This window comes from Delphinus delphis, chromosome 11, assembly GCF_949987515.2.
Source record: "Delphinus delphis chromosome 11, mDelDel1.2, whole genome shotgun sequence".
NCBI classification, from domain to species: Eukaryota; Metazoa; Chordata; class Mammalia; order Artiodactyla; family Delphinidae; genus Delphinus; species Delphinus delphis.
The window spans coordinates 98,091,381-98,224,127 of record NC_082693.1 but is presented as its reverse complement, the minus strand read 5'-3'; the positions used below and the strand labels follow the sequence as shown (position 1 = coordinate 98,224,127).

The 132,747-nt window shown below is 52.2% G+C and overlaps 1 protein-coding gene and 1 pseudogene across 3 annotated transcripts; one reads left to right on the top strand and one right to left on the bottom strand.

Annotated features, from left to right (window-relative positions):
* Nucleotides 1–45,405: 45,405 nt before the first annotated feature.
* FBLN1 (fibulin 1) lies at nt 45,406–124,378 on the bottom strand. Of its 3 annotated transcripts, none has more exons than XM_060025815.1 (17): nt 124,216–124,378; nt 109,469–109,571; nt 102,608–102,743; nt 100,311–100,482; nt 95,568–95,627; nt 93,897–93,998; nt 93,133–93,270; nt 91,886–92,023; nt 88,290–88,433; nt 87,351–87,479; nt 86,430–86,555; nt 83,867–83,986; nt 82,867–82,998; nt 80,871–80,994; nt 66,484–66,626; nt 64,320–64,451; nt 45,406–45,752 (listed from the first exon to the last, which is right to left on the bottom strand). In XM_060025815.1, the coding sequence occupies exons 1-17, from the start codon at nt 124,292–124,294 to the stop codon at nt 45,613–45,615; spliced, it is 2,118 nt and encodes a 705-aa protein (XP_059881798.1). In that variant the 5' UTR covers nt 124,295–124,378; the 3' UTR covers nt 45,406–45,612. The 3 variants fall into 3 exon arrangements, 2 of the variants coding, with proteins under 2 accessions (XP_059881798.1, XP_059881800.1); XR_009521269.1 differs by lacking the exon at nt 45,406–45,752 and adding an exon at nt 74,208–74,412; XM_060025817.1 differs by lacking the exons at nt 45,406–45,752; nt 64,320–64,451; nt 66,484–66,626 and adding an exon at nt 73,966–74,412.
* A 1,446-nt stretch (nt 124,379–125,824) lies between these two features.
* On the top strand, nt 125,825–126,547 carry LOC132433375 (actin-related protein 2/3 complex subunit 3-like; annotated as a pseudogene).
* Nucleotides 126,548–132,747: the final 6,200 nt, after the last annotated feature.

The window sequence follows — 132,747 nt, the reverse complement described above, 5'->3', positions numbered from 1 at the left end:
AGATATTGACCTGAGTTCATTGTATAATAGATTCCTTAGGGCAACCACTAAAAAAAAATGCAAAGAATTATAGATAAGATGCCAACAGGAAAATTGAAATGGAATTCTAAAAAACATTCTAAACAAGGAGCAATGTGGGGGGGGAATGCAGAAGAGACAAACAAACACACAAACAAAATGACAAATCCAACCCAACCATATCAATAATTACGGTAAAGGATAATGGAATAAACACTCTAATTAAAGGTTAGAGATAATCAGAATGGATTTGTTTTAAGATAACTATATAAAGACAGATAAGTTGAAAGTTAACGGATGGAAAATAGATATACCATGCAAACTATAAGCATAAAAGTTCAGAGTGGCTATATTAATATTGGATAAAATAGATTTTATCAGAACGTTTTACCAGGGATAAAGATGGACACTTCATAACGGTGAAAGAGCAAATTCATCAGGACGATGTAATAATCATAATGTGTATTTGCCCAATAAGAAAGTTTCAGATACATGAAGCAAAAACTGACAGAATACAGGGAGACAGGCAATTCCACAATCACAATTGGATATCTTACCGCTCCTATCTTATCATTGGCTAGAAAAACTAAACAAAAATCGGCAATGATATAGAATATCTGAACAATAGTTTAAACCTTTTTTACTTAGGTAATAGTTCCACAGCGCAACAATTTTCAACAATGATACAGCATGCGTTCTTTTCAAGTGCACTTGGGAAGACCATATTCTGGGCATAAAATAAGTCTTAACACCTTTACAAAGATTGAAATCATACAGAGTATGTTCTCTGACTGCAGTGGGATTATATCAGAAATCAGTAATAATAAAATAACCTGGAAGTCCCCCAAATATTTGAAAAACTTAAAAACAAACTTCTAAATAATAATTGGATCAAAAAAGAAATACAAAAGAAATTAGAAAGCGTTTTGGACTGAGTGATGATGAAAATGTCATATCAAAGTTGGTGGGATAAGGTTAAAGCAGTGTTTAGAAGGAAATGTAGTTTTAAATGCATAGATTGGAAAAGAAGAAAGAGCTCAAACACATTGTCTAAGCTTTCATCTTAAGATACTAGAAAAAGGAGAGCAAATTAAACCCAAAGCAAGCATAAGGAAGGAAATAATAAAAATAAGGGAGGACTTCCCTGGTGGCGCAGTGGTTAAGAATCCGCCTGCCAATGCAGGGGACACGGGTTCGATCCCTGGTCCAGGAAGATCCCACATGCCACGGAGCAACTAAGCCCGTGCACCACAACTACTGCGCCTACGCTCTAGAGCCTGTGAGCCACAACTACTGAGCCCACGTGCCACAACTACTGAAGCCCACGTTACTAGAGCCTGTGCTCTGCAACAAAAGAAGCCACTGCAGTGAGAAGCCCATGCACCACAACAAAGAGTAGCCCCCGCTTGCTGCAACTAAAGAAAGCCCACGCGCAGCAATGAAGACCTAATGCAGCCAAATAAATAAATAAAAAGAGCAATTTTTAAAAAAGCGAAGGGGAAAAAAATCAATGAAATAATAGAAAAATAATATGGAGTATCAGTGAAAGCAAAAGCTTTTTCTTTGAAAAGGATAATAAAATTGAGACGCTTCTAGCTGGACTGATTATTGGGAATAAAAGAGAAGACGTTACTACAGATTCTATAGACATTAAAAGAGTAATAAGGCCATGTTATGAACAGCTTTATGGCAATAAACATGACAATCTATGTGAAATGGACAAATTCCTTGAAAGACACGAATTACCAAAACTCATCCAGAAAAAAGTATAAAACTTGACCAGCCTGATATCAATTAAATACATTGAATTTATAAATAAAAACCTTCCCATAAAGCAAACTCCACAGTGACATGGCTTCAGTGGTAAATGCTCTCATGCATTTAAGAAAGAAATAGTATCAATTCTACACAAACTCTTTCAGAAAAAAGAGGTAACATTTCTCAACTTACTTTATGAGGCTAGCTAGTATTAAGCTGATTCCAAAACCAAGCAAAGACTTCATAAGGAAAAAAGAGCTACAGACTAATATCCCTCATAGACACAAAAATCCTTAACAAAATATTCACAAATCAAACCATATATTAAAATGACAATACATCAGGACCAAGTGGGGTCATATTCTGGGAATGTAAGATTAGGTTAATATCCCAAACTCAATCAATATGCTTCATCATATTAATCGAATAAAAGAGAAAAGCCATATTATCATTTCAATAGGTGCAAGTAAAAACGTTTGATAAAATTCAAGAGGCTTTCTTGACAAAAACTCCCAGAAAGGTAAAAACAGAAGGGAATTTGCAAAACCTGATTAAGAGCATTTACAAAAAACTTACACCCAACATCATATTCAATGGTGAAAGACACAATGCTTTCTATATAAGATCGGGAACAAGGCAAGGATGTCTGCTCTTACTATGCCTATTTAACATTTTACTGGATGTCCTAGCCAAGACTAGGAAAAGAAATGGAAGATATACAAATTAGAAGAGAAGTGAAAATGTCCTTTTTGCAGACCACTTAATCATGTATGTAGAAAGCCCTAATGAGTCTATGAAAACTCTACTGGAACTAGTAAGTGAATGCAGCAGGGTTATATATGAAAATCAATTGTATTTCTATACACTAGCGATGAACAATTACAAGTTCAATTTAATGAACGACTTCACTTATGATAACATCAAAACTACTTAGGAATAAATTTAAATGAAAGATGTACAAGTCCTGTACAATGAAAACTACAAAACATTACAAAAGGAAATTGAAAAAGACCTAAATAAATGAAAATATATACCATGTTCATAGATTGAAAGACTTGATATTTTTAAGATGTCAGTCCTCCTCAAACTGATCTATATATTCAATGCAAAAAAAGTTTAACAGTCTTTGTAAAAGGACATTGACATTTAAAAATTTGTATGAAAAGACAAAGGACCTAAAATACCCAATACCATTTTGCAAAATAAGAACAAAGTTGAAGGATTTAAACTATTTGATTTCAAGACTTACTATAAAGCTACAGTCATCAAGACAGTGTGGAGGGCTTCCCTGGTGGCGCAGTGGTTGAGCGTTCGCCTGCCGATGCAGGGGACACAGGTTCATGCCCCGGTCCGGGAAGATCCCACATGCCGCAGAGCGGCTGGGCCCGTGAGCCATGGCCACTGAGCCTGCGCATCCAGAACCTGTGCTCCGCAACGGGAGAGGCCACAACAGTGAGAGGCCCGCATACCGCAAAAAAAAACAAAAACAAAACAAAACAAAAAAACAGTGTGGAATTGGCACATAGATCAATGGAATAGAACAGAGAATCCAGAAATATGCCCACACTTATAAGGTCAATTCACTTTTAATAAAAGCACCGAGGTAATTCAAAGGAGACATCAATGAGATACCATTATGCATCCATTAGAAAGGCTAAAGTTAGGAAGACAGATAATAACAGTGTTATTAATGATGCAGAGGGACTGGTGGGACTGAAAGTTGTATAGCTACTTTGCAAAACAGTAGGGCAATATCTTTTTTTTTAATTAATTAATTATTTTTGGCTGCGTTGGGTCTTGGTCGCTGCGTGTGGGCTTTCTCTAGTTGCGGCTAGCAGGGGCTACTCCTTGTTGCAGTGCATGATCTTCTCATTGCGGTGGCTTCTCTTGTTGCGGAGCACGGGCTCTAGGCACACGGGCTTCAGTAGTTGTGGCGCTCAGGCTCAGTAATTGTGGCTCATGGGCTCTAAAGTGCAGGCTCAGTAGTGGTGGCACAAAGGCTTAGTTGCTCCGCGGCATGTGGGATCTTCCTGGAGCAGGGCTCAAACCCATGTCCCCTGCATTGGCAGGTGGATTCTTAACCACTGAGCCACCAGGGAAGCCCAGTATGGCAATATCTTTAAAAATTAAGCATACACTTAAAATATGTCCTGACATTTCCATATACACAAAGTATATGTCCATGCCTTCGCACACAAAGACATAAACAAAAATGCTCTTAGCAACATTATTCATAATAGCCCCAAACTGGAAGTAACCCAAATGTCCATCAACTGGTAAGTGGATAAATAAATTGTGGTATATCCACACAATGGAATACTACTCAGCAATAAAAAGGAACAAAGTATTAACACATCCAATAATGTGGGTAATCTCAAACACATTATACTAAATTAAAGATATCAAACACAAAAGACTACGTACTGTATAACTTCAAAATTATAGAAAAGGCAGACCTTTCATGTGGGGGGGGGTGAGGTTGTGAAAGGGGCATGAGGAAACCTTTTAGGGTAAGGGAACTGTTCTCTATCATGATTGTGGTGCTGACTACCAATTGTATACAATGACCAAAATTGTACAGACTGTGTACTTCAAAAAGGTGAATTTGATTGTATATAACAGTAGCTGGTGAAAAAAAAATCAAAAGAAAATCATGGCAGGCCATCATGGATAACCAGTAGCAGACTTGCCCTCATGCTATAAACAACTAGAAAACTGGACAAAATATATGGGAAAAAACCTTTTTAGACATTGAATAATAGGCAACATAGCACAGGGATCTGTGAGAGAAGCGAAATACATGAGGTGGTCTTTGTGATCCCCCAGCCTTTCGGCAAGGACCCACTTTTCACATCACAGTACAGAAAGCGGGTGCTCAGGACAGCAAGGTCGTCTCACTGAATTAAGACAGCGATCACAGGTTACAAACCAAAGTGGCTGGAATTCGTGGAGGTGGGTGCTCCGCAGGGAAGGAACTCCAGAAGCTAGATAGGAATCTGATTGGGTTTCAGACTAGATATTAAACTGTGCGTGCACAGGGCAAGAGCTCATGAAACAAGACAAAACATAGCTGTGAGGAGCTGTCAGTCACCGCCCCCAGGACTCAAGGTGAGGAGAGTGTGAGTGCTGGCCAGCTGGATGGGAGAGATACATACAACAGGATGAACCTCAAACACATTACGATCAATGAAAGAAATCAGACAAAAGAGACGACGTACGGTATGATTACATCTATATGAAATTTCTAGAAAAGGCAAACACTATAGAGATAGAAAGTACATCTGTATTTGCCTGGGGCTTGGGGTAGGAACACGGATAGACCACCAGTGGACATGAGGGAAACCTGGGGGGGGTGATGGAAGGGTCCTAAGACTGGAATATTGTGATGATGACACCACTGAATAACTTTACCGAAACTCATTGAACCATTAAATTTAAAAAGCTCCTGGCATGCTGCTAGGCCCTGGTAGACATGGGGCACCTGACCGTGACGTCAAGTGACCACATGGCCAGAACTGCCCATCGAGAGCTGGACTCTTTCAGACCCCGCAACGTGCAACAGTCATGGGGTAAGTTGCACACCTCGGGCCGAGGACTGGCAGTGCCAGAAGGTGAAAGCAAGTGGCCCAAACTCCTGTCCTCCACCACTGTGGCACTGGCACATGCCCCTCAGCTCTCACCGTCTCCGGCCACCACACGATGAGAGAAGGGAAGAGAGCCAGCTTGGTTCACAGATGGGATCGCTGGGTGTGATATTCGTTTCTGGTGGCCGCTGTAGCAAGTCATCACAAACTTAGGGGCTTGAAACAACACAAATTTAGTATCTTACTGTTCAGGAGTTGAGAAGCCTGAAATAGATCTCACTGGGCTAAGACTGAGGTGTTGACAGGGACAGGCCTGCATTCCTTCTGGAGACCGTTTCCTGGCCTTTTCCTTTACAGAGGCGCCCGCATTCCGTTGCTTATGGCCCATTCCTTCATCGACAAAGCCCGCAACAGGGCTGCAGGGTTGAGCCCCTCACGTGCTGCCAGCCCTCTGGTTCTGCTCCCATCATCACATCTGCTTTCCTGACTCTCCCAGTAGCTCTCCTGCCTCCTTCTTTCGCTTGCAAGAAACTTTGTGATCCCACTGGGCCCCCTCAGACAATTCAGGATAATCTCCCATCTCAAGATCAACTGATTAGCAATCTTCCATCTGAAACCTTAATTCCCCCTTGCCATGTAATTTAGCTTATTCCCAGGTTCCAGGGATTAGGATGGGGCCCTCTTTGGGGACCATTATTCTGTTTACCACCCTTGGTGTGTGGGTACCAACCCAAAGTAGAATGTGGCGGCGGTGCAGCCCCATTCGGGGATGGCTTTGAAAGACAGTGGTGAGTTGAAATCGTCTAGAACAGAGTTTAGAGTGGGGGCCTGGTCAGCCATTTTATGTGGAGAGAGAATTGGCCCAAGATTAGACCCGTGAGCAGAGCCCTGAAAGAAGAAATATTAGAAAATTGGGAACAAGAAGATCTGGGGAAGAAGATGTGTATGAACCTAAGAGAACAGGTACCATGAACAAAGATCTGGGTATCCCATGTTACGCCGACCAGAGAGTGTCCAATACAAAAGAGGCATTAGACATCTAAGGAGACAGAATGACGCCAGCCACAGCCTTTGTCACCAGCCACCCTGGAGCTGACACAATGTTCGCATGAGTTGATTAGCCATAGTGTCAGGGATTATGGCTATGTGTGGGCCCAGCAGCTTGGGCAGACACCCAGTAAAGCTGATGTACCCACTGCCTCTGTCAAACATCCAATCTTCTCCCTCCCCCAGTCCTGCTTCCTTCAATTCATACAAGTGCTGGTCCTGCGAGTACTTCCCAATAAGCTTCCCGCACCCAGATCTCTATCCCCCACTCCCCAGAGAACCCAACCTGGAACAAGTTGCTCCACACCTCTTTTTTTTTTTTAATCTATTTATTTATTTTTCGCTGTGTTGGGTCTCCGTTGCTGCGCGTGGGCTTTCTCTAGTTGCAGCAAGCGGGGGCTTCCCTTGTTGTGGAGCTCGGGCTCTAGGCACATGGGCTTCAGTAGTTGTGGCTGTGGGCTCAGTAGTTGTGGCACGCGGGCTTAGTTGCTCCGTGGCATGTGGGATCTTCCCAGACCAGGGCTCGAACCCATGTTCGATCCCTGCAGTGGCAGGCGGATTCTTAACCACTGCGCCACCGGGGAAGCCCCACTCCACACCTCTTTGTTGGATGGAATTGAACTACACGCCTCCATCGTGGTCAGTGCAACCTTTCTCTCTGCTGTGGAGGAAGGCAACTGAGGCCCCCATCCAAGGCTAGGGAGCCAAGCCTCTAAGGACCCATTTCTTTCCTAGATGATTGACTGACCCCAGAAATCCCCCACTACCTTCTCACCTGTGGGCCTCGGTCATTCAGCCCCCTGAGCTCATCACCTCCACAGAGCATAGCTGCTCCTGCTACAGGTGACTGTTTTGCTAACAACGGTAACCAGAGTGCACCACCCTTGAACAGGTGGAGGCGTCTCTTTTGGGACAAGTGGGTAGTGAGCGAGGACAGGAGCTGTCAGCATACCTTGCTCCCCGAGACCTCCACTCTCCCCCTTATCTTAGCCAGTCCGCTCTGCGTTCTCGGTCGATGAACTCTGCATCTTCCTTTGCTGGCACTGACACTACAACTATTTAACGTAGTCATTCGTTTACTTATGTATTGTCTGTCCTTCTAAAACGTGAGCTTCATGAGGGTAAGAAACTTGCTTGCCTTGTTTACCGTTATTCCCTTAGCATCTGGCACAGCGCCTGGCTCTGTGATTTAAGAGCACACATTTGAGGGAATTCCCTGGTGCTCCAGGGGTTAGGACTCAGCGCTTTCACTGCCAGGGGCCTGGGTTCCATCTGTGGTTGGGGAACTAAGATCCCGCAAGCTGGGCAGCGTGGCCAAAAAAAAAAAGCACACAATTGAAGACACAGCCTCCTTTCACCGCTTAACTGAACTGCTGATTCCTTATCTGTGAAATGAGAGTAAAGGAAGGCTGTGAGGATAAACGAGATAGTGCAGTAATGAAGGACTTAGCGTGGTGCACACAGGGAGGAAAAGGCACGCACAGGCAGGGGGTCACTGAGCGCATCGCGTCCGTGCCCAGCCCCTCTCTCTCCTCTGTGAACCAGAAGGCGGAGTCAGCTGCTGGGGGACGATGTTGGCGGTTTGGAATAGATGCCGAGAAGAGGGGGAGGTGGAGCCGTGCGGACTGGGCAGCTGACTCTGGGCACCATGGCTTCGTGGGCACCAAACATCCTTGGTGTGGGATTTCCTCCATCAGGGCGGAGGAGACAGGTGCTGGTGCAAATCCCTGGCTCAAGCTTGGCCGGATGAGCAGGGCGGAAGGACAAGGGGGCAAAGCGGTCGAGGGTACTGGCAAGAGAATGGCTGTGGTGATGCCCTGTGCGGTCTGGAGGTCTGGAGCCGGGGAGCCGGGAGGCGCTGGTCCACGTGGGAAAGTCCGGGGAGTGGAGATCAGGATGAGGTCAGCCGGGGGGTGTGGTGGGATGGAGGCGTGAGAGGACGGGCAGCGTCGGAAGCTGTGGTCAGGGAGTGGACTCCCGGAGTGATGACAGGGCCCAGGGTGTGGGCGGCCAGAGGGCAGCGGAGGTGAAGGTCGCGGGGCGGGAGGGGGTGAGGCGGGCAGGCAGGGGCAGAGCCGGCGGCCCCTCCCGTCTGCCTCCTTCTCTCGCTGACCCCCCTCCTGTCTGGGGGCCTCGGTGCCGGTTCCTGGGGCTCTGCCATCCTCCCGATGACTCAGGAGATGCTTCTCTGCCCCACCGCTTACCCTCAGTCCTGTCTCTTATGCCTTGCCCTTTACCTACCACGTGTACGTGGTGTCCCAGCACTTGCGACTAAATATTTCTCAAGCAGAACTTATTTTCTTTACACCAAACCCTTCCCTTTCTCACCCACCCTATCATTGGCTTCCCAATCCCCCAATTTTTATGTCATTCACTTCCTCTCCTTCTTTGCTGGTTTTGCCCCCGCCATCGAGTCTATTACAGATCCTCGTGAATTATTTTGTCCGTAACAATTTCAAGCTAAGCCCCTTCTTCGTTTTCAGAGCTCAAATCCTACCCATGAGCTGGCAGCGCAGCTCCACAAAGTGAGGGGTGAGAAACGGGCTGATCCATGGTGGGCGGCGGTGCAGAGGAGGAAACGAGTGGAAAGAAGCCCTCAGACGGGGTCAAAATAGCATAGCTTTGTAGTCAGACAGACGCGGGTTCTGGGCCTGGTTCTGCCAGCCTCGTGGGGGACCTCAGGCAAGTCACTTCTCTCAGCCTCAGTAAATTGAGGAAAACGGTACCTAACGGGGTGTATGGTGAATATTGGCTGAAATTAGCTCTTAACGTACCAGACACATAGTAGTCACCTGCTGTATGCTGGTTCCCTTCCAGTAAAACAACTGCAGCTGCAGCCCTGTGCACAGCGCACTGGATGGTGGAATAGACTCTGGGCCAGCTCCACCTCTGACGAGCCGCCCAACTAGCCTCCGAGTCTCAGTTTCCTCATCTGTAAGGTGGGGTCACTAATATTCGCTTCATACTCTGCACAAGGCCGTCAGGAGAACCACAGACGGTTATGGATGTGAAGATACTTTGCAAGTGACGATGTTTTACTTATTTTTATTATTTTTTTGCACACACAAAGCAATTGGTCTTTAATTGTTATAATGGTATATCTTTTTAAACAATGATTTTGTTAAGTTTTTTAAAATTAATTTTTTTTGGAGTATCGTGGACTTACAATGTTGGGTTAGTTTCAGGCGTTCCAGCAAAGTAAATCAGTTATACATATACATATAGCCACTCTTTTTTAAAATTCTTTTCCCATATAGAGTAACAATGTTTTAGCCTCAAGTAAGTCAGAAGACTATTGTCCCCAGCTTCTTAATATGTACCTGCCTACTGCCAACATGGACCCCTTCAGTCTGGGTCCAATGAGAAGACTCTCCCTGAAACACTATTGTATTCATAACGTTCAGAACCTTCAAAGTGGTGGCTGGTCGATGTAGACTGGCTGAGAGGAGAGTTCCGGAGTCCAGCAGCCTGTGCCCAAACCCCTGCCTGTGGCACCCTCAGCCGTGTGCCCTGGGCACGTCACGTAACCTCCATGTGATTCAGTTTCCACAGCTGAAAGGCGGGGGTGGCCAGTGGTGACAGGCCTGCCTCACTGGGCAACTGTGAGCCTTTCATTCGAGGGCGTGGGGAGCACTTAGAGCGGTGTCTGCACATAGTAACTGCTATATATGATATAGACATATATATATGAGCTCTTATTATCAGACCTTTTACGAGTTCACCCCATTATCTAAAAATGTCCACGTGTTCTCCCCAATGCATGGAGCCCCATCACCTGCCTCCCCCCAGGGTGGTCACACTATTTAATGTCCTGGGATGAACACCCCCCAGGCCCGACATCCACAGAATGACTGCCCCCCGCTTCCTCGGTGGTTCCCAACTTTGTTTTCTGCTGCTTTTACGCCACATACAAACCCCACCAGCACGTGCAGTACCTCCCGGGAGAAAATGTTAAGTCATTGATGGTTTGGCCATTTTTTAACCCAGGCTTCTGGCAGAGGAGACGTTTGTAGACAATCTGGCATGGGAAGTGAGACCCAGGCTGGGAGGGGGTTTGGAGCAACTCTCTGAACTTACAGGAATTCCCGACTATCCCTCCGTGGCCAGAAGACGCTGTGTCCTCCTGCAGGCACCCCTGGTTTCCGTCTCTGAGCATGGCACACGCCTTTGCAAGCCACCGCAAACTTACCCTCCATGTGGACACACATCTCCCCGCGTTCTTCACTGTTATGATTAGAACTGTTTGGGTTTTTAATGTGTTTCCTTGTCTCGGTTTTCTATGTTTAAAATGTTTCTTTTTTGACGTTTCGTCAATGAGGTCCACCCCAAATCCCCCACATTCTACCATATGCTTTGCTACGTAATGCGGGTATAGAAAGGTGGAAGAGGGAATTCCTTGGCCGTCCCATGGTTAGGACTCTGCGCCCTCATTGCCAACGGCCCGGGTTCCATCCCTGGTTGGGGAACTGGGAACTACAATCCTACAAGCTGCACAATGCAGCCAAAAAAAAAAAAGGAAAGGTGGGAGCTGTTCAGGGCTCACAGTCTAGAAGGTGAAACAGACCAAAGAGGCAGGCGTTTACAGAAGTCGCAGAAGGACAAGCAACGTGCATGGGAGGACGTGGGGCTGGACACACTCATTCCCGGGGAGGTAGCTGGTGGTTGGGGGGATGCCCAGGAGGCTCTCGAGGCCAGGGTGGCCTCTCCTGCTCTGGCGGGCACTCACAGAGTCGTTTCCATGGGGACCTCCTACCTGCTTTCACCCCAGGAGCCACACCACCGCATGGTGAGCACCCTGGTGGGACACTGCCAACAAAAGGGTCTGCAAAGGGGGAGGAAGATCGTCAAGGAGGCGAGGGCAGAGAGAAGAGAGGGAAGCCCATTTAGCAGAAAAAGAAAATATCTGCCATGGAGAATTTTGGGATGTTTATGCTAGAGCCAGAGAGGAGAAAAATGTAGAAGTCTGAAAAAAGCTGCTCTCTGACTGGGGCCCCAGTAAGCCGTCATTTGAGACCATAGGGTGACACCTAGTGGACACGCTGGGAAGTGCTCCCTGCAGAGGCGACCGGTTCCAGAGAACTCAGGACGCTAAGGTGAGGGGTGGGGGCGGGAGAACCGGGGCCAGCTGCTTACCTCCGGGGCTCGCCCGGCTCTGCTCTGGGAGGACGCCTGGAAAGAGCAGTGCATGAAGACTCTGGATTCCGGTCCTGGCTCAGACACCAGCCGGGAGACCTCAGACCAGAAACTCCGAGTGTTGGGAAGGCTCTTCCTTCTGCCCCCCTCGTTCTGGGATTCCCATCCTCCGCCAGCCCCCAGCCCCGCCACGCACAGCCCCTGCCTCCGCCGTCCTGCCCACCCTCCCTGTGGAACTGGAGCGAGCTTGGTGGAAGGGCAGACTCCTCAGGCCACGAGACCCCGCTTCTGCTGCTTCTGCTGCTGCCCCAAACAGAAGACTAGCTCCGATCATGGGCGCCCAGCTACGGGCACAGCGCTCTGCTGGCCGTAAGTGCTCCAAGAAAGATCTGTCGGAGGAAAGGGCCTTGGATCTTGAGTCAGGATTCTAGCCCCAGCTAAACATAAGCACTGCGGGAATGGGAGCTGAGCAGTTCTTCTAGAAGGTTCTCCCTGTTCCTTAGTCAACATTGGCCTCTGTAATTGTACCCCATTTATTCTTTTTTTTTTTTTTTTTTTCCCCATTTATTCTTATACAGCCTTCTGAAGCCATTCCAAGTCGTTTGGTTTTTATGCGATGCCTGCAAACAGCTTTCATGTTCCCTGTAAACATTGTCATCTGGGGCTAAACATGCCCAACTTCCTTCATTCTTTAGAGCAGTGATTCTCAACCACAGACGACTTTGCCCCTCAGGCAGCATTCGGCAGGGTCTGGAGACCTCTAGGCTGGAACACCTGGAGGAGGGAGGCTGCTACTGACATCTAGTGGTCAGAGGCCAAGATGCTGTAACCTCCTGCAGGGTACAGGACCGCGCCCCCCTGACCCAGCACGCACACAAAGAATTATCCAGCCCGAGATGCTTTAGTGCTGCGGTTGTGGAACCCTGCTTCCGAGTGCTAAGACATCTCAACATCCCAGTCCCTTCAAGGGACACTCTTCATACCGCGATGTGGTACAGAACTCCAGACCAGCTCCGACCAGCCTGGGCATCTTGGGGTCTGGTCTGCACACTGGACGTCTCTCAGTGGAGCCTAAAGATTACATCACCCCTTTAGCAATCCTTTGCTCATATGGTCAGTATGTCCTCAGTCAATGTTTCGAACAAAGAACTTACAAACCCAAACATGCCTACAATTAAAGATTACCTAGAAAAAGTAGTATTCTCTTCACACACAAAGATACTGGGTAAAACGCACATTCCTATCAGATGCATTCAACTTTAAACAATTACTATTATATAAATGTGTCTTTTTAAACCATTCCTCTTAACAAAGAAATGGCAAAGCCCTACTGAAGGTCTCCAGAGCAGGCGGAACAAAGGCAGAAGATGCTTGTCAAGTGTAAGTGAAAGGCGCTCGGAGCTCCCCTAATTACCTCTTGGAAGGGAAGCTTTGTCCTACTGACATTCGGGATCATTTTTCACAAGCTCAGGTTACCCCCTTGAAGTTTTTTAGGAAGTTTCATGATATGGAGACTGTTGAAAAATTGGCTGGATGACTTCTGCTAAGCAATCAGATACAGAGATCAAATCCATTTCTGCCCACTTAGACAACTCAGGGCAGTTCTGGTTATCTTGGGCAAAATGAGTTTGCAACTTTAACTCCGACTTCTAAGAAGTCAGACGGTTTACCCTGCTATTGTGTGTGTGGTTTTTACAAAGAATCTCTGAGGTAGCTTGGCTGAAGGTGGGGACTGATCTGTGGTATCTGACACATCTGTATTCATAAATATCAGAGGATTTAGGGAACAACAAATACGGTTTTGATCGTTATAAACTGGAAGCAGAGGAAATAAAATTTCTTTCACCAGACCCTTGGATCTTTTCTTCAGTATGTAAAATTCGAAGCAAATTGTGGGTTACTTCTGCTCGGTCCTGAATGTCAAGTGACTGCTTAAACTATCATGAAAACTTAATGAAATTAAGCTTACTCGGCGCTGTGGGATCTTGATTTATGCACATCTGTTTACACATGCTCACGGAGACACTGGTGGAGTGTATTTTCACGTGGAGTCAAGCTAGTAAGTAGACCTCCTGTTTTTGCGCTAGGCCTTCATTCCTGGGAATGTGAGCGTCTAGCAAATAGGAATATATTATAAATCACATTTTTAGTGAGAATGACAAAGCTTGGTAACCCTTGCCTTAGGGAACTGTCCAATTTGTCAGTTAAAATTCAGCCTTCTGATATAAAACGAGCCCGTTCATGTCGTGTGAGGGCTGATTCCCCATGGAAAGAATCTGTTGGGAGCGGTAGGGACACAGGGTGGAATGTAGGGACCCCTGCGGAAATCTTTGTGGCGCTTCCTCGTTTCAGCACCCTGCCCCTCCATCACTCACCCATCGGGGCCTTTCTCAGGCACTTGGACGAGCCTCTGAAAACTCGGGGCTCCCATACAGGGGAGTTTTTGCTCTGAAAAATTGGAACACAGATTGGAATCTGTAACTGATAGGAACAGGACAATGGAAATATCAAATCTAAACACAATAGCCGAAGTAAAAGTGCTTCCCTGAAAGGAGAGGGTGAAGACAGACCCATTTCCACCCACAGTTGGGTCTAGACTAGACAGGTCTTTCTGGGACAGGAGGAAGGAGTAGGGTTTGATTTTGAACCTTGTTATTTGATGATTCTGAAGCGTCTATAGCTCCGGGAATGCGCCATGGACAGATTCAACAAAGGGCCTAGTAGGGAGTCAATGAAAGGGGACTTTATTCTTGATAATGACCACCAAATGCTTTGTCCCCCCATGTGGTCTCCACTCCCAAACCCAGGGCAAGTCCAGTCCCATCAGCCCTGTGCTCCCAGGGCCTCGCAGCTCTCAGCCAACCCAGCCACCACCGGGCCCAGTACCATTCCCGGACCAAGGCCTGGAGTTGCTTCAGGAGCCATCCATCACTGACAGGGGTTGGCTAAAATCGCACCTTATAGGGCCCCATCCTGGTCTTTCTGAGTCTGGATCTCGTCATCTCTGAGATTTGGCCACTCACTAAACCAAAACCCACAGAGCAAGCGCTGGTGGAAGGTCCAGTCTTTCCTTCCGTGCCTTGACTTTGCCCAGGGGTGGACGTCCAACACGGCCGTGCCTCACACTGTGAGGCTCCACCCACTGCTATGCAAAATTAGAAAACAGATTGGAATCTGTAACCGATATGAACAGGATGATGGAAATATTGAATCTAAAATGCCATCTGTGCCAAGGTCCCACCCCACCCCCTGCCATGTTTGCAAGGAGCTTTGCACACCCACCCTGTGTGTCTGGTTAAACCCCACAGGCTGGCAGCATCATGTTACAGACGGGCCCAGAGGCTCCAGCTCGAGTCAAAGCTCATACTTATTGGAGCCAGGATTCCAGGGCCCCATCCCTTGGCCTCACCCAGTGCCCAGCACAGAGGCGCTTCAGACTTCTCCGCCTCTTGGGGAGAAGGTCGGCAGGACTGTACATGAGCTAAGCTGGGAGCAAAAGGGAGAAGGGCACAGGGCACTGGAGGAGCTTGGTTCTGGGCCCACCGGGCTGCTCCCTGGCAGTGCAGCTCCTGGGATGTCAGCTAGCCTCTCGGAAACTCAGCCGCTCTATCTACACAGCAGGGAAATGGAACGCCTCTGCCCCTTCTCAGGGGAGAAAGTGCTCTGAACGTGCAGGGCCATGGGCGGGGCGGGGGGGGGCTGCCCCCTCTCTCCTCTTCCGCCCCCATCCTTTGAGCAGGGGGAGAGGGTAGACGCTCTTCTAGTATTTGGTCCCCAGTCCTTGGTTGCCCTCAAAGTTGAGTGTGGCTGCCATGAAGATAAAGCCCCCTTCCTCTGGGACGCAGGGAATCTTCCCAAAGTCCCCCCTGCCCCGCTGCAGCCCCCAGGACCCACCCCCCTACCAAGATGAACCGCTGGCATGGGACAGACCCCTCCGTAGCCCAAACGCGGCCTCCTGACCAGGGGCTGCCAGGTCTGAGAGTCTGTATCACCCACTGACCCTGATGGGCAGGCACTGCTGCCCCCAGCCCCTGGGGTTTAAGGAGAGTTAGGGTGGCTTTGCCTTCAGAGACCTTAGGATCTGACAGGAAGCTTCCTTCTCGCCTGCCAAGCGTCCCCCACCCCCACCCCGACCAAGGACAGCCAGCTCCCTGCACACCGCACCTCCAAGAGGTTGCTCCCTGGCTTCTTGAGCCTCTGCAAGATTTTCTTCATTCTTCCAGACCCAGCTCAAAAGTCACCTCCTCCAGGAAGCTTTCCCTGGTCCCACCCTCCCTCTTGGGCCCCATCAGCATGAACTGCCTGCTATTCTGCTCCCCCCGGGGGCTCCAGCTACCTCTGGCTCACACGTGCCGGGGGCTACGGCTTTCCCGTCTGCCTTCACAACAGCACCTTCCTGTGAGGAGCGTGTTTATTCGATGGATAAACACTCGTGCCGCTCTCCTCCTGGCTGGCGTTTCACTGTCCTCAGCTTGGCTGTGCAGGCTTGGCACCCAGAGCCCAGGAACTGCACCGTGAGGCTTCCCTCCAGCCTGCTGGGTGACATGAGACAGTTTCTCCTCCTTGGCCTAAAGGGAAGGGGTGGACGGGAGGCCCGAGGCACCTCCTCATTTAACGTTCTGCAGAGGCTCTGCAGGCGCCCAGGACCTAGAGCAGGGCCAGGAGGTGGACGATTGCCAACCGAGCTGAAATTCTGCGGGCTCCTTCTGCCCTGGCTGTGGTAACGCTGGCAATGCACACCCCCCCCCCCCCACCAGGTGATGCTTTCAACCGTCCTTCGAGGTAAGTGCTATGACCAAGCCTGGTTTACAGAGGAGGAAACCAAGGCACAGAGAGGTTAAGCAACTTTCTCAGGTCACACAGCTCCAAAGGCGCAGGAGCACCCCCACACACATGTGCTCTTGGCCGGCACCCCAGGCTTGGCCCTGCCGTAAAGGGCCCGGCCTCAACCTCACACTCCCTGGTGGCAATGATCATGACATTTCAGGCTGGGCATCTGTGCTCCTGAGAGAACGAGGATGCAGTAGTGAAAGAAGGGTTTCTATGAAGGTGGTCTGGATGGATGAGGGGTGAGGAGGGCCGGAGGCAAAGCCCAGCTGGAACGGTTTACCTCTCGCTCACCTCCGCCGTGACCCCCAGGCCTGCTGGGCGCCAGGGGAGAAAATGCTGACTCACTCGACCGCAGGAAATAATAGGAAGCCAGGACACTCCTTCGTGTTGTAACCTCAGCCTCACAGGGGTTCTGGCCTTGCCCGGCCGCCAGGCCCCACATCCTTCCCGGGTTTGCATCAACGCACAGAGACCGTTCCATCCCTGCAGCTGGGGTCCCTCACGGCCTCCTGCTAGCACCCCTCCTCGTGCCACGAAATCTGGCCACGAAAAAGTCACCATGAAAACGGACCTCATCGTGGGTGAAATAGTGTGACTTTGCCGCTACTCACATCTGTTTGTCAAACCAAAAGGTGCTTTGTGTTTAAGTCAAACTATCCTTAATGCATTTTTCCATTCTCTACAAAACCCAGAGCCGCCAATTAAAAAAAGAAAAAACCCACGAAGCACGCTTTTCTTGACTGGTTTCCCATTCTCTTTGATCCATTAAAATCCGAGAGCGAGTCCTCCTTCGACTCAAGAGTGAGGCCTAGAGGGAATAATGAGCCATAAAGTGGCCATCCGAGTGTTTGTCTTGTGATGAAAGAAAACTTTTGAGAACTTGGAATAAAGAAGGAATATGTCAGTCTCTCCAGATCCCATCAATAATAATATTAATGAATTAATGATTTACTCAAGTGTTACATGTCTATTTGCTTTGCTGTCCATAAGCCTACGTCGTTTCCTTAGTAACCTTGACATCAGCCCAAACTCCATCTCTCTGAGAACGAAAGGGCACCTCTCAAGGAAAGGCATACAGCTTCTCTTGCTTTTTTCAATGTTTGCAAAGGGGGAAATGATGAATTGATATAGTCTAAAGGAGCCATTTTTCTTCTTTCCTTTCCTTCCCATTACCATTGAAATCTGACATTTGAAACACCTACTGTATCAACGTCTAATTCCACCACTTTCCTTCCCAACAAAGCCTTCAGTCTTAACCAAATAACGTTGCTTTCACCAATGTGTGTCGTTTATTCAGATACGCGTATGTGCACGCACACACGCACACACGTGTACACACATACACGCCATCAGCTTCTTACTGACAAACAGAAATGCTGAGTTATTTTCTTTGTTGACTTTAAAAGCTTTACTAATCTCATTGCTTGTGTTCAGGACCATCAGGCCTTAATAAGTGCTCACAAGGACTTGGTGGATGGGGATGGAAGGTTCTGGATTTGCCGAGTAAAAAGCCCAGTTAGCCACAATAGCTCAAAAGGCAGCAAGTCAGATTTCCTTGGTGCAAATACTTGTAAAGGAATTTGGTCAGATGGACGGATACAGACAGCTATAGATACAGAATCTGAATGAATATAGATTCGGATTCACACCCAACACAAGAATATTATTTTTTGATCTGCCACTGCTGCTGAGAATATTCTTATAAGAGGATTTTGTAATTTTCCTTTTGAGGGACAAGTTATACAAGAAATGGAAGAGGGGCTTCCCTGGCGGCGCAGTGGTTGAGAGTCCGCCTGCCGATGCAGGGGACGCGGGTTCGTGCCCCGGTCTGGGAAGATCCCACATGCCGCGGAGCAGCTGGACCCGTGAGTCATGGCCACTGAGCCTGCGCATGCGGAGCCTGTGCTCCGCAACTGGAGAGGCCACAACAGTGAGAGGCCCGCGTACCGCAGAAAAAAAAAAAAAGAAATGGAAGAGATGGGAAGGGAAATCTCCTTTCTAGGGAAAAACGAAAGGAGAAAGTCAATGTTTTCCAGCGAGCAGAAACCTAGGAGCTCAGGACAATCTCCCCTCATATCAATGAACGGCTTTGCATTCTTCTAGGTGTTCCCTTTTCTGCAGTAGCTGCCTTATCTTGGGCCTGAGAAGCACAGGTCGCAGTCAAGGTGAGCCTTAGCGGTGAGGGTGGCTCAAGCAGGGGGCCGCTTGTCCAGCCTACACCCAAACGAGGGTGTCCTAGGGGATGACCTTGGGAAGTCCCGGTCTAGTTGGCTGGAACGGGTGCTGTAATAGACAAGGGAGTGCCAAGGGGCAGGGCTGGTTTGGCCTGAAGGGGTTGGAAAAGCATTACCTGGACACAGGTTTAGTGAGGCCTTGGCAGGTGCACAGGTCGGGGGAGAAGACATTATTTAATGGCAAATTTCAGATTCCAAAACTATCACTTCCCCTCCCACGTGAGCAAAATCCACCGGGAGCAAACAACCGGCCAGTGTTAACTCCTCGGCCCCATCAGCCCGTCTGCACCTGATGTTGCAACAGCCAATGAGGTTTCACTTCTTCAATACGCATCCATCAGCTGGTCCTCACTATCTGGAATGTAAACTTAGGGTGAGTGGCCCCAGTCTTCACGACTCACAGGTTTAATATCGTTGGAGTCACACAGTGGGAGAAAGGAAAGCTAACTTTGAAATGCCCCATTTCGCTGACAACCCAGTGTCCTGTTTTCTCTGAAACAAACGGGACCTCTGAAGTTTTAGGCTGGGAATGTTAGAACCTTCGGAGTGGAATCCGGTTGACCCGCGACCCAAGCCATGAGAAACCACTAAAAATTTCCACTGTTTTTCCCAAACTTGGCCCTTGCTTCTCTACCACCTGACCCTGGTTTCGAGAGAGTGAGGCCAGCTTGCTTGAATGTTAGTAAGGAACCTGTGACCAACTTGTTCTGTCTCCTGCCAGTTCAGGTTTTCCAGTACAGATGAGACCAACACTTTTTATAAACTGTTCCCATGCCAGGGCCGCCTTCCTGCAGTGAGGTGCCTGGCAAGTGAGCAGTGGGTGATCACTGGCTATCATTCTGCAGAAGCAGGGACAGCTGGAATACCACCATCCACTCTTACCAAACCTTACCCAGACTTCCCCATCGGACCTGCAGCCACGACACAAAGAAGCGAGGCCTTGGGGGGCTCTGGAAGCTCCTGCAGGCAACTACTGTCTTGGCTTCTCACTGGACTTTGTGACTCTGCAGAACTTTCCTCCCACCTCTGTGTCATCTCTGAAGTGGCTGGGTTAACTCGATCATACTCCTAAGGACTTATAAAGGAGAGGCAAGGGCTTCCCTAGTGGCGCAATGGTTAAGAATCTGCCCGCCAATGCAGGGGACACGGGTTCGAGCCCTGGTCTGGGAAGATCCCACGTGCAGCGGAGCAACTAAGCCCGCGCGCCACAACCACTGAGCTCACGTGCCACAACTACGGAAGCCTGTGTGCCTAGAGCCTGTGCTCCGCAGCAAGAGAAGCCACCGCAATGAGAAGCCTGTGCACCTCAACGAAGATTAGCTCCCACTCACCGCAACTAGAGAAAGCCCGCACGCAGCAACAAAGACCCAATGCAGCCAAAAATAAATAAATTAATTAATTAATTAAAAAAGGAGAGTCAAAATCAGCTGCTTAAAATCCCTCAGTAAATGGAATATTCCTTGCCCTGCCGCTGTTCATCTGATTGGGTTAAATTCACGCAGAGAAGGGATCTTCAACATTTCCACCTAACTATAGTGACACTTGCGTGAGCGGGGTCCCTGGTCTTCTTCGCAGCTTACGATTGTCTCTTGCACTGGCCTCAGTGCCACTTGGGACCTAGCTCCAGAGTTTTCTTGAGAGCACAGTGGAAGTCTGGCTTGGAGATCTCTGCCCAGTCCCCTGCCAACCTTTGTGGGTTCCACCGTCTTTTACCGGTGGTTTTCCTTGGGGAGTCTGTCGTTTTTTTCTTAAAGACCCAATTATGCAAACTTCAACCAGACATTAAAAGAAAGAAAGAGCCAATGCAAACAAAGCAGGTGGGTTGAGAATATACTGTCTTGATTAAACCCCATCTGCAAACATATATTTTTAAAAGTTTTGAGAGGCCCTAGAGCATAGGGCAGGGTCTGGCCCTGCTCCACCCCAGACACATGCTGGTGCCGCTGCTGTGTGACCTCAGGTCCACTACACAACCTCTCTGTGCCTCAGTTTCCCCATCAGCTATCTATGTTGTAGGATTTCCGCTCTCCGCCCGGCTCTCCCCAACTTCACACCAGTGACCTGGGCCAGGTTGGGCCAGGCTGGTCCTACTGTGAGCACTTCTGCAGGATAGCCTGACGCATTGGGGTTCAGGGGCCTCACTCCTGGGAAGCAGTGACTAGCTGGCTGCTTCTCGGGTCCGAGGCTTTTTTTTTTTTTTTTTGCGGTACCTGGGCCTCTCACTGTTGTGGCCTCTCCCGTTGCAGAGCACAGGCTCCGGACGCGCAGGCTCAGCGGCCGTGGCTCACGGGCCCAGCCGCTCCGCGGCATGTGGGATCTTCCCAGACTGGGGCGTGAACCCGTGTCCCCTGCATGGGCAGGCGGACTCTCAACCACTGCGCCACCAGGGAAGCCCTGGTCCGAGGCTTTTAATCATCCCAGTCCCTCATCGAGTCTTAGTTTCCATGACTAATATTTCCCAGGGTCGACCCTGAGCTACACACGCTAAGGTGGCTTCTTGAGACAGAACAATGGAAGCGCGTTCTTGCTTGGGTGGTTTGAAGTTAGGTCATAATCCCACGCAATCAGGTAGGAAAATAAACACTGGCGCCCTGGTCCACCCCACCCCTTGCCCCGCTGGAAGGGAAGGCAGGCTACGAACTTGAATACAATGTCCTCCTTTTTCCATCACCTGTTCTGGGGGATAAAGAATCAGTTTCCAGGTGGGGGTTAGCCGGAGGAAAATGAGACAACTTGTCCCTTGACCCGTGTGGAAGAGGACAGGTTGGGCACTTTTCGGAGGGTTGGGAGGTGATGCTGCAGGACTGGGTCAAGTCTGGTCTGAGGCGCCCTTGGCCAGTAGGTGGCTAAGGACCTAGTGGCAGCGTGCAGAAACCCTGGGTCACGGCGCCTTCCTCTGCTGGGAACAAACCTCCCCGCGCTCCCTTCTCCCCTCCCTCTTCTGCCGCCTTTTTGCCTGATTTCTTGCTCTCTTAATTTCCGGAGACATTCTCCTGTGCTTGGACAGTCCTTTCTCAACGTTTTCTCTTCTAGTTTTACGAACGCAGCATCTTCTCCAATCTCTCTAAGGATCCTAATTAGAGGTTTTTGTGGTGCTTTCTGTTGTTGTGTTTGCTCTTGCCCATTCCCTTAATTCTCTGTTGACTTTGGTCTCCAGTGTCAGAGGCTTTCCTTGAAGTCTGTGTTCCTCATCTGAGGCAGAAAATGAGTGGATCAGAGCCCTGGACAGGGAGGCAGGCCGCGCTGGTGGGTTTCAGTTTGGAGTGACCAGGTGGGTAGCGGCTCCCTAAATGTCCGAATACAGGAGGTTGGTCTTTAGAGAAGGATTTTGGTGGGGGAGGATATGGCCTAACCCCCAGGGTTTTCAGGAATAGGTGGCTGACTGTTCTAGAAACCCACTTTTGAATTTATCTCGGGGAGAGCTAGCGTTCCAACCTGCTGCCACCTCGGATAGCTGGGGTAAGGCGCTCTATCTCTCTAAGCCTCTTTTTTTGTCATCTGGGAGAAGGAGAGAATTCTAGTTGCTGAGTTGCTGACCCCGCCCCTCTGGTCTATGGCGCATCACAGGGTCCCACAATGTGATGTGCACCCTTCATCCGACTGCCGCAAAGTTAAGGGGAGTTACAGCAGGGCGCCCCAGGCCTGGTGTGTGGCTCTTACACAAGGCCGAGTTCTTACTTTCTCTGTCTTGTTCTTTGTCTGCAGCACAAGTCCCTCCCAGACATCCCCACCCTCCCCCCAGTGCTTCCTCAAGGACAGACCTTACATGGTTCCTCCTCGTGGCAATTTACCTCATTTGCATGCGACTTTTTCATAATAATTCCCTGAACCTAAACTCCCGTGTTGCCAGGACAACTGAGAGCCAGCTGGTTTCGCTCTCTCACTCATGGGCTGTCAGGGAGACCCTGGCATTTCTTGGTCCAACTCCAGCTGGGCTCTCGGCCCCCTGAGAAGGCACCATCTGCAGATTCCTCCTGTTTCCCCCCCAGGGTCTTGGCAACCTTTACTCCTGCCCCAGGCTCCCTCGATCCCTCCTGTTGACCTTGGAGACGTGCATCCCTCCCCCCACCAGCGGTGCTGGCCTCTGGGTCCTGGCGATGCTAAATGAGATGATGAATAGCAAGCCCCGAGCAAGCGTAACCCCCAGGACCAGGTACACCAGTCACCTGTCTTTATGCTCTGGGGGCCCTGTTCCACACCAGACCCTCAACACGCATGTGCTGAATCACGAGCCCTGTGGTCTCCACCTCCTGTGTGGGTCTCAGGCAGGTGCTTCTCAGATTGGCTCTCCATCCCGCTCTCACCAGCCTCCTGTGCGTCTCACGCCATCCCTCTGCTTCCTCTCTTTAAAACATCTTTTAAAGGGGAAACTCCGGTGGATCTCATTGAGCCGTGGCTCAGTCACAGCCCTTGGCTTGTGACATGACGTGCACGGTTGAATGACTCCACCATGCTCAGCCCCCTGCCATCTATGCCGGAGATGTGAATTTTTCAGCTATTTCACATCTTAATTGGGAAAACCAGTGATGAAGGGCAGGCAAGGACAAAACGCGGTTAACAAGCCCACAAATGAACCTCTGTCCCCTTTGAGCCGAGAGTGTCACACTTTTCCCTGGAGTTATTAAGTAGCCCAAATGGCTTAACTTTCCGCGGAGACCCTCGGAGAAAGGGTGAGAATGTTATGAAACTAACGGAGTGTGGACAGAGGCGATCACTCTATGAGGTAGTAATGTGAGGTTAAGTGTATAAACTCAAACGCACCCTCACCCAGCCAGACGCCTTTGACGTGACCTGCCTGGCCACAGAGTGTGGACACGTGGACATCTCCAGAATTTCTGCATCATCCTGACCCCTGACAGAGGAGAAGTGAGGGGAGGGGAGAATGGGGAGACGAGCCCTTACAATCATTTTTCATTTGACAATTTGAGTAGAAAAGGTCGCATTTCAAAAAGCTGAACTCGGGACTTCCCTGGCGGTCCAGTGGTTATAGGACTCGGCACTTTCATTGCTGGGGGCCCAAGTTCGATCCCTGGTTGGGAAAATAAGATCCTGTAAGCCACGTGGCTAAAAAAAACCCAAGAGGCTGAACTCATTGACACTTTTGGGAGGGGGTGGGATGGGATTTACACAACAAAAAAAGAAGGAAAAAAGAATGTCTGCCTTTAATTCCGGCTCAGCTTCTTACTAGCTTTGTGACCTCAGTCAAGTCATTTGACTTCCCTATAATGTCATGTTCTCGCACCTCGCCCAGAATCTATAGGTTCTCTGTAAAAATTACAGTCAGACCCACGTCCATAGTTCAAACAGGGAGAGTATATACTGAAGTGTAACAGCGGCTGTGTTTGCGCATAAGGACAGCCAGCTCACGTTTAAGAAGCCCCGACTCGGCGCCAGGCTAGGTACTGTCCACAATGTAAGGCGCGCTCCTACCCCGTTATTATTCCCACTTCCTCGACCAGGAAATGGACTCAGGGAGTTGAAATGACGTATCCAGACCCACAGGGCCATCAAGTCAGTGGCCACTTCCCTCTGGTAGGTTACGTGCTTGGACTCATTTTAAATGACAGATGCTCTGTCTCCCTAAAGTGAGGTTGTGAATTTTTTCTCACGTGCCTCTAATAGCTATACTAGCATCTCCAAAAAACAAAAAAGAAAGGAATCTTTTAAGGATGCACAAAGAAGTCCCCATCAGGGTGTGCTGATGAATGATGCCGTTGCTGCAGCAGTTAACGCCGCCACAAATTCTGTTTTTCTCGTTCTTTTTTTGCTTAGGCTGTTACTCCTGCCGTAAAGGATGATTACCAAATTGAAGCAGCCACAACATAATTGCCACAAATCTGCTTTTTTTTTTGGTTTTTTTGCGGTACGCGGGCCTCTCACTGTTGCGGCCTCTCCCGTTGTGGAGCACAGGCTCCGGACATGCAGGCTCAGCGGCCACGGCTCACGGGCCCAGCCGCTCCGCAGCATGTGGGATCCTCCCGGACCGGGGCACGAACCCGTGTCCCCTGCATCGGCAGGCGGACTCTCAAACCACTGCGCCACCAGGGAAGCCCACACAAATCCGTTTTGCTGACGTGAGTTCGTTCACCTTTGCATCTTTCTCGCGTGTCTTCCGAGTGACCGTCAGGCTGGTTCTAGCGAGGAGACAGATCCTTGGCGCCCCCGCCACGCAGCACGCCAGTCATTCGGATCAGGCACTGCCTGGGTTTCTGGAAATATTTTACAGATGCAAACATCCCTGACTGCAGGATCTTCATTGATTTGTTATATCTCGTTTCATCTGAGGTTTGGGGGTTTGTTTTGCTTTACCCAGTCCCTGGAAAGGAATTCAAGGGTGAGACCCACCTGGGTAAGCAAAGCCTGGATGCCCCTCCCTCCCCACGAAACCAGGGACGGTGACGCACCTGCAGATGAGCAAGGGTGGCCTGACTGCTGGGCTGGGCAGCCCGCACAGCGGTAAAACACAGCGCCAACTCGGCTGCGCTCATTCGACCAACCAGCAAGCCTGGGGTTTTGCAAGGAAGAGTACTCAATATCTTCAGTAATTGTTTTCAATGCCATTAGAGGTTTCTGGGGTTTCTTTATTTTATTTTGTTTTTTCCCTATTTATACCTCTACCCAAAGTCAAGAGGCCAGGTCAGCATCTGGAATCCTTTTCTTACTAAACGTGTGAAGGCAGCAAGGCCTGGGCCTCAGTTTTCTCATTTATCAAAGAGAAATAAAGAAATCAGGACTTTGCCATGGGGATGAGAGATCACGTACGTGATATTGGCAATGCCTGGCTCAAAGCGGCTGCCGTTGCTCCTACGATCGCCCTCACTGGAGGCGCTCAGGATGTGCTAAAGGCCGGTCTGCTGGGCGCTTGCTGGCCCGGCACTGGGCTGGGGGTTTGTGGGGGATAAAAGAAAAAGGTAACAGAATCCTTGCTCTGAGGGAGCCGAATCCAGTTGTGACGACATGGCTTCATACAAATAAAACAGGGCCAAAGGTGGCTGAGGTATTCTAACCTGAACGGGGTTTTTGCCCCAGCTTCTTGAAAATGAAACCTATTCCTTATTTGGCGCATAAATTCCTCATCCCTAGTAACCTCAAGACTTCTTTGCCTGGCGACCACGCCCACCCTTGTCTAAAGAGGGGCGGGCGTCCCACAGAAAAGGCGTTCCTCACACACATGTTCCATCCTGGAGCCGGCAACGTTTGCCAACGATGACTCAGGTAAACATGCCAACAAGCTGCCCGCCGCCCTGCGGTGCTCCAGCCAGTACAGTCACGCCAGGGATCACCTCCGCTCACCTGTGCGGCTCCCAGAAAACTCGCTGGCTTGCCTCCATTAGAAACAGGACCAAGAGAAGGAGGGAAACAAGTGGCAGTAGAAAGAGGAAAGTTGTGAAGAGGACAGAGGAGGAGAAGGATGGAGACAAATACCCGTGCCTAGTGCTGGGCTGCAGCCTGGGAGGATGGCCAGCGATCAAGGAGATGGGCCCCTGCCTTCGAGGAGCTTCCAGTCTAAAGGAGGCGACATCTGTCAAGGGCAAAATTATGTATATGACAAGACTCATACGATTACAAACTGTGGCAAGTTCTAGAAAGAAAAAACTGAAAGGAGGTGATAAAAGGTTATAAAGGGGACCTGATTTAAATCGGGGGAGGGATTAAAATGGACAGCTTTTTTTGTTCGTTTCTTTTTCTTTTTTTGGCCACCTGCACGGCATGTGGGACCCTAGTTCCCCGACCAGGGATGGAACCTGGGCCCTAGCAGTGAAAGCACTGAGTCCTAACCACTGGACAGCCAGAGAATTCCCCAAGCAGACAACTTTAGAAGGAACATTTAAATGAAGACCCGCAGGAGTGGGACTTCGCCAGGTGAAGGGGGCCGGGACAAGCATATTAACCAAGGCAACAGCATGCAGGACTCCAAGGTGGGAAAGAGTTTGGAGTGTTTGGGGAACGGAAAAGGCCAATGTAGCCAGAGTATTGTGAACAAGGGAGAGGGTGGCTTGATGCCATTATTTCATACACAGAAGTGTGTAACGTATTCCACTCTGTTTAGTAAATCTGCCATGTGAGGCACTCTGCTGGAAACGGAGACGCCATCCCACGTTTAAAGCCTTATTCAGTTGTGACTAGCAAGGATTTGAATCCTGCTTACAAGACTGGTGAGAAGTTTGCTTCATTCTTAGAACTTTGGTCTCCTGTCTATTTGGTGGAATTATCAGCACTTGCTTCAGAGGATGGGCCTCTGAGTGGGCTGGGAAAATGTGTGGGGTGTGTGCCTTGTGGTTTGGGGCATATGGCGGCCCTCATACAATGGGAGCTACTGTCCCTGTTCTAAATACCTCCGCCCTCGACTTGGGATCCTGTGTCCAAAATAAAAGGGATATTTAGCTCTGCAACGGCCACTCCTTGTTTTTCTTCTTAGCTTCCTCAGAACCTGAGTGAAGCAAGAGGGTATTATTTATAAAGGTGCTTTTGGACACCCCCCACCCCAAAAAAAGAACACACCGAGAGGGTGTGGGAGACTGTCGGCTTCCTCAGTGAGAGGAGGGAACCAGCAGAGAAGCTGGAAGGAAAGTTTTTTTTTTTTTAAGGACAAGTATAAATGTTTGAAAAACTCTGTTATGTGCTGATATTGGCAGCGCCGACACTAATTGTAGACTGACTCGTGGAAGATGGCATGGCCCCCAAGGGTGACATGCAGGTTCGTGAAGCATTTCACATTTTTGGAATCCAGGAGACGACGGATTAACATCTTTAAATTGCTGAAAGAAAAAGAACCCCCAAACCTGCCAACCTCTTTGAAGAAAGATACTCCTCAGAGGTGCAGGCCAAACAAAAATACCTTCAAACAACAGCTAAGAGAAGTATTTACCGGCAAATCGGCACTACAAGAACCTCCACAGGAAGTTCTTCAGGCTGAAGGAAAGGGACCCCAGAATGGAGCACCGAACTTCAGGAAGGAATGGGAACACTAGAAACGGTAAAGATACAAACACATTAACTATTTAAGGTAATAATCAATTATTAAATGCTAAAAGACATAATATTAATGGCACTGGGGTGGGGAAGGCATAAATGCAGCCATGGAACATTTACCAAAATAGACCATATGTTGGGCCCTAGAGCAAGTCTTAACAGATTTCAAAGAGCTGAAATCACACACAGAGTGTGTTCTGTGACCATAGTGCAATTAAACAAGAAATTAATAACAGAAAGATAATTGGAGAATTCCCAAGTGTTTGGAAGTTAAACAACACATTTCTGAATAACTCATGGGTCAGGAAAGAAATCACAATGGAAATTAGAAAATACTTTTAACTTTTAATCGAATGATAATGAAAACAAACACATTGAAACTTGTGGGAAGCAGCTAAAGAAACACCCGAGTGGAAATGTTTAGTTTTAAATGCATCAATTATAAATTAAGAAGGTTGAAAAAGAATGATCTAAGCTTCTGTCTCATGAAACTAGAAAAAAAATTAGTAAGTTAAATACAAGGAAAGTGGAAGGAAGACTGTAAACAAGATAAGAGTAGGAATCAATTAACTAGAGAACAAAAATGCAATAGAAAAAATTAACAAAGCCAAGTTAGGTGTTTGAAAAGATGTATACAATTTGACAATTCCATCAAGACAGATCAGGAAAAAATAGGAAAAAAATAACACCCCCTTTTTTTTAATCCCAATAACAGAAATTAGAAGGGGCTATCACTGCAGATCCCAATGACATGTTAAATGTAATAACAGGATATTATGCCAATAAAAGTGACAACCTGGATGAAAAGGACACATTTTTTAAAAATCACGATTTAGCAAAACTAATACAAGAAAAAATAGAAAATCCAAAGAATCCTATACTGTTAAAAACAACAAAGTCTATAATTTAAAACCTCTCCCAAAGAAAACTGTAGACTCAGGTGGTTTCACTATTAATTTTCCAAACATTTAAGGAAGAAATAATACTAATCTTACACAAAATCTTATAGTGAACAGAAAAAGGGAACACCTCCCAACTCATTTTATGAGGCCAGCAAAACGCTGATATTAAAACTTGACAAGGATATTACAATAAAAGAAATGTACAGGCTTATATCTCTCATGAACACAGATGAAAAATCCTAAACAACACATTAGTAAAGCAAATTCAGAGATCTATTAAAAGGTTAATACTTCATGACAAGTAGAGTTTATTCCAGAAATGTAAGGTTGGTTTAACATTTGAAAATCAATCAATGCCATTTGCCATAGTGACAGAATAAGGAGAGAAAACATACAATCGTGCCCATTGACGCAGAAAAATATTTGATAAAGTTCAACACTTATTCATGATAAAAACTGTCTATCGATTAAGAATTTTTTAAAACTTTCTTAATCTAATAAAGGCTGTATATTTAAGACCCTACTGTTAATGTAAATAAAACTCTTAAGCACTTTCCTCTTGTCCACTATCACCACTTCTGTTGAGTATGGTACTGGAAATTCAAGCCAGTGCAATAAAGCAAGAAAAAGAAATAAAGATTGGAAAGGACGAAAGTATAACTGTTTTTATTTTCAGATGACATAATTATGTACATAGAAAATCCAAAAGAATGTACAACTATTAGAATTAATAAATGAATTTAGCAAGATCACTGGATAAAATGTCAGTATATGAAATTAAGTTTATTTCTATATATTAGCAACAAACAACTAGAAAATGAAATTTAAAACAATTTATACTAGCATAAAAACATAAAATAATTAGGAATAAATCTTTTGAAAGATGTGTAAGACCTACACTGAAAACTATGGAACATTTTAAAGAGAGATTAAAGAAGATCTAAATAAATAGAGCAATATTCCATGTTCATGAATTGGAAAGTTCAATATTGTTATAGTGTTAAGTCTTCCAAATAGATTTATAGATTCAATGTAACCTCAATCAAAATTCCAGCAGTGGTTTTGTAATGGATCATGACAATCTGATTTAAATGAAATTTCAAAGAACGTAGAAAGCCAGGAAAATTTTGAAGGGGAAAAACAAAGTTGGGAGACTTACTCTAGTAAATATTGAGACCCGTTATAGAGCAAACATAAGTAAACAATGGCAATTAAACATTGTGATATTGCTATTAGAATAGACATACCAATGGAATAGAAATAGACCCACACATATATGGCCACTTAATTTACAATAAAGCACTTAGCAAGACAATGGAGGAAAAGATGCTCTCATCAGTCAATGATGCTGAATTGGATATTCATTTGGAGAAAAGTGAATCTTGACCCCTACCTCATAGCATGCACAAATATCAATTCAAGATGAACTATATTCCTAATGAGAAAGGTAAAACAATAAAGCTTCCAGAAGAATATCTTCACGATTTTCAGATAAGCAAAGATTTCTTAAACAGGACATAAAAGCCATTAACTGTAAAAGAACAGGTCGATAAATTGGACTTTACCAATATTAAGAACTTCTGTTTACCAAAAGAAACTAATAAGTGAGTAAAAATATAAGCTCCAGACTGGGAGAAGATGTTCACATTACCTATATCCAATAAAGGACTCATGTCCAGAATATATAAGGAAACGTTACAAATCAATTAAAAAAGACAAGTAACTGCATTAAAAATGAACAAAAGACTTGAAGAGGCAGCTCACAAAAGAGAATATCCAAATTACCAGAAAGTATTAAAAAAAAAAATTCAAGTTAAAACCACAATGAGATGCAGCTCATTGAAGTTAAGAAAGTACTCAAAATGATATAGCCAACTAGAATGACTAAAACGAAAACGACCACAATAGCAGTGTGTGTAAGGATGTAGAATAAGTGAACTCTTGTACAGAGCTGAGAACTGGTACAACCACTTTGGCCCACACCACGAACCAACAATCCCCCTCCTAAATTTATTCCCAACAGAAATGAGTACATGTGTCCACCCAAAGACACGGACAGGGAAGCACATAGCTGCTAGATGATCAAGAAATTGTAGTTTATTCATACAATGGAATACTACACAACGACAAAAAGGATGAATCCATGATATACCGGTAACATGGATGAATCTCACAGAAATAATATTGAATAAAAGAAGCCAGACACAGGACAGGAATAAAAATGCAGACGCAGAGAATGGACTTGAGGACAGGGGGAGGGGGAAGGGTAAGCTGGGACGAAGTGAGACAGTGGCATGGACATATATACACTACTGAATGTAAAACAGATAGCTAGCGGGAAGCAGTCGCATAGCACAGGGAGATCAGCTCGGTGCTTTGTGACCATCTAGAGGGGTGGGATAGGGAGGGTGGGAGGGAGACGCAAGAGGGAGGAGATATGTGGATGTATGTATATGTATAACTGATTCACTTTGTTGCAAAGCAGAAACTAACACACCATTGTAAAGCAATTATACTCCAATAAAGATGTTAAAAAAATACTTTGTAATAACCTATATGGGAAATAGAATATCCAAAAAGAATAGATATATGTGCATGTATAACTAAATCACTTTGCTGTACACCTGAAAGTAACACAACATTGTAAATCAACTATACTCCAATATAAAATTTTTCTGAATTTTTTATGGCAAAATAAAATAAAATAAATGTTATTCTATAGTAAAAAAAAATTAAAAAGCACATGTCCTATATTCATTTTTTAAAATAAACAAAAACTTTTCTGCTTTCCATTTTCATAGTGCTAATGTTTTTTATTGTAGTGTAGTTGCTTTACAGTGTTGTGTTAGTTTCTGCTGTACGATGCAGTGGATCAGCTATATGTATACATATATCCTCTCCCTCTTGGACTTCCCTTCCCCCCATCCCACCCATCTAGGTCATCGCGGAGCACCGAGCTGAGCTCCCTGTGCCATACAGCAGGTGCCCACTAGCTAGCTATTTTGCACACGGTAGTGTATTCACGTCTAATTTTAAAATCCTTTGTCCTGCTTGACTCTCACCAATAAGACTCCAGAGCTTGGATTCCACAATTCTATTCCCTCTGTTACAACAGGTAGTAAAAATAAACCCAGAAGAATTAAAAAGTAGAAAGTGATCTGTATTACGCTACTGCTACTGTTGCAAAAAGGCAGGCGATGTTTATCATAATTATACTTATTCTGAGGAAATGACAGATGGTGACTTTCATAAAAATATCAGTCTTATTCTCCATTTTAATGTGAACGTATGTAATCTGCTGTTTTCTATTTTTTATAATTGTTGTTATAGTGTTCTCCAGGACTTGGATTTTCATCTTATTAATGATCCCTTTCAATGACCAAAAGTCTAATGTGTTAATTATTTCTTTTCTATTGTTGTTCATCTTTTTTGTATTCCATCAAAGGAACTTATGCCCACCCCAAGTTTACCAAGATTTTCTCCGAGGTATTTTAGAGTTTCAGCCATTACATGTAGACATTTTATCAAGATTTAGTTAATTTCTGTGCATAGCCTCTGTTAAGGATCAAGGTATTTCTCTCTATTAAAAACTATAGTTGGGCTTCCCTGGTGGCGCAGCGGTTGAGAGTCCGCCTGCCGATGCAGGGGACACGGGTTCGTGCCCCTGTCCGGGAAGATCCCACATGCCGCGGAGCGGCTGGGCCCGTGAGCCATGGCCGCTGAGCCTGCGCGTCCGGAGCCTGTGCTCCGCAACGGGAGAGGCCACAACAGTGAGAGGCCCGCGTACCGAAAAAAAAAACAAAAACAAAAACTATAGTTGTTTCAGAGTCATTTGTTGAAAAGACTTTTATTCCCCACTGCATTACATCAGTAACTTTGTCAAAATCAATCTATCATATATGCATGATTTGATTTTGAACTCTTATTATTTCATTGATTTTTATATGTTCTTGAAGTAAGCCTTGAAATCAGATAGTGAAATCTTACATCTTTTTCTTCTTTATCAATGTTGTTTCAGCTATTATAGGTTACTTACATTTTCATAAATATTTTTTGAGTCAGTTATCTATTTCTACATGTCCCTGGCGGAATTTGATTGGGAATATGTTGAATCAACAGATCAAGTGTAAAAAATTGGTATCTTAGTCATATTGAGTTTTCTGTTCTTTGAAAATTACGTATCTCTATTTATTTGGATCCTCTGTAATTTCAACCTGAATGTTGTCGTTCTAGTATTCAGCTCTTAAACATATCTTGTTCAATTTATTCTTAAATTTAAACATTATTATTTTTAGAACTTCATATTCCAAGCATCTATGGCTTATTTATAGATTTAATTAATTTTGGTAAATTGGCCTTGTATCCTGTGATGATGCCAATTTAAAATATTAGTTGACGGAGTTTTCTTGAAGTCTTTCTGGATTTTTTCCTTTACCCATAATTATATGACCTGTGAATTAAAACATATTCTTCTTTCCAATCTATATACACTTTATGTGTGTTTTTGTCTTATTGCAATGGCAAGGAATTCCACAAAATGTTGAATAGAAGTGAAGGGAGTGGAAATGCATAGCTTAATCACTATCTTAGAGGGAACGTCTAAGTAACTTTTTTAGGCATGATAGAAAGAATAGGCATATTCAATAATTTTATTTATTGGGATGAGGAAGATTTTTTTTTCTAATTGTAATATGCTTTTGGCATCATATCTAAGAACTTTTTGCATAATTCAAGTTTAAGAAGATTTTCTTCTACGTTTTCTTCCAAAAGTTTCATAGTTATACCTTTTCCACTTAGGTCTATAATAAATCTTAAATGAATTTTTATGTATGTATGTTTTTGTATGTATGTATACAATCATTAAATGTATTTGTTTAAAATATTAAAAAAAAAACAAAGCCAGACACAGAAGAGTGTTCCCTTTATATGAAGCTCAAGGGTAAGCAAAATTATGACAGGGGGTCAAAATAGTGGTTACCTCTGGTGGGCTGAGCACTGACAGGGAAGGGTCATGCGGGAGTTTTCTGGGTACTGGAAATATTCTATATCTGGGTGGTGATTACGTGGGTGTATACAAATATAAATGTTCTTTAAGCTGTAAACTTAAGATCTATGCACTTCATTGTATATATGGTAAACCTCACTTTAAAAAAAACAGCAAACTGAGGTCCAACAAACTGCAGACCCACCTTTTAAAGAAATTATTGTGGTTGAAAAAAGGTCTTCTATGAGCCCAATCAAGTATTTTATTAGCGATACTTTGCTTATATTCTTGTAGGGAAACAGCTATGTTCTGGCCCCTGTGTGTACCCAGCAGAGGTCTCACGGGCAAGTCTTGACACACAGCCGGTCTGAGTCTCAGTCTTACGGTCCGCCTGGGCCATGGGATCGTGGGAGGCTCGTGAGGAGCTGCTGCAAGACCACTTCTCGTTCTCTTCCGTGACCGCCAAGGAGGCTGTCGTGACACAGCTTGTGAAGCAATTGGATATTCAGTTTCCCACCACCTCCCGGGTTCTGACGAGCTCTGAGGCTTTCTGTCTCTCCCCCTCAGGATATAGCTGCAAGCTATCCAGGTCAGGTCCTTACAATTAGCCGTTCTGACCGTGCAGGACACCAGCCAGAGCAGTTCTGAGAAGGGGGCGGTGATCGCTGTGCCCTAGAGGCTGCCCTCTCCACGGACAGCAGGAAGTGCGGGGACAGCCTGAGCACACAGGATGCGGGCGGTGTCTGGGGTCTTGTTACCAAAACCAACAGGACCGTGTTTCTCACCGTGTGTGGATGGGGCGGAGGGTGGGGGAAGGGGACCGGGTGTCAGGGACCGCTCTAGGAGCTTTCACGGGGAGCATCATGGTCCCCGTATCAGCCTCAGAGAGGTTTAGCAACTTGCCCACATCACACTGCTTGTCAGTGGCAGAGCCAGGACTCACAGCCAGGCCATCCAGCTCCCCAGTCTGAGCTCTTCTCCACTGCAGTCTGGCTATTGTTAGAGTCGGTTGCCAAGGAAACCGTGTCCCTGCAGCACCTCCTCCTGGCCTAGGTCACCTTTGGCTCAGAAGGCAGCAAGACCTGGGACTTCCCTGGCCGTCCAGTGGTTAAGACTCTGAGCTCCCACAGCAGGGGTCGCAGGTTCGTTCCCTGGTCGGGGAACTAAGATCCCACATGCCACGCAGTGTGGCCAAAAATAAAAAATAAAATAAGTAAATAAAATGAAAAAAAAAAAAAAAGATGGCAGCAAGACACAAGTCAGGCACAAGCGCCGCCAGGCCTCCAAGGGCACCAGCCAACAAGGTGGCCTGGCCTCTGTCCACCTCTAGTAGAACTGGCCTCGAGGGCTCCCGAAGACGATAGCCTTTCCCTGGGCCCCCATCTGTCACCAGCCACCTTTGAAGCACCAGGCATACGGTCACCCCCGCCTGGCTTCCTCTTTTCCCAGAGAGAGACAGCTTCTTTCTCTTTGCTCAGTGCTCCCGTGTTATAATGGTATACCCCCTCCCCCAACTGGTTGACAAGCAAAATTGTGGATGATGACATAATAGGACTAATAACCGGGAAGCAGTGTGAATCCCCGGAGGCCAGAGATAAAATAAAACGGTGATGACAGTCGCGGCTGCTGCTGAAAGGCCACATTTACCGTGTTCCTTCCTGACGAGGCCTGTGGGCTGGCCGGCGGGGCACGGGAATTGGGGGGAGGGGGACGCAGCGTCGCTCTGTTGCTCTAGGCATGGCCTGTGTCCCGCTGCCTAACAGACCGCCACCTGCTCTGGGGACAGGGGGTTGCATCGAATTACAGCCGGACTGTATTAGCTGCGCTGGTGGCAAGTCAGCATTTGTACCACGGATACCTCCTTGGAGAGGCCTAGAGCAAATCAGCTTTGGTAGGAGGATGGATACATCTACGTGGAAGCTACTGTATTATCCTTCTCCTAAGAAAAAACTAGCAGAAATTGGTCTAGGACATTTTCTATAGGACAAAATTTTATAGTGTTCATTTTCAGGTGGTTTCTTATTTTTAAGCTGGTTTTTTTTTTTTTTGGTGGTAAAATACACATACTATAAAATTTACCATTTTAATCCTTCTCAAGTGTACCATTCAGTGGCATTAAGTACATCCACATTGTGGTACAACCTTCACCACTGTCCGTCTCCAGAACTTGTTCATCTTGCGAAACTGAAACTCTGTCCTCATCAAACACCAGCTCTGCATCTCCCCTCCCCCAGCCCCTGGCACCCACCATCCTACCTTCTGTCTCTATGAATTTGACTCTTCCATGTCCTTCAGAAAAGTGGAATCACACAGTATTTGTCTTTTTGTGACTGACTTATTTCACTCAACGTAATGTCCTCAAAGTTCATTTGTGGAGTAGCACGAGTCAGAATTTCCTTCCTTTTTTAAGGCTGAATAATATTCCATTGTACGCATAGACCACGTTTTGTTTACCCATTTATCTACTGATGGATGCTTGGGTTGTTTCCACATTTTGGTTATTGTGTCAGGTGATTTCCGTTATAACACTCTCTTCATTTTTTATAAAACTATTTATAATTTATGCCTCATTAAAAAAAAAGAATATGAGATGACTTCCTGTAAAAACCATGCTGTATCACAGAATGGAGTAAGAAAATGGAGATCAGAAACAAAGTGGAAGGTAAAATTAAATTTTAAATGTCAGATAGGGTATTATTCAATTGGATATCACATTTAGATTTGAGCTTCCCAGTAGCCAAAGTAAAAAGGGATATGTTGGTTCTTAGGATTCTAAAAGCATACGGTACTTTTTTTTTTTTTTTTGCAGTATGTGGGCCTCTCACAGTTGTGGCCTCTCCCGTTGCAGAGCACAGGCTCCGGACGCGCAGGCTCAGCGGCCATGGCCCACGGGCCCAGCCGCTCCGCGGCACGTGGGATCCTCCTGGACCGGGGCACGAACCTGCGTCCCCTGCATCGGCAGGCGGACTCCCAACCACCGCGCCACTAGGGAAGTCCCCATATGGTACTTTTATTAGCAAAGTTAGTTAAGTTAAATTATGACTAATTCATTGCCTCTTTCTTTGAGACTATATTTTTCTAAATATTTTTGAAAATGAAGTGAGTTTGTCTTAAACATCTTGCTGCATAGAGAGAAAACTAATAAAATAAAAGTGCTGAGATAGGGGGATATATGTATATGTATAGCTGATTCACTTTGTTATAAAGCAGAAACTAATACGCCACTGTAAAGCAATTATACTCCAATAAAGATGTTAAAAAAAAAGCGCTGAAAACAAAACTTAGTCCAGCATGTTTGGAAGAGACAATTAAAGACACCGACTTCTTCCGGACCTAAAAGACCACCCCCCTGCCCACCTTTCTCCACATTCTCCGCTGGCCACTGTGTCTTGTTCACTATATCTCTGGGCCTTGCTTCATACCTGTGATACAGAAGATGTGCAGTAAAAATTTGCTTAAAAAAAAAGGATGAAGAGTGAAGTGATGTTTACCAAGAGCCCATGAAAGCAAGTCCCCAGGAACAGGTATTTGCTGAGCTTCTCCTCCAGGCCAGGCTCTGCGCCCTGTGTTTTACATCCACAATCTTGCTTTCTTCCACCAAAAGCCCTGCCAGGTAGTAATTAGTAGGCCCATTTTTCAGATGAGAAAACTGATACAGTTGAAGAAAACCCTTAGAAGGACCTGCCCCCTTTGGATTCCCTGGAGCAGCCTCACCAGCTAAGCTGATTCAGGGCACATGTGCCACGGAGGAGCTTGTCCTGGACCCTGTGTCCATGCCTGCTGGCTTGGTTATGACTGTGCTGTTGTTTTAATTTCAGGCGTATTTGGATACAAGGATTGGCACATAATAAACAATCGATATTCATCAAATTGAAAGGAATGTTGTTTACAGGGAGGACAGATTGGCTCCAAAGTTTATCAAGATGGAAGGTAGCCTCTCCTTTCTATGGGAAGGGCGTCGGAGGGCCCCAGTGGAAGAAGCAGCTTGATTGAGTGCTGGTCTGGGTGAGTCGCTCAACTTCTGAGGCTCAGTTTTGTCCTCCGCAAAATGGTAATCATGATAAAGACCTCCCGGTGTTGTGTGGAGGTGACGTATGCCGAGCTAGTGATATTTCTCTAGAGGAAGTCATCCTGGTCCGGCTGGGGATGTCTTTGACTTTTCTTTTCCAACCTCTATTAGAAACAGACTGAACACTAGATGGCTTCCATCTCTGAGCTCCGCCCGCCTGTCTCCCGTCACGCCCAACCCGCCTCTCCCTAGGCACTCTGGTAGCACTGAGGACCCAGGGTGCTCACCCACCAAGCCGGCCTTACCTCCAGCTGCATCCGTCTCCTGTCGTATAATAAACAGAAAGGTTGGCAGAAAAGCCACAGACCGACCAAATAAGCTTTCTCATGTTACCCTAGGTTAGTACGTTCTGCCAAAGTTTTGTGGCACAGAAAGAAAAAAAATATAGCCCTTTTTTCGCCCATGGAGCCTAAGAAGTCTGGAATGTGGAAAATGCTCCTAAATCCCGATTGGATTAATTTTGCTGGAATGGATTTCAAAAACACGAATATTACCAGCAGTAAGTCACCAGCAGCACAGGACAGAGGGCGTTCTCCTGTGACCTCAGTGCCACTAGCAGGCAGTCCAGGGATGACAAAAGCTTTCTCTGCTGCGACCTGGGTTTGGGGGCAGATGTGCTCACGTTTCCAGGGCAACGCTGCTGGAAGGGTTCTGTTCGTTCCTCACAGTAAAGGCTCGGGAGAAGTGATTTTAACCAGGAAATTTGCTAATCTAGGGAGACAATGTGGAAATAGCTCTTTTGTGCAAACCCACACTCTTCATGCTGGGGCAGGCAGGCTCTGCGGTCTAGAGCAGGCAGTAAGCATCTGTTGTGTGCACAGCAGCATGCTGGTCAGAGAGGAAAGGATGCGGGGGAGAGCGCTTTCTTGGCAATCTGAAGACGATTCCTGGGATCTACCTGATGTCGACCGCAGGAAGTGCAGAATAAAAATCAATTCTGCTTTCTGTTTCTACGAATTTGCCTGTTCCAGGTATCTCGTATGGAATCATACAGCATCTGGTCTTTTTTGTCTGCCTTATTTCACTTAGTCTAATGTTTAAGTTTCATCCATGCGGTAGCATGGATTAGTAGGAATAATGTTCCGTTGTACGGATACACTGCATTTTGTTTGTCTATTCGTTCATCAATGGACATTTGGGTTGTTTCTACCTTTTGGCTATTGTGGACACTGCTATGAACATTTGGTGTACAAATATTGGAGTCTCTGCTTTTAACTTTTTCTGGCTGCATTTTGTTTTTATACTAGAGCTTAGCACAATGCTTAGTTCAATAATTACTAAATAAATGAAGGAATGATTTATTGAAAAAAAAAAGAAATGCAGAATTGGCTTTCGCCTCTTAGGAATGATCCCGTATCACTGGCCACTCCACAGACCAACTGGAATCATTTACCCTTAAATGTGCAGAAAGTAGGGCAAGGTGCTGCGAGTGAGGGTCTCATGCAGTAATACAATGTCAAGGTCAGAGCTGTTGCTTGGTGTTGCCAAGCACGGCAACTGGTTGGCTCCAGTAACTACTTAGGTTTCCCACTGAGGATGTTGGAACTTGGCCACTTCCCCAAGAGGTCTGCAAGCAGGGGTGTTAGATGGCCACCTCTGCTCTGTGACATTTCAACAGCTTTTGGGTCCTACCCTCCAAGTGCCCCCCACTTTCTCAGTTCCACAAGGGGCACCCACCTCTCTCCCTACCTCCCACCCCTGACTGTCCCTCTCCTTAATAGTCTTGCCCAAAGCTAGGGTTCCAGGTGCATGGAGGGGCCTGTGTGGAGGGAAAGGTGCTGGAAGGGGTCTTCAGGCTTCCCTACATCTTGGGCTTCTGCACTGCACGCTATGGTTACCCCAGACTCATGGGCAAATGGTCACAAGCTGACCATATACAGAGACCATGTGCTTTGTCCCCAGATATTCTGCAGAGGGAGAGAGAAAGTAAGAGGGAGGGAGAATGGAGGTCTGCAGGGCAATGACGTGATGTAGTTATTCTGCCGGCCCCTTGACAACGACTCCAGGCTGACCTCCTTTACCCCTGCACCACCCCTGCCCCTCCAGCACTGGCAGCTGTGTCTGCCCAGGCCATGGAACAGCAGAGTGGGGAGAGGCCTTTGGAAACGTGTGAGTGGCAGATGAGGCAGCAGAGGCCAAGAATGGTGGGGATGGGGGCTAATTTAAAGAATCGAGTCTGTCTGGGGACCACTTCCCTGACCCCAGCACCAAAGCACTTGGTCCAGCGGTGCCAGGGCACACTCGCCAGGTGACAGCCCTCTGAGCGATGGTCAGGCTCCCCGAAGGCTGAGAGCCTGCAGGGTGGGGCTGCAGTGCTTCCTCAGCATCGTGACTTGGCTGGGACTCAGGGAGCCAGTCTGGGCGCGGAGGCATCAGACCCCCGGGTGAATGCACGGCTACGTGGATCATGGTGTGGGCGTGGTGCAGGGGGAAGAAAGTGGAGGTTGGCTTTCCAGAGCGTCTCAGAAAACTCCCAGGGGCAATGGACAAAGCCCCTAGGGAACCCCCTGACTCTTCCCAACCTCAAGGAGGGGAGACTGCTTCACCTCAACCACCCTGGCCGGGCCTCGGTTCCAGAAACGGCCTCTAACTTGACCCGACCGAGCCAACACGCAGTGGCAGGGCTGCCGGGTTCTGGGGCCAAGCTGCTCCTTGGATCAGACGGAGCGCAGCAGCCCCATACACGGGCAGGCGCTCCCCCACCCAGGACCTGGCGCGGAGGCGAGCCTGGCCACTTTCCATGGGGGTGGGCGTCGGGCTCCCGGCTCCTAATAACCACCTTCTCTGGGTGAGTTACCTGCCTGCAATTAATTATGCAATTATCTAGGCTGGGCTGAGAAGAGCAACCATCAAGTTGTCAAGCTAGGCCGTCGGGTAAGAGTGTTTCCCTCCGCAGAGCGGAAAACATTCCTTTCTGATTTCTGAGTCCCACAAGGCCAGCTGCACTTAAAGCAATACCCAGCACTTTGGGGTTAGCCCAGCTTCCACATGTATTTATCATTTTCAAAACCTAAACTGTAGCTACGGAGGTTATCGGTCATGCAAGCACTGCTATGCTGCCACCCCCCAGAGCTGGCAGTATTAACATGATATGGCAGCGTGGAATTTGAAGGGGACGTGGTGGTCCTTGGGTCAGGTTGGAGTTCGGAGATCAGGAAGCGGGGCAGGTGGAGGAAGCGGACATGGTTCCTGGTCTTTTCCAACCCTGCCTGCTGAACAGACTTGACCTGGAGAGGACAACGGTTAAGGGCACAAGGATCCTGGGGAGGGGAGACCAGTGCTTCAGGCCTGGTTCGGGGCAGATCTGAGGTTGAGTCTTGGACCTTTTCAATGGACTCTTTTCTGGAAAGGCTAAAGTTCTATTTGGGGAGAGAAGAGGAGGGTGAGGAGGGGTGGCTTTAGATTAGATCTCAGAAAGAGCTTCTCACGCCATGACACCCTATTATACCTGAATTCTGGAGAAATGGAGAAGCCCCCTAGAACCCTTTGCCCTTCTTCAGCTCCCTTCACTGCCACCTGCTCACACAGGCTCCACACTGATATTACCGGTCATCAAATGGCTTGATGGTCCTGTGTCAGTGAGCATTACGTCCATTCTTGTCTGTTTGCCACACCCATCAGCTTGGGCCACCGTCACAAAATACCAAAGACTCGGGGGCTTAAATAACAGACATCTATTTCTCACAGTTCTGGAGTCTGGGCAGTCCAAGATCAAGGCGCAGGAAAATTCAGGTCGTCGGGGGGGCCCTCTTCCTGGCTTGTGAACAGCTACCTTCTCGCTGTGTCCTCACATGTTGGAGAGAGACAAAGCTCTGGGGTCTCTTCCTATTCCTTCAAGGACGCTGACCCTATTGGATCAGGGCCCCATCCTTATGACCTCCTTTAACCTTAATTACTTCCGTAAAGGACCCGTCTCCAAATACAGTCACACTGGAGGTTAAGGCTTCAACATATGAATCTGGGGGGGATAAAATTCAGTCCAGACACAGTGTTTTTATATTTTCCACCTAATAAACATTTCCTGAGAGCCTATTCTGTGACCTGCCCTCCAGGTGCTCCACATCTGGCAGGGGACAGACACATAAATGGACACCCCTTCCCATTTAAAGTACAGTTCAGGGACTTCCCTGGAGGTCCAGTGGTTAGGACTCCGCACTTCCACTGCAGGGGGGCACGAGTTTCATCCCTGGTCAGGGAACTAAGATCCCACAAGCTGTGTGGTGCAGCCAAAAAATTAAAAAATAAATAAAGTTCAGCAAGCAAGTACCATAGAAAGATTCTGAAAGTACAGCAGAGAAGGGAAGAACTGATCATAGCTGGAAATTAAAGGAGCTGTCTCAGAGCAATTGGCATTTCTTTTTTAGAGTTAAAAAAATTATGATAAAATATTCATAGCATAATATTTATCATTTTAACCATTGGTAAGTGTACCATTCAGTGACACTAAACATACTCACAGTGTGTTGTATCTATACTATCTTTACCCCAAATTTTTCATCCTCTCCGGCAAAAACCCTGTGCCCATTAAACACTGACTTGCCTCCCCCAGCCCCTGGAAACCTCTATTTTACTTTCTGTCTCTGTGAATTTGCCTATTCTAGGTACCTCTTCTGAGTAGAATCATATCATATTTGTCCCATGTCTGGCTTATTTCATTAAGCATACTGTTTATGAGGTCCACCCATGTTGCAGCATATATCAAAATTTCATTCTTTGTCACGGATAAATAATATTCCACTGTATGGACAGAACACATTTTGTTTACCTATTCAGCTGTTAATGGACCCTTGGGTTGTTTCCACCTTTTGGCGACTGTGAGCAATGCTACTCTGAACATGTGTGTACAAGTATCTGTTTGTGTCCCTGCTTTCGATTCTTCTGGATACGTACCTAGGGCAGCTGGCATCTTATGCTGGGTCGTGGAGGCTCAGGAGAAATTCACCAGGCAGAGAAGGTGGAAGCGGTATCATTCCAGGTGGATGGATCCCTGTGTGCAAAGGCTCAGAGGCCTGCGTGTCCGAGGCTAATGAATGCTGCGTGTCTGAACCCTGTGTAGAGTGGATGGTGGAAGTGATGGGCAGAAAGGTTCTGGCCCAAACGTGGAGGGTCCTGTAGCCACACCACCAGGTTGGTGTGGAGGCCCTGAAGGAGCTGAAACCAGGAGAAGCTCCATCCAATCTGTGTTTTGGAAAGATGACTTCGCAGCTGTGGGGAGGCTTGAATATAGAGGAGAGTAGACTCAGGTGAAATAATTCACCAGCGGGACAGGGTGAAAGGAGGTAATCATTTCCTGCCACAACGCTACGGCGCTGCTCTGAACATTAAAGTAGGTTCCCTTCATTCAAAGCAGACATGGCTTTCTGGTAGAATATTACAGCACAAGACCTTCTGGAGCCTAATGCGGCTGACACTGAGCAGTGACAGTAATTACTTTGCAAGAATAATGGGATATATACTGTCCATCACGTGCCCAACCCGGAGTGTGATGTGACGTATGAAAAATCAGGCTCGTGTGTAATATACACGACTGTCTGTCCCGAATCTCTCACAGATGATTAAGAAAAGGAAATGCAGAATTAAAAAGATGTCTGGCTTCCGGAGGACATTCGTGTGGCTTGACAGTGGCAACCATTATCATCGTCACCATTGTTACCTTTAACAATGAATAATGATAAGATCTCATGCAAGTAAGCAGCACTTTACAGTTGCAAAGCCCTTTTGCTCTCATCACCTCCAATGCTGCTCACTGCCATCGGGAAGCAAGGCAGTTGAGCAGGGATTCCCGGCTCCATTTTGCAGATGCAGAAACTGAGGCTTGGCGGATGGCAGTGACTCACATGGCTAGCTCCTGCCAAGGTGAGGTTCGGACCCGGCCCCTCTGGCTCTCTGAATCAGGCAGGAACAGGCCTCCGTTCCCTTTTCCTCTCTGCTTTTCTACCCCGCAGCTCCCTGACCTCGCCACCTCTCCTCTGCCCTCTCCCATGCCCTGCCACCCTTCGTCAGGAAGGTCTGATTGGCCAGCTTGGGTCATGTGCTCATCTGTGAGCCAATCAATGGCGGGAGGCTTGGCCCTGTCCACCAATGGCACCTCTCACCTTAACTCTTGTTAACAGTGTGGGAAAGGCCGTTTCCCAGGAGGAGCCAGCGCCTTTGTCTTCCCACCCGATTCCACCCAGGCCTCAGGAAGGAAGAGACTCCCAGAAACCTTCCTCTCCAAGGGCCTGTGCTCAGAACTGCCTGGGCAGGTGGAAAACCAGAACCCTTTGTGGCCTCCGCACTTCCTGGCCCTATAGTGAGGCTTCAATTCCTGTGATCAGACCCCAGGCACCCTCCCCTTCCCTGCCAAGACCCCAATTCACTGGCACTGAGAGCTGCTCAGATGTCCCCTGCACTCGCCTCATCCCTGGACCCGACTCCCAGGACAGTCCAGCCCCACATTGACTCTTCCCCTCCCCACCAGCTCCCGATGTGACAGACTGGCCCAGGTCTGGCTTTGATGGACAAGTACCCCAAATGAGTGACCTCAGAGATGCTGGGAGTTCCCAAAGTTTCTACAGAGTTGGAGCAGGACAGGATTGAATGACCAGAACACCGGCCAGGCTGAAATCCCACGTGTGGGGCTGAGAGCTCAGCTAGTGCCAGGGACCAGGCTGCTGAGATGAGCTGGGCACGAATGAGATGCCTAAAACTATGGGATAAACCCGGGGCAGGATTCGGAGAACACACGTGCGTGGAAACGAAGGGCGTGGACGCTGAACTCCTGCGGGTCCCAGCGGGCCTCTGGGCATAGGCTGCTCCTGGCTCCACCATCCATGCTGAAGGTGGTGTCAGGATACCCCATAAATCCAGTCTCTTCTGACCCAGGGTTTTACAGAGGAATGGAGTTTGGAGTCTGATAGACTGAATTTGAATCCCTTCTTTATCTCTAAAAAGTTGTGTGACTTTGGGCAGTCGAGTTCCTCTCTCTGAGCCCAGTTTGCGTGTCTCTAAATCGGGCAAGACCACACCCCCCCCCGCTGGGTTCCCAGGAGGAATAAACGAAGCACCAGTTTTAGAATGCACGGGGCGTCCGTGCCTCTGGTGGTCTCTCCTTCCCACTGAAGAGAATCCTTATTTCTCCCCCAGCAACTTCTAGAGGGGATCAGAATGCCCACGACGGACCCCATCAGCAGAGGTCCGTGACGTGCCCGCTGGGCTGAGCGTGGGGCATGGGGGGTGCTTGAGCCCCACTTCCTAGGGGGCGGGCAAGCCGTCAGAAATGATGTGAGTTGGAAGCTTTTCCAACACACGTGCTGGACCCCACCCAGAACCTTGGGAGGCAGGAGGGTTTTGAGAAGGCCTTGGGGAATATTCGCAGGCTCTTTGCTGGTCGGGATCCCCCCTCTTGAAAGACTCCCCTGCACAGGCCATCAGGAGCGTCACAAAGCTGTTTATTTTCCCACCTATGATGGACGCAGGCTGCGGAAAACCCAGAGATGCCTTTGGTGACCATACTAGAGCCACACACAAACCTAACTGGCTCTGTCTTTACTGAGGGATTTTTCTGTCTCCACAGAACTGTAATTTACCCTAGAAGTGCTCCCCAAGGCATTGTGGCATGCTGCTTCTGGGCAGAGTTTATCATACCTGCTCTTCTTTGGCAGCTGCGTCCTTAGCATTGGACATACAAAATCTGATTGGCAAAAAAAGCACCAAATGTCAAATTTCATAAAATCAGGGCAAGAACTGGTCTTCTCTTAGCATTTGGACTAGCTGCCCCCTGAAAAATGTCTTGTTTTCCCTTGGTCCTTAGCAACGCCCAGCCCAGAGGCAGAAAAAGGGAGCAAAATGTAACTTTCGCATTAAAAAATAAGCAAGGTTTTCAACCAAACAGTTAGGTAATTGGACTCATTATTTAAACACCAAAATACAAAAGATGGACTTATTCATCTGGCCCAGCTTAATACATGTCGGCCTAACACTACAAACAAATACATAAAATCAAGCTATGTCTGGGTGGTACAAACAGGGACAGGGCGTTGTCATCGTCAGCAATGACTTGGCCTGGAGGCACAGGCTTGGCTGCGCTGTGAGCTGGCCCTCAGAACCAGTACTCAGAGACGAAGATGTGGACGTTGACGACATTTCGGTGGGACACCACGCCCCCGACCACGTAGTTCATCTCTAGCTTCAGGACAGCGTGAAATGGGCCCACAATGGGCCGCACCTGGCGCACAACACCTGGGGAGAGAGCAGAAGGTGTTCTGGGAGTTAGCAGGGACCGAAGGAACACGGAGATCTGGGAAATGATTTCCTTCCAGGAATTTCACAGCTAGAGGAGGACTTAGGCCTCATCAAGTCCCACCTGAACCAGATGCTTAGCATCTCCCTCCAAGTGGTCACTCCCGGGCTCTGCTGCCACCTCTAGGGACGAGTGACAGTGAGCTCACCACAACCTTTCCACTGTGTGCGGCTCAGAATGTGAGGGAATCTGTGCGTGTGGGCTTTGGAGTCAGATGCCTTAGGGTCAACACCAGCTCCTGTTCTCTCTGAGCCCAGGTTCCCTCCTCTACCACCATCTACGTGACCGAGGATTTAAGAGTCTAGATAAAGGGCCTGGCATGGAGTAGATGCCCAGTAGACACCTGTCCCACTCCCTTCTACCCACTGTGCCCAGTTGTGACCCTTGGGAAGAAATAAAGCAGGTATGATCCTCTTCTCTCAATCCCTCCCACTGAGGATTGCAATGGGGTCCCAGAAACGCTTTATCTGAGCAGAGAAGTCCCGATTCCCCATGGGACATACTCCTGGCTCCCTCGCTCTCCACACTTCTTTTCTGGAGGGTGACACCTAAAGTTCATTGTTCCGTGTTCATGGTAACAAGTACGCAAGAGGCGGCTCAGGTCCAGCCCGAGCAGGGCAAGCAGAAATGGGACAGGTGGCAGAGTGGAGACAGGTGTCCATTCTGGGGAAGCAGAAACCTGTGTGAAGCTGCTGGGGGTGGCGAGGAGTTCTGCCTGGACCAGATAGGGGCCAGGCAAAGGTCATGACCCGAGGCCTCCCCTGTCAAGGCTCAGAGTACAGGGCAGACAAGCTCAGCTCAGTCACAGTGGAAGAAGGAACAACCCCAGGCGTTCTGCAGACTTGCAGGGGAGCGGGGTTGGGTGGTACGAGTGGATTCCGTAAGTCTCCCCAGACCTGTGCCTGGAAGCTCCACGTCTCCAGGCCGGACCCTGCTGCCACTGCCTGGCCATGCAGCGCAACCCCAAGGCTCACGGAGAGAATATGCTCCTGCGCTCTGGGACCAGACAGATGGGGCTAAGATGAGTGCTATCCACCTGCATGGACTTGGAGAGACCACCGTTCTCTCTGGGCCCCAGATTCCTCAGTGAGCATATGATGCCACCTGACCCCGTGCTTCTGCACTGTGTGATCCAGACACCCCAGCACAGCGTCTGCCAAGGTGTGAGCTCCAGGTGTGCAGGGCTACCTCCCCACCAGACCAGCGGGCTCAGTGCTTCATTTCCACTTGAGTTCATGCATTTCCTCAACTGGTACCAGACACTGTTCCCGGTGACACCGAGAAAATGAAAAGAATCCTGGCTTCAAAGCTGGTGGCAGATCTAGATGAGTGCCGTGCTCTGATAGAAGTCTGCACGTTGTCCAGCAGGGGCAAAGATGGAGGTGAGCATGGCTAGGGGATCAGGAAAGGCTTCCTGGAGGAGGTGGCCCTCCCTGCAGATCTTCAGTGCCTGGCACAGAGCAGGTGCCGCCCACAGCTGTTGACATTTAGGAAAGGTCACTCCTCCATCATACCCGCTCTGATATTAGGACTTCCCCAAAGTCACGTGGCGCAGGGGTGTGCCGGAGCGGCCGGCCCTCTACTTGTGCCACGTGACAATCTCCATGGCCGATCTCAAGCCACCAACATGACGTCACACAAGGCAGGGTGGGAAAGAGCGCTCAGTGCCCGTACACCACTGCAGGGATGCCCGCAGAGAACACCCTGGAGCCTGCAGCTCCTCAACCACAGGCTGAGAAAGAGCCACTGACTGTTTGCTGCATCCAACCACCGATTCCAAGCTGGTCTCTACAAACAGCCCTGCCGCAGACCTGGGAGATGTGCACATGGGGCAGAGCAGTCAGGCCCCTGACATCCGTCCCGCGAGGAGCGAAGGCTCCAGGGAGACCGAAGTGTCCCTAAGGCCTTCTGCACCAGCGGTCAGTTCCCAGTCAGGACCACCAAGTTCATGCTCAGAAGGGGAATTTGGGCACGCCATCCCCCCTTTCACTCCCTGAGCTTGAGTTTCAAAAGTGAAATGCCCAGCAGCAGGGCGGAATTCCAAGCTATTCTAAGCAAACAAGGGCTTTAGCTCTGATGGAGAGATAAGCACAGGCTTCTGCGGGCTGTCAGCACCCTTTCTCTGCCCCTACTTGGTGATGACATGGCAGCTCTGTCTTGTTTGAACGCCCATGAACATCTTCAGCTCCCGGCTAAAGATGCGGGCTTGTCACCACCCTCAGTATGACCGGGCCACTCCCACTTGCCCTTCCCTGGGCACTGGCTGGACCTGGGTCAGCGTGGCCCCTGTGGGGGGCGCGGCCCCAAGCTCTCCTGCCTCCTCAGTAGCCCCATCAGTGTCACCCTCTTCTCTCCCCAGGCCTGAGACCACCACGGGCGCCCACCAGCCTCAGTGCCCTGGGTTACCTGCCGACGGCATCCATCCCAGGGGCGGTGCTCAGAGGGGCTCGGGGGGGCTTGAAGGAGAGGGGTGAGAGGCTGCACGAGCCTGACAACTATTTTAGGACAGAGAGCAACGGAGGTGGAGGGAACGCTTCTGCAAGCTATGATCCGATATATATTTATTTCTATATATTATTATTATATTAAATATCATATAATTAATATATGATATAGAAATATATAGTTTGATTATTATAAATACAAAATATATATCATAACCATATATAAAAATATAAGTGAGCTTATTTAAAATAGATCAAAATCTAATTTATATATAAATACTATTACAATGTATAGTATTTATTTTATATTTATATAATCTTTTGCATATATCCATATATTTTATATAGATGTTTATATAATTTATATTACTATTATATAAAATACAATTTATATATTAATATATAAATATGTATTATTATAAATGTATATATAAAACGTAAATATTACAAAATAATTACATCACACACACGCACATTTAAATGAAGATTCCTGGCTGCGTGTGGGAGCTCTGGTAGCATCAACAGTTCAGACCCACAGAAGTTTCTGGGCCCACCTGTGTGTGCCGGGCACCGGGCTAAGGAGATAGTGTAGAGAACATGAGGGGCTGTCCTTGGTGGGCTCAGCCTGGGGACAGAGAGGAAAGAGAAGGTGCTGACACAGGGAGCTGGGCTCGAGGACAGGGTCATTCTAGCTGGATTATAAGACTGCAGTTCTTCAGGACAAAGGGTTGGAGTCCAACTGACCTCGGTCAGTAGCATGACCTCAGGTTAGTTATCCAACCTTTCTGAGTCCTCATTTCCTCTCCTGTGAAACTAGGATTAAACACAGCAACCTTCAGGGACTTCCCCGGCAGTCCAGTGGTTAGGACTCCGGCTTCCATTGCCAAGGGCGCGGGTTTGATCCCTGGCTGGGGAACTAAGATCCCATGTGCCACACGGCGCGGCCAAAAAACGAAAAACAATAGCCAACTTCAGAATCAGAAACAAAACCATCCCAAGGCCATCCTGCCGCTTCTCCCTCAGAAGTGACTGCTGGATGTCACGAAGCTTCCCAACGTTCATATGTGATCTGATTTTCAGTTAAAATAGAGCTGAATTCTTACATGATTGAACAATATGGCAAGAGTTGAATATTTTTATTGGATTGACTTAAAAATATATGAGAAAGGAAAGCTCTGAACGTGTAGAAAATGTACCTAAATATGTCGTGTTAGGGCACTTCATGAGGTCTAGTTTCTACGATGGCCGAAGCCCAGAACTGCACGCTGTCGGCTGATCGTTCTGACTGTAAACAGCTAAGAGACAAATGAAACACTGAAGGACGAAAGGGCTGTTCTAATGAAAAGGGTGTTGAGAAGGGGCTGAATACAGATTCAGGGCACATTCAGGGCCTGGATTTTCTCAGGATCTTTGCATTTAACAAAAGAAATGATTAAGGTGGAAGAAATAGGTGTGCCGCAAGGGTTAAAGAAATCGTCGTAGGCATGTACACAGCAGGTGCTGAGGAGTGTGCCTCCCTTCCCACTCCTCCAGAATCAGCTGCTCGGTCCCTCTCCTCCGCCCTGAGGTCCACATTGAATCTCCAACTCTATCTATAACCTTAGTCAGCCCTAGTTTCCCAGGCTACCCACGCCCACTCAGTAGACCTGACCACTTCTTCTTCAGCCTAGCCACACTTCCTGGGGGCTCTGATTGGGTGAACACGCTCCCTTCATTCCCAGGTTACTTCAAGCCTGAGTTCCACCTCCTTGTCTTCATCTTCACTGAACCTAGACTTTCTCTTGATATCACTTCTTTCTTCACAGCTTTCCTACCCATCCATCCATCCACCCATCCATCCATCCATCCATCCATCCACCCACCCACCCATCCATCCATCCACCCACCCATCCACCCACCCATCCACCCATCCATCCACCCACCCATCCATCCATCCATCCATCCATCCACCCATCCATCCATCATCCATCCATCCATCCATCCACCCACCCATCCATCCGCCCATCCATCCATCCATCCACCCATCCATCCATCCATCCATCCATCCATCCATCATCCATCCACCCACCCACCCATCCATCCATCCACCCACCCACCCATCCATCCATCCACCCACCCATCCATCCGTCCACGCATCCATTCAATAGGGGCCATTCTGCACGGGGGAGGTTTAAGGAAGATTCTACAGAGGAGCTGACTTCAAATCAGATTTTGAAGAGTAAGTAGGAGCTAAGGAGGCAAGTATGACATGTGCAAAGGCCAAAAGTGTGAAGGTTCGGGTCAGCTCTGGGAACAGTGTTAATCTTGGGGAAGATAGATGGATGAGGCTGAGAAGGTGGTAAAGGGCTTCTCCAGGGACCTCACACCTCGTCAGGCTCACAGAACCCAGAACCCAGGTCAGCAGTTTCCTGACTTCCTCCCCAATGCCGATTCTAGACCAGTGTTCTTTCAGAACTACCAACAACGTTCCCAGTGCAGGGAAACGAGAGGGAAGAAGAGAAACCCTTGCTGCCCATATGTGGCATCACAAACATTAGAAACTGGACCTCCACCAGGGGTCCGATTCCATCGTCCACTCGATTCTACAGAGATATAGCTGGCATCTGCTACGTGCCAGGCACCGGGGACCAGCTAGACTGCCTGTGTCCTCTTTCCTGAAGCCTCCGCAGCCCCACTCTGTGTCTCCCTCGGCTGTAGCCCTGCATCTGCCCAGTGCAGGGAATATTCACAGCTGGCTCCCCCTTCCCAGGCAGGGTCTGCATCATACTCGTCTCTGTCTCACTGTCCCCAGCCCAGGGCCTGGGGCAGGACACAGCAGGAGCACCATTAAGGTTACTGAGTGAAATGAAGGCAGAGGAAGAAAGAAGGAGAGAGAAAAGAGAAGGAGAGAGGAAAGAAGGGACACCAGTCCTTGAGGGCCCCTCAAAACTGTCCTGAAGGAAAGGGGGCCACTGAAGGCTCCGAGTGAGAGCAGCTTTACGTGCAATGACCATTCCAGCAGCAAAATGCAGGACAAAGGGAGAGCTGCCTTTCCATCACGCCTGCCTTGTCCATCTTACCTGCTGGAGTATTTACCTCCCTACCTTTCAAGAGCCCCAGGAAAAAAAAGAGGCCATGATGCTGAGTTCAACTGTGTTAATCTTCCAAATCCTCATCCTTGGCATTTCTGCTTCGGGTCTCAGACACTGCTGGTATTCCTCGGCGTGTCTGTGCCTCTTAAAGATATAATTAAGCCTTTTTTTCCCTTTGAAAAATGTAGGTCCCCTCAGGCACTTCATCTTCATGTCTCGTCTCTGCTTTGTAAATTGCAGCTGATGTGCGGGGGATGCAGAAGCCTGAACACGGAGCACGAGAGTCCAGTGGGAGACCTCCGTCACCTCTCGGGGACTGTGGTCTGGATTCCAGGCCCCTGAAGCCATCTCCAAGCTTCTGCTGCTTGACTGAGGTTGCAACTGATTGTCTCCCCGTTGTTTATAAGGAGGAAGACCAGCCACGGAGTGTCTCACCAGCATGAGACACTGATCTATAAAGAGACCTGGAGTCACAGCTTAGGTTCCTATGCTGGTTCCTTAGCGACCAGCCGTGTGACCTTGTACGAGTCACCGTCTTTCTGAAGTTCAGCCTCCAACTCCCAAGTCCTGTGATTCTACAACCGACCAAGTGAAATGGCGTGAACAGAGTTGTCAAAGAGTATCTTGACAAAAAGGATGATCAATCTAGAGACTGCATGATATCTCATGCCAGTGGAAATTGTGCTTTTCAAAAGACAGAGATTCCAGTTAGAAAAGGAAGAGGGAAGAAAGCCACATGTCGGGACTTCCCTGGTGGTGCAGTGGTTAAGAATCCACCTGCCAATGCAGGGGACACGGGTTGGAGCCCTGGTCCGGGAGGATCCCACGTGCCGCGGAGCAACTAAGCCCGTGCACCACAACTACTGAGCCTGCGCTCTAGAGCCCGTGAGCCACGACTACTGGAGCCCGCGTGCCACGACTACTGAAGCCCCGCGCCTAGAGCCCGTGCTCTGCAACAAGAGAAGCCACCACAATGAGAAGCCCGCGCACCACAACAAAGAGTAGCCCCCGCTCGCCACAACTAGAGAAAGCCTGCGTGCAGCAACGAAGACCCAAAGCAGCCAAGAAATAAATTTATTAAAAAAAAAAGAAAGCCACATGTCCACATCATAAAAGAATAAGAAGTGATCACTACCTGAAATCAGGTTATAGAGTCATTTTTCTTCTTGGTTATCACAGTCCCCCCACTGCAGTGTGAGGCCAGAGGCCAATGGCACTGTCTTTCCTGGTCACGCTTGTATCTCTCGTTCTTGAACATAGTAGGTCCTTGGTTCTACTATGGACCGGACACACAGGAGGCACTCGGTACATGAATTGCTAAATGAATGAATGAACTAAAGATCAAAGTGCTAAGCACAATTTATAAAGTTGAAAGTTACCACCCAGAAATGAAAGTGTCGGAAAGAAATGAACAATAGTCAAAAGTCACTGGCTTTTCAGGCGTTGACCGCATGGCAGGAGGAAGGCGACACGTGACAGCCAGGTCTCACTGTCTGGCCCTGGTGGCCACCACACAGAGCCACGAGCAGGGGGAAGGTGACGAGTGGGCCTGTGTGGACAAGATGCTGGAACCCAGGAGCTCAGGAGGCCCAGGTGGTCTCGCCAAACACTAACACGATGGGCGACTGGAAAGGAGCAAACCATCACCCAGATCTCGGGAAATCTGCCTTGATAGGAATAACGATCTCTGCGGGCTAGCATTAACAGCACAGACCAAAGGCAAAGAGGAAAAATCAGGAACACGAGGAAATGCGGTTCCTACTTCTAAAGCAAACGGTCTAGAGTACTGATGGGCTTGGAAGGAGGTCCACAGCAGGGGAGGGAAACAGAAACGGAGGGGCCCCACGTGTCCACTGCTCCATCCTGTTCTCCCCACGCTGCTAGTGGGGAAGAATCATCGCCTTCCTTCCACTGGGGACGAGAATGAGGTTCTGGGGGCTGTATGTCCCGGATCACACAGCCCTCAGGGCACGGCGTCCATCCGGCCAGGACTGACCCCGAGCCCAGCTCTCTCCGCCCCACGGCATCTGCTCTCTCCTCACGGTGTGACGTGGTATGGAGGAAACTTTACTGCTGAGTCATCGCTATAGGGCAAAAATGGCAGAAAGGAACTAGAGGGTAATCACATCACTCACTGGCAGGGAAGGAATGGAGTTCCTGACACCCTGTCTTCTCTTCTTGCCCTGAAAAACGCTCAGGTAGGAGCTTAGAAAGAGGGGGACAGGTGTCTGGGCCACATATTCAAATACCAAATGGCACCCAACGTGCCTCAGCAGAACTTATCCTCCCGATTTCTTGCTTATGACAAATGCGCTTTCTCCACGGGTCTCCTGTGAGCTAAACCGGACAGTCTGGACAGCTGTAAGCAACTAAGAGTCAACCCCCAGGCTCCACGTTTCCCCAGAGGAGAAATAGAAGAAATGTCAGCTCCGCCCTGAACTTTTCAGACTCCTTCCGGGACGCGGGTCCAAACATTTCCAGGGCGCGTGGTCGGTATGGTCCCCACCCCCATCCACTATCTCCTCTCCCTCATCTCAGCTACACTCGTTGGGGCCTCGTGGTCCGAGGTTCCAGGAAGAGCAAAGGAGGTTCCGGTGGTGAAGTGAGTTCTGAACCTCAGGGTACCAGCAACAGCAAAGCAGGTCCCGAACCCAGATCCCTGCCTGCTGCCCTTTCCACCAAGCCACATGCCCTCGCCAGAGGAAGAGGAGGCCTGGGCAGTTTTCCAGAAGGGATTTACCGTCTGATGCACTTGCTTTTACCAACTTGGCCAAAACTGTGACTGTGATGGGAAGGGTGAGAAACCCTTTCCTCTTCCTCTGTGTGTCTCCCCGCCTGGATCAGCCCCTACCCACGTGCCCGCTGGGGTCCCTCCCTGGCCCAGTCCCAAGCTCATCAGCTCACTCACATCTCTCCAGATGCCCCCAGATGGGCAACTGGAACTCCCCCCCTTCCCCCAAACCCGATGCCCTTCCCCCAGGCCCCTGGGCCTGGCACTTGGAGTCCACAGGCCTCTTGCCCCAAGGCCGGAACTCTTCTCGACCGGCCGCCCAGCCCCTGGCCCACAGCAGGTGAGGCGCCCCTTGATTAGGCCCCGCCTCCCTGTCCAGCCTGGTTTCTCAGCACTGGCCGTACCCCGGCCACGCCAGACCCCTCGCAGACCCCCAAGATGAGCAAAAGCCACGAGAGGGCAGGAAGAGCAGGGGTCTGGCCAGCTCGGCCTGACTTAGACTGCAGAGAGACGGGTCCCCCCTCTGCTTTGCAGGCATTGAGGCTGTGCTACCTCCTTCTCCAGAGGCGATTAGGCCCCGAGGGATTAAGAGGCCCGCCTGGCTGGTGAGTACAGCCTGGGGGCCCCGAGCCCCCCCTGCTGCCGGGCTGCGCGGGTGCTGGGGTTACAGACAGTGAGAGCAGCGCCGGTCTGCGTCCTCACGGAGCTCTGGGCCCCCGGGGAGGCAGACACAGATGACGGGGCGTAGAGGCCGGTAAAGGTCAGCAAAGCTGCTTCGGCAGTGCTAAAGGGAAGCGCTCCGCTGGGACCCGCGACGGCGCCCGTGCGCGCATCACCAAGGACTTTGACCTGGAGCTCGATTCTGAAGGACAGAAACAGGCCTCGGGGAGGGGCTCAGGTGGAGGATTTCTGCTCTCAGTTTCCCAAGTGGGTGAGAATTAGGGGGGAGGGGCGAGCAAGGAGGCCAGCAGGTGGGCAGCGGCTTGGTGGCCCCGAGGAGCTGAGACCCTTTCCTGGAGTGATGGGGTCACTGCCAGACCTCAGAAGGAGGGGACATGCTGAGGTTTGGGGAGAACCATCCCTTTTTCTCCTTTCCTTCCCAAGAGGCACTAAGAATGAGCCCATTCAGGACACAGAGGGCTTCCTGCTGGCAGGGCGGCAGCCCGAAACACCCAAGCCTTCAGTTCCCTTTATCCCTGGCCAAGGCTCCACAGAGGCTCTTCCGGCACTGGATCCTCAGAAAGAGAATCATTTGACCAGCCAGTGACTGAACACTTGTTATGCAGTGACTCTATGTACTGTGTTCACGGCTACCAGGGATGCAGAGAAATTTCAGGACTGGGGTAGACCTCAAAGAGGAGGACTCTGCCTGCTGGTTCAAGGTCACAGAGGATGGTCATGGCAGCAGGAACCCCACACCGAGTTCCAACACGCTGTGTGCATGCCTCAGTCACGCCCCCTGAGCCTGGAACTCCCTCCGTGCCTCAGTTTCCTCACCTGGAGAATGGGGCCATCACCCACAGGCTTAAGTGACACAATACGTGTGTACAACATGCTGGAAGAGTGCCTGGCACATGGCAGGGGCCCAGGAGGGCTTGCTGTTAAGACAAAACTGTGATAATCGGGACCCAATACTTGGGTTCCTCAAGCCGCAGGCACGGATTGGACGTTCCATCTGGAAACACCCAACTCCGAGGCCACAGGAAGCATTCTCCATGACAGTGGTTGACGGTGGGTGTCTGGGTCCTCTGTGTATATATGGTTGTCAGGTGAGGCCGTCGGAAGATTCATATCATCGTCAGACTCTTTTTTTCTCATTTTGCACAACATGCCTCTACTGCTGTTTGACTGAAAACACTTCATTTTCTTAAAAAAAAGAATAATTTATGAATGTGCCGGTGATATCAAAGACTTTTCAAAAGGTGCATAACAGCAGCAGTAAGAGGGTCACAAATCATTCTGGACGCAGCCGATCCCCAGGAGAACCTCGGGAAATGCTAAGAGGCTGCTCTGGACTCACTTTAACCCCTTGGTTACTCTGGAAGTGAGCAGGCGAGTGTGACCCTGCAGCCTGCTGGGTGCCGGGCCCGGGTTACCTCCTAGTGGGTGTGTTGTGTGTGTGCATGCGTGCGTGTGCAAGAAAGAAAGACAAACAGGGTGATGGGGGCATGGCACAAATGATCCCCTCGTAGGCTCTTGCCTCTAGGAATTCACAATCGGTGGAAGAGAAGAGTCAAGCAGAAACTCACAATGTCATGCCCACCACACCCTTCCTGCTGGCACCAGCATTTCTCTGCTCCCACGCACGGCAGATCTTCTAGAAGGAGTCCCCAGAGCCACCTCCAGCACTCCCACTCCGGTGTCTCTCCCCTTGACCCCGCTGCACTGAGACAGCCTTGTCAGGGTCACCGTCAGCTGGGGCGATACTGAATCCGATGGTGAATCCTTGGTCCTCATCTGACCGGACTCACCATCGTTGACACGGCTCACTGCGCCTCCTCCTGGAAAGGCCTCCTCCTCCAGGCTGGCCTCCTCTCCTGATCTCCCCGACCTCTGAGCACAGGAGGCCGCAGCACCTGGTCTCTGGCCTCCTCTCTCCTCTGTCTACACTCAATTCCTTGGCAAGCTTGTCTGGCCTTGGGGCTCCAACTACCACGTGCTAACACCTCCCAGACTCACTTATTCTACCCCGCCTGGCCACGGGTGTGCCACAACAAGCCCCTCAATCTTGATGTCGAAGGGAACCTCTGACCTCCGCAAAGCTGCCATGTCACAGCTCCCCTGGCTCACCTGATGACAACCCTAGTCTCCTTGTTCTTTAGGTGAAATCCAAGGGGTCATCCCTGCCTCGGCACCTAATTTGTCCGCAAAGCCTGGCACCACCTCCCAGCACATCTGGTATCAGTCTACTGTTCGCCCCTCCTGCCGGGGCCACACGGTCAAAACTACCGTCATCTCCAGCCTGGATCACTGAGCTAGCCGCAGTGTCTTCCTGAGCCCAGCCTCACCCCGGAGCCCAGAGGGAGCCTTTATAATATTAGGTCATCTCCCTCCTCGTCCCGAAACCCTCATGTGGCTCCCACCTCTCTCAGCAGAAAAGCCAGAGCCGTTCCGACAGCCTCAAGACCGTGCCTCTGCTCTAGCTGCAGCCTCCTTGCCGTGATTCAAACACGCCAGGCTCGCCGCTGCCTCAGGAACTTTGCACCTGCTGTTCCTGCTGCCTGGAGCTCTTCCTCCAGATCTCCTCATGGTTCATTTCCTCAGCTCCTCGAGTCTTAGGCGAATGTCTCCACCACCAGATGTACAGTTGCTGCTCCCCACACGCTGCCCCCCTCCTCCCCTGCCTCTGCATAACACTCGCCACCGCCTGACAGTGTGGAGACTGTACTTGTTTCTTGTCTGCTGCTACCCTCTGGAATAAAACATGTATGAGGTAAGGATTCATGTCTGTCTGTCTTGGTCGTTGCTACATCCCCTGGAGCAGGGTCTGCACCCATTGGACACACACGTTATTTGCTAGAAGAATGAGTATGACAGGAGTCCTATAAGAAGCTCATCCAGGGTGCCCTGGGAGCACAAAGGAAGGAGCTGCACACTCTGCCTGTGGGGGGCATGGAGGGCATGTGAGAGGAGGTGATGGCTGACTTGGGCTTTGAGGGATGAATAGGAGCTTACCAAGAGGAGAAGCAGGTGGATGCTATGGCTAAAGTTCAGGAGAAGAGAGAGGCCATAAAATGTCTGGGGTCTGGGGCACGGGCTGGGGTGGCTGGAGTAGAGTGGAGGGGAAAGGAAGGGATGAGAGCGCTGGACGCCGGGGAGGAGAAAAGCAGGCTGAGGCTGAGGACGTCTCTCCAGCCAGGCAGCAGGTTTGGACGTGAAAGCTGGGGTTTAAAACCTGACAGAACCAGCAGCTACTGGCTGTGGGTGGGGCGGGGGGGAGGAGGAGAGCAGAGGGTCCCTGGCTTCCAGCTTCAGGAACAGAGTAGCTGCAGCACATTTCCCCGTGACACGGAAGTGCTCTGCTAAGAGAGGAAGATGCTCTGGCCAGGCTCGGGGGACCTCACAGCCAGGTGAAGACATCGGAGGCAGGTGTGAGAAGCAGCCCATGTGACGCATGGGTCCAGGGGCAGGAGCGGGCAGGTGTCCAGCGAGGAGCCCTGTGGCCCCTGTGTGCCCCCCTCGGGGTGGGGGGCTCAAAAGCAGGGCTGTGCCCCAGTGGACCCCTCTGAGCCCTGAGAGTCCTGCCCGAGCCAGGGGGCTGCCTGGGGGGTGGCCTCTGAGAGCTTCTGCACCTGTGAAACTGGGTGTCAGAAGCCCTCCTCACAGGGCTTGCAGGGGGAATAGCTGCATTTCTACGAGTCAGGACGGCGCTGGGCCTGACGCCTACGAACCTATCTCTGCTCCGCGGGGTCTCAGTGCAAGAAGCACAAAAAGTGTCAAAGTTTGTCCCCCTCTCGCGCCCCATCTCGCTCCTCTGAGAGACGCCCTCCTGCCCTCCCCGCACGGCCAGCCTCCAGGTGAAGTCGGGCCGAGGCCCGTCCCTGCGCTGTCACCCGGGAAACAACTTGGCTGTTGGCCAGGGTGTGGCCCCCCACCCCCCACCCCCCGGTGACGGGGCTGTGCCTCCCGGAGAAGAGAAAGCGCCTAATCCCTGGGATTTGCCGTGAAAGCCGGGACAGGGCGGATCACTCATCACTGGCAGGGATGGCTGCGCTGTTGTTTTTAGGTGGAATTTCTGAATCTCATTCGTAATGTGTACTGATCCCAGGCCAAGCTTTCCGAATCAGGCTGCCGGATGGGGTCAGCAGCGCATGTTTAACCCCTTAAGAGGTAATGATTTTGCAGAGGCGATCTGGGCCCTGGTAGCTGGGACCACTGAGGGTAACTTGAAGCCAGATGGCCAGGCGAACAAGCTCTTTGCTTTGCATGAGGCCTCGCCTGGCCAGGGGCAGAGGCACAGCTAGGTTGGTATCTTTTTTTTGTTTTTTGCGGTACGCGGGCCTCTCACCGCTGTGGCCCCTCCCGCCGCGGAGCACAGGCTCTGGACGCGCAGGCTCAGCGGCCATGGCTCACGGGCCCAGCCACTCCGCGGCATGTGGGATCCTCCCAGACCGGGGCACGAACCCGTGTCCCCTGCATCAGCAGGCGGACTCCCAACCACTGCACCACCAGGGAAGCCCTAGGCTGGTATCTTCACTCACAAGCTCTTGTACTGGGGCTGCTATGTACAGCTGACTAGGTTGTGCACTGCACATAGAAGCAGCTGCGAATGGTCCCCCCTAGGGTTTCTCAGTGCACAACATATTCAACTGTACATGGCAGCCCTGACACACACCACTTGTCTCTCCCACTGAGACATTAACAGGCACAGAGCCTACTGCTGGAAAGCAAGCACTCTCTGCTATAGGAATTCCGATGGCAGGATGCTAGGGAAGCCAGGAGGCAGCTTCTTGAAAGCAGGACCTGGGGCTTGGGTGTAAATTTGTTCCTCAGCAGCCAGCCCAGGGCTCGGCGTGGAGTAGGAACCCAGGATGCTCTTGTCGAATGAGTAAGATAATTCAAGGATGACAGAACTCGGGAGGCACAGCCTCCATCATTCTGCTTCAGGGTGGGCCCGACTGGTCAGCTGAGGCCACGAGATGTGCCTATTACATAGCTCCCAGGTAGCTGGAGCCACTTTGGGGCGAACAGTCCTGGCACCGTCCCACGTGCCTCCCTCTGGCCTGCTGTCCTGTCCTCTCAGGGAGCCCCGAGCTCTCACCAGCTCTCCCACTCCAAACGGCTTCCTCACAGTGGCTCATGTATCACCCTAACAACCTACCCAGTTACGTTAAAATACACACAACTCCTTCCAGTCCTCATAACCCGGCAAGGCAAGTATTATTATGGCAAGCTTGCTGAGAAGAAAACTGAGGCTCAGAGAGGTTATGAGACCTGCCTGAGGTCACACAGCTCGAAACAGAGAATCAAGCCAGAATTATGCCCAGAACATCTGAGCCCAAGTTCCATGCTCCCTCTGTGGCAGCAGAGACTCCACTGTGTTTTGCCCAAAAGGGGCCACCCCAGCCACTGATATTTTCAAACTTAACTTGAAATAGGGTAATAATCCTTATATGTTCACAGATGAAACTTAGAGTGCTATTTCAAAATGCAAAAGGTTTTGGTTCCCTTTAGGAGGGGGAGTGAGGATATCGTTACGAGGGTGGTACAGACCGGGCAAACTTAGAGGCCCCGCATCTTGCTTCAGTACAGACAGCATCGGCATTGGGAAAAAGTTTGGGTTCCATTAACATTGAGTTCCTGCACACCTACTGTGTGCCGGGTGCTGCTAGGACCTGTCACGTAATCATTTCATCTAATGACAATAATGGTGTCTGTGATTAGGGAATATCACTCCTCAACCTAATACAGGTAAGCAATCTCTGAGGTGAGCCAGCCAATCGCCATTCATTCAGACTTTACTGGGAGCAGGACTGGCTGCCACGGTGCCTCGCCAGGAGCTGAGGACGGGAGCGCTTCTGTTTCTCAGGGGACCCAGCGGAGGAAGCGGAGCTCAGGGAACAACCCAGAACAGACTCAACGTACAGCATACCTGCTTGTCAGCTGCAGCCCGTGGGACCCCGGGCCAGCACGTCAGCCTTTTCTTATAGAAACAGTGATGCCAGCCAAGGATCAGGAAGGCTGTTCACAAAACCAACCAGTGGGTCTAAAAAGCAGCTTCCGCTGAGCGCTGTCTAGTTCCTATTGGCTTTGGGGAGGTTTTAGCAGAAATTGTGGCCAAGCTGACCCTCAATATAGACAGACTTTTGCTTCCCCTCCTTAGAAAAATAGTTAAAAAGAAGTAGTGAGCAGGGAGGGGTTGGGGAAGGCTGAGGCTCAGACACCAGCTGCCACCCAGCGGCCTGGGGAGTCCAGGGGTGGCCCCCAGTTGCTGGGGCTGATGCTACACTGCCTGCGCCCATCTCGCCAGGGTCCCCATGAGTCATCTCTCAGGAGCCATTACCCGAAAGACCCCTTCTGGAGCAGCCCCCGATTACAGCCAGTACTCTGCTGAGCGAAGAACGCAACCGGGGCTGGACGAGGAAGGCTTTGTAGTGGCCGGAGAACACCTCAGGCGTTAACAAAGCATTTTCGCACAGGTCGAAAATGCATTCTTCGTTTTTCATTGACAGCTGGTGAAAGAGGAATGCAACAGGGTGGCTGTGAGGGGCTTTACAGAGACAGCAGCTCAGCTCTGCTTCAGAGCCGCCTTTATCCCTGCGAAGAACTGGTTTTTAAAGGATACATTAGGGGAAGGTCTGGCCTTTTTCGGTTCTTAATCGACTTGGGGTACTTTCTTCTTCTTCTGTTATTTGGGGGAGGAATGAACTCAATGGCGGCTCGTACGCTGGGTAATTTTCCGGGACACGAACTCGCGGTAACTTTGCCCGAGTCAACACCAGCTGTCCGCAGCCTCCAACTCTGGGTGTCTGGGGAAGACTGGGTTCTAGGCCTGCTCTGCCCCCCAGCACCAGGGGGCCTAGGACCAGCCTCCTGCCCTTTCTGGCCATCGCTCCTTCATCCGTTAACAAGTCTGCAAACAACCCGGGCCCTGTGGTTTTTCCATTGCTCAGTCTCAGGTGGTCATTTACTCTGCTCCCTCCTTTGCCCAAGGGAGGTGATCACATCCCCTGAGGCATCTGTAAGGACCAAGCAGGGATGCGGGGGTGAGCGAGCAGGGATGCGGGGGTGAGCGTGCCCAGCGGTGGTTCCCAGGGCTGCTCAGACTGGTCTCAAGTCCATCGCAGGTGGACAGGCCTGTGTCCAGGGCCAGCGTGTGCCAGGGTGGCTACCCCCAGAGCCCAGAAGCTCCTGGAGGGCACAGAAGCTATTTGGTTCATTAGAGGAGCAGGAAGGAGGTGGGGAGAGGGAAGCCCAGGGAAGAGACCCCAAGCAGACAAACAAGGCACCGACCGGAGGGTACAGAGACCAGAGCCCAGCACAGCCTAGGTCCCACCTCAGCGAGACCCTGCCCCCTCTGGCCTTGGTCCTCCACCTGGGAGAGGGCATTGGTAAACTCCAGGGGCCCAACCGGACGGGACGTCCAGCAAATGTCCTGAGAAGTTGAAGAGGCCGGGCCTACCCAGGAGGCCGGATCACAGGCAGGATGAATTCCCAAGGGCCAGCCTGGGCCCTCCCCCAGCACCAGAATCCAAAGACCGGGGCCCATGTGACGAAGCACAGTGAGGAGAGAGGCTGCTCTGTCTCTGCGGCCTGGGCGTCGCCTCTCACACCAGGGGTCTGTCCTGTTCCCCACCTTACCCCGAGTCACCCTGGGAAGATCGGCCAGCCCCCTTGCTGCCCCCTCTGCCAAAGAAGAATTTGGAAGAGGTGGCCTCCAGGAGCCTCCAGGCCCTGAGATGCCAGGATTTTCTGCCCCAGGGGATGGGAAGCCAAGAAGTCGAGACTCCCAGGTTGGTTCTGTTTGGAGTATAGATGCGGCTAGAAAACTGTGCCGCTGAGCACCGGCTCCGGGCCTGGCCGCTGCCCAGCCCCTGGCGTGGGTCACTTCAGGAAGGCTTTAGCTGGGAAGTGAAGGCACACACGGTACAGAGCCCGCCCCCAGGGAGGCCTCGGCCGGAGACGTTTGCCACTGTCTCTCCACCACCGCATTTTGATGATCTGTTTATGCGCCGCACACCCCCTCCCACCCTGGTGGAATGCAAAGCCCTTAGGGGCAGGGGCTGCATGGTATTGACCCATCTCTGTACCCACAAGGCCGGGCCCAGGGCCTGGTACAGGGCGGGCTTGGGAAGAATGCAGAAATGCGAAGAATGAATGAGTGCGTCGTCAGAAGGTTCTGATTCCAACTCCTGTGGTTCCGAGAGCTGTGAACTGCCCCAGGGTGGGCTGTGTTGCAGCCACACCTGCAGGCCCAGCGCCAAGCACAGGGCTGGCTCAAGGTGGGCTTCGGTGGCCGAGATGACCCCACTTCCTCCTGTCTGCCCTCATCCCCAGGCGCCCGAAGATCCCTTAAGTGTCTCTTCACCTAACGATGGGGGAAACTGAGGCCCAGGGTAGGCAGTGACTGAAGCGCAAGCGGCAAGTTTTAAGCCTGCTGACGACCAAACTGCATGCCCTCCCCCCGGCATCCCAGTGCGAGCTAATGTACCATTAACTGTAATTAACTAATTATTCCTGCTGCCAACTAGCGGAGGAGGAGCCGGGGGTGGGGGCCCCCCAGATGACTCAGTCATGTTTACAACATGCAAACCCACTTAAGAGCTTGTAAAGTCGCTATAGATGGCTCTTTGGCAACAGGGGAATAACCATTCCCTATCTTCAGCTGCAGCTCGACAACGGTGGTGGCTGGGGGCCTAGGGGACCGGGGTTCTGAGGTCCAACAGCGCCACCTACAGACCATGTTCCAAAATGCTCGGCTCCAGGACCAGCCGAGTGGGCGCTCAAGACCTCACAAAATCCAGGGGGCCTAAGAGACCACGAGGCCCACTCCTGCCCACCCTATGCACGACGAGGAGACGGAGGCCTAGGCGAGGACAGGCCTGGCCCTCAGTTGCTCAGCTGCTTTGAAAACGCGAGTCTACATTTACGTCCAAAGTGGCAGATGTGATGGTTTTCATTCTCCATGAATTTGAAGTCTTTAAAGCGTGACAGTTCAGGAGAGGCACCGAGAACAGCTTCCCAGACGCACCCGCTTCTGCTTCTCCCCCTCCCGGCCAGCCCTCCCTCGGTGCTGAATCTCGGGGTGTGTGTGTGGGGGGGGGCTGTACGTGCACCTTGATGCGACTTCAGTCCTCCTACCCAATGACACGCGGGAGGGGACAAGACCGGACACCCTGCAAGGCGAGCCAGGCCCTGACGCCCGTTAGCTATTCCTCTGTTGCACCATAAGAATAAAGATCGTATCAGCTCCCACGATGGGGCAGCTGCGCCGCGTCCCCGGACCAGTGCTTTACCTGTGTGACCTTGTCTGAAATCCATGTTTGAAATCCATGAGACGCAGAGACCTAGTTAATCCACCCTTTGTAGGTCGGGAGACTGAGCCCACAGGGGTCTCCCCGAGAGCTGGCGGCTCCACCACCCTGATGCTCCTCACACTGTGATTGGCTGGGGTGTGTGTGTGGGGGGGGTTCCAGCTGAGCCCTGAAGGACCAGGGGACTCAGATGGGAGCCGGGCTGGTTCCCAACAGGCCTCGGCTACGCCGCTGGCTGGGAGGACGAGGGGGAGTCTAGGTGGACCTGCCGTCTCCGGCCACTCACCCACGGTCATGCCGTCCATGTAGCGCTTGATGATATCGAAGGAGTCGCGGAGGTTCCCGTCTGTTATGTCGAAGATGATGTCAGCGTGGTTGGCAGGATACGCGGGCGTGATGGCCCGGAGGAAGATGATTTCTGCAGAGAGAAGCACGGCATGGAGAGCGTGCAGCGCTGGGCCCTGGGACCCTGGAAATGCCCCCCAAGGCAATGACGACCCAACATGAGGGACCCCCTGCATGGAGAAGGTGGAGGGCCCCTCAGGGGCCCTAGATCATAGCCTGTCCCCGCTTCTCATCAACGGGGAAGCCGAGGCCTGGAGCGCCTGCGAGTCTTCCCTAAGACTGATCATGGAGCTGATCAGAAGCAGGGCCGGTGCTAAAGGAACTGGTGATGATTCGGGAGTCTCCCTGACGCTGGGGAGATGGGGAAGGGGGGTGGATGACGGGATATGGGCGAGAGGTCAGAAAGGGCAAGGGAGCAGGCTGGTCCCCTGCCCCACAGTGATGTGGGTCAGAAGCCACTTCTCAGGCCGGGCCGGGCAGTTTGGTGGCTGTATCCGTCTCCCGGGCCACCTGACATGAAGCCGGCAACCTGCCCTGGGCGGGGAGCACGAGGCCCCGATTTACCCCCGCTCTGTGTTGTCTCGGGTCGTGGGGGGGGAATGTCCTCTCTCTGGGCCTCAGTTTCCTCATCTGTAAAGTGAACGAGGCAGCCCGCCAGGGCCTATCAAGGATCCTCTCAACGCTAATGGTCAAGGTCTGGACCGCCTGGGCCCGAGATGCCGACAGGTGTCTCTAACCACACCCAGTTCCCGCTAGAACAAGATCATGGATCGGCACTGGCCAGGAGGCCACAAAACCGGCCATTAGGGATTCGGGAAGGATTTGTGGTTTGGTGGAACCCGTCATTCTGCATAAGGCGAACAGCAGTCAGTGATTTTCTCCGACCCAAGTCCGCGCACCCTGTGAAGATTCTGTGCCTCCCCTTTTCTAGAGGAAGGAGTGGGCAGGCGGGGCAAGGGCCACCGGCTCCCGCAGGCAAGCACATCCCGGGGTGCCTCTGGTGCCCTCCCACCCCCGTGGCCAGGCTCCACGCTCCGGCACGTGCACCTGCATTACCCCCCAGGACCCCGTTGCCGCGTGTAAACACAGGGCAAACTGTCCGTCTTCCCTGAGATGGTCAGAGGGCTCTTTCTCATCACTGTGTCCCAGAGCCTGGCCCGAGCCTGACACATCGGAGGCTCAGTCGACGTTTACAGAGTGAATCCTCATGGCGAGCTCCCCTGAAGGCCTCCACAGAGGGAGGCGGTGTCTGGAGACCACACCAGCCCTGGCACGTGGGCTGCACACCCCGAAGCAAGGCATACGGAGAAGCACCCCGTCCACAGCCCTCTGCCGGGCGCCAGGAGCCCGCTGCCTTGGGACTGCCTGTGTGAAAAGGGGGCTGTGATGGCAGGTCTACACTGCAGGCCAGGAGCTGCCGGGCGCAGGGCACACTGACTGCTTTATGCTGGGCTCCCTGGAGCTGGTCTGGCCGCACCAGCCTATCTGCCCCTTGGTCTCCAGGATGATGCTTCTGTATGCAAATAGCATCAGTCCCAACCCTCTACTGGCTCCCAAGGCCTAGGAGTTGAAGCCCCAACTCCAAGTGCAGCCTCCCGCTCTCACCCTTTCAGGCCCTCTCTTGCCAAGCCGTCCACCACTCCAGCCAGAAAAACTTGGCTTTGTTCCTCGAAGGTCTACACTCCGCACTCACCTCCAGATGTCTCCGTTCTCCCCACTTTCACTAAGTTGCCTCCTACTGACCCCTCAGGACCCAGAGTGGAGTCACTGCCTCCTGGAGGCCCCCATAGCCCCGCGCTTGGCACAGAATCAACACTTGATAGCTATTTGTTGAACAACTGTAACCCCTAAGAAGAGACCCCCGAACTGAGAGCTGGGAATGGGCTGGAACGGTACCGCCATGTAGTCTGGGGACACGGAGGAGATGCAGAGGCAGGGAGGGGTCTGCATTCCAAACCCCAAACCCACACCCCAACCAAGGAGTGGCTCCTGCAGGCCAAGCTCTCAACTCCAGCAAGGGGGCTGCCTGGCAAGGAAGCTCCTCCAGACGACGGCCTCCCCCGGGACCCCTACGCCGGTTCCAAGCCGTGGGAGCGGCCACTCACCTTCGGGGCGGGTGAACTCGCGGAAGGTGGGCAGCGACACGACAGTGTGGGAGATGGTGTGCACTGGGTCCAGCACGCAGGTGACGTCATTGGGGCGGCAGGACTTGATGCAGCGGACGGTGTCTGTCTTCTCTTGGCGGAGCCTGAGGGGAACCACAGCACAAGAAGCGATGGGAAAGGTGGAACCAGCACTCCCACAGAGACCGGGGTCCGGGGAGGACAAGCAGGTGGCCAGGCGGGACCACCTGTCCCAGAGATGGCTCCGTCGGAGACCCGCACTGGCCTCTGCAGCCCGGCTGCTCCGAGAGGATGCTTCTCTGCCCTTGCTGCAAACTGGACCAGAACCCAAACCCCCGAGACACGCCCCGGTTTCCGTCCGTCCCGGCTGGGATAAGCAAAGCTTTGCTATTTGCCAACTATACGAACTGAGCTTCAGTTTCTACAACTGCAAATCACATTCATTCGTTCACTTGCTCAACAAGTGTGTTTTGAGCATCTGCTGGGTGTCAGGCACCAGGGACACCAAAGCAAACAAGGGAGACAGGGTCTGGCTTTCCTGGGGCCCCGGGTCGGGGGGCTGCAGGGGTAATAAATGAGGGAGCGTATGTAAAGCACCCAGCTTGGCGCCCAGCACAAAGCGGTCAAATCTCCAATGTCACGCGATGGACGGGGAGGAAGGAAAAGGGGCCCAAGTTTGTTACAGGTCTAGCGATATTTTCAAAACCTCTTTATCATAAAATAAAACACAAATGCAAGAGCTACACAAAACAAAGGTACCACTGAATGAGTATTATAAGGCAAACCACTTTATAATCAGCACCCAGGTCAGGAAAGAGAGCTTCACCTGCCACCTGAGGGCCCTTCGTGGGCCCCAGACCCGTCTCAACCCCCTCGTGCACCCCCAAGGTAACTCCTGTCCTGACTGTCCTAGCAATCACTTACCTGGGTTCCTTCACATCTGTGTCACGTAAGTGTGCATCTCAAGACACTATCGTTTAAACTTGTCCATTAAAACATTTCTGTTATATCTTTCTCTTTTTATTTATTTGGCTGCGCCGGGTCTTAGTTGCAGCACGTGGGATCTTTGTTGCGGCATGTGGGCTCTTAGCTGCAGCATGCGGGCTCTTAGTTGTGGCATGAGGGACCTAGTTCCCTGACCAGGGATCGAACCCGGGCCCCCTGCATTGGGAGCGTGGAGCCTTACCCACTGGACCACCAGGGAAGTCCCTGTTATATCTTTCTAAAGTCCTTTTTAACCTTGAGGTTTCCTCTCCATTCCTTCATTTTCCATACAGTTTACCTGTCAGGGAAGCAAAGCATCTGAGCTATGGAGCTTCCGTAGCTTCTGGACTTGCTGACTGCATCCTGGCGGCGCAGCCCAGCGTGTTCCCCTGTCCTCTGCATTCCCTGCCCATTGGCAGCCCGATCCAGACACCTGATCGGATGCAGACCCAGGTCCTTCAGCGAAATGACAGGTGCTGGTGTGTCTTCCATCGGAGGCACGTGGTGTCTGGTCACCTCCTTTCTGTGACGTTAGCAGCTGCTAATGCTCAGGGTCCAGGTCCACTGATTCACCGGGGACGGCACGATGCTGTGGTCCGAGTCGATAATTTCTTTTTCACTTGTTAGTTTGAATACTTCTCTAAAGAGATGCTTCCCCTCATACACTATCTGGTTACCAGGGGGTATAGTTCATAGAGGAAAAGCAAGATTAATGCTTGATTCTTTCTTTGTGTTGACCTGTTTTCAGGATAAGGAACTAGCGATCATTATCCAGAGGTTATCAGTTGACTCTTTAAAAATATCAGTATGAACTCATAGATTTAAACTATTGGATGGATTTCAACCTATTGCAATTATTATCCTTTACTGGAGCTCACGTTTTCCCATCTTTGGCCACAGGGTAAATCGGGTTGGCTCCCAAGTCCTTTGGACCTGGCCCTAGGAATCTCTGATGGTTTTCTTGCTGTCTGGCTTGACAAGGCGGTCCAGCCTCATCTTACACTTTTACTGCCCCAGCTATTTCTCCAAGAAGTGTTGGGTTTGTTTTGTTTTTTAGTAGAAAATGGTTATTTCAAGACCACAGTCTGGATACCAGGACTGCTCAGTCCTACTGAGCTGGTCATTGTTTCTAGGCTTCTTCAGTGGACATTTTTAGAGATAAACTACATCATGAGTTCATACTGATACTGACAATTCAAAACAAGAACCACATAGTTTTTTACTTAATCTCTTCTATGTACCAAAGGAATCTCCTTTTTTCCATATCAAAATCCTCGTTCTTAAGAACACAGGAGATGATAGAATATTCCATACTTATTTATTTAGTATATTTCATATTTAACCCAGTACTCTCAGAACAACAATACTAAAATTACTACCACTAACGTAATTAATCAGAATAATTGTTTTTGGATATGTTCTCCCTATTCTACCTACAATTTTTAAATAGATGTGCTATTTCTACATTGTCTGAGCCATTTCTTTCCTTTTTTTTTTTTCTTTTTTTGCCACACCGCGTGGCATGCAGGATCTTAGTTCCCTGACCAAGGATCGAACCCACGCCACCTGCGGTGGAAGTGCGGAGTCTTAACTAGACCGCCAGGGAAGTCCCCATACTTCCCTTTTTTCTTACTGCACTCATTTAGTTGTAGTTCTATGAGTAGTAACTATGTTTAGTGCTTGCATGTTGACAATTTTGCATGTTGATAATAGTTTGTGCCCTTTGTACAGGAAAGTCTGTTTTGTTGGGTATAAAATCCTTGGCTTACATTTTCCTGAATATCCTAAGTATTCATTTCCTTCTGGCATAAGTGTTGCTGTGAAGAAGTCTGATGATAATATAATTTTTTCCCATATAAGTCACTTGCTGTTTTTGCCCAAAAGCACAGGGATTTTTTTGTTTTCTCTTTGTCTTGGTGTTGGTTGCTCTGAGTCAATATCTTCAGGTATGTTGGGTGTTCTTTCAATATGGAATTTCAAATCTTTTTCTTAAAATTTCTGTAAAGTTTCTTGAGTCATCATTTTTAGTATTTATTGCTCCCCTCCCTTGTTTTGGGTTAGTTCTTTGGAGATTTCTATTATCTGTATGTTGGATCTTCTTTGCCTATCTTTAACATCTGTCACTTTCTCTTCAAGCCTTTTCATCTCTTTCGTTATTCATTTTTCAATTTATAAAATTTTTCTTCTTTTCAACTTCTCCTTAAGTATTTATTTCTGAAACTGCTTTCTGCTTTAATTTTAAATTATTTCTTGAGTTCCATTACTTCATTTCTTGGTTTTTCTTAATTCTGGCTTACATTTTTCCTTCATTTTTGGTAATTTTCCCAATCCTTTTAGTTTGTTTTGATATAGGCTACAGTTTTGATCTAGTCTGTGAGCATATCTTCCTGGTGTACTTTCATTACCCAGAAGGATATCATTCTGTTCTTTATTCTCTTTTTCCCTACAATATCTTTTATGAGATTTAACCTGGATAATTTTGAGTTGATCATTTTAATGTGAAATTAGTTTTCCTGAAATTTGAGAAAGAGGCGTGGTTCACAGTGGTTTTTCAGACCTCATTGATGTCTCTGCTGGACAGCTGCACACATCACTTCATTTAACCTTCACAGCTTTTCCCTCTACACCACACTGCCTCCTTCCTTAGCTAATAAAATGCTTTGTTTTTCACTTGGGAATTTTAGAATGGGGCTGGTATGCAGGGCTTTCTGAGAAGAGGCTAGAGTAGCAAGCTGAGGAGCACTGACTCATCCGGGTATCCTGCCCCCTTCACAGCATGGGGCTGCCCTTCTGAGAGCAGACTCCAGAGCCAGGCTGCCTGTGTTTGGACCCCGGGCCCACCTTACATCAGCATTGGGACTCTGGGCAAGTTACTTAACCTCTCTCTCCCCGATGTCTTCATTGTGAAATGAGGATCATAACAGCACTTTCCTCACTAGGCTCCGTGAGGGTTAGTTAAATGCTTGGCACAGTGCCTGGCTCACAGACAGCAGTGTCCAGGTGTTAGCTGTCACAGTTGTTATTATTTTCATCAGTATAATAATGATAATCATAATTATTATCCTCTACCCTTGGGAGCCTGATTTGGTACCGTGACAGTCAGAAGGGCACACACATGGGAATTCCCTGGCAGTCCAGTGGTTAGGAATCTGCACTTTCACTGCCAAGGGTGCAGGTTCAATCCCTGGTTGGGGAACTAAGATCCCACAAGCCACAAAGCACACTGTGCTTTTTGGCACAGCCCCCCCCCCCAAAAAGTGCACACGCAGGTCCAGGAGTCGGAAGCGATGGCAGCTCTACAAACCCTCTGAACTTCTATTCCCCATTTAAATCAAGATCCAAATGAACACTCAAGTACCTTCCAATGAGGGGAGAAACCAACACTTATTAACTGCCTACCACATGCCAGACACTGCCTCGTGTGTAAGTAACTTCACGTAATGTTCAAAATAATCCAGGAAGTGGGCCTTGAAGCTCTGAAAGGCAAATGACTTATCCGAGGTCACAGAACTAATAAATGGCAAGGAGGACATTAAAACTCTTGTGTTTTTGTTTGTTTGGTTGGTTGGTTTCTTCTGCACTGTGTGATCTCAGCAGGATGATCCAGGAATACTGCTAAGTGGCCTCAAGGAACTGCAGGGAGGTGAGCAGGCAGGTAATTCAGGTATCATCCCCACATGTGCTCTCAGGTACACACAGAGAAACATCAGAGGCGTCCTGAAATGGAACAGGCCACCTTAAGAGGCAGGGAGTTCCACAGACAAGGGCAAGTGCAAACAAAGCTGGTGGGGATGTTGTGGAGGGGATTCTGGCTTCTAAGGCCCCCGAGAATTTCCCCCCCCCCATCTTAACACTCCTATGGGAAAAGTGCTTCTGTGGCCTGAATAATCTGGACCATGATAAAAGAATAACTGAATACATGATGAATCCCTGCTGTGTCTTGCTGATTTCACAGAAGAGGTGATATTTGAACTAAACCTTGAAAATACTATCCACCCATCCATCATCCAACCATCCATCCATCCATCCACCCACCCATCCATCCACCCATCCACCCACCCATCCATCCACCCATCCATCCATCCACCCACCCATCCATCCATCCATCCATCCACCCATCCACCCACCCATCCATCCATCCATCCACCCACCCATCCATCCATCCATCCACCCACCCATCCATCCACCCATCCATCCATCCACCCACCCATCCATCCATCCATCCATCCATCCATCCATCCACCCACCCATCCATCCATCCATCCACCCACCCATCCATCCATCCATCCACCCACCCATCCATCCACCCACCCATCCATCCACCCACCCATCCATCCATCCATCCATCCACGTTTACTCGGATGTTTACTGAGCTCCTTCCACAGGCCAGACATTCTGAAAGTGTAGAGAACACAGATACAATCCCTGCCTTCCAACAGGCCCAGAGAAGTGGGGACGATAAAAAGTAACGACAGGGTAACTGCTCTGATGGAGTACGCCCGGCGCTAGAAGAGCTCAGCTTCAGGAGAGGTTTCGCTGAGGACGTGGCTTCAGGGAGAACGGCAGTTTGCAGGAGGATGGCATGGTACATGCTAAAGCCCAGAGAAAGTGCATGCGGAGAAGGACAAGAGCCCCGCGTGGCTGGAACACAAGCAAGGGGGTGAGCTAGAGCGGGGAGCGGGAGGGAGATGTAGCTGAAAAGATGGGCAGAGGCTGGAGTAGGCAGGGCCTCGAATGCCATTCCAAGGGAGTTGGGCTTCATCTGCTAGTGAAAGAATCATAGAAGTTTCTAAAGAGGGGAGGGACATAACCAGACTGGTCCTTCAGAGAGGTCCTCTGGCTTCAGCTTGGAAGATAGGAGACTGGAAGCCAGTCCAGACCAGAGATGCTCAGAGAGGGGTCTGGGAGACAGTGGGGGCTTGGAGATGAATGGCTAGGAGCATGTGTGTGCTCCCATGGCGAGTTAACCGCTGCCTCTGTCACAGGGCACTGGGCATAGTGTTAACTGTATACCCGTCCTCTCCACTAGACAGCAAGGTGGGCCCCTTCCCCATTTTCCTTCCATGTACTTGTAGGAAGGACCTTAGGATCCTCCAGTAACCTTTACTTGATTCCTCTTGACATTCTGCCTTCCCTTCACATTTCTGCTTGAAAACAGAGCCAGCAGCCACAGAAATGCTAGACATGCAAAGCAATGTTGGCAGGAAGTCATCCATTCCCCCAACAGACGGGGTAGAGCACCTACTGTGCGCTAGGCCCTGCCGGGAGCTAGCGACACGGCACTGAATGAGACAGACTTGGTCCCTGCCTTCATGGAGCCTTCTGGATGGTGGGGAAGACAAAAGCAAAACAGATAAATAGGAACTGCAAACTGTGATAAGCATCCCAAAGGCAGTGTTATGAGAAAGACTGACAGAAAAACATAACCAACGGATGTCAAGGGAGGCCCAGCTGAGACAGGAACATACAGGCTGAGGTTTAACCAACATTCAGGCCAAGCGTGCAAAAGCATGTGCAAAGGGCCTGAGGCAGCAAAGAGCTGGGCAGTGTGGCTCCAGGGAGGTGAGCGAAGGGAGAACAATTTGAGGTCAGGCTGGAGATGGACATTAGCACTAAATGATGCAGGGCCTTGAGAGGCACGTTGGGGACTGGGCTGGGATCATGGTGGAAGAGTCAAAGCTGTGTAGTCAGCAAACCGAGGTTCCAATACCCACTGTGTCATCTTGGGCAAATCGCTCGCTCCCTCTGAGTCTCTCCTGGGATGAAACACCCGTCCCACAGGATGGGAAGCAACGCATATGAAGGACCTGACGCTGGCTTAGGGGTTCCCATGAGCGGCACATTCATCGTGCTGTCCTTTGCCTCTTCCTGGTACGAAGCTGAGAACCTTCGTGGAGGGAACCGACCTCACTTAGGTAAGGGCTGCATCCAAGATGCTGCGATTGCGTTCAGTGTTTTTCCACAAGTTCGGGCCTCCCATCAAGACAAACAGAAAGGGAGGTTTGAGTCTCACGATAGAGCTTTTTTGCCTCGGTTAAAGGCTCAGCTCCTGGTGACACAGTAAGGAAACGAAGCTGGGGCCAGTAGACCTGGCTCTACCACAAATGGCTCACGTCACCTTGGCCAAGTCCCTCCCCTTCTCTGGGCCTCAGTTTCCACATCTGTGAAGTGAGAGGGGACGGAGGTCAATCAACCCTGGGGGCCTTGGTCACCTCATCCTCTGGGCTAAACACAAGCGGAGGAGAGAGAATCACGTCAAATGAAACACCCGAGCCTCGTTCTCTCCGGGCCTGGGCTCCCTGGCGGCGTGGGCTGTGAGGCCCCCCAACGGGGGCTCCTGGGCGCACACCCCTCACGGAAAACACTCCGTGGTCACCCTTGGGGGCGCCAGGCATTGCTCGGCTGCCCCCTCCCCACCAGGGACAAGCACAGAGACACCCGACCACGCCAAATAAAACCAAGGCACGCCAGCCATGCTGTGTGGGATCGTCCGCTGAACCTTTATTCGGATCCCGGAGGGGAGGGTGAGGAAAGCAACAAGAGGGGGCCCCCCCACGGCCCAAAGCGCGTGCTCAGAGCTCTGCGGACACAAAGATGTAAAGCTTGGCCACAAAGGAGCTGACGGTGCCGTGGCGAGAGAGCTCCATCCTGACGGTCAGGAGCAAGTCCCTGGGCTCGGGGACGGGCTTGGTGAGGGCCACCACCCCACTGTGGTGGCTCACCTTCTGGGTGGTGAAAAAGCCCTCCTCGTTGCCGCCGGTGATGGCCAGCTGCATGCTGTCCCCGGGGACGGCACTGGAGGGGCCCATGCGGAAAACCACGGCGGGCACTTGGATGTTGGTGGGGAAAGAGAGGTGGTAGTAGGTTATTCGCAGAGGCAGCTTGGGGCACTCCTGATTCTCATGGCAAGGCAAGCGCTCGCAGCGGCTGCAAGAAAAGTGGACAGAGAGAAAGAGCGTTAGGGCCCATTCAGCAAGCGGAGAAACAACAGAGCATGGGGGCGGGGAAGCGGGGGCTCGCTGGGCGGGGCCTCCCGCCGCCCCTCTGGCCAATCAGCCAACGGGAAGAGCACCCCTCACTCACCTGTGGGAGGTGCCGGGGACCTCCGGGCCGCGGGCTCAGGCACTAGCCTCTTCCAACACCCTCAGGGGGCGCTGGGTGGCTGGGGTCAAGGGTCGTGCCTGGAGCGAGGTGTGTCCCCTTCTCACTGGCAGAGCCCCACCCCGGGCTGTCCTCACCAGGCACACCCTGCCCTCTGAGTGTCGTCCAGGCTCCTGGCTCCTCACCCAGACAGTGGTCAGGGCGACACAGGGCTCCCGAGCGGGTCTTGGAGACGACCCCCGAAGTGCGTGTCTGTCTGCACGCCGGCAAGCACGGCTGCTGCCGCTTACGGAGCGCACGGCTACTCGTCACCACGCCTCCGCTAGTGTGATCACACCCCTCGGGGATGGGGGGCTGAGGGACATTTTTCAGATGAGGAAACTGAGGCTGGAAAGAGTCAGTGGCCTTCCTGAGGTCACAGAGTGTGTGGGGAAGCTAGATTTGTGCTCAGGCAGTGAGGTCTGTTCCCCATCTTCCCCCACTCCCTGTGCTCTAGGCCCAGTTCCCTGTCTGTGTCCACAGGGCCAACCAGGGCTTGAGACGGAGATGGAGAGATGTTCTAACTTCCGGTGACAGGATGCGGACAGGTTCTAACTTCCTGTACAAGGATGGAGACAGGTTCTAACCTACTGTCACAGGACGGGGGCAGGTTCTAACGTCCTGTGACAGGACGGGGACAGGATCTAACTTCCTGTGACAGGACGGGGACAGGTTCTAACGTCCTGTGACAGGACGGGGACAGGTTCTAACGTCCTGTGACAGGATGGGGACAGGATCTAACTTCCTGTGACAGGACGGGGACAGGTTCTAACGTCCTGTGGCAGGATGGGGACAGGTTCTAACGTCCTGTGACAGGATGGGGACAGGATCTAACTTCCTGTACAAGGATGGAGACAGGTTCTAACGTCCTGTGGCAGGACGGGGACAGGTTCTAACGTCCTGTGACAGGACGGGGACAGGTTCTAACGTCCTGTGACAGGATGGGGACAGGTTCTAACGCCCTGTGAGATAAGAACAGGGCCTATCTTCTGCCTCCTGAACTCCAGGCCCATCACACTCCAAAGGCAACTGCCTTAGGAGCAGAGCCAAGGACCTGACAGAGCACGTGTCCCAGGAAGTCCTGCCATCTTGACTGTCTGGCTTCTCCAACCACAAGCATCTACCGTCCTAGTCTTCTATCATGCCTCCATTTCAACTTTTTTAGTTTCCACGCCTCTCGTCAGGTGACTAGGACTTACTTACACTCGGCATTTATTGTGAGTGCTGTCTCTTTTTACATCCTATGCCCAGGATGTAAAATCCTTTCTTTTAGTTGGCCATTTACCATTCTGAGCTCTTAGAAAGGGCAGCCCTGGGAATGAGCTCCACGCTAGTAAAGGGGTGTGGAGATCAGGAACACCGAAGAGGAGGGTCCTGCACGGGAGGGGGCTCAGAGGCAGGGGGAGAGGGAGGAAAGAAGGCGGGCGTGGGTGCTGCTGAGGGGCAGGCCCCTCCCCCAGAGACACCCAGGTCCAGGCCAGCTGGGAGTGTGCCAGGTGACTGTGGAGAAACTGAGGGACGGGGCCTCGTGCTGGGTGCATCGGGGCTTCTCCTTCCCCAAGCTCACCTCACTGTCCCACCCGGTTCTCCTTATCCTACTGACAGTGAGGACACACACACACACACACACACACACACACACACACACACGCGCGCGCGCACACACACACACACACACGCGCACACACACACACACACACACAGCCCAGCTGCTTCAGGAAGGGCCTGGTGGATCTGGCCAGCAGGTGGCGCCAGGGTCTCCTGCATGTGCGTTAAAGTTTTCCCACGTTTCCCGTATCCAAGGCCAGGATTTTGATTCGCCAGAGAATTAACCCGGCATGGGTGGAAGGCAGGGAACATGAGGTGTGCATGAAGGTCTGGTATCACACACCAGAGAGCTGGATCCTCCTTCCTCCTCGATGGTCTCCACCCAGCCCCAACCCCACAGGGTCACCAAGCAGAGCCAGCCCTTCCTCACTCTGGGCCCTTCTGGGCCTGGCTCCTTTCAGATGGCTTGCTTCCCAAGGGTGGGGCTGTGGCTCTCTGGCTTCATCTCCAGGACCAGCTCGACACCTACGTGCTTTCCACCTGCACACGAGTAAATACGGGCCTGATTTTCCTGGTCAGTTCCAACATCAATTATCCTATCCTGCTCTCCCCCATATTTGTTGAAACATCTGAGAAATTATAACACCTGCCTCTGGCAAACTGCCTGTCAGCCTGGGGACGGCAGCGGAGTCTTTGTCAGCCGGTGTGTCTAGACAGAGGAGGGGCCGTCGCCACTGCATCTATTACGGAGCAGAGGAGGCCCAGACCCCCGGGACCACGCACCTTGGCTTCCATCTCGACCCGCATGAGAGAACAATGTGCCCCGATTTTTCAGTTCAACGAATTTGATCGGGACACCCCAAGTTCCATGAAAATGCAATCATTGAAGGCCACCACACGCCAGAGAAAAAAGGTCCTCAAGGCCAGTCCCTTCTCTCGGGAGGCATGGCCATTCTGGCCGCCCCCCAGGCTGTCTGATGCCCGCAGCCGTCCCTGCTGGCGGTTCCCTGACTTTCAGGCTCCTGTCATTCTGGACACAAGCCCCAGGAACCGGCCGGGGCAGGGCTTCACCCGCTCTGTCCACCCGCATTACCACCTGGGGCCGAACAGCTGTACCAGCCAAGGCTGCCCAGCCTCGCTCTGGCTTCCAAGACCCCGGGTCTCAGGGGGCTGCCCCGCCGAGGGGGTAAAGAGGATGTTTTCGGTCCCACCCCAGGCTCTGCAACACTGAACATTCCTCCTGTGGGGAGGAGGGAATTGTGTGTTTGGGATCTTAACAGCCTGGTCAGTCCGTGAGGCCCAGCCCTGTGGTTTGCGGCCCAGCCTGCTGGGTCATGTTCCAGTTACCACTGGCCAGAAGGAGGCTGTGTGGAGAGAGGGAAGGCTGAGGCCCAGAGACAGAAAGACAAAGAGACACAGAGAGAGAGAGAGAGAGAGAGAGAGAGAGAGAGAGACTCCAATCTTGCCTGTAAAGGCTCCCTGAATGTTAACCACAGAAGGGCCAGTTACTGGGTTCTTCCTAATGCAGCCTTTTTAAATTTTACAAATTGCTTTCGAAGGTCAGATAGTAAATTCTTTAAGAGGATTTTTGTGGAGAAGGAAAAGGGCTGTAAAGTAGAAAACTCCAGTCTGAGGGGTCTGCAGTGCTGAGAGAGGGGCGGTCCCTCCGCACCTGGAGCACCTGGAGCTCTGGCCTGCGGCCTGCCCACGTCGGTCTACATGACGTGTCAGTGACCTGTCACCGTGCTCACCCTAAGCTAGCGGTGCTCCTGTGGTCCCAGAGTAACCCCCCCAACTGGGACGAGGCAACCAGGATGAGACCCCCTATGGCCCCTCAACCTGGGATTCCAGGCCCGGCCCTCACTTCCTGTGCCTGACGCTGGGCTCCTGGCTGGTCCGTGATACCTCAACAGGGTTAACAAAGGAGAAACTGTAACTAGACAGATTCCCATGTGCAGCAGGCACGGCCCCAGGACCACACAGCCCTTCAGGAACCCATGTCTCGTCTTCCCATGTAAGGGCTGAGCGACCCTAGACCTTCCAGTCACACAGTCAGCCCACAGGCACACAGTCAGCAGCAGAGCGAGGGCTGCAGAGTTGCTCTGAGGAACCTCTGGATTCTGAGGACGAGAGAACAGTGTGGCCGGCTGCCATCCTTCTCACCACCACTGTCGTCTGGGCACCAATGCTGGCCGTGGGCTGGGCACATGGGGCGTTACTGTCAATCCTCCAGGCACTGACAAGCAGGCATTGTCAGCGCTGTGTTACAGAGGCAAAAGGGGCCCTTGGGTGACCAAGACCCAAGGTCACAGCACCGAGGAACAGGAGAGCCAGGCCCGGAAGCCAGGATGGGACCCAGCCCTGGTTCCTTCTTCCTCCGGGCGGCCTCCCAGGCCATGCCCCAACCTGGACACCAGGGCCCACCTTCCCTCCATCCATAAATTCTGGCAGTAAAACACGCCTTGGGGCGCCTACCCATACCCCCCAGGGCTGAACTCAGAGCGGTACGGAGGGGGCTCAGCCCCACAGTCGCAGGTCACCCTACAGGAACGCAGGAGGGCGGTATCACCGCCCCCTTTACAGCAAGAAGCTCACGGGACCTGGTCACGGTCAAGGTCAAGGGGCCTGGAACGGACTGAGCGTAGGAGGCAAACCTAAGCGAGGCGGACATTCATCTCAATGCCAGACAGCATCTCCATGAGACCCGAGAACAGCCACAGGGGCTCAGTCAGGACCCTCAGGGCGGGGACCACACCTTCTCCCAGCTCCACTCGCCTCCCAGCCTCTGCTCCGGCCGCTGGGTGGCGCTGGTGAGCGGCACGTTGGTCAATGGGGCCACAGTCTTCCCTGGAGAGACTGCTTGGAGCCTCACCCTTCCCCTCTCACCTTGACTGTGGGTAGGGGCTCACTTCCTGCCCTTTTCATACAGAGAATGACGGAGCCCCCTCTTTATCATCCCCTGGGGGTCAGGCTGAGGAACCCATGGGATGGAGACAGACCAGGCCCTGGAGCATCAATCCCTTGGTCAGCAGAACGTGGTTCCTCGCTGAATACCCCATATTCACGGCCAGGACTCCAGGCTCCCCTGGCTACCGTGCTCCCCGCCGGAGCCGGGGGGCCCTCCTTGGTCTCAGTACCCCTGCACCCTGCCCACTGCCATTCTGCATATGCTCCTCCGGGGCTCAGAGCAGGGGATGGGGGGCCTCTGTGGGCCCACTGTCTGCCCAGGTGCCCGCACACAGTAGGCTCACAGTGAACATTCCCCAAACAAGTAAATGACTTTCGCTGGCACTGCGGGGCGGCGAAGGATTCCGCAACGAGCGTCAACGCGGTGGGGCGCAGGGGGCAACTTCAGCCGCAACCTCAGGACACGACGCTAGCCTGCCGGCCTGCCCACCCCCCGCTTAGGAGGCGTGAAGTCCCTGCACAGGGCAGCCTCCTTCCCTTTTGCTTTCGTGATTGTGTGTGAGTTACACATGGAGAGCAGTCAGCCAGTCTTCCAGAATCCCCAGACCCAGACCCAGACCCCGACGAGGGTCCTGGGAGCAGCGCAGCCTCAAAGTAAGGACAGGGATCTTTCTTCACGGCTCAGGGGAGCACCAAGACCGCCCACTTAGCTGTTGCATAACCCACAGGCTCTTTGGAATGCTGGCAAACCCAGTTCTGGAGTGGCTTCTCCCTACCTGGCAAGCACGCCCGCTGGGGAAACTGAGAGGACCTGCGGGGGTGGGGGCAGGAGCCGCAAGGCCGGGGGATGAACACTGCGGATGCCGGGAAGAACACTGGGGCCATCTGAGCATCTCCTGCTCTGGCATTCGGCCAGCAGGAGGCGGGACCAGAACAACAAGTGGATGCTGGGGCCTGGGACCCCGCCCAAGATGGCACTGACCAGCGCCAAGGCCAAGAGGCCGAGTCTCCCAGGCAGCCTGGCTGTGTGCTGGCTGTGAGCACTTCCCGGGGCTGGAGGGAAGGGGTCACGCATCCATGCTCCTGAGATTGGCTCCCACCGTGGAGCTTTTCCTGAAACAACCGCCGGGGGCACGAAAGGAGGCCCATCTGATAAAATAAGGGATGGGGTCGTGTGGGGCGAGACCAGAGGGTCCTCACTGCTCCCTGAGGAACAGGGCTCCTGGACACCCCAGCAGGATATATCCTGGTGGCCTGAGACCGAGTGAGCTTGCAGTGACATATGGACACACAGCTTCAAGCTGAGGACACACAACCTTTCGTGCTGTTCCCACGCCGTCACTGGGTTGAAGAGAATCTGACTTTCAGGTGAGGTCATCTAACAGTGACACCCTAACGAGTCACGTCGGCTCACCCAGAGTCATTGCTACCTTTATCCGAGTCAGAGTAGATTCTGCCATCTGCGTGTCACAGATGAGGAAACTGAGGCCCAGAGAGCTGTCCCTTGCCCAAGGCTTCACCCCGGGGAGAGAGACGGCTGGGGTTTCTGCCTGGCTCCATGCACAGGCGGGTCTGGGAGCAGGCCTGCCCACCTTGAGCCCATATGAGGTCACTACCTTCACTTTCTGCAACCAGTCTCATTGGCATTTAGGCGCCTGAGAACCAGGGATCCTTGAGTTTCCCAAGACCCACATGGGAGGGCACGGCTCATTAACTACCCGCCCAGGCTGGGAGCCGGGCCCCCAGGAAGGCCAACACAGACAGACGATCGCGGGGACCGAGGGACTTACGTGTCTGCGGAGCGGCGGTAGTTCTCGGGACACTCGAAGGCCAGGCAGCGGAACCCGCCCTGGATGTTGAAGCAGGTCTCGTTGATGGAGCAGTTGTGGATGCCGGTCACACACTCATCAATGTCTGCAGGAGATCCCAAGGCAGCACGGTGAAGGCCAAGGCCCCCCAGCCATCCCCATCCACAGACAGGGGTGCCCAGGCCTCCCATCAACCAGGGTCAGGGGGGATCAGGCCATCCTTGCCCTCCACTGGCTGCTCTCTGGAGCAGAGCCCTGTGCCAGCGTTTTTACTTATAGGAGATTATATTTAATATACCTATTATTCACAATCCTAGGATTAAGCATAATAAGGATAACGGCAAACACTATATGACAGCCCTTAAAGTGTTTTGCAGGAAACACCTGCTTCTCATTCTAATTAAATGAGGCAAGTACTGTTATTATCCCCACTTATTCTATTCTATTGTGAAATATTTCACTATTCTACTTCATTCTATTCTAGAACCACGTTCCCCATTTTAGGGAAGAGTCATAGGGGTTAAGTGACTGGCCTAAGGTCACACATTCTGTAAGTGGTGGAGTCGAGCTTTGGATCCAGGCAGCCAGTGCCGCTCTGAGGCTCTCGAGTTGCATCAGCCTTACCTCACGTGTCACTTGTAACATCCTAGGAGGGAATGAGCAGAAGCCACTAGCCCCATATTACAGACGAGGAAAGTGAGGCTTAAAGGGATTCTATGTTGGGCCCAGTGTCCAAAGTCAGTGACTGTCTGGGATGGACCGGAACCCGGCCTGGGGCATGTCACGAGGTCACCCTGGACATGGGGAGCCGTCCCCTTCCCTCAACTTTCCGGAGGAGCCAAATGGTGGGCCCAGGGGATGTCACTGTGCCAGAGGCATCTGTTAAGAGATGCCAAATCCTGACCATTGGTGGCAAAAACAGCTCTCCCCCATCTCAAAGGCTGAGGCTCAGGAATGTGTTTTCACTGCGTCTGGCAGGACCCCAGGCTGCGGTGAGGGCGCCTGGCCAGGTCATCTGCTTCGTCAGAAATGTGAAAACAGAGCAACTTCCATCCGGAGCTCTGGACGAGCTGGGCGGGTCCCTCCCAGGAAACGCCACAGCTCCTGCCCGCCTTTGATGAAAGTCTTCAAACCTTCTTCATGACCAGAAAGGACATCTGCAGGACCCGGGCCCTCCAGAGCCTCTGGGCCACCAGCCCCACGTGGGGACTCATCAGGAGGGGCTGAACAGAGCCAACTTCTGACTCAGCTTCTGCGGCCATTCCCGGAGGTGAGGCCCACGCGCCCGTTCCAGGGTCGCCCCTTCACAAATATCTACTTAGCACCCCCCACCCCCGTAACCAAAGGGACGGTTACAGGACGCTGATGACCCCTGGAGTGTCCTTAGAAATGGGAGCCTAGTACAACTGGATGGATGTCGCTGGCCCCTCGTTTAGCCGACCCCCGGGCCCCCGCGGCATCCTCCAGCCATAGTGTCCCTAAATACAGAGACCTCTGGGTTGTCACACACCCTGACCAGGCCCATCCCCTCGCCAAGTGGGGATCATCACCCTGGGACAGAGGACTGCGCCGTCTGCTCACTGCTTTGCCCTTAACACCCAGCAGGGCCTGGGTTTGTCGAGTGACTGAACGAAAGACTAAACAGCAGTGCTATGCTATGGGGTCTTCCGGGAACTGACATCCTGTTTCCTCCACGGTGGGCATCTTCCTAAAGGCTGTCAGCCCTGCTTCGGGCCCTCTTGGGGCTGGCCCAGGGCAGGGTGGAAGGCTCAGAACCCCCGGCGGACAAGTGTGCCCGGGTATGGGAGACCAGGGTGCCCGTGGAGCCCAGGACACACCCAGGATGCAGAGCTGTCCCCTCTCCGAACGCATCCCGTCTGTGGTGTGGCTGCCAGGCCTCTGTCCCCCAACACCGCAGAGTCCCGAGCCGGCCCGAGACACCCCGGGAGTCCCACCCCGCTAGTCCCACCCCGCTCACCTTGACAGTTGCGGCCATTGGGAGCCAGCCTGTATCCGGTCGAGGGACAGCTGCACTGGAAGCTTCCGGGGATGTTGAGGCAGCGGTAGGAGCAGATGTGACCCCCAGTGGGCAGGGCACACTCGTCGATGTCTGTGACGGCAAAGCCCACCCTCAGCATCTGTGTGGACCCCGGCTGGGCTACACCCCCCGCGGTGGGCTGAGCTGCGGCCTGGAGGGCAGCCACACAGTACAAGCCGGACACGGCGCGGGGGGGCCTCAAAGTGCTGTGGCTGGGGCGGCCTCAGAGACCATCACGCCAGAAGGGGAAACTGAAGCCCAGAGAGGGTAAGAGCCTAGCCTAGGGCCACACAGCAAGTTCATGGTGTGAAGTGTGCACGTGGAAGGGGAGGAGGGAGACTGGGGAACCGGAGGCAGGAGGCAGTGCCCAGGGCTTCAGAACGACACACGTAGAGGTGCCCTGGCTGGCTACGTCCTAATGCTGTTTATTATAAATGTGCTCATAACAAACACACCTTATACAGAAACAGTAATAATCTTAACCAGAGTCATCCTCTGAGCACCTACATCGTGCCAGGCACATATGAAGTGCTTTTGAGTCACCGTTTGGATTCATCCTTTGACAACCTGGTGTGCGTGGGTTTAACCTCCACGTGACAGAGAGGATGGTCCAGGCCCAGGGAGGGGCTTTTAATAAGGCCAGAGGCAGAGCTGCGTGTCAGAGACGTGGGCGGCCCCTGAGGCCCCTCCTCACCTACCACTGCCCTGCTCGAGGTCCCAGCACACATGGCGATCCCCACTGTCACGTGTCATTTTACTAAAGAAAAATCTGTGGGCGGCTTTGCCCCTTTACACACTTCACTCTCAACGACGGGCAACGTGCATCCGAACAAATTTCAGTTAGAGGGAAAAATACACAAACCACCCGGCAGCCAGGAGATCGGGGATGGGGATCAGGGGAGGGGGTGCTTTCGCCCCCAGCCGAGCGGGGAGCCCTCACCTTCGCAGGTGACCCCGTCCACGTCACTGAGCTGGTAGCCTCGCCGGCAGTAACACTGGTAGGAACCGTAGACGTTGGCGCACTCCTGGCTGCAGGGGCTGCTGCTACACTCATTCACGTCTGAAAGAGAGGGTCCCGGGGTCACCGCTCAGTGCCGGCGGGGCCATGACCTCCCTCAAGTTAACACACACACACACAGAGGCAGAGGTTACCACGTGTAGGGCCAGAGACCTGCCTGGAGTTGCCCCAAGGGAGAAAGGCCCCACTCCGGCCCCTAACGGCCGGAGGACCTGGCATCTCCCCACACCCACCACCTGCTTCAAGCCAGACCGACTCTGGGCTGTTGCTCCTCTGCTCCCTTTGCCTAGAGCAGAGATCAGAAAACTTCCGGCCCACCACCTGTGTTTGCAAATAAAGTTTTATTGGTACGTGGCCCCGCTTATTCATTTACTATGGTCCACGGCTGCTTGTGCGTTACAAGGGCGGAGTTGAATAGTCGCAAAAGAGATGCAGCTGGCAAAGCCTATTTACTACGTGGCTTTTAGAAAAAGAGTTTGCCAACCTCTGACCTAGACGTCCCTCGTCATTTTTGTTTACTGCTAATTCTCAGCGGGGCAGGAGGGGTGAGCAGCAGAGAATGTCCGTTAGCCTCTTACCCCGGGTCTCATCCCTGCAGCCCCGCCTGCCTGGCCTGGCTGCCACCTGTTCACTTGCTCACCTCTGCTCAGTGTGGTTTCTTACATCCTAGAGACACTCCCTGAAGACAGGAACCATGTTATTGCTACACGTCTGGGGCGGCGGGTGCTTGATAAGTGCTTAGTGGAGTAATACTGCAAGGCTGGCCCTTGTGTCCACAATATTGTCCACTAACATAGATATGAATACCTACTATTCAGCCATTGAGGAGTGACCGGGGACGGCACTAGCCACGAGTGATAATGACAGTGATCCGAGCAGTCCCCATATCACAAGTGGGCACCGTGACAAACCCTTGACAGGCTTCACCTTGACTCACCCTCACGACCCCCTACAAGGTGGGTCCTACTCTCCCCATTTTACGCATGAGCACACTGAGGCCCAGAAATGCCGAGTTACTCCTTCAAGGCCGTAAATGTGACACAGCTGGGATGTGAACCCAGGCCCGAGGGACCACCGTGCATGAATCTTGCCCCTTGCCATTACATGTGTGTGCTGGGTCTGGTTTTGGGGGACAAATCCCAGAATCTCAGGAGAAGCCTCGGACCCAGGAGTCCTCACACTGTCCATGCTCCAGGTTGAGAATTACACACTGGGGTGCATCCTGGCATATCTGACTTTTGTGATCATCCTTCTTAATCCAGAAATTTAAGACCTGCCATGTCTTGAGTGTGGCTCGAGAGGTTGCCCCTGGGCACTGCGCTGCAAAGAAGGGAGCTCGATGGGCAATGTGAGGGACTGCCGAGGGGGGCCAGAAGCTCTCAGTTTCGCTGACCTCATCACCTAATTCCCGTAGAAGATGTGACGTCCACTGAGCACCTCCTATGTGCCAGGCCCTCCCCTCATTTCAGTCCATCCCATCAGATGGGGTCAGTGTTATCTGACAACCCCAAGACTCTTGACACTAATGACTCGGTCCAACCCGCCCCCCAACCCAGAGACCTGACCAAACTTTAGCATCAGCCCAAGACCATGACCCTTGAAATGCCTGCCTGGGAAAGCTTGATGCTGCCAAAGAATTTCCTGTGTATTCCAGCCAACACCGGAATACAGGCCCTGACCTCCCTTTTCCTTAGAAGCATTTACTTTAGAAAACCTGCAGATGTAAATCCTTTCTGTCCCTTTGAGATGTATCTTCTGCAACCCAGGTCCTTTTAAGGTGGGAACCAGGCCTTTGAAATGCGGTCATCAGGGAGAGGTCCCACCCCCACCGCAGCTCCCAGACTCTGCAGGAGGGTCAGAGCCAGTGAGAAGACACAGCTGGCCTAATTCCACTGACCAGCGCCCTTAACATCCTCTAGAACTATTCCTTAGCAGGCCCCAGCATTTAAAAAACCTGCACCTTTTTTTTTTTGGTGGAGTTGAGACCAATTTACGCTGAAGTCTCTTTCCCCCACTGCGTAGTCTAAATAAAGTCTGTCTTCCCACTTTTAACAAGTGTCCAGCTTTTGTTTCTCTTTGGCATAAACAACCCCATTTCCCCTGTGAGGACAATTAGGCAGGTGAGGTCAGCCACTCCCCAGGGTCATGTGAGTAAGCAGTGGGCCAGATGCCCCCAAACCCCACACCCTCAGCCACCTCCCACCCGGCTTCTGCAGCCAACTTGTCCATCCCTACGTGTGCACAGGTGTTATCACCCCTGGCAGGGCCCAGGAGAAACTGGGGAGGGCAGTCATCTCCGACAAGCAAGCTTTTAGAGGTCCTTCCCCTGCGGATACGCTGTTTGATATGCTCTAGGGCATAAATGTGAGTCGGTCCCACGCCGAGCTGCAGGGAGAGTGGTGGTTTCCCCAGGAGGTGGGCAGCCTGGGGGAAGGGGCGCGGATGCAGTCACAGAGCTCCTGACCCTGCCCCGCCCTGCCCTCACCTTCACAGGACCGGCCATCAGAGGAGAGCCGGAAGCCCATGGTGCAGCTGCAGTAGTAGGAGCCAGGCGTGTTCTCGCACTTGTGGCCACACAGGCGCCCGGGGTAGCGCCGGCACTCGTTGATGTCTGAAACAGAGCAGGAGGTGGCTCAGGCAGAGTCCTCCCTGGGCAGTGCTGCCCGTGGTGGCAGCTCACGACCTTTGTCCCCCACTTCCCCTGGCCTCCTCTCCAAGAGAAAGACCACTGACTTGTCCCAAACACGTGGCAAGTCAGCAGGGGAGCTGGGACGGCCCCGGCCTGTCTGCCCGCTGGGCGAGCCTCGTGCTCCTTCCGCGACGGCACGCCTGGGCACGTTCCCACCCGCCAGTTCTCCACCCCAGAGCCCGAGAGAGTGCCCTCCAGGATCCGACAAAGGTGCCGTGGGGCTGGGCGGGGCAGGTGCCAGCTCCCCTGAGCACCCTGGTTTGGGGATGGCTGGCGTCCACCAGCAGGACCTGTCCTAGCCCCTGGTGTTCGGGCCACCATGCCATCTTGGGTTCTCACTGCCCTGGGCGAGCACACAGCTCTGGGCCCTGCAGCGCTGCACGTCGGCAGGAACCTCTGGGAAATCACTAAGACTTTGGGGCATTTGTAGAGCTGGCTGGAGCCTCAAACACTCAGCGGTCCCGGGGCAAGCAGAGCACCTGTTCTACAGGTAAGGACCCTGGCTCACGCCCAGGAGGGCCTCCCCAGGAGCTACATGGTCGGCAGCAGCAGAGCTGGAACCAGAACGGGGGTCTCCCGATCGGGGTCCCTTCTCTGGCACTGTCTGCACTTGGGATTTTCAGAGGTGAGGAGTAGACCACGGTCATTCCAGGGTGCCCCAGGCTGGGTTCTCCTTGATGTCATCTGGCCGGGCCCTCTGCAGGGACACCCACGTACCCACACACGTTCTGCTGATGCCGTCGAAGTAGTAGCCGGCCTTGCACTCGCAGCGGAAACTTCCAGGGGAGTTCACACAGTGATGCCCCGGCCCACAGGGCTCAGAGGGCGGCAAGCACTCATCCACATCTTGCAAAAGAGAAAGACACGGTGAAGAACCTTTAGTGTGCCGGGGGCTTTTTGCCCTAAGATGATCAGGAAGGAAGGAGCCAACTAAAACGTAATGGACAAAGCGGCATCATTGAATTCTTAACCTGATTTCACAGAGGACCTACGATGTGCCAAGTCCATGCTGGCGAGATGGCTGACGCAGACGCAGCCTCTACCCTCGGGGGCCTCCTGCTGCTCTGGGCCAGCAGTGACCCTAGTTAAGGCAGGAAGTGCCCAGTGACTGGGGAGAGGCTGAGGAAATGCCCTGGGTGTTACAGGGAGGAGACTCCTCGGTGTGGCAGGGATCTGGGCAGGCTGGGCGCACAATGCCCTTGCCCGAACCCAAAGGAACGTAGGTGAAGAGGGAAGCACGTAAGAGCAAAAACCACACAGAGAGGAGAGGGCACCTGGATCATAAAGTTTGTGAGGTTGGGGCCAACTCGGGAGGACTGACTTGTAAGCAGAGGGCATCTGTCCTCTGTCTGCCGCCAATGGGGGGCCATCACCGACGGGGGCTGTGAGCAGGGAGGCGCGAGAGAGCTTTCAGCTCAGGAGGAACCAGACAGACTGAAGGGGCAAAGCTGGCGGCAGTGGGTGGGTTGGCATTCTACTGCAACGGTGCAGGCTATAGCCAGTAAAGACCTATGCTTGGAGATCAGCAATGGGATGGACGGACAGGTGCAAACAGCTTCCTTTGGGGATCTGCTCTCTCCTTCCAGGGAAGGGAGGGCTGTGCTGGGAGCAGACCAAAAGTCCATTTCAAATAGGTTTTCTTTTTTTAATACCAACCAACACAGCGGGTCCCCTCCTCATTGAGATGGTAGCCACGGCCACAGTTGGGCACGTTCTTCTGGCATGTGTAGGAGCCCTCCGTGTTGATGCATGTCTGCCCCACAGGGCATGGGGCACTGATACTCAAACACTCATTGATATCTACAGGGGGAAAGACGGAGACAACGGGGTTAAACCCGGAGGGCTTCCCAAAACCCAACCCCTGGATCTCCAAAGCAATCCTCCTCTTTAAAAATCACGAATGCAGTTACGACGATGCCCTCGCCCTGGACCACACAGCAGCCTCCCAACTGGCTCCCAGGTTTCAGCAGCATACCACACCGTAACGACCCCTCCCCGGTCCATCCTCCTGCCCCTAAACCCGCAACACTTCCATCTTCCACTGCACAGAATCCGAAGCTGCCCGCCTGTGAGTCCCACACGGTGAACTTGGCAATTCAGGTGCCGTCCTGTGTTCACATACTCCACACGGTTAATGAGGGTTTTCCCTGAGCTGAGCAGTGGCTGAGGGGCAGAGGCGGCCGCCCCCTCGGTGCCGGCACTCGTGCTCTGCGCTCCTCCAGTGACTGGCTGGCCCCCGCGCCCCACTCCCCAGCCTCACTCGGGTCCATCTCTCCTGCAGCCCAGGCTCCAGCCCTAGCCTCCAGCGGCCACTCAGATCCCGCCTCTGTGCCTTTATTCACAGTTCCTCCCTGGGAAGCCAGCGCCCCGGTCTGCCTGGTGAACGTGCCTTTCTTACAGCTTGGGCACGACCTTCTCCCACATCCCCACCCCCATTCCGGGCTCCACGGGGCCTGTGTGCACTCGCGCCCCCGGGGAAGGGCTGCTCTAAGCTCTCCGCACGGTGGCTCCCTCCCCGACTGGACACGCCTCTGATGGGGGACCGTGGGGCGTGCATTCCCCTTTGATGAACACATGCCCGGTGGGTGTGAACCAGTAAACCAAGAAGGAGAACTGGGTTACACGTGTGTTCACTGATCGCACTGAGATTCAGTGCCAAACCGCACAGATTGAACTTCCTACCAGGAGTATTCTCCCAGAAGGACCTAAGGTTTCAGGAATCACCTATAAACATCTAGGGGGGCCAAGAGAAGGGGGTGATGGTAGAGGACCAGCTGTACTTCTCCCCTCGCAGCCAAGGCCCACCCTCCTCGGACAAATGGGCAGCCCGACTCCCTCCCCATCCTGGTGTCGGCCTTTGTGCTGCCGGTCTTGCAGTGCAGCACTTTACAGTTTACAAAAGCTTTCACCTCCAGTACTGCCCTGCAAGTTAGGCAGGAAGGGATTATCTGCATTTTATAAACAGGAAACTCCACGAGCCCAAGGCTGGGACCCACTCAGGTCTAGAATCAGGGTCTCCCGCCTCCCAGCCAGGACGAGGGCCCCTAAACCTGGCGTGGGCGAACCACAACCCGCCGGCCAGATCCCACCCCCTGCCTGTTTTTGTAAGTTCAGTTCTACTGGAGCACAGCCAGGCCCATTCCTTTATGTAGCGCCCACGGCTGCTTCCACGTGGCTGTGACGGAGACCCTTCGGTCGACGAGGTTGATATTTACTCTCTAGTCCTTCTCAGAAAAAGCTTGGCCCTGTGTCGAGAATGAATGCAGTGTTTAGAACTTTTCCCGCTGCCAAGCAGGGTGGAAGCTTTCCCTTTCTGCACTTGGCTTTTGCTTTCTTTTTTGCAAATAAAGAGGGACATCACTTTTGAAATAAAAAAGGTAATTTTTAAAACGGAAGACTCCTGAACTTGGTCGTGGCACTTGACTGTGAACTAGGCTGTGAACCTGATTGTGGGCGCACAAAAAGCGGGACTGCCCCACCCTCCCAGCGTGCTGAGACGAGGGGCGCCTCTAGGACCTCTGAAGACCCAAGTTCGGGGGTGGGTGCTGGGCTGCGGCCAGTTCTGGGCCCCCGGGCTCCTGCTCTGGAGTCTCCCCCCGTAGAGCTGCACCCCTGGGGTGGGGGCGGGTGGGAACCGAGGCTAAGTCGAGACTTGCAACGGTCCCTTCTTTGTGGAAATCGGGCTGATTTGGCCATGAGTCAGGGTTTCCATCCCCGGCAGATGCCATCCTCCGTGGAGCCCCCTGCAAGTGCGCTGCAAGTCTAGGCAGGCCCCTCCTCCCTCCTGGCCCTGGGAGAGCTGTCAGCCTCCGGCTCACCCGGCCTCCTTCTGGGAGCGAGGACAGCCCCCCTGCTGGCAGGAGGCTGGCGAGGGGCCAATGCAGCCAAGCTGAGGCCCCCGCGGCTCAGAAGCCTCGCCTGCCCTTGAAAGGGGAGCTTCAGGAACAAAGACTGAGGTTGGCTTCAGACGAGGCCCCTGTCCTAAGGGGTTGATGTTCTATTTGCCTTTAGATATCCTGGGATGGTAATAAAAGCGGGGAAGGACTTTCAGTCCAAACTGCCATTTCAAATCAAAGATCAATACAGATTTATCTGCAAGAGGGTGAGACAGAGGAAATTCTCGGCCCCTTGCTCGTGGCGTACCAGCCTTTCCAGGGGGGGTGACGGGGCAGCTCCAGGAAGGGTGAGTTCTGACTAGTGGCGCCTGCAGCGCAGAACAAGGGAGACGACTCTCTGACCTCAAAGGGAGGACCCAGAAGCTTCTGCTGAGCAGAGGGCAAGGGCAGCCTGGCAGATCTGGACTCAAACGCCAACAGCATACAGTGATCTGGCCAGATGGCTAGTCTCGGGCGACTGCAGGAGAAAGCGGGGACCACCTCCTGTCTGTAGAACAGGTCACTCTGGCCACTACTCCCGCGCTCGCCCCTGCCCCACGCTGCCTCTGCAACTGAAGCAGTCTCACCCAGACCTCCTCTTTTTATTAATTTCCACGGGATTTGCTTTCATTTCACGTTGATCTTCCTCCGATATCAACAGAGTATTTTGCCATTTTAACCCTTTTTAAGTGTACAGGAGAGTGGCATCAAGCACATTCAGTGTGGTGCAACCAGCAACGCTGTCCAGCCACAGACCTCATTCCTCATCCCAAGCAGAATCCCACCTGTTGAGCCATAACTCCCCACCCCTGTCTCCCAGCCCCTGGCAACCACCATTCTACTCTCTGTCTCTATGAACTTGACTCCTAACACGGAGTATCTTCTAAAACCATTTTTAATACACAGGGCACTTCACAACCACCTCGTTTAATCCTTGCCTCAAGCCTACAAGCCAGATATGATGATTATTCCCATTTTATAGAGGAGGAAGTTGAGGCTCCGAGGAAGTAAATGACCTCAGGTCACTTGGTTCAACACCAGGTGTCTCTGACCTCAAAACACAAGCGCTTTCATCTAAACCAGAGATTGCTAAACTATAGCCGTGGGGCCAAACCCAGCTGCCGCCTGTGTTTGTAAATAAAGTTTTATTGGGACACAGACCCACCCACTTGTTCAACACCGCCATGGCTGCTTTCCAGCTCCAACCGCAGAGCTAAGTAGTTGCAGCGGAGACCACACAGCCCACCATGAATAACTTATTATCCAGTCCTTTATAGAAAAAGCTTGCTGACCTCCGTTCTATACACTACGCAGTGCCCCATCACTGGACGGTTCCCCCACCTGGCGGACCCGTTAGCCCTGGCGGCAGCATCTTACCAATACAGTTGCCTAGAGCATCTTGTATAAAGCCGCTCTTGCACTGTAGCTTGGGTCTGCAGCGGAAGGATCCCAGAGTATTCTGACAGATAAAATCGGGGAGGCAGTTATGAATACCACTCTCACACTCGTCAATATCTGGTACATCATAAAAAAAGGAAATTGTTAGCAAGAGTCCTGCCAGAAGCATCTTTCAACACTTTAAAATCACAAGAATTTTTTTTTTTTTTAATGCTCATTACTCAGACTATAACCCCAAACGTTCCAATAGAGAGGTCACATTCCAAAAGGGCCTTAGCCAAATGGTGCTCGTGTTTCTAAAGATTCAAAACTGACTTTTCCCCCAAGGATCTTATGATGCAAATTTTCTGTTATGTGATAAATAACCCAGGCATTTTCCTGGCAATATGTGGTTTGATTTGGTTCTCATTTCAGGCATGTTTAGTTTAGATTATAAAGCGACGATGATCTTAAGTGGCAATAAACACTGTCCCTATAAACTTATTCACTCTGCAGTCCTCGCAATATTCCAGATATTAACAATGATGATTGTCGTGACTGGACGTTGGCTGCCCTTCCCTTGAAGTTCATGGCGTCAAATGTTCAAAAGTGTATACTCAGCTGGCTGGGCCCCTGGGTTCTCGAGGTCCACACCGCCCAGGGAGTCTGCAGGGGTGGGGAGGACTGAGCTCATCCAAAGGCCCTCATAATTCAAACGACGTTTTTACACAAGTGGTCTTGTCGTTCTGAAGGGCTGGAAACCCTCAGCAGAAAACTATGTTCTAACAGATCCTCATCAAAGGCTTATCTGCTAAATAACATCTATGGTTTGGCGGGGGAAAGCCAGCAGCCAGAAATGTCATGTTTTTTTATGCAGCGGAAGGGAATATGCTTTGAACTTCAAGGAAACCTGGAATCAGATGGAAGGCAGCTGTTGTGCAAAAAAACAGCTCGGGGGTGGGGGGACTGGAAAGCACATGTGAGCACCTGAAATTCATCTCTGGTCTTGTTTTTAAATGAGCGTGTTCTAAGCCTTTTCAGAAATCCAAACTCTCCACTGTCATTAACTCAGCATTACGGTAAAGGAGGTAAATCTTCACTAATAACAGGGTTGGCCAGTGCCCCAGGCAGCCAAAGGGGGGACACGGCACCACGGAGCCCAGACCCCAGGGAGCCCAGTGCCACTTCCCCATCGCATCATACGCACTTCCGGGGGATGGGGTTTTGAGACTCGGAGCTTATCCTACCTTTGCAGTCATTGCCCTCTGTGAGCTCATAGCCAGTCCCACAGCTGCTGTCGCGCTGGCAGCGGAAAGAGCCCACTGTATTGATGCAGGATTCTCCAAGACGGCAGTTTTGGCCGCCCATGATACATTCATTGATATCTAGGAGAGACACAGGTGACGCAGGAGTAACCAGCAAGAACAACCGATCCTCACGCTTTATCAGAAGGAATGTACCAGAGGGCACGATGGGTTCGACCCCCCACATCCACCAAGCTCCCCGGGCACGTGCGTATTCAGGCCGTGCACCGGAATGGAGCCCTGGGCGCTCGCCATCAGTGCAAAAGCAAAAGCAACGGCTTCTCTGCCCTGCTGAGCTATTTCAGACGTACTGCTCTTCCTGAGCACCTGCTAAGCAAGCACCAGGCCCTGAACTGGACTCATGTGACCCTAGAGAACCCCCTATTCGGGGCTACCACCTCCCTCCGTCTCCCCTATCTCACAGGTGAGAGGCCAAGAGAGGCTGAGGGACGTGCCCAGGGCCACTCAGCAGATCCTGGATTCAGAGCCCGGTCACACCCCAAACCCAACCCCTTTTCACAGCACGGTGTTTACATCCTGCTGGAGGACAGCCGTGGCCGGAAGCCAGGCGCTGCAAACTCCAGGAGACGCTGGGAAGCCGGTCCTGGACCGTTCTTCACCTACGAATGGGGCCCCAAGTTGTGCAAAGCAGGCCCTGCTTGGCTGTCAGGCAGAGGCAGAGGCTCCCGGGGCAGGACGACGTTTACCTTCACAGGAGACGCCGTCCGGGAGCAGCTGGTAGCCCACAAAGCAGGAGCAGACGACCTCCTCCCCCGTGTCTCGGCACTGCTGTTTGCAGGGCCCGCCGCCTGGAGTCAGAGCAAACGTGAGCGGAGGCCAGGTGCACCCCGGAGACCTCCTGGTTTTTTCCAGGTGTTTGGATGGGGTCAGAGAAAGCACCCTCAGGGTAGGCTGACACAGAAGGGCAGGCTCCCCAGGCTGGAGCCCACTGCAGCCTTCACAGCGCCCTCCCTTCCCATGGGAAACCCCCCGGGGCTGCGGCTTCAGGTCCCAGCCCTGATCTGACAGATCGAGGGTGTGTGCGGGGCCCCGATATCCCATTTCCACCGCCACTGCCTCAGCTCCGGCCGCCCGCTCCCCTGGCTCTCTGAGCATCGCTTGGTACCACCCTCCAACCAGGCTTCCTGCAGGGCGGCCAGCGTGATGCCCAAAGAGCAAATCCCATGGGGACAAAACCTCTACCGGGCAAAGATTCCAGGAAATAAAATTCTGACTGCTGCCCGGGGCCTGCAGGGCCCCGCCCACTTCTCCAGCCTCTTCCTTTCTCCCCGCACCCCACCCCATGACCCACCAGTGCCCAGCTGCTGCGGGTCTGCAAGTCCCCGCTCCCACTGCCACAAACCCCCTGCCAGTGTCATCTCCCTGGCTAACCCATCCTCAGCCATTGCAAGCCAGCTATCCCCTCCCCCAGGGAGAGCCTCGCACGCCCCCCAGAGAGGATTACGAGCCTTTCTGGGGTTCTCTGCCCTCCCTTCCGCCTACCCCCAACCCCCAGCCCTGTGTGCCGAGTGTCACTGTACACCAACCACATCATTTTGTGATTAAACTGGCTCCCTAATGAAAGCCCAACCACAAGGCGAGCCACTGAATGTGCTCGGGGAGCGGACTTGCCAGTCCAGACATGCGGGAATGTTCCATAAAGAGAAATAAAGTCTTGGCATATGGAAAACAAAGGTGCAAGGCGCTAGTGACTTTTTTTTTTTTTGATGTGGACCATTTTTAAAGTCTTTTTTTAAAAAAAAAAATATATATATATATATATATTTATTTATTTGGCTGTGCCGGGTCTTAGTTGTGGCAGGCGGGCTCCTTAGTTGCAGCACGAGAACTCTTAGTTGCGGCATGCGTGTGGGATCTAGTTCCCTGACCAGGGATTGAACCCGGGCCCCCTGACTCACTGGGAGCACGAACGGAGTCTTAACCACTGTGCCACCAGGGAAGTCCCAAGGCCCTACTGACTAAATCTGCAAACGCCTCTCTTAGGAGACAAATGACTATCACAGATGGTACAGCTGGAGCTCCAGCCGCAAAATGAAGTATCACTCACCCCCGTCCCCTAAGGGGCTCCCAGCCTTGGGGGTCACCGTTCACAGAGTCTGTGGGCTGTGGTGGGAGAGCTCTGCACACCAGCTCCTCAAGCGGCCCCATCTCTACAAGCCCACCCTCTCCCTCGCTCGCCCATCAGGCCCCAGGTAGGAGGAGAGGAAGGGAAGGAGCCTGGGAGTGCAGACAACAGGGCCTTACAGCTGACTCCCAGCCAAAGGGCTGCGGTCAAGCTCCCAGCGAGATTAGCACTGACTTCCCCTCGGGCTTCATTAACCACCAGCTAGTCCTCGGGTTGGGGGGGCCAGTCTCACCTCGGCAGCGGTCATTCAGGTAGGGGTCCTCCTGTCCCTCCTCGATCTCAGAGACCTTAGCTGAGGGGGAAGAGGCAAACACAGGTTTGTCCACACACAGTGCCCACGTTAACACAGAGGCAACGCCGAGCATCTTCTCTTCTTGTAAATATCACGCAGTAACGCCTGTTGGTACATCTTATAAAAAGCTCAGTGTTCATTTCATCCTTTTTAAAAACAGAGTCACACTTATAAATGTAGCCAAATCTCTAAAAGATCTATTATAACAGAAACAGCACTGGCACAGGGTCTGTCTGTAGTCATCAACTTAATGCTGAGCGTGGTTACATTGTCCACATTACTCAAATATTTCTGCAAATGCAGTCACGGCCCTACTATAAACTAAGTCACGTCTTCCAAACCGAAAACAATGCACCTGGTAAAAGCTTATGGCTACAGGTTGAATTGTGTCCCACCCCCCCGCCAAACCCCAGAAGATGTTGCAGTCCTCATCCCCAGTACCTGGAAATGTGACCTCAGTTTGAAGAAGGGTCACTGCAGACAGTCAAGTTAAGATGAGGTCATTAGCGTGGGCCCTAATCCAATGATGAGTGTCCTCACAAAAAGGGGAAATTGGGACTCAGTGACAGATACGCAGAGGAAAAGCGGTGTGAAGAAACAGGGAGAAGACAGCCATCTACCAGCCAAGGCATACGTCATGCTCCCAGAAGCTGGGAGAGAAGCCTGGAGCAGATGCTCCCAGAGGCCTCAGAAGCAGCCGGCCCTGCCGACACCTCGGTCTCGGACTTCTGGCCTCCAGACTGTGAGACAACACATTTCTGTGGTTTAAGCTCCCCAGTCTGTGGTGCCTTATTACAGCAGGAAATGAATTCACTTATTTTATACACTTTGCCTGCAAAGCTCAATGTAGTGCCGGACATCAACAGTCACTCACTCAGTTCATTCAACAAAGGTATCTGAGTATCTGCTCTGAGGGTCAAGCCCTCAGCACAGACAAGGCTCCTCCTCTCAGTAATTACAACAGGATAGAGAGGGACCCAGTGGGAGACCTGGGCCCTCATTTTAAAGGGTTGTATTCCATTGGCAATTCTGGTATAGAAGAAATGGAGTAGTCCTTTTAACCTGGGTGGGTAGACCCCAGAATTCCTAGAATACTTGAAAAACCAAGTGCTCTGCTGATGAGGACCTTCCGCAAGATGGAATGACAGCGATCACAATTCAATCACAATCCAACAGCCATTACGTTACAACGCTGGGGGGGAAAGCGTAAAGCAAAGGTATCCCCAGCACAGCCACACCTACACAAGAGAAGCCAAGAGAGACAGAAAAAAGACTGGAAGGGAACATGACCTAATGGAAACCATATTTATCTCCATGTTGACTTCCTCTTCCTTCTACCTTCCCGTGTCTTCTAAAATGCCTACAGTGAGCACATGATACACACACACTGGAAAAGCAGACAACAGTAGGAAGACACATATTAGTAATTCTGCTGTAAGTTTCAGCGTAACATAATTTATAGACACTACCTAGGCATAAGGTGTTATTTTTTAGGGGTTATTAAGATACGGTAAGGGTTCCTAAATAATCCAAAGAATTTTTCAGCTAGGGAGGAACTAAGCCAGAGACACTCAGGGTGTGAGTCATCTCTAGGTTAGGAGGCCAGGAGCACCTTTGCTCAGAAGGTTTAATGTCAGTGCAACTAGAGATGATCATACTAAGTGAAGCAGGTCAGAAAGAGAAAGACAAATGCCATATGATATCACTTACATGTGGAATCTAAAATATGACGCAAATGAACCTATCTATGAAACAGACACAGACTCTCGGACATAGAGAACAGACTTGTGGTTGCCAAGGGGGAGGGGGGTGAGGGGGGATGGAGTGGGAGGTTGGGGTTAGCAGATGTAAGCTATTATACAGAGAATGAATAAACAACAAGGTCCTACTGTAGAGCACAGGGAACTATATTCAATATCCTGGGATAAACCACAATGGAAAAGAATATGAAGAAGAATGTGTGTGTGTGTGTGTGTGTGTGTGTGTGTGTGTGTGTGTGTGTGTGTATAACTGAATCACTTTTCTGTGCAGCAGAAATTAACACAACACTGTAAATCAACTATACTTCAATTTTTAAAAAAGAGAGAAAAAAAGAAAAAAAAAGACTGTTTAACTTGGGGACTCTTCATTCACTTGGTGCATTCCATCCCAGCAAAGCCCAAGTCCCTGCCATGTGCCAGGCACAGGCCAGGGTGTCCAGACCCCATCCTCCAAAGGACTCATGGTAAGAAGGCCAGGAGGACTCATGAGAAACTATTTATCACTCAGGTGATGCGGTCATCAAGATTTCCACAGCATTTTTCAGGAGCCAGCAAGCCTGGCAAGGAATGCCAGAAAAGGAATCTTGAACTGAGGCTTCCACAGCCTCAGTCTCCCAATCTGTAGAATGGACATAACCAAGATACGCCCTAGCACAGTTCATCCCAAAGGAACAGGGTTCTTTCCCCCATCTTAGACCAATACTTTGATCACTTATAATACAGATTATTAGAAAAACTAAGATAAGAAAACAGACATGTAAGTCCCAATTTTATATTTAAACAGGCATGTTACTCTATCAAATGCTTACAGAAGTTTCTAAAAGCTTACTCCCAACTTCTGTACTTGTTTTGTTGCAGGCCAGCACTGGTCTGTGGGCCCGCTACGGTAGCACACAGTAGGCCCACAATAAATGTCAGTGGAAGACAGGAAAGCAGGTCTGTGTCTGGGTGAGGAGGAAACACAGGGAAGTCCTCATAGAGACACTGAGGAAAGTCTGAGGCAAGAAATGAAGCAGATAAAAGACAAGGGAGAAATAAGACATCTGGAGCAACAGAAAAGCTCAGAGATCATTAATGAAACAAGACATAAATCAACAAAAGTCCTCCCTGGAGACACAGGAGAAATCCTCCATCAGTATGAAGAATTTGAGTTTGTTTAAAGTGAAAATGTCATCCATGATTTCAAAAGTCAAGGAAGGAGCCAGAATGTGGTTCCAATCCCCCTTTATGACTAAAATATCTGAAATCAGCCCCACGGCGGCCATGGGGCCCTGGACTTGAGAAATCAAAACAAAGAATGAAAGCCTGGTCGTTGGACCGAGGACCCCAAAGCCACATGAATGGATGGCCTGACTCACTGGTCTGTGAGCTCGCCCTTCCGAGCCCCTTCCTGCCCCTTTCCCATTTTTAACAGAGGGCAGACGGAGCTCAGAGTGAGAAGGCAAAGGTCCCAGTCACGCAGCAAGCTTGGGGCAGAGCAGATGCTTGAAATTTTCCAGGGCTCTTTCCATTATGGCACAGGAAACCATTGCATAAATGGAAGAGATGATTAGACAACCAAGAAGTTTCCTGAACCATGTAATTGAATCATGAAGCCCCAAGGTTTCAGGATTTATGTGGCTTCCGACAAATGGAGGGTGGAGACCGAACTGGTGGACACACAGCTGGGAGCCCTCTTGAAGCTGCTCTTGGGGTCATCTGCCCCTTTGCTGAATAAATATCTAGTGTTTGAACGCTCACAGCCTGCTGTTAATGAGTGTTGCCCCTGCTATTAACGACTGGTGCCCCCTGCCTCAGCTCCAGATGGAGAGGTGGCACTGGCCAGGCATCGGAAGGCCAGCGCTCTCCCTCCTCTGTATGTCAGCCACGTGATTGTTTTTTTTTTATAATTGTGATTTTTTTTTTTAAGATTTTTGGGTTTTTTTTATGTGGACTATTTTTAAAGTCTCCATTGAATTTGTTACACTATTGCTTCTGTTTTATGTTTTGGTTTTTTGGCCCCAAGGCATGTGGGATCTTAGCTCCCCGACCAGGGATCGAACCTGCACCCCTTGCATTGGAAGGCGAAGTCTTAACCATTGGACCACCAGGGAAGTCCCCTGGCCACGTGATCCTGAGTGCCAGGTCCTCATCTGTGAAACAAAAGCACGGCCGGCCACCCACGCTGCCCAAGGCGGTTGGAGGGATGGGACGAAATGTGATGGCAAACCCTTTATACCCCTTCTCCCATTTAATCCCAGCAACCTGAGGACGTAGGGCTCTAATTATCCCCTTTTCACAGATGAGGGAACTGAGGCCTGGATACACCAGTTTGCCCCCCAAATACATGTCAGGACAGGTACATGAACACAGATTTGTCAGATCCCAGATCCCAAGTCCTCAGTTTCACTCCAGGACAGTGACAAACGTGCAACTGCTCTGACAACTAGAACCCGGCTCTTCTGAGTTAAGACGATGGTAAATGTTCGTGCCCACACTGCCTGTGATGGTCAATTTTATGTGTCACCTTGGTTGGGCCACGGTGCCCAGATATTTGGTCCAGCGCTAGTCTGGATATGGCTGTGATGGTATTTTTTAGATGAGTTTGACATTGAAATCAGCAGACTTTGAGTAAAGCAGATTGCCCTCCATCATGTGGGTGGGCCTCATCCAATCAGGTGAAGGCCTTAAGAGAAAGACTGACCTCTCCCAAGTAAGAAGGAACCCTGCTAGCAGACGGCCTTTGGACTCGAGCTGCAACATCAGCTCTCCCCTGGGTCCCTGGCCAGTGGGCCCACCCTGCAGATTTCAGACCTGGCAGCCCTCACAACTGTGTGAACCAATTTCTTAAAATGTCTCTCTGTCTCCAAGTCCTATTGGTTCTGTTTCTCTGGATGACCTTAACTAATTGCACTGCCCAAGAGGGAAGAAAGGGGGTAATTACCTGCTTCTTGAAGGTCCCCAACGTCCCCCGGGGCAAACTCTGCTGTCTCCTGGCCCTTGACACAGCATGCCCGGAAGACCAGCCCACACTGGTAGCCGACCATGAGGCTGTACTCGCAGCTCTGACCCTGGGCCTGGGCCGCCCTTCCCAGCAGGCAGCAATGGCAGCACCTCTGCAAACACAGGAGGAGACTCCCGTTGGGGAAGCCAGACACAGGACACAGCGGATCCCCACGGACCTCTCAGCCCCGCCGTGTTAATGCTCCCTGGACGGCGATGACGTGTGCCTGACCTGGGCGGCATCTTCTACATGTTGGCAGGAAACAGCAAAGCAATCCAGGCCCGAAGCCTGCTGCCCCCAAATCTCGCAGGTCCTGATTTTGAAAGGAACCTTAAAGGGCCTTATCCCAGCACACGCTCCATGATACCTGACTGCCCCCCAACATCCCTGCCGGCCCAGCTTCCACCTCCAGGAAGAGGGGGTTAGGAGAGGGCCTTCTGGGGCTCACACAAGAGCTCCCTAAGGGTCCATGACTTCTGCGTGGTCTGAGATCTCTCTACCACGCCTGGAAGGATGAATATGCACCTCGTCTCTTCCCGCACTGAGTGAGGGTGGTTCAAGCAGCAGGAAGGGAACCTCAAGCCTGGTCATCAAGTGAGGAACAGAGTTGCTGCCTGTCACCTGGACCCCAGTGTTTCCAAAAGTCACAGCTGAATCCCAGGGACAACATTCACCCGGGCACATGAAAAGCCCCATTTCAGTCCTTATCATTCTAAGAAAAGCATAAGAGCTTTCCAGAAGGTCCACAGCAGGAACAGAGGAGGGGTGGCTTTGCTTGAGTCTCGTAGAGGTTGACGGGTCTCCCATCCGCTCATTCTACAGCCTCTGCTGCCGGAAAGAGTGGGAACCTCAGTTACCTCCTCCACCTTTCAGGCCATGAGGCACCCTTCCCGGAAACACAGACCACGCATCTGCCAAAGCCATCCGTTTCCACTCCCCTTAGAAAGTTCCATGCCTTTCTCTCAAGTCGGGGGACACTGGCGGAAGTGTCTGCGGGGCAGACAGCGTCTGCAGAGCCCCAACCCTTCCTGGGAGGCAGTCACTGAACACATAAGGTCCTGGCTCCTAGGCCCCCTTGACCAGATCAACCCCCCTCGCCCCCGCCGCCAGCTCTCTCACACCAGAAGCCTCCTCCCATGAAAGCCCACAAAGGCTGAGGGGCGGGCAGAGGGGCTCTGGACCCACAGCTCCTCTACGTGGAATCTCCCTACACATTCCGACCTGCGTGGAAAGAGAATCCCCGGAAAGGAACCCACACACCCCGTCTCGGGATCCAGACTTCATTCCAATGCTTGCTCCTTGAAATTACTGCAGGGCCTTCCTAACTGAGAACGGGGGCATCTTTCTTCCAGGAAATTCATCTTTGTCACCTGGCACCTCCAACAGAAACCCAGATGTCCAGGTTAATTAACTTTCCAAACCTGAGTGCCTTCTGGTCGGGCTGTTTTTCTCCCTCAGTAGGTGGCAAGAGAGGGACAGCCTGGTTTATTTGCAGTCTTCAGACCTGGGAACGCTCTCGGTAACCTTTCCACATCCGTGCAAAGATGCAGGCCTTCCACAGTGACAGGGGTCCTGAGTGACCTGGCCTGGACTTGGAGTCCCAGGGTGGATTACAGCCTTCATTCATAGCTGACCTTTGGGCAGGGTTCCCTCTGGGCCAGATGGACCACACTCCCAGCTCTGCCTCACCAGATCCCTCCCTTGCTGGTCCTGAAGGGACCCCTGCTGAGAGGCCACTTTGGAGTGTGGGCCTCTCTGAACCTCAGTTTTCTCTTCCAGGGCGGTTATGGAGGTCACGTGTCATCAGAGGCGTTGGCGGGGGCCCATCCTGAACTCTGACTAGTTCGGGAGAGCAGAGAAGCTGGAGGGCCTCCAGAGTGGGGTGGGGGATGCCTATCTGAATTGAGAAGAGGCTTCAGAAGGCCCTGAGCCCAGATAACCCCTGCTCTGACCTCCACATTCCTGTTTGAAGCCCCGGGACTGGCAGTCTTCAGGGCAAGGCTGGGTCACTCCATCCCTGTTTCCCCGGTGTCGGACAGGGCCCGGGGTGTTGTCCAGGGTTTACTGAATAAACTGGAGGAGGTGGGGAGACTTGAGTGTCCCTCCTCCCCCCTCCGAGTTGAGCACAATGCGCTGCTCATAAGGAAAGGCATCTGAGGTCGGGGGTGCAGGGAGGAGCGCCCCAGGCCTCCTGCTGAAGCAGTGGCTGCTGAGCTGGGAGGGGCCCAGGTCCTCACCTTCACGAACATGGCCTCGAGGCTGGTGTTGTCACCATGCGGCACGGTGCAGCCGTCCTGCTCGTTGGCCAGGTTGATGCCCGTGGCACAGTGCAGCTCCTCTAGCTGGCTATGACAGCACTGCTCCTGGACCATCCTGTGGGCAGAGGGGGCAGGCTGGCCCAAGGGCTCTGTGGGGCGGGGGGCCCACCAGCTGGTACTCAGGGCCTGGAAGCAGTAGCCCCTCGGGGATGGGAGCTCTGTCATCTTTGGGTGTCCCCCCTTCCCCATCCCCTCCACTCATCCACGGACACACACACAACGCCTGCATACAGAAGGTGCCCAACAGTGTTTAATTAGGAAGACTGGATGCAGGGTGGTATCTGGGAGTGGAGTCGAGAGCCCCAGTTGTGTGGCCAGAGCTCCAGTTCACCTCTGTGACCTCTGAGCCCCAGCCACAGAAAGTTCCCACCTATTTTAAAAAACAAAAACAGCTGATTGCTGACTCTGGGCCAGACCTTCTGATCCTTTATCAAGTTGAATCCTTCCCAACACTCATCTCCAGTTTCCGGAATCAGAGGAAACAGCTCCAGAGAGGTGGAGTAGCCTGCCCAAGGCCACGGAGTGAGGGATGGTGGCAACGGTGACACCGGGCCGTGGCAGCCACGTCTCCCAGCCCCGTTGAGGGCTCCGGGAGGAAGGTCCTCGGAAACCCGAGGACACACGTGCACAAAAGCTTATGTCGCCAGAAGGACCGTCACCTCCCAGGCTTGGTCCCTCAGACACAGCTCCAGGTGGTGAGGGCAGGCAGGTGACGGAAAGCGAGGTGCGTGATCACAGGTGTGGCTCCCACCAGACCCCAAATAACCCTGGCTTTGGCCAGAGCCACCAAGGGCAGGAGAAGCCGTCAGACCTGCACTGGGCCGGAGAGGGAGGGGCCCTGCTGGGCTCCGCGTGCTGCCAGCCAGGCTGCCTCGGCCCCCAGCCTCCACCCTATGGGGCCAGAGCTCTGCACCCGGCTTCCCGTGCACTTCTAGAACTGCCCTCGGGCTCCAGGATGGATTTGTCTGCAGAGAGACCTCCGAGATACTGCAGGTTTGGTTCCAGGCAACCACAATAAAGTTAGTCACATGAATTTTTTGGTTTCTTGGTGCATATAAAAATGATGTTCACACTGTACTGTAGTCCAGTAAGTGTACAATAGCATTATGTCTAAAAAAGCAATACATACCTTAATTAAAAAAACCTTCCTTGCTAAAAAATGCTAACCATCATCTGACAACGCGGAGTTGCCACAAACCTTCAATTTGTAAAGAAAAAAAAACACGCAACCTTCAAAGCAATAAAGGGGAGGTTTGTGGCAACTCCGCGTTGTGGAAGCTGTGAGATATGCCTGTACTCTGCTACCACACATCCACTCGTGCTCTCAGTGGATTTGCAAATGGCGGCATTTCACCGCATTATCAGGGAGAGCAAGCAGATATGCATTCATTGATCCATTCACTCAAAGATATTTATTGACTGAACAGGAAACAAGTGGTGTGGAAAAATGGGAGCCCTGATGCACTGAGGGTGGGAAGGTAAAATGGTGCAGTATGGCAGGTACTCCAAAAATTTTAAATAGAATGACCATAGGGGGCTTCCCTGGTGGCGCAGTGGTTGAGAGTCCGCCTGTCAATGCAGGGGGCACGGGTTCGTGCCCTGGTCCGGGAAGATCCCACATGCCGCGGAGCGGCTGGGCCCGTGAGCCATGGCCGCTGAGCCTGCGCGTCCGGAGCCTGTGCTCCGCAACGGGAGAGGCCACAGCAGTGGGAGGCCCGCGTACCGCAAAAAAAAAAAAAAAAAAATTGAATGACCATAGGATCCAGCCATCCTACTTCTGCGCATAAACCCAAAAGAATCGAAAGCAGTGACTCAGACAGATATTTGCACACCCACATTCCCAGCAGCGTGATTCATAATCGCCAGAAGATGGGAGCAACCCAAGCGTCCATCAAGGAATAGACGAGCTAAATGTGGTCTGTACATATGATGGACTTGGATTCGGCCTCAACAAGGAAGGAAACCTTGACACATGTTACAACATGGAAAAACCTTGAGGACAGTAAGCTAAGTGAAATAAGCCAGACACAAAAGGAGGAATACTGTGATTCCCCTTATATGAGGGACCCAGCGGAGTCAAATTCATAAAGACGGAAGATAGAAGGGGTGGGCTGGGGGAGGGGGAGTAAGCAGGAGGTTTTCTTTCATGGGTATGAGTTTCACTAGGAAGATGAAAAAGTTCTGGAGATGGATGGTGGTGATGGCGATAGAGTGATGTGAATACACTGAACTATACACCTAAACGTGGTTATGATGGCACAATTTGTGTTATGTATATTTTAATGCAATTTTTTAAAAAATGTGGCTGTGGCCCTACTGTGTGCCAGACCTGTACAGAGGCTTCAGGGACGGGGAGAGGGATGGCCTGGTGGGGAAGCTCAGCCTCCCACACCAGGGGGCTTCTGGGGTAGCAGTTACTATGTTCTACCCTGGTGGGGCTGGGCGTCCAGAGAGCTGCTCTCCCCTTGCTGCCTTTCAACTTGGACAAGCATTCACCTGGCTGCCTGGCTCACCTCCTTCAGGTGCTGGCTCAGACGTCTGTTCTCAGCGAGGCGTCCCCAGACAGCTCTATTTAAAATTGTAAACCTGCCCTGATCAGGAGACCCTGCCTCCTGTCCCTGGGTTTTCCGTTCCCACGATACCTCGTGCCTTCTTACAAACGACAGACTTTCCCACGCCGTCATCTGTATCCTCCGTAGAAGAGATTTTGCCTATTTTGTTCACTGATTCATCTCCATCTTGTCCAGAATGCCCTCAATACGATTTGTGAAATAAATAAACGAAGGGGTTCGGAGAGTGACTGGTAGACTGAAAACCATCATCTGAGGATCCGCCTTAGGTTTTGGCTCCGTGTGTATCCAAATTCCTCCGAGAGACTCGCGGGCTTAATTCAACCCAAGGTTTGAGGCAAATTTATATGTGGGTCCTAAGGCATATGGGCCCTTGGTCGAGGCCAGAAGGCATGGCGATGCATGAGTTGAGGAAACGATCGCCCCCCAACGTACCATGTGTTAGAGGCTCAGGCAGAGGCCGAACGTGCCCAGCTGGAGTCCATGTGTGCAGAGAGGGGCTGGCCCCTCTGTCGTCCTTGCCAATCCCCTCGTCTGCCAGTGGCACCAACCCCAGGCCTCTTGGGCCCCACAGAACTCTCAGTGCCTTCCTTCCTCGACTCTACCCTGGAGGCTCGGGCTGGGGCTCGCCCACCCGTGCGATCCCATTCTCCTCATGCTGAGCTTAGAACAGCACTGAGATCAATAAAGATTTGCCAAATGAATGAGAACTTAAAACCGGAGATCCCGGCAGAATTCCACTTCAAAAGAAGAAAAATGATACCAGAACTACTGAGTTACCAGGTGGTCGCTGGTCTCTGTTTCTTGTATCTTTTTTTTTTTTTTTTGCGGTAGGCGGGCCTCTCACTGTTGTGGCCTCTCCCGTTGCGGAGCACAGGCTCCGGACGCGCAGGCTCAGCGGCCATGGCTCACGGGCCCAGCCGCTCCGCGGCATGTGGGATCCTCCCGGACCGGGGCACAAACCCGACGTCCCCTGCATCGGCAGGCAGACTCCCAACCACTGCGCCACCAGGGAAGCCCTGTTTCTTGTATCTTTTACCTATTACTAGTAAGAGGACTCTCTTAAAACAGATTGGATTTCTGACCTGCTCTCTCCCTTCTCTGCCTTCATCAAAAACGATAACCCTGAACTTGTTAGAAAATCCCTGCTATCAGCATCGCTGCGCTGCTTGTCACTCCCCCCTGCACATGGCCCCGCTCATCCTAGCACCGTGGCTCTGACTTGGGGCTCAGAGTCATCTGTCGTGTGCCGTCCCCATCCACCGGGCGAGGAAAGCATGGAGGGCTGGGGCGGGGCGGGGGGCGGTTCTTGTTCTCCGGAGCATCCCCTACGGTGGCACCCAGTGCTGCCCCTGGAATTAAAACCCAGTTGTGTTCTTAGATGAGCTGCATCTTACTTTGAGCCCAAGACCACAAGCTTGGCCTCTGACCTCTGCAGATGGTATGGGGTTCAGACCCCGACATTAACTGACAAAGAGGAAAGGGTGCAGGGCAGGCAGCACCTAGGGAAACAGGACCGGGGTGCGGTCAGAGCCCAGCAGCCCAGCAGCTAACTCACTAAGAGGCCTTGGACACAGACGCAGCCCCTGGCCGTGAGTTCAGGGACAAGTCCACCGGCCTCCCTGGGCCTCGGGGCAACAAAAGGCCAATCGCTGGCAGTCAGCGTCCTGGGAGTTGAATAACACGTCTTGAGGACCCTGTCATATGGAAACTCGCACTACCCAGCCAGAGTTCCCTTGGGTCCCACGTGATGAAGTGAGTGGGCCCCACTGAAGTGAGTGGGCCCCACTGGAAACATGTCGGGGGTCAGGGGGAACCTGGACTTGCACCCATATCTGCCCCCAAGAGAGAAGACCTTCCCTCTCGGCCATTCAGGTGATATGACTCACGTTTCAGGAAATCTCTGACTGCGCGTCTGAAGTTTACAACCCTGCCCAAAATGTAGATCATGGACCGTAATCTCGATGTTCCGACTACCTGGTCTTTTGTTGCAAAAACTCCTACATATCCTGGCTCCCCCCTTGCCTCTTTGGAACAGTTTTCTCAGCATTATCTGAGAGACTGTGTCCCAGGCTTGAAGTCCTCAGAAAGTCCACCAAATAAAACATAACTGTCAAAAAAAAAAAAAAAAAGTAGATCATAACACGAATGCCTGCTGCATAGCCAAGAAGGTAGTTTCTCTAGAGCCTGGAGCCCACTGGGGGTTCAAGATACCTCCAAAGCCCAGTCAAGACACTGGTGAGTAGAAGTCAGTAACAAATTCAGTTGTGACTAAAATCCAAATTCACAGGTGGGGCCCAGAGGCCACTGAGTCGCTGACCTCAGTTCCTCCTTCTGTCTGTTGAGGGGTCAGCTGGCTGATGCCTCACTTTGTAAACCTTTGATTTACAAACAGGGCTCCCCGTTTTGGGTTGAATTGTATCCCTGCCTCCCACAATTCTATGTTGAAGTTCTAACCCCAGGACTTCCGAATGTGACTTATTTGGAGATTAAATGGTCATTAAAGAGGTAATTAAGGTTAGGGTAGCCCTAGTGCAATCTGCCTGGCATCCTTATAGGATAAGAGATTAGGACACAGACACACAGAGAGGGGAGACCACGTGAGGACATAGGGAGAAGGCGGCATCCCCAGGCCAGGAGAGACGCCCCAGGAGGAACCAGCCCTGTTGAGACCTTGATCTCAGACTTCTGTCGGCCAGGCTGTGAGACAGTAAATGTCTGTGGTTTAAGCCGTCCGGGCAGAGGGATCTGTGCTGGCGGCTGGAGCAGACACATACAGCCCCACAGCCTGGCCTGGTGGTCCCGGTTGCTTCCCTAGCCTTGGTCATTATCACAACCCTGAAAGGAAGCTATCGCTGTCCTCCTTTTACATTTGGGGAAACTGAGGTTCCAAGTTGGCACAAGTCACACAGCCTGAAAGCCGGCCCAGGAGGGTCCCCGGGGCCCGGCTGCCTCTCAGAGCCCAGTCTGCAAACAGAACGCTTGGCGCTCACCACCCAGCTTCACTCCGCAACTGCCAGCCACCCTCTGACGTTTCCAGCTCGAAGCCACGCTCGGGAGCCAAGATCCTCGCTCTCACTCATCAGACGCGCCATAAATCCTAACGGCGTGGTCTCCCAGTCAATTCAAACAATCCGAGTGCCCCGTCTTCCCTTCCTTTGTTTGGTCTATAATGCTTTCGACTTTTCAAGAATTTCCTAAATTGAGATTTACATCCTCCGTCACTGCTGGCAGGCAGCAGTCTCTGCTCGATGCCAACACAAATGCAAAACTCCAGAGTGAGGCAGACAAGCCCCCCCTGAACATTCCTTCCATGGCAGCTCTCCACCTAGCATCCCACAGCTCCAAGCGTCCAAGCAGCTTAGACTCGGATTAGAGGCAGAGAAAATGAACGGATGTCAAGGGATGGAATGCGTTCATACCCTCACCTCCCCCTCAACCTCTGCTCCCCAGGCAAGCAGATCTGGGTTCAAGTCCTAAGGCCATCACCTACCAGCTGTGCGTACTGGGGAAAGCTCAGTTTCCTCATCTGTAAAATGGGATCGGTACCAGGGTGAAATGAGACGAAGGGCAGCAAACGCCCAGCACAAAGTCGGTGCTTCATAAAGGCTCGCTATTATTTTTACGGTGATGATCAACATTACATTCCTTTATCATTTATTCTAAGCTTACATTCTCCCAAAACTCTGAGGGAGCTTGAGTCAACTGAGGAAGAGAGGAACAAAACTAGTTGATCCAGAGGCTGGCTACTGTATAAAGTAGACAACGGTCTGGCAGAACTTTTGCTCTGGGACTCGCTCGTCTGCGTTTTCGGGGTCTGAAGGTGGCCCATGCTTTTATCTGCAAAGCACTTGCAGTCACACGATCTCATCCGCCGCCCCCAACAACCACCCCCTTGCTGGGTGACTTGGCCACACGGCCCAGGTGCGGCAGCGAGGGCTACAGACCCACATCCCCTTGCTTGCAGCCTGGTGAAATGACGGGATGCCCCGGCAATGCCAGGGTGGCACGGGACAGGTAAGCGGAGTCCCGTACAAGGCCCGTGGGAGCACAGAGGAGGGACGCGGGGGTCACCAGCCCCCCACACCTCCCGCAGCCTGGCCCTGGGGGCCCAGCCTCTCCCGGGGGCCTGGCACCCACTGCCCCTTCCTCCCCTGCTGTTGTCTAGAAGAACACTATTCTGGTAGCACAGCGGCACTGGCAAACGTACCTGCATTCCTTAGATTCCGAGACGTACGGCAGTGAGCAGTCCCTGTGCTGAGTGGCCATTCGATGTCCGTCTGCACAGCAAGCCTCCATGGGGACGTCTGCGCCTGCCGTGCAGGGAAGAGAACGGGGTGACTGGCGACAGGTGACTCACCTCGGACCCTGCCCAAGGTCCCCTTAGACGGGTGGCCCCCTCAGGTGGCCGAGAGCGCCCCCTCCCGGCCGCACCATCTGGACACCCCTTCCTTAGGTCTCCTCTACAGCATCAGGACGGGGCCGAAAGGCTGCGGCACATCCGGTCCTTCAGTCACTCGACAAACGTGTACTGAAAACGCTGAGTCGCAGGCTGGGAGCACACACTCCTCTCCTCCTAGAAAGGCCTGAAACCTTAACTACTACCTTCCAAATCCAATTCTGACGGGGCTGCAGCTCAGCACCGGGATCCCTGCTCCAGCCAGATGCCGGAAACGGGGATGGGGACCTGCCCAGACGGGGTCCCTGCCTTTGCAGTCCAGAAGAAAGAAAGACCGGTGTTACTGACCAAGGCACGGCCGAGCTGCCGTCCAGCCCAGCGGGTGGGTATCCAGGATGCTGCCGACCCCGCTCCTATGGGGTCACAGATGGTTTCTATCACTAAAAATGAACAGTGCAGAACTGGGGAGGCCTACAGGTGTCCCCCAAACTGGGACAACCAAGGAAGGCATCTCTCGAGAGTGGGGAGCGAACACCAAGGAAGAGGTACAGCATGAACAGAGGACAGAGGAGGGAACCGTGATGCGGGGCCTCGAATGCAACCAGCCGGCTCTGCGGAGAAGCAGAGAGCCAGAGTTTCCGGGACCCAGTCTGTGTTCTCACTTCATCGTCGGAGCCATTTTCTAGGAGAGCATCAGTCCTCACTGTGCGGGTCGGGAAACTGAGGCCGGTGATGGTCTCTGCCCTTGCTTTGTCACAAGGTTGCCTCTTTGCTCACGAGAAGGAAAGATGGAAGGCTCAGGTGGGTCCAGCCGCTGGGGCACCCACGCCCTCCAGCGCCCAGCCCGGCACTCAGCCCCACCCAGGCTGCTGCCCCGCTGGGCCCCTCGGCTCACAGGAAGGAGGGGACCCCACCGTTCCCCAAGGGAGGAGCAACCGGATACCGAGGCGCCCCCAGCGTCAGTTCCACCCGCAGCCGGGAGGGGGCTGTTGTTAGTGGCAACAGCCTCTGCTCCCAGGCGGAAGGTCACCTCTCAGCAGGACATTTCAAAATTGGGCTCTAAGAAACGCCACGGGGGGCTTCCCTGGTGGCGCAGTGGTTGAGAGTCCGCCTGCCGATGCAGGGGACACGGGTTCGTGCCCCGGTCCGGGAAGATCCCACATGCCGCGGAGCGGCTGGGCCCGTGAGCCATGGCCGCTGAGCCTGCGCGTCCGGAGCCTGGGCTCTGCAACGGGAGAGGCCAAAACAGTGAGAGGCCCGCGTACCGCAAAAAAAAAAAACAAAAAAAACGCCACGGTTCCTCACGGCTGAGCTTCCCGCGCCCCACGGGGTAAATCCCGCCGGACTTGGCAGCGTTTCCTGGCACCAAGGGCCTTGGGTGTTCTGTTTGAGCTCATTATTCTTCCAAGGCCCGGCCCTCGGGGTGGCCCCAAAAGAGAGGGTCACTCCAGGGCTCAGCACGAGGCCAATGTGTCCAGAAACACCGGCTGGGACGGCTTGCCCGCGGCCACCTCGAGCACCTCTGCCGACAAACGGCACCTGGAACACGGTGCCCTTGAGCTCTTAGCTCACCTCCAGGGAGACCCCCAATGGGCGTGGTCCGAGGCTGGGCCAGGCGTTTCTGTTTTTTCCTTCTTTTTTTTTTTTTTATAAGCAGAGGTCTTCTTAGAAGCCCATATGATTTAAATGTATTTATTTATTTGTGGCTGTGTTGGGTCTTCGTTTCCGTGCGAGGGCTTTCTCTAGTCGTGGCAAGTGGGGGCCACTCTTCATCGTGATGCGCGGGCCTCTCACTATCGCAGCCTCTCTTGTTGCAGAGCACAGGCTCCAGACGCGCAGGCTCAGTAGTTGTGGCTCACGGGCCTAGTTGCTCCGCGGCATGTGGGATCCTCCCAGACCAGGGCTCGAACTGTGTCCCCTGCATTGGCAGGCAGATTCTCAATCACTGAGCCACCAGGGAAGCCCCGGGCATTTCTTGAACCAGGAGGAGGAAGGGCCTTGCCAGGTCCCCCAACGATGACAACCTCAGCCCCACCCGCAGCCGGGGGAGCTTGGAGCAGAAGATGCGCTGCTGCATCCTTGCTCTCTCGGGTTCCCCCAGGCTGGCAATAAGGGTGACAGTCCACCCCAGAGCAAAGTCTGCCGGTCCACTGCCAACCGGCCGCTCGGCCCATCCCGACCTCAGCTGTCCCCCTCCACACTTCCCGACGATGCCATCTGGTGAACGTGGGGGGCACTGTGGGCTGGGGGTCAGATATAATTGGCATCACTGGCTTCCCAGCCCCAAACAGCGAGGTCCCTCGTGAGGGAGAGCCTCTCGGTTACCGGGGTGACCTCCAGGGGCCCCACTCATTCATTCGTTCCTTCCTTCATTCTTGCTCCAGTTGATTCGAAGGGAAGCATTCACGAAACGCAGGACCTGACCCGTCACAGATAAAACATGGCCTGTGGTTCTCCCCCAAGATGACTGTGACCCAGCCACGTGTCCCCTGTGCTGTACCCCGTCACCCCAATCCCAGCCGGGCCCACCTAGCTCTCCCGCCCACAGTCTCACCCCTCGTGGCTCTCTCAGCCCCTCTGGCCCCGGCCCAACCCCCATCCAGTCTCTCCCCCGCCCCTGCAGCCCGCCTGCCCACCAGCCCGGCCTGGAGCAAACTCACAATTGACAACATCTGTCTGCCTCGCCCTCCCTCCCTCCCTCCCTCCCACCCATGCAGAGCTAGGCCTCCCTCTCCGGCTCAGCCCTCAGCCCACAGCCAGCCCTCAGCAGCTACAGGGGTGAGTAGGAATGCCAGCTTCGGAGCCGAACAGGCGTGGGCTCCAATCCCAGTTCCAGCGCCTTCTTGCTGTGTGACCCTAGGCAGGACACTTCACCTCTCTAAGCCACAGCCTCCTGGACGGCAAAACGGGGCTCACAGTACCTTCTGAAGGTGGCTGCGGAGATGGATAAAGTTTATAAAGTTCCGAGCACACAGGGAGCCCCAGTAAACAGTGGCTGGATTACACGTGGAAGGAACAAAGGGAATTTGCTTGCCGTTGTCCGTGAAGAATGCGGGAACCAAGGCCCCGTCTCGGGGTGCAGAATGGCCCAGAGATGAGTGGCAGCCCCTCGGCCTCCCTCAACTCTGAGAAAGGCAAGCACAGGTGAAGCTCAGGCTCCTGGAGCTGCCTCAGTGGCGCGAGAACTTTGTGCCCAAGCTGTAGAAACGTTTGGAAATGATTCCCACTGGGGAGCCTGGAGCACTCTGAACCTTATTCTCAGAAGGACAATGAAATGTGACATCTTTCGCTCAATCCAGAAACGTGGAACATCCCCGGAATGCCCCAAGCAGCCATAAAGCTGGGACTCCCGGTGGCCGGGGTCAGCACACCCTCCTTGGGCAGGATGCGCCCCCTCTCCAGCCAGGGGGAAGTTCCTGCACTCCCAATCCGAGGGGCCACGGGGCACCCACGGCCAGGCTGGATGGTGACACAGCAGAGGTCAGAGCAGACAGGACAACGCCGTCCTCCTCGTAACAGCCGGACACATGAGGATCCCCGCAGAGACAGCCCGTCCACTCACCACCTCTCACCCTCTTAAATTCCTTTTTTATGCCACTGTGCCAGGCACAAGGCGTCACACTGTTGTACAGAAGTAGCATCGTCTCCAACCCACTCCCCCCAGTCTGGGCATCTACGTTACTTCCGATATTTCACTATGGGAACAAACAGCTCTGGGTTGAGCATCTTCATCTGTCAACCTTGTCTTCAGATTCTAACGATCCCAACTTGGCTATTCTATTGAAACCACGTTGAGTATGACGGTCTGGTTCTTCGGGCCATTATTTATCTTTCCTTATGTCCTGTAGAACAACGGTTATATATGCAGCCTCGGGTTAAAATTACTTTGGGGAACTAACTTCCCCATGATTGTTGTTTTTGGAAGCTGAATGCCCAACATTGAAAGGAATCCTTCTTTTAATTTTTTTATTGTTGATGACATTATACTAAGTGAAACCAGTCACAAAAGGGCAAACAAAAGGACTGTACGATGCCACTTATATGAGGTCCTGAGAACAGTCAAATCCATGGAGACAGAAAGTAGAATGGTGGGTGCCAGGGGCTGGGGGAGGGGGAGGGGGAGTTAGTGTTTAATGCGGACGGAGTTTCCATTGGGGGAGATGAAAAGTTCTGGAGACGGATGGTGGTGACGGTTGCACAGCAATGTGAATGTGCTTAATGCCACTGAGCTGAACACTTAAAAAAGAGCTGAAATGGTCAACTGTATGTTATGCGTATTTTTAAATTTTTTTAATTGAAGTAGAGTTGATTTACGATGTTGTGTTAATTTCTGCTGTACGGCAAAGTGATTCAGTTATACATATATATACACTGTTTCAATATATTCTTTTCCATTACGGCTTATCATAGGATATTGAATATAGTTCTCTGTGCTATACAGTAGGACCTTGATGTGTATCCATTCTATATATAATAGCTCACACTGTTATGCGTGTTTTTAAAATGCATTTGAAAAACTGAGCTTTCGTGTACCATTTTGTAGCACCCTTCATTAGGAAAGGAATTGTACGTTCTGCCGATTAAGTCACTTGCCATTTTCAATCGATGTTGTCTTTATGCACTAATCTGAATACCGGCAAAGAGGACTAATTTGGGAAACTGTATTTTACAACATCTTTGTATAGCAGTTTGGTAGAGAATGCAATGTTTTCCAAGGCAAGCTACGAGATCTCAAACGGGAAGGGTGAAAATATTAATTAAAAAGTAAATTGTGGGACTTTCCTGGTGGTGCAGTGGTTAAGAAGCCGCCTGCCAGTGCAGGGGACACGGGTTCGAGCCCTGGCCCAGGAAGATCCCACGTGCCGCGGAACAACTAAGCCCGTGCACCACAACTACTGAGCCTGAGCTCTAGAGCCCACGAGCCACAACTACTGAGCCTGCGTGCCACAATTACTGAAGCTTGCGCGCCTACAGCCCGTTCTCCACACAAGAGAAGCCACGACAATGAGAAGCCCGCGCGACGCAACGAAGAGTAGCCCCCGCTCACCGCAACTAGAGAAAGCCCGCGCACAGCAACGAAGACCCAACGCAGCCAATAAATAAATAAATATATTTTTTTAAAAAGTAAATTGTAACTTTGCAACCAAAATAAAGATGATTTAAAAGTTTAAAAACAAAATAAAAATCCCCAGGGATCGTCTCTCCCCCATGCATCTGGGGCAGTGGCCAGCAGAGGGTGGGACAGGTGGAGGAGAGGCAGAAAGACCTAAAGTTCAGACTTGCCCTGGCTTTGACCTCCTGCATCACTGCGGACACCGTGGCTTGTTCATTGTACCTGGGGGGTCAGGTTGCCTCTCAGTTCTGCCCCATCACCAAACCGGGGGTGACCTGAAGCCCAAAGAGGCGCCTCTCTCCTGTCCCCACTTGTGGACATGTCCGTCGACGCCCACCCTCAGCCTGTGCATCCTGTCACACCCCAATGCAGCACCTTCTCAGTGCCGGTCCGCCACTCCCAGACTAGTGGGGGGAGCGGCTGGGTCAAGTGATTGTCACCTGGGAGTGTGACAAGTCCTTTGGCAGATGGGGCCACGGAGCAGAGGAGGCCGCTCACTGCCCGAGCCCAGGGGAGATGGGAGGGCAGGCTTTCTGGAGGTGATGGGGAGGCCCCTCTTCCAGCATCACTTCCCCCAACCACTCACAGCAGGAACTCTGTGACATCAGTGGAAGGGGAAAGAGGGATGGGGGTTCCAGGCTGTGGCCCCAATCTCTGACACAGGGCACATGGCTGGGCTGGGCACGGGGGGCAAGAAGACGACCAAGGTGCCACCCCACCTGATGCCACACCTCACTGGTACCAAGGGTTTCACAGCAGCTGACAGCATCAGACCAACCAGGCTCACCAGCAGATCCCCTGGCAGCACCTCCCAAAGGGCGTAAAATTGAGGAAACCTCAGGCACAGACCCCGCCATGTCTGAGCGGCCCCCCTAAATCATGTCACGAAAGCAACCTGGAGCGACAAGGCCATCACTGTTTCTTCTGTCCCCAACCCCGGGGAGCGCTGTCACCTACCCACACCCACCACGCGCTTACTGTTCACTCAACGCCCGTCCTTAAGAGCCCGTAGTTGCTCTTAAGAGAGAAGTGGGGCTTCGGGCGAGTCTGGAATCTTCTCCCTCAGATCCTTTCCCTCTCTGAGAAGAAACTTCAGCAGGGCACAGTTTTCATCTCTGGTCCCTGTTAATCTGACTAGATGCGATCCACAGAGACAAAATTCCTTGTCCTTCCAAAACCTGGGGCATTAAAATGCCCTCCATGTACATGAACTGCTGAGATATGAGATGGTGGTTGGTTACCTCTCTGTTTGGTTTTATTTTAATACCCTCATTTGGAAAAATAAAGAGTTGACGCAAGGCTCACGCCCCATCCGCTCCACGGCACTGCCTAAAGCTGCAGCAAAAAGTTGGGGGGGTCCCCGTGGGGTCCAGGACCCGCATGGCTGGGAAGCCTGAGATGCAAGGAGACGCCAACAGGAAATTCCAACCCAACAGAACCACGCAAGACTCCCAGCCCCTGCGGGGCCCCCCACCTCACGAGCCTGGGGAGCCAGCAGATGCCCCTCTTAGGACCCTTCCATGTGCCAGGCTCTGAGCTTGGGGCGAGGGATCCAGAGTCACGACCCCGTTCTCAGGGAGACGACAAGCAACTGTCACCTGGTGTGTCCCAGTGCTTTTGCACCATTCTGTACGACTGGGATGAGGACAGACCCATCTCCCCTCCTCAAGGCCCCGAGACCTCCCCAGGACGAAGCAGGGCGTGCTGAGTCTGCTCTTATGGCTCCAGGCCCTGTCCTCAGCACAAGAACGGCTGGCGCCCTCACACCCCCCGACACCAGCACCCGGCACAGAGAGACGGGGTCTCGGATAGAGCACCAGCTAAAAGGAGGCAGCAGGAGACAAGGACCAGAAGGCACATCTCTGGGAAGGCGAGAAGAAGCAGCTTCTACACTGCTCCCTCCAGGCAGCTCACAGTGACCTCCTGGATCAAGCCCAGTGGACGTGTGGGCCGTCCTCCCCCTGCCCGCATCTCTACAGCATCCCCCACTGCAGGACCCAACTCCCCTGGTTCTCCTCTCACATCTCAGACCATGTATGCACACCTGTCAAGTGTCCTCTGCACCCGGCTTTTGGAAACTGAAGCTCTGCCAGGCTGGGTGGTCCCGGGTCCCTCCTCTCCTCCAGCTAGCTCGTTCACACCCACAGCAGTACAAAGGTCCTTTCCTCCAGGAAGTCCTCCCTAACTGCACCCCCCAACACACACATGTGCACACACGTGAACATGGGGCAGACATGTTTCCTTTCTTTTGTGGTTTCTTTGCTCCCTGAACTTCCCAGCAATTAGTACAAGTAATTAACCAAGGGTGTACTTGTGCCACGAGGGCTGGACAGGAGTCTCATTCTGCACCCTGCCCCACAGCCGGTCCAGAGCCAGCACACAGTAAATGTCCGTGAAGGAATGAATGGACGAATGATCTCATGTGATCCTAGCAACTCTATGGCACAGGGGACGGGAAGAGAGGAAGCAATTTGCCCGAGGCCATGGGACAAACACAGAGGCGGCCCGAAGGAGACAGTGGCTTCCCCCTGAAGCTGGACTTAAAAAACTGGAGACTTTTCAGTTAGAAAAGTGAGGCGGTTAGCTCAGTGTCCTGCTTAAGAATACGATGTGAGAGCCAAGCTGCCTGTGTTCGAATCCTGGGGCTGCCACTTAGCAGCTGTGTGTCCACAGGCGCGCTGCCTGGCCTCTCTGTGCCTGGGTGGGGTGGGTCTCACACCAACGATGGAAAATGGGGATAACGACACGCGTGGCGCAATGGGTTTCAGGGAGCCGTCTTACGTCAAAACGAGTGGCGCACGTAGGTAACAAAACTTCCAGCACATCTCACTCCAGCAGGCAGCACAATCCAAAAGGAAAAATAGGTTCAAGAAAAATACTGGCTCAAAAAAAAAAAAAAGAAAGAAAGAAAGAAAAATACTAGCTCAGCCCATTAGCATAAAAACACTGATAGCTAGCATCTAAAAACCCGTCCTGGCCGCGTCCCAGCTACCACCCACGGCTCTGGGGAACCCCCTGAGGGGATGCCACTTAGCCGCTCTTCTTCCTCAAACTGCCTGGGAGGGCTCAGTGCCGTGGCCCCTTGTCCTCTCCCCCCACTGCGCCCACCTCCCTGGGTGGCCTCATCCAGCCTCCCCTATCGGCCGAGACTCCCACACTTCTGTCTGCAGCCTGGTCTCGCCCATGAGCCCAGGCTCCACCCGGACGTCTAACAGGAAACTTAAGGTTTCCACACAGGACTCTGATCCCCTCCCCTGTCCAGCTTCTCCGCCTCAGCCATTAGCAGTCACCATGCATCCAGAGGCTAGAGCCAAAATAACTGGGCCAGCTTGAATTATTCCATCTCCCTCCCCCTCCACATCCAAGCCCTCAGCGAGTCCTGTCCACTCTACCTCCCAAACGCCCTAGATCTGTCCACTTCCCTCTGGCCCGCAGATCCCGCCCCCCCCGCCCCCCCCCGCCCAGGGCATCTTTGGCCCTGGGCCCTGCAGGAGCCTCCCCCCAGCTTATTCCACCTCCATTCTGGTCTCCCTATAACGCATTCACCAGGCAGCACAGAGGGACTTCTAGAAGTGTGAGTCAAGGAATGTCACCCCCCTGCTGACCCTCCAGCGCCTTCCCCAAGCATCTAGGATAAAATCCAGTCCACACCCTGATTTCTAAGGCCCTGCACGACTGCCTTGCCCCTCCCGCCTTGGCCACCCTCTCGGGCACCCCCCCTTCCCCTCCCTTCACACCAGCTCTCCGGTCCCTCTGGTACACCTGGTCCCACCTGGGGGCCTTCGTGCCGGCTGTCCCCTTCGCCCAGACGCTCTTCCCCAGGTCTTTTCAGAGTCGGCTTCTCGCCACTCACATCTGAGCTCAGGTATCACTTGCCCTCACTCGCTCCCTCCCTCCCCCGACACCTACTTGAGAGCCACCCGTGTCCCACTGTCACAGTGTGTTACAGTCACTATGGCACGGGTGCCCCCGATACTTTTTGTTAGTGCATCTGTTTCTGTGTTTACTCTTAGTGTGTGTAGTGGGTTCAACGGGGGCCCCCAGAAAGATATGTCCATGTCCTGACCCCTGGAACCTGTGCATGTGGCCTTATTTGGAATAAGAATCTTTGTAGATGGAATGAAGTCTCTCAAGATGAGATCATCCTGGATTATCCAGGTGAGCCCGGAGTCCCATGAAAGTGTCCTTAGAGATGCACAGAGGGGACGCAGGAGGAAGCCACGTGAAGATGGAGGCAGAGACTGGAGGGAAGCAGCCTCAAGCCAAGGAGTTCTGGGCGCCCCAGAGCCGTGGAGGAAGGGAAACCCTCAGACACCTCGAACCCTTCACTGGGGGAAAAGAGGCTCTGGGCCTCTGGCCTCGGGAAGGAATAACCGGGCGCCCTTGCCCACTGGATCCCCCAGGAAGCCGGGGACAGAGCTGGGCGGGAACCTGGTTTCCAGACTCCTGGCCTCGGCCGTGTCGGCCCAGCGCTCTGACAAGTTTCCTTGGCAAGGCCGGCGGCGGTGTCCCCATGGCTTAAGCAGAAACGGGACTTAAACAACTTCCAGGGCTGCTCTCTTCAGAGGCCAGGCCTGCCCTGCTGTGTCCAGGACCCAAGACCAGCCAAGAGTACTCTCCTTTACAGAAGTGTCAGCAAAGGGGCGACTCTCTATCCTGAGGACGGTTCTGGACCGCTCCCAGCATCCCGAGGCCACAGCCAGCCAAGCCCTGCAGCGGGGTGAGCACTACAGGCTCTGGTTCTTTGGGGGGCGCCTAGGCGCCACCCCAGACGGCAGGGAGGAGGCCCTGACTCAGGCCACACCTGAGGGAGAGGTGCGACCAAGCCAGACCCTGGGCTGGATGGCCCAGCCAGCACAGGACAGGCTCATCCACAGATCTGAACCAAGACGGGTGCTGTCGTCTGGGGGGCCACCTCCTGTCAAGCCAGCTGCGAGCCCCTCAAGGGCCCAGACTGTGGCTCCCACTTCTGTGGTCTCCCCCGCCCCCGTCCATTATCCCCCATGGAAAATGCCTGTCCTTTCAAAGGAGCCCCTCGTACACACAGCACTCGTTTCTGGCACTGAAGTGCCCGTCCAGCCGAGTGGTTAGGAGCACGGGGTCCCGAGTCCTCTATTTACTACCACATCGTCCTGAGCAAGGGCTGGTTGCCAGGACTGGATTTTTTTTTTTTTTTTTTTTTGCGGTACGCGGGCCTCTCACTGCTGTGGCCTCTCCCGTTGCGGAGCACAGGCTCTGGACGCACAGGCTCAGCAGCCATGGCTCACGGGCCCAGCCGCTCCGCGGCATGTGGGATCCTCCCGGACTGGGGCATAAACCCGTGTCCCCTGCATCAGCAGGCGGACTCTCAACCACTGCGCCACCAGGGAAGCCCCAGGACTGGATTTTAAACGCCCAAGATGACAGTGTTTTTACGCTAATGGGCTGAGCCAGTATTTTTCTTGAACCTATTCTTCTTTTTGGAGCCTGTCGTCCGCTAGAGTATATGCTCTGGGTCTTAGTTTACATGCCTGTAAAGTGGAAATAACAGTAGTACCTACTTCATGGGGCTGTGGAGAAGGACTAAGTTAGTGACTAAGTGTAAAAAAAAAACAGAGCAGAGAGCGTGTGGGAGTCCGTCAAGCTCTCTCCAATCACTTTCCGGGCTGGGACCAGTCTCCTAACCCTGGTCAAGTGCTGACCCCCAGCAATGGGTGGGTCGGTGTAGGACCCTCCTGTCCCAGCCTCTCGTTATGACCAGCCTGGGGCTTAAAAGCAGTGACCAGTGGAAAGAGTACTGGCCGCAAAGCACAGCCTCTGGTCCAGCCATGCCTGCTTTGAGCTGGATGACTTGGGACAGATGACTTGGCCTCAGCGCCACACCCTCTCAACACTGAGCTCCCCTCCAGGCTGAAGGGTCTCTGACCCCAGGAAAGTTGACATAATGGGTGCGCCGCCCGTTTCGTTATCTGGCCACATTTGAGACCATTACAGGGAAACTGGAACCACATGAAGCCTGCAAAAGCATTATTAATGAAATTGTTATAATTTGATGTTTTGCAAAAGAAAAACCTCTTATTATGTAAAACATACCGGCAAAATACTCCCTATTAGAACAGTTTTCCTGCAAACCTGCTCCACCCACTGTGCCCACTGCTCGGAGCTCCACCTTCAGAGGAAAGGGCGGGGGGAGGTGTGTGCAGGCCGTTGGGGAAGGGGCTGCTGGGGAAGGGGCTGCTGGAAAAGGTGCGAGGCACGGCGGTCTTCCCCAAGCATGAGGAGGGGGCAGAACTCCTAGAAGTCCCACGTTCTCTCTCACCTTCCGGACCTTTGTCCATGCTGTTCTCTCTGCCTGGGACACCCTCCCCACCCTCCTCCCAGCCCTCCTTCTGTTCCTTTACATCCCGGTTTGCATGCTGCTTCCTCCGGGAAGTCTTCCCTGACTCACTCCCAGTTGGAGTTGGTTTGTAATTGTTCGCTTTTCTGGATCTCCCGGGAGATGTGCCCCACGGGCAGAAGGGCCAGGTCTCTCTTCCTCCTTGCCATGTCCCCAAGACCTAGAACAGTGTCTGGCACGGAGCTGGCCCTCAGCAGATATTTCGCGTACAGATGACTGAACGCCTAAGGAGGCCAGCTGAGGCCACTTTGCATGACCTTTACCAACACGGCTTTTGCATTCGACAGCTGCCGCAGGTTCTGCGGCCCTGTTGGGCCTCCTTCCCAGCTCCTGGCTGGGGAAATGCAGTTTTAGTAGTGCAATCTTGGGGAAAAGGATACTGTCTTATCCTACTCTAGGAAGGGGACATCACAAATAACAGATAATAATAATACAGCTACCATGACAGGCGTCGTCCTTTGTTCTCTCCCTCAATCCTCCAGCCAAACTAAAAAGTTGGTCTCTGTTATCCCCATTTTACAAATGAGAAAACCACCAGATAAGCCCGTGGTTCTTTTCTGAGGGATGACAGGCAAAGATGTTTGCAGTCCCACAAACGCTCCTGGCAGCCTGCTGGGTCCCAACAGTGAGTCATGCTCCCCCGCCACCATCAGAGGCGGCAAATGAGCCCAAGTTGGGAGTGGCCTTGGGCAGTGCCAGGAGGGGTCGTGACCCAGAGCTGTGGCTCCGCAGGAGAGGCCCTGGCACTGCACCCTCAGCGCACACTGTCTCACGCTCCAGCAGCCCCATCACCACTGCCACCCAACTGGGAAACTTCTAGGAGCGGCAGCGGTGCCGCCACGTGTTTCCAAGCCAAGTCCTCTCTCCCCTTTGTTCTCCTCCCAGCGATGTTCTCTGTAATCAGTCAGGAAGGCTGCCCGGCTGGAGCCAGAGGCCAAGAAGTCTTGGAGAAAACACAACCGTCTTTCCCAACACCGTCCTTCTCTCTACTCCCGCCCACCCTGGCTCTCAGGAAAACCCAACTGGACAGATGGATACAGGACAGACCGGTGGTTCCAACTCTGCCCCCTGGCACGGAAGTCCAGCCCCCTTCTGCGTTTCCGTGGCCAGGTCACCAAATGGGTTTCAGCAGATTAGCTAAAGGGCTCACCATCGAGGCCTTTTCCACGATCACTTTTAAACTGCATGTTTCCTCTTGGACCCCGCAGCTCCACGGAGGGTGGGGACAGTGTCACCCTCGGCCTTACAAGGCTTCAGGGAACCTTGCAGCTTCTGAGTTTGCAGGCACAGAAAGGAACCAGGCAATTTTCTAACTCTCTCTCCCCAAACCACACTAAACTTGTTGAAACTCCAGAGGGGGACCTCCCAAAAGAGACAAAGGACCACAGCGTTCTCATCAGTGTGCAATTCAGGTTTCCTTTATACACTTCAAGTTAGGACCTTCTCTGTGAAGAAGATGGTTGTAAACCGTCAGTCAGGCTTCAGCCTAGCAAGTCTCGGTGCTCCTTCAAAGCTGGACACTGCCAGGCTGCAGGGGACCCTTCTCAAACAGCTGGCAGAAAAGAACAGCGATGGAGTATCTGGGGACTCGGGCTCAGGAAAGTTCAACTAAGCTTTCTCTCTGCGCCTCAGTTTCCTTGGGTGTAAAATACAGGAGGTTCCGGGGCCCCTTCCATTTCCAACAGGAGTCTTGTGTGGCCCCCAGTCTAAGGCCCCTCTGGGCTTTCACTCCAGCCAGGGGTCACCAGAATTCCCTTCTTTCCCTGCCTGCCTGACCAGCTCCTGCCCAAACGCCATCTCCTCCAGGAAGCCTCCCGCAAGCCCCAGGGCCTGGGATGGCTCTTGCTGCCAATGCTGAGCCCTGCACCTCCCCCTACCCCATGAGATGTCCCCCCCCAGACATGCCCAGGATGGAGCCGATGCCTGGAACAGCCAGAGCTCCGTGAAGGTCTGCTGCAGGGAGCAGCAGAGCCAAGAAACCTCTGCACAGCTCTTCCCCCCGCCCCCCGGCAGCCTCTCCAGGAATCCCTAAATCCTGGCAAAGTATTAGCTGAGACCAGTGACCTTTGACCAGTGACCTTTGACGGAGGAGGCGGGTGGTCCCCAGAGAGTTTAAAAGAAACTCAACTGAGCCAGAGATAAAGAATGTGGGATGCCAAGGGTGGTCGGGGCTCTTATCCGGGCCTGGCCCCAGGAAGGCGGGCCTGGCTAATGACTGATGAGCCACGGGTCAGCAGAGAGGTCAGAGGTCATGGCTGGGAGCTCTGGGCCACGGGTCTGCTGGTGGAGACCCCTGGCAGCCCTCTGCCACCAGGTGGCTGGGTTTGGAGGTGGCCTGTCCCCAGCCACAGCTGAGTCTGGAGCCTGGCAGAACCCCGTGTCTTGGGGTCCTCGGTGTCTCAGGTGGGCAGGCAGGGGTCTCTGCACACAGCCATGGCCCTGAACACCTTCAGCCCACTCCCTTCCTCTCTGCTTTCTTCCCGTCCACCTCCTACTCCATGACTGCTTTTGCCTCTTGGGCAAATTACTGTCCCCACTGCCCAGCAAGCTGGGTACCACAGCACCTGCGCAGGGGTGGAGGTGGGGGCAGTGGGAACAGGTACGCCAGGGGCGCTCCAGGTGCAAGGAGCAGGCACTGGGTGGTGCAAGGTAGGGGGGGGTCCTTGGCAACCACCAGCCAGCCTTCCTCTCCCCCAGCCCGCACCCTGGCCCCAGGGGGTGGGTGGGCGCTAGGGTGGGCAGGGTGGATGCGAGAAGGCCGGCAGCAGGATGTGTCTGCAGGGATCCGTCTTTAAAACAAATCCCCACGTCAGCGAGGTGATCAGGACCGAAGCCAGGAGACGGGTCGGGGTGGGGGCGGGAAGCGTCGCCGGGGCCTAGCGGCAGCGCAGCACACACACCCTGACGACCGCGGAGGGGCGCAGCGCCGGTCGACGCTCCCGGGCGCCGGCAGCTCTAAAAGTCGCACGGGGCGCGGGTCCGGGCGGTCGCGGTGTCGGGGAGTCACTAACGTGGGGGCCGTGGGCTCTGGGCGCTCCCTACCCCCCCGGCGCGCCCCCGCGCCCCTACCTTGGGCCGCCAGCAGCGAGAGGCCGCCGAGCAGCAGCAGCGGCAGCGGGACCCGGCGCGACGGGACGGCGCGCTCCATGGGCGGCGGGCGGACAAAGGCGCGGGGCGCGGGGCGCGGCTCTCGGCTCCGGACGCGGCACGCGGGCAGCGCGGGCTCCAAGCTCCAGCAGAGCCTCCACAGCCAACGCAGGGCCCCGGCCGCGCGGTTCAATTATCCCGCCCCGGAGGAGGGCGCGGCGGAGGCGGGGCCGCGGGGCGCCCGCTCCCCTCCCCCCTCGACCGCTTCCCGCCCGGGACCTCCTGGGCCCTCCCTCCTGGCACCCCAGGCCCGAGGGGCGCGCAGGCCCACGGCCGGGCTGGGAGCAGGGACCCCAGACTTCTCCCTGGTGGGGGCCGGGGAAGGGGGGCGCAGTCGGGCGGGAGGCACTCCCCCCTCACCCCTCACCCCCCCTGCGCCAGTGAAACCCGATCCCCTCCCCACCCATCGGCCGGAGGGGCGGGCTGGGTAGCAAAGGTTAGCTCCGCCCGACTCCGCCAAAAAGGAAGTCAGGCGGCGAGGGGTCCCCAGGGTCGGAGGCGCCTTCTGAGGGTGGTGACCATTCGGGGGGCTCCCTGTGGGACCCGGCCCGCAAGTAATGCCTCGAACCCGCGGTCTGCGGGTTTCGCGCCTTCGCCATCCCTGCGCGCGGGTCGCCCGGGGCTCTGCAGGTCGGTGGCTAACTCCAGGTGTGTCCCGGGCTGCGACCTGGCTCTGCCCTCAGGGCACCGCCAGTGGGACGGGCAGCGGACAGACTCCACCAACATCCCAGCATCCGTGGAGGGTGATGAACCCGGGACACCCAACCGCGGGGAGAAAGAGATTCTTTTTGCCGGAGAGGAAGCAGCCTTTGCGCTGGGCCTGTGTAGGAGTTCATGGCTGCAACCAGTCGGTGGTTACTGAGGATGAATTAGTCCGTTGGGACCATAAATAGATTTATTTAAAAGAAGAAGAAAAACAAAAACAAAACGTGTACGGGTGAAGATGAGGGGCAACGGGATGAGACCCACAGGAACACCATTAGCCAAGTGTAGGGGGCCCCTGACCCAGCAGTCCCACTCTGGGTTTACACCCAGCGGAAAGGCATATACGTGTTGGGCAGTGTGCACCAAGAGACAGAAAGTGCTGTACCAGAGTGTTCACTGCAGCGTAGTTCATAACGGCTTCCAACAAGGAAGGCCCCAACCTCCCCAGCAGCGAAAGGAAAGCCCTGGGCAGTCAGGCTGGAGCACTACACAGCCCTGAAAAGTGAGAGCTCTACAACCCAGGCAGCTACAGGGAGGCTCTCAGACACGTCAGGAGGGTGATGACCCTGGTGATGGGTGAGGGACTGGAGGGGGCGTGAGGCAGCTTTCTCTGGGGCCAGTTAGGATGTTTTTTAAAATCTGTGTATTGGTTTCAAGGTTGGGTTCAGTGTGTGAAATTTTATGAAGCTGCTCACTTACATGAGCCCTTTTCTGAATGAATGATAGATTTAAAAATCAAAAACAACCCCACCCGGGCTGCCAGAGCGCAAGCGCCGCGCTCTAACCCGACCCTCCTCCCCGGGGTTGAAACCTGGGCGCCTCCAGGATGCCGGCTTAGCACTCTCCCCTCATGGACCCTGACACGAAACTCATTGGAAACATGGCACTGTTGCCTATCAGAAGTCAGTTCAAAGGAGCCGCCCCTAGAGAGACAAAAGATACAGATATTGTGACTGAAGCTATCTATTACTTCAAGGCCAATGTCTTCTTCAAAAACTATGCAATTAAGAATGAAGCTGATAGGACCTTGATATATATAACTCTCTACATTTCTGAGTGTCTAAGGAAACTCCAAAAGTGCAATTCTAAAAGCCGAGGTGAGAAAGAAATGTATACACTGGGAATCACTAATTTTCCCATTCCCGGAGAGCCTGGTTTTCCACTTAATGCAATTTACGCCAAACCTGCGAACAAACGGGAAGATGAAGTGATGAGGACCTGCTTACAACAGCTGAGGCAAGAGACTGGACTGAGACTTTGGGAGAAAGTTTTTAACCCTCAGAATGATAAACCCAGCAAGTGGTGGACTTGCTTTTACAACAGCTGAGGCAAGAGACTGGACTGAGACTTTGGGAGAAAGTTTTTAACCCTCAGAATGATAAACCCAGCAAGTGGTGGACTCGCTTTGTGAAGAGACAATTCATGAACAAGAGTCTTTCAGGACCTGGACAGTAAAGGGAGCCTTGGGCAGACACTGTCTCCACAGCTGTGGGCAGCATTTACAGCAAGATGTACACAGTTCTTTGCCTTTATTTCGTCAAGTTTTATACAGAGGAGAGAAGAGAGTGTGTCTTTACTTGAAGAGCTCTTTATCAAGAATTTGGGCTGTGGGGTGGGGAAGAATGAGTTGTTGATGGTGATTTGAAATTTCTGCAGTATTAAGCTGGTGCTTAATGAGTAATAATAAAGAAATTTTCTAACAACAAAAAAAATCAAAAACAGAAAGACAGGGCTTCCCTGGTAGTGCAGTGGTTAAGAATCCACCTGCCAGTGCAGGGGACACGGGTTCGAGCCCTGGTCCGGGAAGATCCCACATGCCGCGGAGCAACTAAGCCCGTGCACCACAGCTACTGAGCCCGCGAGCCACAACTACTGAGACTGCGCTCTAGAGCCCGTGAGCCACAACTACTGAGCCCGTGTGCCTAGAGCCTGTGAGCCACAACTACTGAGCCTGCGAGCCACCACTACTGGAGCCTGCGTGCCTAGAGCCTGTGCGCCGCAACAAGAGAAGCCACCGCGATGAGAAGCCCGCGCACCGCAGCAAAGAGCAGCCCCTGCTCCACAACCAGAGAAAGCCTGCGCGCAGTGGCCAAGACCCAACACAGCCAGAAAAAAACCCCAACAACAACATAAGGACACAACACTCATCTCCCCACAGGTTACCTCCTAAGTTTGAGGTTTGCAAAGAGCCCAGAAAAGCTCATGAAAGGGGCTCACTTGCTAATGGCCTCCCGGGTTAAGGAGGCTTCCCAGAAACGGGACATGGGACCGGCTCTTGAAAGACGAGCAGTAGAGGGAGAAGGATTTCCTGGGCAGAGGGAGTAGCATCTGCAAAGTGTGGAGGCATCAGAGACCCTGAGCAGCTCAGGAAGATTATCTGGTCCATTTTGACTGGACGATGCGGGTCCCTGAAGCCCACAGATGTGCTATGGTAAAGTCCTGAAGGCAGTTGGATAAAGGGTGAGTGGGGAGCTCTGAGCTGGAGGCAGATTGGAGACTCACTAGTACTTTAATATTAATTTTATGTTCTTAAGCCATGGGAGAACCAGGGTGCCGTGGAAGGAGGTTAGAGAACCAGGGAAAGTGTAGTGTGTGTAGTAGATTATATGCTCTTATGTTATTTCATTAATACAACAGCCCCAGGAGGCTTTGGTACCCCTATTCTGCAGATGAGGAAACCAAGGCTCAGAAAGGTGAGGTCATTGGTCAAATTCTCACGACCAGTGATTGGCAGCTCTGGGATCTGAATCCAGGCCATCTGACTCCCAATCCCGGGCTCATCTGTATCCAGGGTTCTGTTCTTCACCGAACACTATAGCATAAACATTCCTCCTCTTATTAGAAATCTACATTATACATCCAGTGAGTGAATAGTATAAAAGTTGTACACACGTTGAATTAACCACTCTCCTATTATTGGACATTTAGATCATTTCAACGTTGGGGGTTATAAGTCACGCTGCAGTGAAACCTGTGTGCTCTGGGCTCAGCTCCCCGCATGGATACACTAGAAGCGCAGATGCTACACCCAGGAATGGACTAATTCACATGCCCAGAGAGAGACAGGAGCTGAGCCGTGCGTGTCTCCATCTCCTCTCCAGCACGAGTATCTTTGTTTAATCTGGGCTATTTCCACAGTCAAAAGGACGGGTGTCTCGATGTTTCAATATATGTCTTTAATCATCACAGAGGTTGAACATTTTTCATATCTGCATTTCTCTTTCATAACTTTTATTCATTTATTTTTATAGTAGCAGAATTGTTTATTCCAGTGAAAAGCTAGAAAAATGCAATGTCCGACAATAGCTTATTTACGGTATGTACAATTGAATTCACCAATGTCAGTAGTCAGTGATTCAGCAGAATATTGTGCCGTAGTCGAAAGGGCTAAATACAATGCTTGAGTAGAAATAGGATCTTTGCGAACTAATATTATGTAAAAAGAAAAAGGAAAACAAGATTGAGTGTGAGTTTAGATTCACACTGCAGTTATGACTCTGTAAAAGCTATAGTCATGCAGCTAAAGATCAAAAGGGAGCTAAATGAAAGTGGATGTTGTGTTTGACTAGTGATAAGGTTGTTATTTTTAATTTTTATTTTTTAGGATACAATTGAGACAGGGAGGAAACCTGGAGTGATATAACTCCTGCACATAAACTTGACTCTGAGTTTCTTGGCAACCAAAGCAAAAATCAAATTATGATCACTTATGCAGTCCCTGTTTTCTGACCAAAGGAAATGTATCATTTTATCTGGAGAGACAAGTTTCTTTCTGGCACTAAATTCTAATCATTTTCTTTCTGGGTCTTGAGGTAAGAGTCAGGAAACTTGATAAGCTGCACATTTGCTTGTAGTTTGTGGAAGATGGAATGGTCTTCAGAGAGGTTCCACAGGGGGAATTAGGGACAAAAGGAGCCCCCCGCCACCTGGCCCCCAGTCCAGGACAAGATGACACACACCCCTCGGATTCTGCTCCAAGCAGGAAGTCATTCGTTATGTCCCGTTGTGACAGTCCAGCTTTCTCCCATCTCTGAGGAGCAGAACAAATGCTTGCCCTCCTCCACATAACAAATAATTCTCCATTTTGTTTGAAAGATCACTGTTGGCACACGTGGACTGTTTTTCCCCAAGTCAGAAAGCAGATGTCTTTGACGCTGCCCAGGCTCTGGAGGACAGGACCGCTATGTTTTCTCGCATGAGGTGCTGCTACCCACCCGGGTGGTTTTCTCAGGGCAGTGGCTGCCCTGGCCCCTGCCCACCGCTCCAGGCTCATCTTGGCCCTGCACCCCTCACGCCCTGGCGGCAGCCCCCTGGCCTTTGCACGGCTCCTAGGACACCCAAGCTCTTCCCCTCCCTTCCTGCCTCTCCGCTCGGCCAGCCGCCCCGTTCGGTCCTTCGGGTCTCAGGCGAGATGCCACCCCCTTCATGACACTGCTCCCTTCATACTCCTTTCTTTCTTTGTTAAAGTGTTGGTTTTCTCTCCACCCACTAACCCACTAGCTCCCTGAGGGCAAGGACTGTGTCTGCACACCTTGGGTGCTCAATAAATCCTGTCAAGGGACTTCCCTGGCGGGTCCGGTGGTTAAGACCCCGCGCTTCCACTGCAGGGGGCGAGGGAGGGTTCGATCCCTGGCTGGGGAACTAAGATCCTGCATGCCGCAGGGCACAGCTAAAAACAAATCCTGTCTAGTGTGTGAATGCAGAAGCGGCCTTTCCAGCAGCTGGCAGTGCAGCATGGAGAGCAAGCCCGGCTTTGAGTCAGGGCCACGCCCAGCATCCAAACCTCCGCCGAGATGGGCATCCTCCCCCCCACGTGACGGCTGGGGAGCCTGTGGCTCAGGGGCGTGGCAGAGCTGGCGCCCAGTGTGGCCCCAGACGCCGCCCTCTGCCAGCCTGGGAACTGGCCCAGGGCTGCCATCCAAGCACCTCTGCTCCTGAGCCCATTCACCGCCCCCTCTGCGTCCCTGCTCCACTCCACCGGCATCTTTCCTCGTGCGGAAGGTGTTCCTCAGAGGCGCAACCGTGTGACTAGGGGGACGCGTGCAAAAAGTCCCAACCCTTCAAGTGGGTTCCCAAAATGAGAGCTTCCAAATTGTGCCAAGTACACAAGCTGTGGAGAAGCCCTGGGCTCTCCCGGGCCTCCCACAGACGCCTCTCTCCTGACTCTTACGCCTTGAACCTGTGCCCCCCACGCGGCACGGCAGCCCCCATCGTCAGGACCGCCGGTGACCGGGAAGTGACCAGAAGTCCCTGCCTGGGCCCGTCTCATTCGTCCACCTCCCCGCTGACGGCGAACGATGTTGTTCCCATCCGTCCCGCACCTTTGCACGTCTCCGCCTTTGATCCCATTTCACTCTGCACGAACCCTCTTTCACAGCAGGGGGGGCAGGACCATAGCGGAGACTGCCAGCCTCACGTGCACCAGCAGCGGGGCCGGGGTGCACCCCAGCATGTCTGGGTCCTGAGCCCACGCATTCGTCACCAGCCCGCAGTGCCCACCCAGCCGGTGACAGGTGGTTGGTGAGTGAGTGTCCTGGGCTGAATTGAGTCCCCCGCAAAAGTCACAAGTCCTAACCCCCAGTTCTTCAGAATGTGACTGTATTTGGAGACCGGGCCATTGAAGAGGGGATCACATTAAATGGGGTCATTAGAGTGGTCCCCCATCCAGTAGGACTGGGGTCCTTAGAAGAAAAGGAGGTGAGGACACAGACACACACGGAGGAAAGACCATGTGAGGACACGGGGTGAGGAGAGCCGTCTACACGCCAAAGAGAGAAACCTCAGGAGGGACCAGCTCTACCAACACCTGGATCTCGAACTTCTGTCTTCCAGAACTGTGAGGAAATACCTTTCTATCGTTTCCGTCCCCCGGTCTGTGGTACTTTGTTATGCAGCACTGCAGACTGATACAGTTAGAGAGGGGTTCGGAAGAGGTATTCCGTGTCTGTGGTCAGGGACTCTGTAAATAGGCGTTGGGACCAGGGAAGGAAGCAGGTGGGGGAGCAACGAGGTCCGAGGGACTCTTATGACGTCAGCTGTCCTGGAACTCTCCGCGAATCAGAAGAAGGATTATCAGGGCAAATTCAAATAAAAAATCGCCATCGTTGAATTTTCTGTGAAAAGATAGTTCTCGAGGAGCTGTACTCTGCTTTGGAGACTATATAAAACTGCTGCCTCACACAAACGAAAGCCCAGAAAACGGAAAAGCCCGCGATGCGAGCCTGACGTGGGGGGTAGGGGCATGGTACGCGGCTGTCCTAAGAGCAGGGAAGTGGAAATGGGAAAGGTGATAGTTATAAAGATTAAAACCATTGGAGCTCCTGTGGTCAAAGAAGAAAAGAAGGGAGGAGGAGAAGCCATTCCAAGGCTGAAGCACATGTAATTTTGTTTTGACAAAATGAAACTCTAACTGCTGAGGTTCTGGAAAAACGCTCTCCGGATGCCCTGGGGGCAGCAGTGGAGGCTGGGAAGACTTGAGCTTGGGTTTTTGCTTGTTTCAGGGCAGATTTGCATTTCTTTTGTTGTTGGCCGCAGACAAAAGAATGACGATCTTGAAATTTCCTGCTAGTCCAGAAAAGTGAATGGGATTATAATAGGCATCTATCCATTTTCCACCTTTGTTTGAGAAATTCCCCACTTTAGAGCTTCACGGGGAGGCACTGCTTCCTTCCCGCTGCAGAAACTAAACCCTCACGTCCCCACACCAGCCTCCCTTAAAGCTAGGGTGCTGGCCTGTGACCAAGGCGAGCCAATCTCATGGAACTGCCCCAGATTTTGTACAGGCAGCTGGTGGTGGAAGGAAGCAAGGTTGGTGGCGAATCCACTGTGTTAGCAGTTAAAAGCAGCAGCAGCAAGAACATGGAGTTTCTGGGGTCAGTGCTGGAAGCAGAGCAAGCCGTGGCGGCCGGCGCTGAGTGGCACGGTGGTAGCTGGCTGTGACATCACCTGACCGGTTTTGTGCCCTGAATTTGGCTGTAGCCCTGGCTTTACTCCAAGTGTCCCCGGTCTAGCCCAGGTTTAGGCTTGGTCTGCAGTATTTCTGATAATTCTACAAGCTACCCAATACCATTTCGATAAATTTCTTTCTATTGACTTCAACCAGAGTTGGTTTCCACAGCTTGCGACTAACAGTCCTGATTGCTACAGGGATTGTTACAGAATTAGTGGAGGACAGTCCCCTGAGGATGGTGGATGCTGAACAGGGGCCCTAATTTGATTGCATCTGGATGTAACATCTGGACATGATGTTGGTTGCCTCTGGGTGGGGGAAAGTTAATAACTTTGTAGTGGAATGCGAGACAGTTGGGTTGAGTTAAGCAAAAACAAGTTTGTATGTAGAGAGCAAGGCGGTGTGGGTGTATTGAGTAGCCAAGGGGTGGAACGTGGTAGGCACCTTTGAGAAATGCAGCCCAGCCCATGACTCCCTCTTCTTTGAGAGCTGCAACTATTTTTTTAATATAGACTTTACTATTTTAACCTTTTTTTTTTTACTTTTTTTTGGCCACGCTGCACAACTTGTGGTATCTCAGATTGAACCCAGGCCGCAGCAGTGAAAGCACTGAATCCTAACCACTAGACCACCAAGGAACTCCCTGAGAGCTGCAGCTTTTATTAAAATTTTGCAGTTTTTTTTTTTTAAAGTGCAGATCTTACATCTTAATTCTTTAGTTCTGAGCACTTTTTAATTTTTATTGTCATTCTGAATGGAATATTTTTCCCATCACGTTTTCTAATTTGTTACTGCTGATG

Bases quoted from the DNA above. Each gene is read 5' to 3' on its own strand.
- FBLN1 (XM_060025815.1), bottom strand. From the start codon at position 124,294: ATGGAGCGCGCCGTCCCGTCGCGCCGGGTCCCGCTGCCGCTGCTGCTG. The intron at 93,271-93,896 runs GTAAACGTCGTC...TGTCTCTCCTAG, and splicing joins GGACGGCGTCTCCTGTGAAG to ATATCAATGAATGTATCATG. The intron at 45,753-64,319 runs GTGAGTGGCCGG...CTCTCTCCCCAG, and splicing joins CATGGACGGCATGACCGTGG to GTGTTGTGCGCCAGGTGCGG.